General features: G+C 40.6%; 1 protein-coding gene across 6 annotated transcripts; it reads right to left on the bottom strand.

The window, feature by feature from the left end:
• Positions 1-26,487: 26,487 nt before the first annotated feature.
• Positions 26,488-136,423, bottom strand: BRD1 (bromodomain containing 1). 6 transcript variants are annotated; one of them, XM_074942393.1, is made up of 13 exons: positions 136,296-136,423; positions 129,733-131,113; positions 105,231-105,387; positions 89,701-89,832; positions 88,051-88,179; positions 86,821-87,133; positions 85,556-85,816; positions 73,876-74,364; positions 47,626-47,761; positions 45,428-45,555; positions 35,278-35,387; positions 33,576-33,730; positions 26,488-28,351 (listed from the first exon to the last, which is right to left on the bottom strand). In XM_074942393.1, exons 2-13 carry the CDS (start codon positions 131,097-131,099, stop codon positions 28,168-28,170), a joined length of 3,561 nt encoding a protein of 1,186 aa, XP_074798494.1. In that variant the 5' UTR covers positions 131,100-131,113; positions 136,296-136,423; the 3' UTR covers positions 26,488-28,167. The 6 variants fall into 6 exon arrangements, with proteins under 6 accessions (XP_074798494.1, XP_074798496.1, XP_074798495.1 ...); XM_074942395.1 differs by having other exon boundaries at positions 73,876-73,980; XM_074942394.1 differs by lacking the exon at positions 33,576-33,730.
• Between the last annotated feature and the right edge of the window lie 7,756 nt (positions 136,424-144,179).

Below are 144,179 nucleotides of genomic sequence, written 5' to 3'. Positions count from 1 at the left end.
AGGGGAGAAGAGGAGAGGCAAATCAAGGACACTGAGCTGTGCTCTGAGCTTGTTGCATTTTTGGGGACCTGAAAGGCACCTAGTACCCATGCCCCAGAGCAAAATAAGGGGGTGAGTGGTCTCAGTTGACAGTGTTAGGTAAAAGATTTCAGTATTCACTTCCACAAAAGCAGGATTTTATATGGGTAATTTGCAAAGCAGAAGCCTGTAACTCCTTCAAGGGTCTAGTGACAGGAATGGACCAGATCAGCTTTGGTCTTATGTCAGAGTTATCACTAAGTGTCTCAGGTATTTCTAAGGTTTCTGTCATCTTGGTATGTAAGCACTGAATCCTAATCATCAAAAATTTCTTCACTGAATTACAAAAACTTAATTATACTCAGCTAGGAGTAATTTAACAAAGCTATGTACTGAAGACAGCATAAAAAACGTATAAATTACACACACGCAAAGGGAGCCAGGAGTAGAATCCTGGTTCTCCAGATTCAAAAAACACTAGCCTCTGACACGGGAGCCAAAAGAGATCTCCTATAGCTGCTAGTAGTAGTAGAACCTTTATCTTGGCGATCCACCCACTAAAGGGCGACATTGCCCCCTAAAATACAAATCTAGTACATTATAGTGCATTATTCCATATTTTAATCATTTGAGGGACAAAATAGTAGATTCCAAAGTGTGACTACAGAGATTCTTGGGATCAGACTTTCAAAAATGCTTTTGCAAGAGCAAAATGAGCATTTGTGTTTGGTATGAAATTAGTATAACTGTGTTCAAATGGCTAATTATACATCTCACTGTCTGTTTGTATATGCATATACTATATCACAGTAACTGCATGCCAATTTTTCATAGCCCAGTGAACATATCCATGTGCTCTCCCCGATGCATTAGGAAAATATCCATGATGGACTGATTGTCTTTTCCTACACTTGATCAAAAAAAAAAGATCAAGATAAAGACTTCTGTTTGCAACCAGTTTCAACAAGGTCTGTGACAGGTTGACCCTAAACAATAGATTTTCTGCATCACTGGGACCTCAGATGTATTCATGGTGGTTAAAGAAGTGCCCCTACTTAACCGATCCAACAACACATCGCTGTCTCCTGCCAAATGTTATGCATACCAATCCCATAGACAAATTGCCTCCATGCACAACAGAGCTGAATGAGCACCTCCCTGTCGGTTGATATAATACATAGCTATTTTATTATCTGTCGCTACCTGAACTACTCTCCACTTTATGTGAGGAAGAAATTATCTGAGAGCCAGGCAAACTGCCCTCAACATTTACATGCAATTTATTTTCTTGGAAAACCCAGAGACCCCAAAACTGTCAGAGTCCAGATGAGCTTCCCATACGTTGTTTGATGCATCGAGGTTATTGTGACTGATGGTGTGGGATGATTGATCAAAATCAGTTTCAGAACATTGGACCACTGTCTCCACCATATCAAGGCATCACGTAGTATGGCATGAGGACTAACTTGTGTAGATGGTCCAAATTTGGCCAGTAATCTTGAGCCAAACAACATTGCATCTGCCTCATTCAGAGATGTACATAAGGAACAACGTAAGTTGTCACTGCGCTGATGCCCATAAACCCTAAAAAAAAAAAGGCCACCATCTGGATTATAGAATCATAGACTTTAAGGTCAGAAGGGACAATTATGATAGTCTGACCTCCTGCACCATGCAGGTCACAGAATCTCACCCACCCACTCCTGTAACAAACCCCTAACTTATGTTTGAGCTATTGAAGTCCTCAAATCATGGTTTAAAGACTTCAAGGTGCAGAGAATCCTCCAGCAAGTGACCTGTGCCCCACGCTGCAGAGAAAGGTGGAAAATCTCCAGGGCCTCTGCCAATCTGCCCTGGAGGAAAATTCCTTCCTGACCCCAAATATGGCAAATCAGCTAAACCCTGAGCATATGGGCAAGACTCACCAGCCAGACATCCAGGAAAGAATTCTCTGTAGTAATCCAGATCCCACCCCATCTAACATCCCATCATAGGCCACTGGGGATATTTACAGCAAATAGTCAAAGGTCAATTAATTGCCAAAATTAAGCTATCCCATCATACCATCCCCTCCATAAACTTATCAAGCTTAGTCTTGAAGCCAGGTATGTCTTTTGCCTCCACTGCTCCCCTTGAAAGACTGTTCCAGAACTTCACTCCTCTGATGGTTAGAAACCTTCATCTAATTTCAAGTCTAAACTTCCTGATGGCCGGTTTATATCCATTTGTTCTTGTGTCCACATTGGTACTGAGCTTAAATAATTCCTCTCCCTCCCTGGTATTTATCCCTCTGGTATATTTATAGAGAGCAATCATATCTCCCAGCAGCCTTCTTTTGGTTAGGCTAAACAAGCCAAGCTCTTTGAGTCTCCTCTCATAAGACAAAAAGAAAAGGAGGACTTGTGGCACCTTAGAGACTAACCAATTTATTTGAGCATAAGCTTTCGTGAACTACAGCTCACTTCATCGGATGCATAAGACAGGTTTTCCATTCCTTGGATCATCCTAGTAGCCTTCTCTGTACCTATTCCAGTTTGAATTCATCCTTCTTAAACATGGGAGACCAGAACTGCACACAATATTCCAGATGAGGTCTCACCAGTGCCTCGTATAATGGTACTAACGCCTCCTTATCTCTACTGGAAATACCTCGCCTGATGCATCTCAAGACCACATTAGCTTTTTTCACGGCCATATCGCATTGGCGGCTCTTAGTCATCCTGTGATCAACCAATACTCTGAGGTCCTTCTCCTCCTCTGTTACTTCCAAGTGATGCGTCCCCAGTTTATAACAAAAATTCTTGTTATTAATCCCTAAATGCATGACCTTGCACTTTCCACTATTAAATTTCATCCTATTACAATTACTCCAGTTTACAAGGTCATCCAGATCTTCCTGTATGATATCCCAGTCCTTCTCTGTATTGGCAATACCTCCCAGCTTTGTGTCATCCACAAACTATTAGCACATTCCCACTTTTTGTGCCAAGGTCAGTAATAAAAAGATTAAATAAGATTGGACCTAAAACCGATCCCTGAAGAACTCCACTAGTAACCTCCTTCCAGTTCACCTTTCAGCGTGACCAGCTGTAGTCTCTCCTTTAACCAGTTCCTTATCCCCCTTTCAATTTTCATGTTGATCCCCATCTTTTCCAATTGAGCTAATAATTCCCCATGTGGACCCGTATCAAATGCCTTACTGAAATCGAGGTAAATTAGATCCACTGCATTTCCTTTGTCTAAGAAATTGGTTACCTTCTTTGAGAAGGTGATCAGGTTGGTTTGGCACGATCTACCTTTTGTAAAATCATGTTGTATATGGCCCCAATTACCATTGACCTCAATGTCCTTAACTACTTTCTCCTTCAAAATTTTTTCCAAGACCTTGCATACTACAGATGGTAATTACCGGCCTGTAGTTACCCGGATCACTTTTTTCCCTTTCTTAAAAATAGGAACTAATGTTAGCAATTCTCCAGTCATACGGTACAACCCCTGAGTTTACAGATTCTTTAAAAATTCTTGCTAATGGGCTTGCGATTTCATGTGCCAGTTCCTTTAATATTCTTGGATGAAGATTATCTGGGCCCCCCGATTTAGTCCCATTAAGATGTTTGAGTTTGGCTTCTACCTAGGATGTGGTAATATCTACCTCCATATCCTCATTTCCATATGTCATCCTTCCATTATCCCTAAGATCCTCATTAAAGACTGAGGCAAAGCATGTTAGATATTGGGCTATGTCTAGATTATCCTTAACCTCCACTCCATCTCAGTGTTTAGTGGTCCCACTTCTTCTCTCTGTTTTCTTCTTATTTATATGGCTATAGAACCTTGACTATTGGTTTGAATTTCCTTTGCAAAGTCTAATTTTACATGGCTTTTGGCCTTTCTCACTTTATTCCTGCATATTCTGACCTCAATAAGGTAGCTTTCCTTGCTAGTCCCTCCCATCTTCCACTCCTTGTAGGCTTTCTGCTTTTTCTTAATTACCTCTGAGATGCTTGCTCATCCAGCTTGGTCTACAACTCCTGCATATGAATTTTTTCCCCTTTCTTAGGATGCAGGCTTCTGATAATTTCTGCAACCTTGATTTGAAGTAATTCCAGGCCTCCTCCGCCTTTAGATCCACAAATTCTTCAGTTCAATCCACTTCCCTAATTTATTAAAGTTAGCTCTCTTGAAATCTAAAACCCTAGTCACAGATCTATTTTTGTTTATCCTTCCATTAAGTTTGAACTGAATTAGCTCATGATCGCTCGAACCAAGGTTGTCCCTTACAATCATTTCTTCTATGAAGTCCTCACTACTCACCAAAACCAAATCTAAAATGGCATCCACTCTTGTTGGTTCAGCAACTACTTGGTGAAGGAATCCATCAGCTATCACATCCAGGAAAATCTGAGCCCTATTATTACTAGCACTTGTCCTCCAGCCTATCACACAATTCCCATTAGTATTTACTTCATTAAAAACATTTGGATCCATATCCAAATTGGATCCCAGCGGTCTATAGCACACCCCAAGCACTGTCCCAGGGGAGGCTCTAGTAGTTTTCTCCCCCAATGTGATTTTCGCCCAGACAGACTCTGTCTTATCCATTACATGATGCTGAAGCTCTGATATCGAGGCTCATCTTTAGAAATCTCTCCTCTGGGAGAAAAGCCACGCCTACTACCAAATCCAGCACAGATCCTATAAAAAGGATTCTCTGAGTCAGACAGAGGTATGATTTTTTTTGACATTGAGAAGCACTACCAGAGCTGTGAGAAGAGAAGTTGTAAATTGAATGTGATTCAGCAGCACCTCACAATGCTTACTTCAGCAGTCAGTCATCTAAATATGGGTAAACAAAAATATTTTGCTTTCTGAGATGTACTGCAAAAAGATACTTTGTAAAGACTTTTGGAGCAGTAGAATGGCCAAATGGGAGGACATTTTCAATACAAGTCGCCGTCCTACCACAAAACGGTTATTTCTGATGAGTCAGTCAGATGGAAATAGGCATCCTTGAAATCAAGAGTTGCAAGCCAATCCATGTTTGAGAGTGAGGGAATGATGGATGCTAGAGTTAGCATTCCAGAACAAATTCATTTAGAAGTTTAACTTTCTTAAATCCAAAATAGGAGAGAAACCAGACTCCTTTTTCTGCATTATGAAATATCTTGAATAAAACTCTTGACTCCATAGATCTTCTGAAACTTCCTTTATAGCTTCCATCAGAGTGCAGAAGTTGCTTTTCAACAGAAGAAAAGCTTTGAGAGAGGAGAGGGTAGGGAGAATTGAAAGGAGATGTTGTTTTGAACTGAATCGCACACCTATGTTTCTATTATCTCTAGAATCCATTGGTCTGGTATCATAAGCCTCCAATTGCTGACAAACGGGACTAGCAGGTCTCCAAACAAAACAAAAGGTAGGAATTATGCCAACTGGTCTCTAACTTACAGACCGTATGTCAAATCTGAGGTCTTGTACTCACGGATGACAAGGGCGCAGTAGATTATTTTGATTTTGGCCTGGATCTAAGAGTCTGCATCTTCTGTTGAGACTCACAAACAGTAGGCTGCTGCTGTTGTTGCTGCTGATGTCTTGAGGCTGAAAAATATGAGGAGGATGTGGATAAATGTGTGTGTCAGATGACAAACAGAAAGAGTAGATGGTCTCTTTTACATACGAAGGCATAACTGAAGTGAGTGGGCAGTAAGTCGTCTCAGACAAATTTTTGGAAGAGTCTCATTACTAAGACTACCATCACCCTTGAAAGGGAGATCCTCAGACTTAAGCCTAGTATCAATTGGCCAATGAAGAGTATCTCAATGGACACATCTTCTTAGAGCAGTGGTCCCCAAACTTGTGTCCGTGCCCCCCCCCCCACTTACATGGTCCACATCCCCGCCCTCCTCCCTGGAGCCATGGTCTGGAGCCAGGGCCAGGAGCTGGCTGCGGTTGGAACCAAGGTCCAGGCCACAAATTGGGAGGGGGCCAGCACTATAGCTAGGGCCTTGGTCAGGAGTGGACCCACAGTCGCAGCTGGAAGCCAGGGCTGGGATCAGGCCCACAGTTGGGGCTGTGGCCAGGAGCAGAGCTGCAGCTGGAGCTGCAGTCTGGGATGGATCTTCAGGTGGGGCCATGGTCAGGGCCAGGAGCTGGGGGCAGAGGCCAAGACCGGGGCTGGACCTGTTGCTGGGCCACAGTGGAGCTGGAGGCAGAGAGACACTGAGTGGTGCTCCCTCCCCAGCCCAGATCGGGGCGGGGCTGGCCTGGCCATGCCATGCCCCCCAAACATTCCTCCATGCCCCCCAGCAGGGTGCACCCTACAGTTTGGAGACCAGTCTTAGAGTGATGGCAGATAAGCCCTAGCTGCAGAATCAGAGCATCAAAGAATGCCCAGAGGGCTTATTTTGACACATTCTGACCTTCAGTCGGTATAGAAGTGGCAAATTTCCTCTTATCAGGTAAGTCTAGAACAACCATAGCTCTCTTCCCATAGATGAAAATGGTAATGGGACATCCAGTTTCTTCCCATCTTTGTCAGAAGGTATATAATGAATTTGACCACTCCTAAATCCACTACTTGCAGCTGCAACCACCAAAAAATTGGGAGTCAGGAGAGTATGAAAATACAAAATACAAAAAAAAAATCCTCACATGGGAGTTCATACAAGTTATCTGCCTTCTTAGCAATGTGTTGGCAGGAAGCAGGAGCAGCCCAAATAGCTTTAGTAAGTTGTAAACATCTAATATAGGTACAGAAATCCTATTCCTTGAGGGAGCACCTAAGATGTTGAATATCTGATGTGATGACTCTGAAGGAGAAGCTGCAGAAGCAATGCCCACATTCCCATCAGGAGACAATTCCATCTCAAATCTTTGTGTCCACCTGTTGTTCCATGAGAGGGACAAACTTCTCTTCCTCCAAACTTCTCTTCCTCCTCAGACGATGAGTCAGGTATGATTGTCTGATCTGCAGGCAGATCCAGGCCGAGAGTGGGAGAAGCAAGAGCCCATTGTAACTGGATCCAGTTACCAGCAGAAACTTCACTAATTCATTCGTTATGTGGATTTTCAAAGAATGTTGTACACAAAGCCCAATGAAACCCGGGAGTTCGTGATTGCCAGTCTTTCCAATAGCTAGTGTTGGGAAATATACCCATAGGGTGAGCAGGTACGAACTGACCACAAGACAGACATCTAGGGCAGGTTTTCCACAAACCTAGAAGGCTCAGATCATCTGATCTTATCCTGAGCCTCTTCCAATTCTGAATCTAACCTTGGATCCACAATGGATCTAACCAGAGAAACCATGGCACCAGAGGATGGAGAGAAAAAAAAAGAAAGAAGAATCTGCCTGAATCCCATGGGAGTCTTAGGTGGAAGAGGCAGAGACCGGTCTGGGGAAACACTGGGGTCATCTTCATTCCTGCCCTTCTTATCTGAAGTATCAGATTTATATCTTTCTTCTTTCCCCCCTACCCCCAAACAGATCTTTCATTCAGTTCTTAAGAACTATCTGAACTAGCGTGGTGAACTTCTGTAAAAGTTCTTTTCAGATCTGCTATTGGTGCTGGGGTTGGCAATGACAGCAGTGCCACTCTTCTACGTATACTCAGATCTGGGTAAAGTCTAAAATCCATAATGTCTGTCCTGGAATCATTCCTTGTATGCGGAAATGTAGTTTTTGCAACCGCAATGGAGGAAGATGGATCCAAATCAGTAGGAACCAAAAAATCTGACTCATGGGATCTGGCACTACTAACAGTGGCAGTTTTCTCCCTTATCTTCTTTTTTGGAATCAACACAGTCAGAGTCAGTGGCTTTAATATAGGATCCTTAGCTGCAGACTGAGCAGAAGGTGCCTTGGACACCTTGACAGCCTTCACAAATGGATCCAATGCTCCTGAATGTGGGGCCAAACCCAGACCCAAAGATGATGCAGATCCCACCATCTTCTTGGGCACCTTCGCTTTACTAGATGAAGTTGGTGCCACTATAGGCATCTTTGCCTTAAGTTCCAAAGATCTTCCAGAACCCGAAGGTGTAGCAGAAAAAGCTTCCTTAACCAAGCATGCCTGTAGCCTACTTTTGTCTCTCCTTATGAGCTCTAGGTGGGAAGTCTGACAGCTGGATCACCTAGACAAAGAACACATCTGTCCAAGGCACACCACATGGTCATCCAGAGCCGGAAAGATTGCTGGGAAGAAAGCACACCTCTTGAAGCCTATTTTCTTCTTTTCAGATCCTCCATAGGTCATGAAATGGAAACTTATTAAAACCTAAATGCTAATTTATAGTCTACTGTTAAATAGTTAACACTAACTACACTAAAACAACTTTAAAAACAAATGCTAGAAAACTAATCCTATAAGGCACTAACATACCTTTCAACCCTGGATCCTGAAATGAGAGATAGTAACCATCAAAATTAGGAACAAACCTTGAAATGAGTGACAATTTTTTTTTTGATCACACTGTTATATATTTAATATACACACACACAAAAAAATTAATTCGTGTAACTAAACAATGATTCCTGTTTACTACAAGAGGTAGGCTTTTTAGTAAGCTACTCCCCCTGCCCCCAGGGAGACCCCAGGTCTCCCCTCCCCTCTAGACTCTCCTCTACCATTTCAGAGGAGGACACCCCACGAGGCCTTCCCAAACTACCCACCCACATTGTCTGGCCTGGTCCCTGGTGGCTGCTGGAGCAGTAGGACAGAGGCATCACACACACAGCAGGGGAGGAGGAGGTATCCATCACTGCTGCCAGGTGTAGTTGTGTCTGGGTGCTGAAGCAGGACTTCCCAGTAGCAACACAGGACCACTTTACAAACTGGGGCCAGATGCAGGATGTCTTGCACGATGAGGGACACTTGAGAGGCATGAGCACTAAGATCCATCTTAGTCGTTCACTTCCCTCTCAGTGATTGGATAGAACTGAAGCAGTAGAGAGCACAGCTTCCCTTCTTCATAGCCTTCCCCCCAGGATGAACCCTGAGGGGTGGGCCAGAATGGGGTATGTGAGTGCTCCAACAGGCTTAAAGAAGATTCCACCATTAGGCTACATGCGTCAGCATTTGCCCCACAGGTGGACATCTGCAAAACCACTCAAAGAACAAACCATGGAAACAAACTTTTTGAGAAGGGGTGCTTCCCAATGTACATTAGCCACCCAGGTTAGATCTGAGAGTCTGTGCAATGGGGATGAGGTGGATGTCCTGGATGTATTGTTTTCTGATGCGTTCTCTGCGGTGTTAAAAATATATGGCTTCTTTTCCTCAGATACAACCACCACCATTTTATGTGAAATCTGCTTCCAGGAGGCCACGCCTGTGAATGAGATATTGTCCGCATTGTTCTAGTCTATGAAGAACAATAGAACTCAAATATTTCACTACCTATTGAGAGAAAGCAGAAAAAAATAAGTAAAAAAAGATTTTTATAGTAGCTGAATTGCACATCTCCTCAGAGGAAAACAAAAGAGACGGTTAAATGTTTCTTTTAAGAGACTTAGCCTTATAAATTAGGCCTACTTAATGGTTTTCCTGGTGGGGATGAAGGGAGAGAGTTCCACCTGATTTAAGAGTTTGGAGAGAACAAAAGGTTATGCATACAGTTCTTCTCCCATCCCAAGAGTGTGCCACGATCTTTCTTCTGTGTCATTGAAATCCCCTTTCAAAGAGTGACATTTTCTTCAAAAACATAGGTTGTTCTTTAATGCAACTGAGAACACATTCAAGTCCCATATTTGTCACCAAGGTACACCTGCTGACAAGTATGGTATCATGCACTTTAAGAAATGCCATCTGTAGAATGGCACACGCAAGAATTCAGCTAATTAGATTGTCTCAGTAAAAACTATTTGATGAAACCGATCTGAGAAATTGATCTTCATGCTTCATTCGTACCCTAACTGTGCCCTGGATGTTATCCCCATAAGCACTGTCTGAAGAAAGTGCGGCAAACTAACTGTTTAATTTCAGTTTCATACTAAAATATGTACATTAAGAACGGTGCTGTTTCACAATTATCAACACAGAAGTCATTGAAAAGACATGAAATTTAGATTGCTAATTAAACTCATGTACTACTTGTCTAGAGTTTCACTCTGTTTAAATCCTCTTATTAGATTCATTTCCCCCTGGGCACAAACAGTTATTTTCCTGTCTCATATTCAGGGAAAAAGCAAGTTTAATCAGAAACAAAGTAAAGAGAAGAGACATGCTTTTCTATTGAGAACAGTCTCAATTTTAAATGGTCACCCTTTATTTATTTATTTTTAAGAGGGACCCAGTTAAAATAATCTTTTAACACACTTTACTGTGTCATCACCTTTTTAGATGAATAATTATTTTTCACCAATGGAGAGAGGCAGCTCCAGTTTCAACTGGGTATCTATTAGACTTCTAGACCTTGCACTTACTTTTTGACTCTCATCCCCATGAAAGGGGAATCACTGAAGATGCTTGAATGACGACCCTACACCCGTGTGTCAGGCTACCACCTTTCTTCAGACAAGCTTCCTCCATGATGACCACATACTTCCAATGTAATATTGGAGTAGAGTAAGATCCAAAGAGGTGTTGGGGGACAGGGGAATCAAGTGAATATTGTGGAGAAATGGGAAACAGGGTTTTTTTGTTTGTTTTCAGAAAGAATGTGAGACTCAGTCCATTCCCCCCCCCACACACACACACACAGTACATCTACACTACTCACTCCTCAGTGGCATTAGAGTATATACCAGGGGTGGCCAGCCTGAGCTTGAAAAGGAGCCAGAATTTACCAATGTGCATTGCCAAAGAGCCACAGTAACACATCAGCAGCCCTCCATCAGCTCCCCAGCCCCCAGTGTCTCCCACCCACCAGCAGTACTGCCAGCACCTAACCTTCCATCCCTGCGACTCCCACCCACCACGATCAGCCGTTTTGTGGTGTGGAGGAGGCTGGCAGAGTGGGGTGAGGAGGCGCAAGGGCACAGCAGACTCAGGGGAAGGGCCGGGGGCTTCAGGGGAAGAAGTGGAGTGGGGCTGGGGCCGAGCCACGGGTTGAGCAGTGAGCGCCCTGTGGCACATTCGAAAGTTGGTGCCTGTAGCTCCAGCCCCAGAGTTGGCGCCTATGCAAGGAGCCGCATATTAACCTCTGAAGAGTCACATGTGGCTCCAGAGCCACAGGTTGGCCACCCCGGTACATCCCACTTCACTCCCAGCATGGGTATAAATAGTAGCAGAGACAGCGAGGCACTGCTTCGGAAAGGACATGCCTGAACACTGTGGGTACGTACTCTATTCACCCAAGCAGCACCTCCCCTCCCACCTCCCATCTACTCTGCTATTTTTAGGAGTGTAGTGTCCCACTGCCTCCCCTCTTCTGGGGTCTTTCCTGTCACATGGTAAGGCGCCAGCAGCAGGAAAAGGAGCCAGAAGCTCCCCCCACCAGAGCCTTTCATTCACACATGTAGCTACACAGTACCGAAAAGACACAGCCGGCATTTCGCTGTGGCATTAAACATACCCTACACACTGCCACCCATGGTGTAATGAAATATTAAACTTTACTATACTGTCCAGCCAGTTGGACCCGGGATATTAGAGAAAAACTGGTCCCCTTGTCTCTCCAATACCTTATCTGAGCATTCAGCAGATATATATATGGCAGTACATTAAAGCATCTCGTGGAAGGGTTCTCTCTGTCTGTCTCTGTCCTTCCTTTCTCCCCCCCCCCCCCACCCCGATATTTGGTACAAGAATCTGACCCACTAGTAAAAGCCCTACCACCACAAATAGTACATGACAGCATAAATGTAGCCAAGTTCATTGAGCATTCATAGACTTTCATATCAGTAAGAGTTGTATGGGTCTTTCTGGCCCATTCTTCAGTTTCCTGTAGAATCTGGAATCCCTGAGGCTGTAATTAACAAAATCCCAATGCTAATTATGCAGATTGTGGGGAGTTGCCAGCAGAGAGACACATGGAAAACCCCAAAACTGCAAGCTTTTAGGTATTCACTGACAGAGACAGCCAGGTGCTCAACAACCCCTTATATGGCAACGGTGGTCATGAGCGAGGGTAAACAAACATGGGTAGGGAATTTAGTAGGGAAATTAGAGGGCAATTATTGGGCCAAGACCAAGACGAGAACTGCCGACCTGGGGAGAGGGAAGGCTGATTATTACAATAAAAGGGGAAACGCAAAAGGATCTCAGTGCTCACTCCTCGGGATGTGGGGGAGGGAAACGAGTGGGGTACAGCTATGCTTTTGCAGGGTGTAGCTGAGCTTCTGCTACAATAAACATGACCCGTAACCAAAGCCACCAGTGTCCATGTGCTTCTGTGAATGTGTTGGTCATGCCTGAAATACACAAAGGATTTCCCAACGCAGATATCCAGCCTGTGAAGCTTTTCCCCTTGGGGAAGTGGGCACTGACTGACATTTTATCAGTTTCAGGAAGCATGGGAACAAAGAGTAATGAACTCTCCCTTGAGTAATGAACTGACATGAGGCTTCAATCAATGGGGCAAAACCCTGCTGGAAGGGTTTGAAAGACTGGAAACCAACCAGGGATACAGCTGGTAAGCTTAGCATGCACATGGACTATTGTTTTATCAAATGTTTTCTCTGGAATGCTTTCCTCCTAAGCATACTGTGTTTTGTGAAAACCAGTTGGTTGCTGGTAGAGACTATCATAGCCCTTGGAAAAGAGCAGAACTGCAGGCAGAGGACTAAAGCCAGACATGCTAGGACAGGCACAGTGAATTGCAAGGAAACTTCAACCCTAAAACTCCAGAGGGAGAGGAATGAGGGATCTCACCCATAGAGAGGTGACTGCTAGAGGCCTCAGACCTCAAGGGGTACCCAGAGACTGAGGGAGCAGAGGTGCAGTTAACCCCAGAACTGTGACAGATCACTTCCTGTCAGCCTCCCAGTGCTTCTTATGTTGTGTTTACATTACAGCATTGAACCATTTATCAAGAGAGAATGGATTGTTTAAACCGTTTTAAGCACAAATAGCTCAGTCACTATGGTCACACTGAACCGGTTTAGGAACCCTTGTTCTTTTGCCCCACGTTCACGTGAGTGCTGTCCAAGATCATTTAATCTGCAATGCCCTCTGGGTACTTCAAATCTCCCAGAAACAGTAAATTCTGACAGACTTGGAAAGGCCACTACCATGCTGTGAGACAATAACTATGGACTGAACTGTTTCAGTCTGAACAATTTAATGTTAAACAAACAGTTTAATTCACACTGGCACTAAACCAGTTCCAGACTAAACTGATTTTAGTCTTCCAGAAAGTGAGTCTAATCCAGGCATTGCTTAGAACTAGGGCTGGCCAGAAAACAAGATTTCTGTTTCATGAAACTGTTTGAACATTTGTTGCTGTTCCAGTCCAGAAGGAAAATGAGACCTTCTGGGGGGGGGGAAGAAAGAGAGAAAAGAGACACACACAGATGCCAGAACAACCAATAGCCTAGTGGTTAGGGTATTATAATGTGTTTCACTCACTACTAGGTCTGGGGATCAGCTCAGTCAGTCTAGCACCCCCTTTTGTTGCTCACTCACTGCATGGTCCCTCTTGCTCTCCAGGTCTTGGGGTGCTCTCTGTGACTAGCTCTCCAGCTAGGTCACTATATAGTCTTCCCATTTCAGGGCAGCCAAGTCCCACCAGATAATCTGCCTGTGCCATCACAGGCAGTTGTCTAATTCCCAAATCCTGCCCCTTTTCCAGTGGCTGGTAGAGGAACCTGGGCCCACCTGCTACTCCAGCTTCTAGTCCAAGACCCATATTATGAGCAGCCAAAGTTTACACAATATCAACCCCCACTCATCTTTCTCTTCACTTCTTCCTACTCTGTCTTCTACAGGCTTTCTTCCCCACAAATCCTCTGAGTAAACCCTTCTCAGAGAACTAGGACCCCAGGGCTTTTGCTCCCTGGTGGGTTTACTCCTACCCACCTTTGTGTGGCCAGAGTGACTGCAGAATCTGTCTGTAACCACCTTCTGCTCACAACTTCCTCGCTTTATACAAGCTCACCCTGTCCCTTCCCAGCTGGGCTTCATCTTCAGTTAGTGCTTATTAATTAGCCCCTTCTGAGCCACCTTAACCCTTTCAGGGCTGGTGTGGGGTGAACAGGAATGTGACATTGACCAGGGATGTGAGAGACTCTGATTCAAATTCTGCTCCACATGATTTGGAGCAGGGATTTGAATCTAGGTCTCCCGTGTCCCCACTGAGTGCCCTAGCCACCGAGCTACTGACTATTCCGGAGGAGTGGGTCTTTCTGTCTCTTAGGTCTAGGATAAAATTTCTGGTCAAGACCAAAGAAACTTTCCTGATTAAAACTTTTGTTGAGATCAGTACATTTCTATGAAAACTTTTAGTTTCAATACATCAGCATTTTCTGATGAAAAAATGTTAATTGAAAAAATCCCAATCATCTATACTTGGAACACATGTGAGCCCATTACGGCACTTTTATAGGTGGATAGGAGGTATTTCATAGTCATTCTCAGGGGCCAGAATAGCTATTAGACCAGTACATTTCTCTAGCATAGACAAAGTTTATTAGCCAGAGTCACAGCAATTAAAATGCTTCAGTATAAGTGAGCAGCTTCAGGAAAATATCTGTCATAGATTCTGTCAAGGCTAATCCTCCACTCTGGCCCTTAGAGTGCAGAAGGTGAGGGCTGCAAGGATTCTAAAGATTAATACTGGCCGCTCCAGGCTTGTATTAAACTCCCAAGGTTACAGCTTTTCTCTGATCTTGGATTGGCAGATGCTGCCACCACTCAAGTGCAGAACCCCTTTGAGAGCCTAGGAAGGTGCACTTGGGAATTCCTTCCTGTGGGGTACCCTCAAACCCTTTCACCTCCCCTCTGGGAAAGAGCTGAGAAAGAAAGAAAGGGAGAAAAAAGAAAACCAGCTGTTGCTACCAGCTAATTAAACATGTGCACAAACCTCTTAAGACATTTCCTGATCTACTTACATATCTGGGGTTTCAAATGCATAGTTTCTAGATATGATACCAAAGATTTTTCATCCCTGGCCCAAGCTTCTTACAGCACAGCTGCCGTTCTGTCCATCTCTCCCCAGAAGAACAACAGCCAGGCAAAAGGGGAGTCTTGTTTCAATTTTAAAAAGTTCTAGCCTTCCCATTGGCTCTTTTGCCCAGGTGCTCACTCACTTCCTTTTACCTATGCATAGCAGTAAGACTTTTTAATCCTTTATAGGTAGAACAATTAGAGAACAGCTACTAAGAGGGATTTTATAGCTGCTGGCTGGCTTTGTGTCCATAAAAGGGAGGTACCCCCAAACCCCTTCATTTATCACAGGTTCACACAAGGGACATTCAGAAGTCATGAAAAGTTCCATGGCCCCAGTTTAGATGGCTGTAAAAGGAGAGAATGTTACAGTCACTTTGCATGGGTATAAGATCCAATATCCACATATGGGATAAGATCATATGACAGCAGAAATTGACAAACGTGTACTTGCAGGTACATAACCCTAAGGCTCATCTTAAACCCCACCCAGTAAATACCTGAGTACAGGTTGTAGAGAGTAGCAGAAAAACATCAATGCCCTTCCCTTTCCCCCAGTAAGACAAGATAGCCCTGTACATGAGTTGTATAGTGGAAGAGAATTATTCCCAACTCTGTGGCAGTCACTCAGCTGGCTCCTGCTTAGATTCCAGGCTCCTATAGAGAGAATACATCGGCAAATTGAATGAGGCATTGGGTTAGGAGACCCTGACTGAAAGGCAGCTTCCACAGGTGGTGGATGATCAAAATGTAATGGTTGGATATCCCAGCCCTTGGCAAACATTCTGGAATACCTCAGGTATAGACAATTACTCAGGCAGGAGCGGGAGTCCAGCTGTGTTATTTTCTATGACATTGTCCCTGTGATAGACAATTAGGACTCTGCCCAAGCAGAGGGAAAGGACGTGTAACCTACATGGGGCAAGTGTTTTCTGTAATTAATAAGATAATAGTCATTGAAGGATGCTTTTAGTTTATTAGGAGTTACTCTAACAGATTATTTCTGTCACAACTTGGTTATAGATATCTTTTGTAATTGATAAAATAGTGGATGGTTGAACAAATATCTTTAGCTTATCAAATATATAAACCATATACCATGAAAGAAGTCCATGGTCAATAGCTCATTTTCTTTGTCTCTTTGCTGTGGACACACAAAGTATATAAAAATGTATGTTGTAATGGGAAAAATGGTTTAATTGAGAAGGGAGGTTCATAAATGCTCAGTAACTGATAAAATTAGTAATTGTTCCTCATCCATTTTGTCATGTGGTGTAGCAGGTGGGTTCTATGGCCAATGTATTGGCAAAACATTAATGTATGGATTAATATCTAAGCATTAAGAGCTAATTGTGGTCACAGGTGGTCCTAGTAGTGATAAATTAGTGTCATGGGATGTATGTACCCCATGCCAGCCCAGCAACTAAAGGGTTAACACAGGGTTATCTGGCCATGGCTGATTGGCAACCTCAATGCAGCTGGGAGGATAAAAGGACTGGAAAGTAGAAGGGGAAGGGTAGCTGCTAGAAGAGTAAGTAGGGCTGGAGGAGGGAACACCTACTAGTGAGTGATTCAGGGATACTATGCTGGAAAGAGACAGACAGACCGACCAGCAGGCTGAAGAGCCTCCAGAAATCTTGGGGGAGGTAGGAAAGAGTTCAGAGCACAGCTGGAGATGAAGAACCCTGATCTAGCTTACCTAGTTTGAGGTTCCCTGAGTTGGAACTAAGTGGAATAGGAGGACTGAGGTTCCCCTACCAGTTCCCTGATGGATTTATGAGTGGAGAGTGTCTTTAGACCCCTGGGCACCAACAACAGACTAACAGCCCACCAGGCTGAGTGAGTTCAACTGCCATGCTTGCTCTGGCCAGAGGAGGCACGGTTGCACCAACACATTGACAGAATTAGTTACAACTATCATTGCCTTATTGATTCAAAATTAGATCAAGCATCAGAAAAGATTTTTCTTCATTCTGAACAGCATATTAAAAGTGAGTGTTTTAGGGAGTTAGTCAGAAATGAACTCAAATAGGCTGCCTTACCTAAACATACCTCAGATATGGTATGTTTCCTATACTGCATTAAATATTGCTTGATTGTCTTAACTCAGTTGAAGTTTTATTTATTTGATATCATGACTTATTGAATCTGAGTATGCAATGCCTTTTTAATTTGCTGCATTGCACACAGCCTATGCTATGGATTGGGGGAGAAAAGGGACAGTGAACATTTTTCAGAGTGGAAACTGAGGCTGTCATAGTAGGAAAAGGGCACATATGTATATCCACACCTCAGGGAAGGAGTCGAATGCAAATCCACCTGGCCTCAGCTTGTTCGAAAGGCAGGATGATGAAGAGATAAAGTGACTTATTTTTCCTTTTCATTTAAGGACTTTCCCATCCTCTCTCTATTCCCTTCTCCAAACAGGAGGGGGAAGAGTCCCACTTAAAAACTAAAACCCCAGACTAGTATACCGAGGTCTCAGGTTTTCTAGCCCTAAGGCTATCAAGATCCTACAGAGAAGACTCCAGTTCTGTACGGGCAAAAGACAAGCCCTGTGTCTAGGCCAGTGGTTCTCAAACTTTTTTTTTCCCCACGGACCACTTGAAAATTGCTGCAGGTCTTGGTGGACCACTTAATGATCTTTCCAAATGTTGTTTGTACCATTAGGTAACTTTGTAAAGCACTTTGGATAAAAGCACTAGATATAAAAAAACTTAATAAACATTTTTTTTGTTCTACAAATAAAAGCACACAGCTCCTATTTTAATATCAGTAGTCTTACTTTTCTAATGTGATGGAAGTGCCCTCTCTCCCCCACTGCAGCAGCCCCTGAGTTGGGGCTGGGAGGGCAGAGGGTCTCTCCCCAGCAGCCACAGCCCTGGAGCTGGGGAAAGTCACCTCTTTCTCTGGCCGCCACAGCCCTGAACATCCTCCCACCCCCTCTTCTCACCCCACTGTCCCCTACCACCTACCCCCTACGCCCCCCAAGGCCACCACCTCACCTTACATATGCGTCTTCTTAGGGGCCAGGCACCTAATTAGTGGAGTCATGCGTGCGTGGCTCCACTAATTAGGTGGGTGGCCCTTCATTCCCTTGTGTACAGCTGCCCAGGTGCGCACCTTAGAGGGAACTATCTGCGGACCACCTGAATGGAGCTCGCAGACCACTGGTGGTCCATGGACCACAATTTGAGAACCTCTGCAGTAGAGCACACAACACCTGCACTGCACACTGGATTTTCAGTGCGAGAACGCCTGGGAAGCAGAGAGGAGCTACCACTTGAACCCAGAATGCTAGTACCAGGAAATGGGGCAGACACACAGATGAGAACTCTCTCTATTGCCCTTTTTGAGCTTTCCCTGTTCCTATAGGATCTGTATCCTTTCCTCTCACCCCCTTGTTCTGTCTTCTCCCTTCTTTTATTACTAGAAGGAGGGAGGAAAGAAGAATGGACAAGGGTAAATGGGGCAGAAGGACTGAGGAAACTGCAGTGCTATATTTCTAGCATTTAGGAAGCAAACGAGGAAAGGGGCTGGACTGAGGCTTAATGAATGCAGTTGATTGACAGATCTTGCATCTTGCTCCCTAACTGGTAGGATCCTAATGCGATAGTAAAGGCTTTTGCTAGATAGGGTAGGAGGAAGGACTTACAATAAAGGGGGCTGAATACAAATGGCTAAAGATAAAATAAATTAATCAAATGCGAAGTTTATACAAAGTTGTAAAAGCTTCTTGCTTTTAGCAATTTGATTTTATTCGGAAACAGCATTTTTCAACTTCAAAACATTCATTCATTTGAATGTATTATTTTTCTACCTTGTCAGAGAGGCCTTAGGGGAAATAAATCTTTCACAGAAGTACTGATAAATTATTGTAAGAAATTAATTTAGATACAGGATTATGGGGAATAGAAATGAAGACAAACTGGTTTTTCATAAACAGAGACTGAACCTGCCCCCTAAAACATTTCCCGTAATAGTCCTCTTCAAATAGTAAAGAATCATACAAATGTAGGGATGGAGGGGACCTCAAGAGTTCAGCTAATCCATCTCCACATGCTGAGGCAGGATTAAGCAAACCTAGACCAGGGGTCAGCAACCTTCGGCACACGGCCCATCTGGGTAATCCGCTGGCAGGCTGCGAGACATTTTGTTTACATTGACCATCTGCAGGCACAGACCTCCGCACCTCCCAGTGGCCGCAGTTTGCTGTTCCCGGCCAGTGGGAGTTCTGGGAAGTGGCAGGCCGCAGGGACATGCTGGCTGCCACTTCCTGCAGCTCCCACTGGCCGGGAATGGCGAACCACGGCCACTGGGAGCTGCAGGGGGCCATGCCTGCGGATGGTCAATGTAAACAAAATGTCTCACGGCCCGCCCACAGATTACCCTGATGGGCCGCATGCCAAAGGTTGCCGATCCCTGACCGAGACCATTGCAGACAGGTGTTTGTTTAATCTGTTCTTAGAAACCTCTAATGGTGGGGTTGGCTTTAAAGTGTTCTGCTGATTAGAACCATTTTACACCACTTTGCTTAGCCTCAAAATGCAGGAATAAAATATTATTTCATATAAAATTATGCAGAAATGCAGACACTCATTTGTCATTTTTACATTTTTACACTTACAGTAACAGAGGATCTCAACATTTTTCTGTAATGTGGGACACTTCCAGCCCCTGTATCTTGATTCGATTCTTTCTCTGTGGCAGCTGAATGTTAGGTTATATAAAACAGTAACATTAGGATAATATGCAGGAGATGAGTACAATGGGTACAGCTGCTCTTTCCTGTCCCCTTCTCACATTCCTCACACATTTGTGTTTGTGCTGTTTATATACTGGGCAATAAAACAAAATAATTTTTCACAAATTATCACTTAGCCCTTTAAATGATATCAGGCATGTGGCACTAATTGTAGCACTCAAACTAAAATTTGTCTCAAACTTCCTTACTTTCCTCTGTGATGATTTTTACCTGACAAGCTGCAGGAAGGAATGATTCTCTCATCCCCTCTCTGATCTCAAAAGTAGGTAGCACTACCCAACTTTGCAAACTTCTCTTGTATGCTACACCTTGGAACCTTCCTGCCACTAACTGCTATGTGTTTGACCCACACTATGTATCGGGCCACAAGTGAGCTTCAATGAATTGGTGTATTGCTGTTTGTAAGATTATAGCTGTTTGTAAGATTATAAAATGAATTCAGTAGTCTGTGTAAAAAGGAACTTGCAACTAGAGAATTATATTAGAGAGGTAATATCTTTGAGTAATATGGGTGAGGTAATATCTTTTAATGGGCTGACTTTTGTTGGAGAAAGAGACAAGCTTTTGTGCAACACAGAGCTCTTCTTCGGGTCTGGGAAGAAGTGTCACAACTAATCCAAAGCGGAAAAAATTGCTTAGCATAAGTAGTTAACATACATTGTAAAGAGACCATTCTAAGTGAAGTGGCTTGTGAAAACCTTTGCAGTCATAAGACAAAAAAGGGGGGTTAGTGGGTTACAGACTGTTGTAATAAGCCATAAATCCCTTATTACCTCACCCACCTTGTCTCTCTAATATCCTTGGACCAACATGGCTACAACGCTGCAAACAGAGAATGATATGTAATGTAATAGGAACATGCATGCTAACGGGAATGAAAACTTTAAAGTCATCTCTCCATGTGAGATGGAAGCAGACAAAAGAACCTGGAATAGAGATCCATGCATTAATACGTCAGCAGAAAATTTAACCATAACCATTTCTCCAAAACTGATCGCTGGCTGAAGAAATCACTTAAAGAGCTACTTTAAACAGATTACAAACATTTCAAGAGATTAAACACTGCAGGTAAACACAGAAACTGAATGTGTTCATAGCAGTGAAAGTTTAAAAAGAAAATATTCAAATATTTAATTTCTTAATCTGAAGATGACCTAAGTATATTGCTCCCTCTTGTGTAAAAACACAAAACTACAATCAACAAAAAGGAAAACTTCCACAAAACGGCAAAGTGTTATACAATACAAACAATAAAGTGGACAAAAGATTGATTTTGGTGATAAAAACAGAGACAGAGAATGGTGAATATATTGTGGGGCAAAAATAAAAACTGTACCTACCTGTAACTATTTTGCTAAAGTTGCAGTAAATTACAATCTGTAGTTGTTTTGCCTCAGACACAGGACAAATTTAATTTTGATTTAGCTCTCAGTCCCAAGCCATAACAATAAAGCAAAGAGTCCTGAGTCATTCTACCACTTCTTAATTCCTTTTTAAACAATCAGGAGAAACACCAGTATGACAAACCACGGTGGAACCCTCCCACCCCACAACACTTGCCCATAAAAACCTATCTCTGAGGAAACAATGAGAAGCAAATGATCTCTCTTCAGAAATCAAGGATTTTTTCTTCTTCTTCTGGGAAGTGATAGATTCCCATTCTATGGACGTTCCAGTGCAAAATACTAACAATGTCTCAAAAACAAGACTTCTGCTGCAATATGAGTTACAAATAATTAAATAATAGTAAAACACAGTGGAGCAGATTCCATTCTCAGACACATGCAATTAAAGCAAAGGGCTTTGCTCACTATCTACCTACTTGGGTGCAGAATTTGGTTACTTTTAATATATGGTCAGAGATCATTTTAGAGGGACTAAGATTTCTTTCTGAGATGATTAAGAATCCTTTAAATACATAAAACTCAAAATGGAGACTTAACCCCGAACAGGCCCTGCATCACCAATATGTCAAACCTGGCTTTGCATCACAATACCTAGTCCTGGTTATGCTCTAAAATGTACAATATCTGGCTACCATGCAAATGTTCTGGCTGTAAACCTAAAGTGGGCTAGAAACAGTCATAGGTTTACATCTCTGTGTCTTATCATGACTTCGAATTATGAAATCTCCATCTCTCCTAAACTTGATTCGGAATAATCAGGTGAAATGGAGAGCATACCATTTCATGCACATTTCTCAGTGTGTGGCCAAGTATCAGTTGCCACTGTGTTTTTTTGTCATAAGCAGAATGCTGTTAATTTTGGGGGGGATGTGTGCGGGGGAGATGAGATAGTGATATGGTGAAAAGAGATATCAGTTGTGAGTACTTGAGAAAAACTGGTCAATCAGCTAAGGACCAATCCTGAGGTCACATTGCTGTTTACTTCCCCAGGAAGTAAAACCAGACTGATCCAGCCACTTCTCTAGGCAATGTACAGGTCCACATAGTGAGAGGTCCTCTGAACAGAAAGCAAGAACTTGTCCTTTTTTGTTATTGACATAGAACATAGCTGTCTAGGGATTCTATTTCAAACATGGACAGTCTTTTGGAATTCCAGATCTCTCTGAATGACCAAAATACATATAGGACAGCCCTTTCCAGAATGGAACAATTAACCAAGGATTGTGTTGGATTCTCCATCACAGGCCATTTGAAACCAAGTTGGAATTTTTTAAGAGGTGTTCTAATTCAAATAGGAATAAATTCAGGGAAGTTCTATGGCCCTGTAGTATGCAGGTCAGACTAGATGAGCACAAAATCCCTTCTGCCCTTACAACCTATGAATGTTTATGTGCAGATGAATCTCCTGAAAGGACTAAAACATCCTGAATAGGAACTTCTCCTCCACCTGCCTTATATGGTCTCCCTGTTTCTGTGTTTACTATCGGAACTAAAATTTTGAGTCTTTTCGGAATTGAACATGGTCATTCGTGTGCCACCAAGCCAGTGAGTCTTGGAAGGAAGCCATCATTCATATGTCATACAGGGAGTCCTCAGGCTTACGTTGGACACCACTTACAACGCTTTTCAACTGACTGCCTGTTTCGCCCTTAGGATGCTCGATTTGCATAAAGTTTGCTTGAAATCACTTCCTGGTTGTGTTATACTGGGCTGGAGCTGTAAGGGGTCGCTTCTGATTGGCTTAGAGGCAGTAGGAAAGCTTGTTGCTGGGTAGGGTTGCCACTTGTTTTTGATTGGCTCCTGGCCCCGGGCTCAACCAATCAAAAAGCTTGAAGTGAGCTTTCTGAGCCTGAATTGACAGCATTCTGAGCTGCATATGTGAGTTTATATGTTTATTTGAATGCTGTTTACAAAATAGTGTACAGTAAATATATTGATGTTGCAACATTATTCATCTATAATTCATTTAGTACAAAAAACTGGGTTACTGTGGTGAAAATATTGTATTCAAGCCTTGGTTCAGGAACCAATCCCCACTTCATACCATTGATTCCTATGGGAAAGCGGTTTTGACTTACATTTCGACTTACAACACAATTCTGAGGAATGAATTGTGTTGCAAGTCCAAGGACTCCCTGTATAAGCCAGCATTTCCTAGGGGCACCATTTAGGGAGGTGTGAAAAGACCACCATGATGATGGAGGGCATCAGGCTCAATATCTACAACATGGTCCAAAGCGCTCCCTCCTGCTCAGGCCATTGTGTCATGGACCTGCCCTAAGTACCATTTTTCTATTTGAGTATATATATATATATATATCACGCTCATCACTGTGATTTCAGAACTATTGAAGGGGAAAGAAGAGACTTTCCTTAGCTGTCTCCAAGCTGGGCTCTAATATATATGAAGTAGTCTGTAGGAATAAGCTATGACTTGGTAGTTTATTCTGAATCCCAGGAAGTATAGCACTATGATAGTGACCAGACATGGTCCTTAATCAGCCAATTGTCTATTTTAAGATACACATGGATATGAATTTTGGCTCGCTCCCATTCTCCATTATGGCCAAACTACATTCAGAGGTAATGGAGAGTAGCAGCTGTAAGGAGTGAGCTGTGGCTCACTGATCCCCAGCTGCTCAGCTGTGGCAGTAGAGGAACAGAGATTTGCAGTGGACAATTAGGCACAGCGGAGCTCAGCTGAGAGAATAGGAGAGGAAGGTGCTAGCAGACAATGCTGCTAAACATATGTCACCAGCTTTATACCCCCTACACAAGGGGAATTCCTGAAGAGAGATCTCCAGGTGGTTTAAGTTCCCTTTGTTCCACATGAGAAAAACAAAAATCTAGTGTGACATTCTGCACCTTGGGGGAGTGCCCTGTAACCCCATATTCCTCACTTATATGTGATCGTGATCTTACATACAAAGCATGCCGTGTGAGGTAGCAGGAGAATGGATATGATCTCCTGAAAGTCATTTCTCTATCCATATATGTGTATCATTAATGCATATGAAGTTATGAGAATTGTGTTGTATGGTGGTCACTAAAACATGCTGTAAGTTGGGGAATCAGCCAGATATTAGCTCCCCAGAGGCAACAGCAAAAGGAAAGTAGCCAATATCCAGGTGGGGTGTCAATCAACCCATCAACAACCATTATCCAGCAAGGGAGCTACAATGCAATGACTCACCTGCATGAGGCCACACCAGGGGAATTGCTTAACCTTGCCTGGAGACTCAGCAATGCACCCAAACGTGCCTAGACTTGTGTTTTCCAAGCACACGGACTGAGAGTATAAAACAGACACAGTGGCCCCAGGCTGGACCTTTCCCTTCACCCACCTACGCTGCAAGCAACAAGGACACTCTGAAGACTCCAACTGAGGGGACTGGCGCAGATTTCAAGGGTAAAATCTGTATATTAAGGACTGCAATATCCAGTGGGGTGAGAAAAACTGCTTAGTCTAGTTGTTGCCCAGTCTAATAGAGTTGAGAGTTTAGACTGCATGCTTATATTTTATTTTGCTAACTAACTCTGACTTTTAGCCTATCACTTAAAATCTATCTTTTGTAGTCAATACATTTGTTCTATTGTTTTATCTTTACCAGTGAATTTGTGTGAAGTGTGTGGCAAATCTGCTCAGGTTTTGCGAATGCTGGTGTATGTCCACTTTCCATGGATGAAGTGGTGAATCAATTAATAAATCTGCATTGCTCGTCTTGAACAGTGCAAGACAGTATATTCCTGAGGTGCAAGGCTGGGAGGGATCTGGCTCTGGTGCCTTTCTCTGTGAGATTCATGAGTGGCTCTGGGAGCATTCATGCAATCTAGCTGGGTGTTGGGTCTTCACATGCGGTTGTGCTGACTGATAACAGCACCTGGAGGGGTTTGCAGCTGGTCACTAGCAAGGCATTTTGAGAGAGAGCCCAGGTTGGAGAGAGTTTGGGGGCACAGCGGTCCCACAGTCCCAGGCTGCACCCCGCAGATCCTGTCACATCTAGCCCTTTATGTAAATACACCACTCTGACAACAAAGGGTCTTGTAAATAAATGGGATGCCCAAAGTTTGAATAAGTAGTAATGTTCTTCTATGTCCTAAGACCAAGAATGCATAAATACACCTTCCTTTGGAAGACATGGAATTGTTTCCAGACGCAATCTTCAATTCTTGACCAGGTAGTTTATTTCTATGATGATGATGGGTGGAAGCTTTTGTTGTCTTTTTGAAATCAAGCAATAGATTGGTGTAAATGTTTTTTCAGTTAGAGTAGTACATGCTCAATGGAATTATTTGCAATGATGAGCTGGTTTTTCCCAACTTCATTTGTTTCTAGTACTAAGAACATACTTGATGCGGGAATCTGGAGGAGTTTTCAATAAGCCACATTTTGTAATCCTAACCACTTTTGTGGGGGCTTTGTGTTTTATAACTATTTAGGAACCAGGAGATTGTATGAAGACACTAGGGTTCTCTTACTTAGCCTAAAAAAAACCATTAGTTTTTGCTACTTACTGATATGAGGCTGAGAACTGTCTCTCAGTTTGATATGCCAACTTTGAGGGTATTGGGAACATTTCAACTGGAATTTTCAGAAAAACTGGTCCTTACTCTCACTTTAGCATGAGACCGATATTGAAGGTTAAGCAGCAGACTCAAGGAGTTAAGTGTGGCTTTATTTTTTCTGGTCTTTGTCAAACTGGGCTCCATTTTTTTGCTCCCTCCCCAAGAGGTGAATATGGTTACACAACAGGTCCTCCAGCCCACTGGAACCCTGAGGCAATCAACCAACTTTACCTTTTGGGTTTCTACTTCAGATGCACTGTCAGTATCATATCACAGACCTTTAAAGGTTATCCTAATTGGATGCATACCCATCAATATTTTCTGCCATGACTAGGGAAGGCAGTCAGCAAATGCATGACCAATTTTTCAAAGCCCAAACTGCTTTTTAACCAGGGAATCCTTGAAAGTACTTCAGTTCAGCATATAAGACTGGTCTTGGATAATGCAGCCTCAAACACCAGTCTCTTCAGAGGAGGCTAGTTGGAATAGACAGCAGTGGCCCCCGCACAAGATGACACTTTCCCTCTTTATGAAACAGCCAGAAAGGGATTAAGTTAATGACATGGTAGCAGTTCCTTAACAATCCAATTTACCTCTGGGAGAATGGACACTAAACCAAGATTCCACAGGGGCCAAATGCAGGACAAACTTATCAGTTGAGAAAGAAATTTTATTTCAAGTTTCTAAGGGGGTATTACAAACCATAGAGAATAAAAACATCAAAAAGTATTTAAAAAGTAATTGACTGTCCCTTTAAAATAAAGATTCAAGCAGATTTAACAATGTAGAATGCTATGCAATGAATTAAAAAAAAGATTTAAAAAGTATTGTTTTTGCTGTATTCGCTAATCCATTATAAAAAAAGCTGGGCATAAATACTTTGTGCATTCATGTGCATTATTTGGTGTTGCATATTATGTAACTTGGTACAGTATTTAAGATATCACTGCAAAAGAGTTCAACACAGTGCATTTATAAATAATGGAGTCATTATAAATCACATTGCAAACATACCTTGCCATTTTCATTGTTACAAATTCAGTATTTCAGTGAACGTAGGAATAAAGTAGCTACAACAATCAATATCTTGACTTTATTTTTTTAATATAAAAAAATGCAGTTCTGGAAACCCACCCTTCTTTCTTTTCCCTCACCCATACATAATGCTTTACTTCTTAAAAATAAAAATAAAGTACTAATTCTATATACATCACATGTACCATACAAAAATGTATCCAAAGTTTCTATTGCTACCAAAGTGTTCTAAATTAAAAGTTACATAAATCCCCTCATTGGAAACAAAGGCATACAGGTTACAAAAAATCAAATTACACACAAGCCATCAAGTCATTTTATACAATTTTCAATACATTTTTTCTCCCAAAGCAAGTTATCGCCTCACGTGCCTGTATAAAAATGCATATCAATATACTTTGTCAAATTTATTTTTCATTATAAAGGAAATTAATACATTTTCTACAATAAATAAAACAGGGAGGCACATATATGAAAAAAAAATCTATGGGAGATAGATGGGATGGTTTTGAAAAAAAATAATGTGCTCACTGGCTTTAAGCCAAGTTTGTTTATAACAAAGAAAAAACGGGAAAAAAATCTCTAAAAAGTTATTTGGGGCAATAATGGAGCGTTTTTGGTGATTTGCAAGTGATGTACATAGCATAATTTTACTCTTGATGCCTTTCTCACAAAGTACCCTCCAAAATAATGTAATTTTCTTTCTTAAAATACACATTTGTACTTGTAAATTTACATCAATCTTAAATATGTGGTACTTTGTGCAAAGAGCAATGATTTACACAAAATTAAACATTCACAAGTCTTTCAAAAGCTACAGATCAAGGGAAAATGATACAAGCAGCACCATATTGTATAATATATGATTTAGGCAAACATATCTTTGATGTTATTTTGATATTAGGCTTTAAATTCACTAAGCACCTTAAGCTGGAAGATGGTGCTTATGTATTTTTTTTTTAATATGTAAAAAACATGGAAATGAAAACCTACTCTCTCCCCATCAAAATTAAAAAAGGGAATTAAAGAGCTACCTCTAAAATCAGAATAAGTTAAGTGTTGAATATACATATATGTACAATTTATGAACACTATGAACAAGACATGTTAACAGGTTTAGTGGAAAATCCTCCAAACTACAACACGATGATAAAATCATTAATCTATATGGCAATGGTGATTTAGAGAAACTGCTCAAGTGTTTGAAGTTTGCAGAACTCAGCCACTGAATCAATGATTAAGGAGTTGTATTGTCAATACATTCTTTTAGACAATGAGGTTAATTAATAAAGTTCAAGTCTGTGTGTGGTGTGTTTCTTGCCTTGGTAGCACCTTGTTAGTCAATATCACTGAAGTCGCTGACTGGTTCTCCATGGACTCTACTTAGATGAGTCATAGCACGATCAAAAGCAATTCTCACAGCTTTACGAATGCTTGAGTTTCGACCTTCCATCATTTTTAACTTGTCTATGGTCTCATCAATCCCCAGGGGAACCATTTTGGATTTTGGAAGCCATTGCCTATAAATAGGATCAAATAAATCTTAGGTTAAATAAAGCATAGATCAACAGGATTGTCCTTACATAGGACTAAACTAGCTCTTACGTAATGCTTCTCATGCAGTGTGTCAAAACAATTTATCATCACTTTAAAAAAAAAATCCAATAGCAAAATTCTTACCAAAGATAGGACACCTGTTTTTAACGTGGTGTTTAAGACACAAGTAGCATCAGTCTCTTGAATAAACAAGACTTACAAATCCAACAGGCACCACAGGATTGTAATTGATGGCAAATACTGACTTTAATAGGAGTCAGTCTGATGCAACATCATATCTAGGTATTAAAACAACTCAGGCTTAGATTAGATAGTAATGGATTGTTTTCAGTCACTACTAGATTCAGCTGCTTTTACCTCTAGAATTTTTTTTTAAAAACTATTAATTCTTCAATTTCCATCATTGCACAAAGTTTATTGCAAAAGTTTAGTTACACCACACTCTAACGTGTGTTAGTTTTGGTCTCCAATAAGGAGTTCCATAGTCAATGAAATTCTGCTCAGTCCAGCATTCTGCATTTACCCTACAACATTTTAATACCACCAATTCGGTGCATAGGGTAGAGAATGTGCAGCTCACTCTTCTCCATTAGGTAGTAGTGACTAGACCCAGGTGTTTTTAAAAAAATCAATGCTATTCACAAGCTTTCCAAATAGTTCTGAGCACATTTTTTGTGTGGGGTCTGAGGCACCTTTCACAAACAGACCAAGGAGGAAGGGAATAGAGGTAATAGTGCCTCCCTTATAGGCACTGATCTGGGATGTGGGAGACCAAGGTTCTGCTCCCCTCTCTGCCTGCTAGGGAGAAGGGATTTGGACTTGGGAATCCCACCATACAGGCAAGCAACCTAGCCACTGGGCGATGGGGTATTCTGATATGGGTGTCTCAATCTCTCCTGTTCAAGCTGTTACACTGCTATTACTAAAAGCAATTACTCACTGGAGCAGGGATTTGAACTTTGGTCTCCCGCCTCCCTAGTGAGTAGCCCAGCCAACAGGCTACAGAGTCATTCTAACTCTCTCTCTCTCTCTGGCCCCAAAACCATTATTTATACAAAGTGGAACAGTGTCAACAGAATAGACTGACAGACCCACCATCAGAATATCACACAGCCTAGTGGCTAGGGCACTCTCTTGCAGTGTGGAGACCCAAGTTCAAATCCCTTCACCCTGTCAGGCAGAGGGGAGAACTGAACCCATATAGACTCAAACGTCCATCCCATGTCAGTGCCCTAACTGGTGGGCTAAATCTTAGGCAGGCACCATCATCTCATTTTGTCAATCTAGCCATTTAAACACACACAAGGAAACAAAAGGTTTCTGATCAAACAAAATGTTTCATTCACCCGAAACAGATTTTTCTGATTTGCCATTTTTTTCAAATTCTGTTAAACCACAACTGCATTTTTTATTTTAGTTTTCAAAACTGCCAATGAACCGAGAAAGTCAATTGTTCACCCAGCTCTACTAGTTATAGCATTAACAGCTGCAAAAATAAAGAACTCTGAACTACAGTCTTACAAGTACAAGGAGGAGATCTGTTTACATAAAATAAAAAAAATTCATTTAGTTCATCTTTAAAAAGAGATGCTCATTTTAGTCAATTCAGTTTTCTTAGGCTTTAGATACTAGGAAGATAGTCTCACTAGGTAAAAATGAAATTCTTTTGAAATAAAATATTTCAATATCTGCATTTCTTATATTAAGAGATGGCAGAAGCTATGCTTCTGATGAGTTAAACTGTTCAAACTTGTACAATGGGGGGCCCTTTTAAAACTGAATATGAATAAAATTTTTAATGACAGTCTTTAAGGAAGAAACTTTGTTACCAAATTATTATTCATTTCTTAGTATTGCTGTGGTGCCTAGCAGCCCTAGTCATAGACCAGGACACCACTGTGCTAAGTGCTGCAAAACAGAGCAAAGAGATGGTGCCTATCCCAAAGAATTTACAATCTAAATGTAAGACGAAAGACACAGATGGGGGAGTACACAAGGTAACATTAAGACAATATTGGTCAGCATGACAGACAGTGGTCTCAGTACACCAGCAGTCTAGCCACTGTCAAGATTATTGTGGACATCACAGAAAATGAGAGTTCTAAGAAAGGATCTGAAGGAGAATGATGAGTGAATTTTGCAGATGTTCAAGAGGAGCTCATCCCAAATGAGAGGTAAAGCATGGGAGAAAGCATGAAGGTGCTTGTTCGAAATTTTAACAAGTGGGCAATGGAGGCTGGCATCACGGACCAAACAACGGTAAGGGTCAACATCTTGATAGAGAAAGAGTGGGGACAGGCTATGAAGTACCTTGAAAGTGAAGACAAGTAGCGTACATCTGATGTGATAAAGAGTGGGGAGTCAGTGGAGGAATGCAAAGAGAGTGAGACATGGTCAAAGCAAAAAGGCTAGGAAAACGATGTTTGCAGAAACCTTCTGAATGGTTATCAGTGGGACAAAACTGCATTTGCCAAGGCCAGATAAAAGGATGTTACAGTAGTCGATATGAAAGATGATGACAGATTGGATAAGAGTTTTAGCTGATAGGGTGGACAGGAAAAGCCGTACCCTAGATATGTAATGCAGAAAGAAGCTGCAAGATTTAGACACAAACATGTGTAAGGCCCTAGAGAGAGGTTCGAATCAAAGATGATGTCCAGGTTAGGGGCGTGAGTGACAGTCAGGATGGTGGCATCGTCCACAGTGTTCTAGAAAGGAGGTAATAAGGGAGGGCTGAGGAGGAAAGATTAAGAACTCTGTTTTAGCCATGTTGAGCTTGAGTTTGTGGCTAAACATCCACAAGGAGATTTTAGTGAGAAAGGCCATGTCCATTTGGCCTGACAGGATTGCCTCGTGGAGTCCTTTCAGCTACTGGAAAGGACGTTTGGCACTGCTAATTCACATTATCATGCTAATGGAGGTACCCATCCAAAAACCATGCTGTCAGGTATAACGTCCATAGATCTGAATGCCCGAGTCTGCCATAGTGTTGTGTCAGCAGTTACCAGAAACATCTGGAGCAGAAGTGAAGATTGTTTCAACATGCAGAGAAGGGGGAACCAGAACCGGTGAGGACAGAACACAGTTCATGGAGGAAGTTGCGGGGGGAAGGGATGCGACCAGAGCATCGCTTAGTGGTGTTGCTGTTTTGTCCGCTCCAACGCAGCCTGTATTACCCAGGAGTTAGGTGGAGGGTGTGAAAATAAAATTTCTGACCCTTTGGGGGACGTAATATCTTTTGTTGGCCCACTTAAGAGTCAGTGCACATGTGGCCGGGGTATGCCACCCGCTGCATGCCAGTTGAAGAATGGCATCATTGTTCTGGTGCCGATGCATGCAGAATGTCTAGTAGCTGGTGCTGACTGTCCTGCACCTCTTCCAATGGGATCTCGAGAGCATTCTATTTTACAAAGGAGTTCTTGAAAATGATGATAGTCATCTGAGGGGCAGGAAGATGTCTATGATACGGAAGGGAATCTCTCTGGATCTGCTGGTACCATCAGAGCTGGGCTGACTGGAGCATCATCTAACCCCATTTCCAAATGTCTACCGAGTGAAGGATGGGTCGGTGACACGGGAGTTCTCCCAAGCTGAAAGAGACTGCTCTGAAGGCAAATACTGGGGCCGTGATCTCCAATATAACCAATCCAGTTGATACTGCTGTTTTTGTACTTGTACTCAAGGAGTCAGATAATCAGCTTCTTGGGTAAGGCAAAGGAGGAAACTGTCATGGAGCCGTTGGAACCCTCTGGTAGTCATGTTTCTCTGGAAGTGGTGGACTGTGCTGAACATCTGGGTTCTTGGATTCAGATGAGTTGGACTTTTGCATGAATGGCGGTGCTGATGGAGCCCCTGGAATGGAATGTGTTAGAAAGGCATGGCCAGCAAGAGGTAGATGTAATGCAGGAGATGGAGCCCACTGCACTGGTGAGTGCGCCTGGACATGCATAGACCTCGCTCCTTCCAGGGATAACAGTTTGTGAGGGCCACTTCTCCCTGGAGTCAATGGAAGGTGGTCTACTGATGGGATCGGAACCAGTAAAGACACCTGTCTCAGGACTGACGAATTACGGGGTCTGTAACACCGGTACCAGAGTATCTGGAAGGAGGCTCCACGGTCAGGGCAGGGCTCTGCCGATGTACAAGGGGGATTTCCCAGCCAGGATCCAACTTGGGGCCATGGCTACCTCCATGAGGTGCTTCTTGAGGAGAAAAGCTTGGCCTTCCCATGTATGGGCAGGGAAAGAGAGGAAGATACTTTATCTGGAGGCATTGTGGGTTTCCCCCAAACAGTACAAACAGCATTGGTGTTCATTGCCGATGGAAAAGGAGCATGGGCAGGAAGCACAGACTTGGAATCCTGGCATCTTTGGCATAATCCAGTACCCAGACATGGGGGCTGGGAATGTTTGGCAGGAAAAAGTGTCCCAATTCCTCAATTATAAAAACTGATAGAAATTACCAAAGTACAACAAAAAACAATAAAATCTTAACTATGAACAAAAATAAGAACATTTTTTGTAAATAAATAAATTAAATAAATAAATAAATAAATAAAATTTAAAAAAATTGAAAATATGTCACTAAGAACGACAGGTCAGCGGAAGCTCCAACTTGGACCATGCGGCAGTGAGAAGGAACTAGAGGCGTGGCCAGTCCACCCTGCCCTTTATCGCCTCAGGCAAAACTATGAGGAAATACAAGGGCACCTGACTGGACCACCAAGCAATACTACTTTGAAAAGCTCTGGGCGCATGCACGTAACCCTCAGTGCAATACAGTAGGGACCATCACTCAAAGAAGAAGTCAGATATTTCAGATGAAGAGATAGATATATACAGAAATGTAGACTATCATCCTTTAAAACAGGTTTTGCAATCAAAGGGAGAATTTTAATACGCCAATATCAAAACAATGATTGTTCTGATACCAAACCTGTACTAAGGAATGATAATATCTAGTTTATAATCATACTGTTCCTCCAAATTGGCAGTCTTTTAGCAAGATGTCTGGTTCCAACATCATATTCAGAAATGCTAAATGTTAAATACACATTACAGTTTATATATGTGGAGAGAATGGTGTTTCAAATTTCTTTTAAAACTAAAATATGGCTTATTGCTTTGGATTATAAATCAGTGCATTAAACTATATGTTTCTTACATTTGATTAAATAACTATACGTACCAACTTCTTTTATTGTCAAAAAACAAAACTAAGAAAAGCCTCTCATCAGATTTGGTCTGCATTTGTTCTCCAATTTTCAATACATCTAGAGGTGGAACTGGTATTGTAACACCATTGTGATGACCGGCAACACGAGGCATCTTAGGGTCAATAATCTACAAAATGGAAAAAAAAGAACAGTTCCTAATTTTTTTAAATCTGTGTTCACTAATAGTTAAAGGTTTTTTTTATTATGAATGTATTTAATGGGAAAATACTATACAAATCAAACAGCCAATGTGTATAAACTTAGGCCTTGTCAACAAAAACTTGTACTGATTTAATTCAACAATCTTATTTTGGTTTAGCTTAAATCTGTTCCTAAACAGTTTTAAATTAAACTGAAATAAACCTGGTTTAAAGCAAAATAAGAGTGTCCACAATGCATTTTAAACCTCTTTTAATTAAACCAGTTTAAAATCATGTCTTAACTGGTGCCATGCTCCATGTAGAAAAGCCCTTAGAGATCACAAATTCAGAACACTAAAATACAATTGACAAATTCACAAATAAGTTTAGAAACACAGGCCAATTTTTTAAACGCAATTAGTGATATTTGATACATCAAGCTTTGGTGTCCAACTGACACACCTAAAAGGAGGCCTGATTTTCAGAATGTGGATGATTTGACAATTTCTGAAAATTAGGCCACTTTAAAGATGTCTCAGGTTGGGCACCCTAAAACTGAGACAAAGTTGACTCAAAAATCAGTAGTTGCATTTGAAAACCTTGGCTATTGGTTTATGATGCCTGATCAGCCTGTCTGTCTGTCTTCAAGTCTAGTACTCTGCCTTTATGTAATGATCAATGGTTGATGCTTTGGGGGAAGGCAAAAAACCACACAATATGCATCTAGTTAATTCTGCAATGCTGAACATGGAGGTTGAGGGAGAAATTCCTTCCTGGTCCCTGGAGATGCTCAGCAAACACAAGGAATCAGGAGAGTTAGTTACCATTTTCTAGCATGTGCCTACTATTAACAGCCATAAGATTATCTACCCTACTTTAAAAGTCTAGCCACGGTATTTAAACAATTTCTCATAATACTGAACGCCAGAGGCTGGCTACTCACTGGAAGAAATAGTATTTTCTCTGTGTATTATCTGTCTAAAGTTGTTAATTTAATGGAATTAATTGTTATTCTCAAAGCAACGTGAATGTGACTGAAAAGTTTCCCCTATCTGCTCCATAATTTTGCATGTTTCAACTGAGCATATACCAGTTCTGGCAGATCTGGGGGGAGGAGGAGGAGGAGGTGTATAAGCCAAAGGAGCTACAGAAATAGACTTTTCTTACATTTGTTTTGCAGCAGACAATAGCATAAAGTTCCTGTACTGATAAAAAGTCAGCCTGATGTTTATTCTAATTTGCCTTCTTATAAACAATGCAATATTCTCTTGTACAAAACACGCTGGTTGGTCTATTTTGCTTACAAAACAGGTATTCTGAATCCTATCGGATGCATTTATGGTGGCTCACTATTAGCCCATGGTGTCATTGTCTACCATTGTACGGACTCTGTGTCCTGAAGTTTCATGGAAAGTATTATACGTAAGGTAAAGTGAACATTCACTTTTGCTCCACTCTGCATTAGATTTTATGGGTCCATTTGGAAATAGTGAAAAAGTTTCAGTGTAATACTGGTGGTATGCTGTACACTCACCAGTGCTGGATAGGAGGGATATCCACTGCATTTGGCCCACACTACTTTTAGAGGCTCAAGAACAGATGTTGCAGCATCAGTTGAAATCCACATACTGCTATGTCCAACTTCTAAGAAAAACCATAATTAAATATTAGTAATGTAAAGATTCAGAGCTTGGGTTACCCCTCTGCAACTCTTCACTATGGGCCATTTTATCAGCCCCTATCTCACCATAATTATTACTGCTAATACTCTGCACCCACACAGCATCTTTCATCTCAGGATATCAAAGTACACTAAAATCATAAGACCCACAACATTTCTGTGAGGTATGCTAGTATGTTACAGATGGATTAACTAAAACGCAGAAGGATAAAGGCCAAGATTTTCACAGGTGACTAGCTTATAGGTGCCTCACTGTCTTAAAGGGCCATGTTTTCAGAAGGTGGGAGCTCAGCACGTTCTGATAATCAGACATCTTTAGCTTGTCTTAAATTGGGCACCCAAAAATCACTAGTTACTTCTCAAAATCTTGGCCATAATTACTAGCCCAGTGTCACCCAACAAGTTAGTGGCTATTGTGATTTACAACATTGGATCTTCAAATCTCAGGTATAAATCAACCCCTGTTGGAACAATGAGAAGCATGGTTGGGATTTGATAATTTAGGACCACTGTTCTGCCATTTACATGGCATACCAGCCTTTTGATTTGCAAGAGATCAAACTCAAGAGTAGATCCTCTCCGCTGTTCTTCTCCTCAGCTTTTTTCATCCTCCATTGATCCCTTCTGTCTCGCCTTTCCCTGGGGCAGCTGTCAAAACTCCTTTCTCTACCACCAAAGCCCTGAACATGCTACAGGACAGAATAAAGTTGCTGCAGTGCTTATTTCTCCACAGCAGGCAGCACAGTAAGCATCTGAGGCTGAATAAAGCTACCTCCATCTGTTCTCTCAGTTCCCCTTCTCCTCCTTGGTAACCACCACTGGAAGGAAGGAAAACACAAACTGACTGCAGGACACAAGGCAGTCAGAGACCAGAGAGAAGATGTGGCCCATAAAGATCTACAGGGATGAGGGTGGGAACAGAGAATGGGGAGTGAGGGACGCACATATCTCTTTTGTGGGGAAGTAGGATGGGGCTCAGAGTACTAGAAGGAAATTAAGAGGCTCAGAGCTCCAGGGATGGTTGGGACCCTGATGGTTGTAGCAGATGAAACTCTGGCAAGAGCACCAAAAAAATTATGAGAAATTACAGTAATTTTCAATTTTCAGGTAATAGGGCCATACTGAATAGAAGAATTTTTTTTTACATGTGAAGGAAAAATACATTCTTCGGATTTGAAATGGGTAATGCTTCTAGTGAAAACAACAACAAGAACATGTTTCCCACCCAGTACAGATCAAAAAGGTTGTTGTAAAATTCCTAAGGATTGTGGTTTATTTTCTGAGTACTAGAAAGTACCCAGGAGATGCTGTAGAAAGTCAGAGAATAATATATACTTTTAGCACAGAAAAGTTGTAATCGTTTTCTTGAACAAAATTTTCAAACGTGGGCATCTAAATCCATTATATTTCATTTTCAAAGGTGTGGACACTCAGTACTTACTCAAATAAGTGGCCTGATTTTTTGGAACTAACTTTTGGCACTCAAATTTGTAAACACTGGCTCTACTGATAAATCTCCCTGTCATCTACTCATCACCACATCATGGCCAGGATGTCAGAAGTTTTAAAGAACAAAGAGCACAACTGTGAAATATGATTTATTACAGTATCAATGTAAGCAAAAAAAGCAGAACCCAAGACAGTTTTCCCAGCAGTTTTAAAGGCCTGATCCAAAGCCCACTGAAGTCAATGGGAGTCTCACCACTGACTTCAAAAGGGCTTTGGTTCAGGCCTTTGATCAACAGGATTGCATTATACTGATTTATTCTTGATGGCACAATTCTACTTTTTAATACTAAACCGTTCAGCCTTCGGGGAAAATAAAAAATCTTCTCATTTATTTTCTTCACATGTAACTTCTGTAGATTTTTTTGAGACATGAGAAAAAGAAGTATTAAGAAAATTTTATACAATCTAACACTTTCTTTATCAAAACCATACAATATTCTTCAATACATAAGTGACAAGGGAACAATAAGGATAGACATACATCTTAGGGTTCTGATGATATCAAACTACCCTTTTAAGAGCTTGGTTAAGGAAAGAAGATATTCAAGAATATTACGGAAAGAGCTGTGCTAATTCCAAGTGAAGAATTTTGGCAAGATCTCAAATCTAACAACACTGTCAACAATCATTTCCAGCATGATTGACAGATAAACTGATTTAGGTACATTCTCTATTGCTCTGGTCTCTTAATTCCATCTTGAGCTTCATTAGGATCCAAAATACTACAGATACAGGAGCTAGATGTATTTAAACTTATGCGAAGAACAGTACAGGATCTTTATTCAGAATAAGCTAACACAAGGAAAACAGTAAAGAAACTTACATTTCTCTCAGCTGCAAAGTCAACATAAAAGAAAAGGAAATGATTTAAAGCTAAGAAGGTGTATATGCTTTTGTTGCATGCATGTGGAATGTGGCAAGTCTCCCTCAGAGAGAATTCTCAAGACATGTGACCAACAGTGAAATCTCATGGATAATACTTCCTTTAATAAGCACTTACCTACTTTGGTGACTGGGATGCTATACAAAAATGCACAGTCAGTAATTTTCTCTTACCACAAGAAAAAATTCTGATTACCCCAGTCTAGAAGAGGAACTGCATTTACTCCTGTTGTGCTAATAGTCATGCCACCTTACACTGCTAGAAAATCTGAAATCTGTTGTCAAAAGATATAAATAAAAATACTCCTGTGAACTGAAAAAAAAAAACAGAGAGAGTCTGAAGGGTCCTACAGCTATGGTTGAGACAGATACCAGCTTTGATTTATAGCTTCAAGCTTGGTATCTGCACAGTCCTAAATGAGGAATTCAAGTTTTGTAAAGTTTAAACCAACTCATTAATAATGAATTTGGAGGTTAATTTTAAAATATAACATACTATATATTCACAAACCATTTGCATGTTCTAGGTGGAGCTGGTGGCACCACTGATTATTAAGGTTGCTCGACACGTCCCATTATTAGACCCTATTTTCAGTTCATTATAACTTTGCCAAACTTAAGAACATAAGGACAGCTATACTGGGTCAGACCAATTGTCCATCTAGCCCAGTATCCTGTCTTCCGACAGTGGCCAATGCCAGGTGATTCAGTGGGAATGAACAGAACAGGTAATCATCAAGTGATCCCATCCCGCCATCCACTCCCAGCTTCTGGCAAAGAGGCTAGGGACACTCACTTGGTGTTGGATCCCTAACCATCCTGGCTAATAGCCATTGATGGACCTATCCTCCATGAATTTATCTATTTCCTTTTTGAACCCTGTTATAGTTTTGGCCTTCACAACATTCCCTGGGAAAGAGTTCCACAGTTGACTGTGTTGTGTGAAGTAGTACCTCCTTTTGTTTTACATCTGCTGCATATTAATTTCATTGGGTGACCCCTAGTTCTTGTGTTATTTGAAGGAGTAAACAGCATTTCCTTAATCACTTCTCCATAACAGTCAAGATTTTAATAGACCACTATCATATGCCTTACTCGTCTCTTTTCCAACCTGAAAAGTCTCACTCTTTTTAATCTCTCCATACCCCTAATCATTTTTGTTGCCCTTCTCTGTACCTTTCCCAATTCCAAAACAACTTTTTTTGAGATGGGACGACCAGATCCGCATGCAGTATTCAACATGTGGGCATACCATGGATTTATATAGAGGTATTATTATATTTTCTGTCTCATGATCTATCCCTTTCCTAATGATTCTTAACATTGTTGGTTTTTGTTTTTTTGTTGGTTTTTTTTGGACTGCCGCTGTGCTTTAAGCGACTAGGCTGAAATTCTACATGCCGCATATCTTCCTCAGGCTGAATTTTTTTTTGAAAGTTTCAGTTAAAATGGTTTAGCCATTTCTGAGACAAAGGCTAGGGAAAAATACATAGTTTTGCTTATGTTAAAATATTCTTGGTGACCTTGTCTTTGAAAAGCTCTATTACTGTGGCGCAAGGACTCTAAATTTGACAGGAGGTGGCCTTGATGTCAGGGATGTGCCTTTTGCCGTCCCAGTGAAAATCCACCCACATTTAGCCAAGTTACAAGCCTCTGGGGAAAAAACCCACAGTTTGCCCATGCTCAGTAGGGACTTTAATTTAAGCAGCTAAAAATCTCCTTAGAGTCAGTACTCACTAAGCATGCTTGAACCTCTCTCAGTTCTTAGTGGAGACCTGACTCTCCCGTGCTCTCAGTGACTTCCCGTGGCACACAGGCAGCGCGGAGGAAGCTGAATGATTCGAATGCAGAGGAGCCAAAAAGCTGAACTGGGAGGAATGGATGGGGAGGGACTGGGACTAGGAATCTGAGGGTGGGTGTTGGCAGGCAAGGACAAGGAGCCAAGTGGGGAAGACTGAGACTGGATGAGAAACCTGGGGAGGAAGACTAGGGATATGTTTTCACTACCCATCGGATCGGCGGGCAGCAATTGATCCAGCAGGGATTGATTTATCGCGTCTAGTCTAGATGCGATAAATCAACCCCCAAGCGCTCTCCCGTCGACTCCTGTACTTCAGCGCTGCGAGAGGCGCAGGCAGGTCGCCGGGGGAGCGGTAGCAGTCGACTCACTGCGGTGAAGACACCATGGTAAGTTGATCTAAGTACGTTGACTTCAGCTACGTTATTCATGTAACTGAAGTTGCGTAACTTAGATCGACCCCCCCCCAACCCCCCAGTGTAGAACAGGGCTAGGACTGGAAGGCAGTGTGGTGGTGAGACAGAGAGAGCAGGGAGAGAGAAATCAGATGAAGAGCCAGGAAGTGGGGGGGATTAGACTGTCTGAGCAAGGAGACAGGGATAAGGAGTTGGGATAGGAGAGTGGGAACTGGGACTGGCTGAGCAAGGAGATTGGGACTGGGATGAGAAGATAAAGAAGTGTAGCCTGGGCCTGGGTAGGCAAAGAAAAAGGGACTGGGAAAAGGAACTGTGAGTGGGGAAGGGAGACAGGAGGAGGACTGGGAGAGGTTGGAGGAGATGGGGTAGAAGGGATCAAGTTTGTGAGACTGGGCTAAAGAGTCTGTGTTCACTAGAGCACACAGCCCTCCAGAGCCTGGAATGCAACCCAAGATTCCGAGAGTCTCACCATTCCTCTTCTGTCACCAAATAACTATGAAATCCACTGGCAAAGTGTGTCCCATCCCCCTCTAGTGTGGGTCCACATAAAGGAAGACAACCCATTACTGCAATCAGTTACTCTGTTAGCTCAAGTGGAAGCAGTCTGGGTGATGGAGTTTAAGATTCCAATCCTGCTGATGAACAATGCTATCAATGATATCAATATGTCACATGATGGAATTTCTCAGTTTGCTTTTTAAAAACCTAGGATATACACACACATAAAACAATGTTAACAGAACATTATTAAGACTGCAAAGTCAGGCAAAAGCTTGGAAATCCAAGAATTAAGATTGCCTGTGCAACTTGAGTTCAGTCCTTTTGTGTGCATGCATGGTATAGGCATTAACTAACATGATCACAAACAATTTTTTTCCACATTATTCTGCCTTATTCAGTGCACAGGATGGATCTGCTCCGAGTATGAATCAGGTTTGTGTAGCAAAGGAGGCTGCTGTATGTAGGACTGCTGTCTCATTTGTTGCAGAAGTTAGGTGGTGCATCTACTGTGGTTCCAGGAAAACAATAGGCCTAAGCCTGCCAACAGCTAAAGACCCTTTATCTTAGCCAGGAGGGGAGAGAGGGCAGTAAACCTGGGCTACAAGTGAATACTGGGGACAACAAATGAAAAAACAGGGATGGGAGTGAAAGTCACAGGGCAAAAATCAGGTAACTGGAAGGGAATACTGGGCAGAACACCCCTGACAGCACCCACTGCTCCTCAAAGGCATCTGAGGAGTCAGTGGACACCACCCAGAGGAACTCTGCTTTGAGGAGTGACAGAACAAGGTAAAGGAAATAGAATATTCCACTGTCAAACTTCCTCTTCCTGGTATGATGTACACATGTCTTGGCCAGCAACAGGAGAAGTCTGATAAGGAGGTCCTACAACTTTGTGGGGCCATGGACAGGTGTCCCAGGATCAGGAGGTGCAGGGAGAAGTGCAGCCAGAACCTCAGTAAGAAGTTCTACAGGAGCTGGAAGAGGGGCTACAACTTGACACACTCTATGCAGATGAGTGCCAGGTCTCCCTCTTTCTGCAAATGGAAAGGCACATAGTGAATGAGGCAGAGAACTGCAAAGAAGAGAAAGGATGGTTAAGGCAGTCGAATGCTTCCCTAGATAATGGGATTCCATCCTTGCCTCTGCTACAGAGTTCCTATGATATGCTGCGCAAGTCACTTCAACCCAACTTTTCATTTTCTGGGTGCCTAACTTGATACCCTGGGGCCTGATTTGCAGAAGTAATGAGCACTCTCAGCTGCAACTGAAGAGCAGTGCTTTTAGCATATAAAGTGCTAAATAATACTAAGTACTGTGAAAAATCTGTTTTCTAGTCATCTCAAATTGGATACCCAAAATTAGTGGATACTTGCCCTTAATCTTTCTGTGCCCTTAATCTATAAAATGTGGATGACACCATCCTCTCACCTCAGAGACGTCTGAAAATACATTTATTCAATGTTTGTGAAGAACTCATAGTACTGTGATGAGTGACATAGAAAAGCCCTTGAGGAAATGAGAAATTCTGTCTTCAGAGCAGGGTTTGAATATGCTGCAGTGAATAAGGCATGAGGCCCCACACTGAATAATGAGGAAAATATAAAATATTGAATAGCTGCTCATTTATTGAGTGCTATCTGTCCTGTCCATTGAATGAGGCAGGAGTTCTGTCAAACAAAATAGTAAGTGAACGTGTTATTAAAGACGCAGACACAATGGGTCAAATTAAGGTTGCACAAGCAGTCTTAATTCTGGCACTTCCTAACTTTACTTGGCAACCTTAATAATGTTCTCCTAGAATAGTTTGTGTGTAATATATAAATAAATTTGCAAAACTCAACACAACCTTAACTACATAGCCATGATAAGTGCCCTCCATAATATATATACACACACATATACACACACACAGTGCACTCCTTTTATAAGAATCACATCCATTTCAGATGATTTGATTCTTCTAAGCCATTGATTCTTACAAGTGGAGTACAGGAATGATTTTGTCCCAGTGGTTTTGATCACTATATGCAGTTGATTCTTTTATAAATGGAATGCACTGGTATTCTACATTCAAGCAGACGGTACACTTAAAGTTTATTTTGATTTTAGAAAGAGTAATCGTTTCAAAGGTATTCCCTTTACTCAAGGTGAGGGATACTACTAGACTTGGTAAAATCTCTAGAATCAGAATATACTTTAATTGGGTCCATAATCTACTTCCATCATCTGTGTGCGTGTTGTATGCGTACACTGAAATACGCCACTTTTTATTACAGTTACACATATAGATCAATGTAAAAAGACTAGAATTTCAGCATTTCAAAATACTGTACTGGGGGTTTTGAGGTAGCACTTGAGGTTCATTTTACTCCATGTACTACATACTCTAGGCAGTTCTGAAGCTGTTAAAACAACATAAGCTATTTTTAAAAAAATACAATGAATGCACTTTGCCTCCATTAAGGTTTCTGTGGGAGCCATTATTTCTATTTTGTGCATTTAGGTCAGCATTTGCACAAGTGACACTGGATGTCCAACTTGAGATGCCTTAAACGTGTCCCATTTTCAGAAAAAGATGAGCACAAACCCTCTGAAAAATCAGGACCGGGAAGGCACCACAGTTCTGGCCAAAAATGAGACATGCCAAAATCGCTGGTCACTTTTGAAAACCTCGGTCCTACATAATGAAAGTTAAAATATAACTTTTTTGTACTGAACTGTAGCATACAGTGGGTAGTTAAACCATGGCCTCAGAGTTAACTTTTGTTGTAATTCACTGGATGGAAACTGGACATTTCACTACATCTCCCTCTCTATCTAGCTTCCATAAGGTACCAAAGACATTGATTGGTAAAGGATGTTGAAATCACCTCATGTCAGAGAAAATGCAGCAATAAATACCAATTCAGTATTTATTCTGGCTCTATTAAACGGCATTTGCCTCCGAGTTATTTCAGCACAGCTAACCAGCACATTAGAACAGAGACAGTGGGAGGAGCAAGCAACACCCAACTAAGAGCTGGGTGTGAAGGGAAGAGAGCTAGTGAAAAACAACTCAAAAATGAAAAAACTAAATGTAGAACTGCACACCAGTAGCTGTTGAAGTAGAGAAGCTCTGGGGTTGAGGGAGGAAGAGATAGAAAGGAAAGGATAAGCCATGTAATAACATGAAAAATAAGGAAACTGATGAAGAAAAAATTATCCATCCATTTTTCACAACCTATTATACCTGTTAGATGTTTATGCCATCACCAGACCTAGTATTTCCTCAGACTACTGAGTTATTTTGTTCTGCATGAATCTGTTGAACATATAAATCTGTAGAACTCTAATACGTGTGAAATACCATTCTGCCATCAAGTATAGCAAATGCCATTAAGCCCCCCAATCAAATAATTAAAGTAATGGAACATTACTTACAGCTTGTGCTACAATTCTGTCTTTTCACTTCACTTATTTATGTGGTTTTCACCATGACACAAGTTTATATAAAAATAAGCACATCAAAGAGAGACAGATGCAAATATTAATTAATTATGCACTGAATATTTTATATGCCTGATGATGGAATACAATTGTAGATAAGATTTTGAACCAAACTGTGCTTGCATTATTTGAGTAGCCTTATTTACTTCAAAGAGACTAATTTCTTTTAAAAACATATTTAAAAGTTAAATAGTCCAAAACAAAATTAGTAAGTTTTTATTGGTCAGATTCCTACACCCTAACTTTAGGAACAGTGCCAGTGAAATCAACAGGTTACTTGTTGAGTGAGATACTATATAATGCAAATAAAGATGTCAAAATCTGGCCCTAAGCAGCTTGGCAAAATACACACTTATAATAGTGTGTGTTAGGATACAGATATTCAGGCCTGTCTATAAAGGCCTACACTCTAAAAATTTAGCTGTATTCTTATCACTTAGCTAGTTATAGAGGTATAAAAGAAAGAATCAAAATCACTGTCCGCCAGTGTAAGGTCCTTCTCTTACTATGACAGTCTGAGGCCCTGTGGTTAGGCTAAGATATTTGACTAAGCAGCAGAGGCAGCCATAAGCTGGGAAGCGAATGGTCACATCCTCACATTCCAAACTAGTCACATTGAGATAAGGTGCTATTGGGCTGTTAGGAATACAATCCTGTCCTGATAATGCCTATTGCCTCCAGAGAAAGGGAAGTGCCTAGAAGATGTAAAAGGAAACTTAGTTTGATAGCATCCTGTCTGGCAAGAACTCACTTATCAATAGCTGGGATGTGAAATCCTCATTTCTTTGTTGTTCTATCACTGTAGTCCCCATTTCCCTGTTGTTTGTCTGTATAATCTCTGTCTGCTTCTGTGATTGTTTTTGTCTGCTGTATAATTAATTTTGCTGGGTGTAAACTAATTAAGGTGGTGGGATATAATTGGTTAAATAATCATGTTACAATATGTTAGGATTGGCTAGTTAAATTTCAGTAAAATGATTGGTTAAGGTATAGCTAAGCAGAACTCAAGTTTTACTATATAGTCTGCAGTCAATCAGGAAGTGAGTGGGTGGGTGGGGGAAATGGGAACAGGGAATGGGGGTGGGGAAACTGGAATCATGTTTTGCTAAAGGGGGAAATGGAAACAGGGAATGGGGGTGGGGAACTGGAATCATGTTTTGCAAAGGGCAGAAATGGGAACAGGGACACAGGTAAGGCTCTGTGGTGCCAGAGCTGTGAAGGAGGACACTAAGGAAAGAAACTGGAATCATTCTTGCTGGAAGTTCACCCCAATAAACATCGAATTGTCTGCACCTTTGGACTTCGGGTATTGTTGCTCTCTGTTCATACGAGAAGGACCAGGGAAATAAGTGGGTAAAGGAATAAGCCCCCTAACAGTGTACTTTAAGAATACAATTATTATAGTTACCAGCTGCAATTCTTGCTGCTTTTGCGTAGTTTCCATTTTCAATACATGATATCAACTCACTTCGGTCTTCCAAGGTGTGTCTTCGTATAAGCGCTGGTTTGCCTTTACCACACTTTGGCAAGCTAAAACTGCAGAGGTATAATTATTAGATGTTACTGGAAAACTAGTATGCTCACTTCCCTCCACTCCCTTCTGTCAAAATGTTTGGAATTTAAGATATAGTACTCATATGTCACTACAGTTACCTGAAGGTGAGTAGTAAATTCTACTGCATTTCACAGAATGACCGAACCCACCTTAAGCGGGGAGGGCTGTTGTCCAGCTTGCTGGCAGATAGGAAATCACGCTTTATGGGCAGAGGGTGGGAGAGTGGCTCACAGGCTGCTGCAAAAGAGCACTCATCCTCCAGGGATTGGAAAGGCTGGGGAGTTGAAAAGGGGCAAGCCTAGTGGGAGAAGACCCTTTTCCACAGACCAGGTGGAGCAGCACCCACCTTCCCGTCTCTTGGAGGTGGCAAATACCAGGTTTGGTCAGGACCTGCTTTGGGCATTGCACTAGCTGCTCCTTTCTAGAGGGGCTGGGAAGAAATTTTTCCCTACCACCAGATTGGCCTAGGTGGAGTAGGGGGTTTTTCACCTTCCTCACAGCGGTTCAGGAAGAACTTTATTATGGTGAGTAGGGACAGGAGTTAGGTTCTGATGCCGCAACTCATTATGTAAGTGTGGGGCGGGTGTCCAGTGCAGGAATCCCTTCCTTATTGAGTACAATGACCAGATAAATGGGTTGGTAAAGGACTTAAAAAGGAGGTGTTTGTTAAAGGGGAGGAGGGGATTTGGGGCTCCTATGACTGGCATAGCAGGAGCCAACCCCTCTTCCTTATAGCTCACCTTAACCCTCATTCCGGGGGGTGGAGGTAGTAAGGTCTCAGCAATGGATTGGCTGGAGGACCTGGATGGAAGGGGGCTGGCAGAAGCCTCCCAGGTACATATTGAGTGATCATGGAGTTACCTGCACTGTACACTCTTATCTGCCAGGTAGTCCTCAACATTTAATAATAAGGTTGCAGCCTGATTAAAACCACATCAAGTCTTTTCTTTCAGTATAGCTGGACAACATGTACAAATTGATTGATTCAACTTGTACTAATAAGCAAAAGATCTAACTAGAGAATAAGAATTCCTTCTCCTCCACCCGCCCCAAAAAGTGATGTTCAGAAACATCACTGAACTATAGATATTTTCCCATGGATAAATTTTGCACACTCCTGTATTTTCACTTTAAAAGATTTAAGCAATTTGACCAGAAATTATTTTGCACTGCATTCACAATACATCACTCATCCTCAAGGAATGCAATATGAAATTTTCCTTATGCTATGCAAATCAAATTTTGGGGCATGAATATGTTAATGCTATCCTCTTAAGCAGTCCAACATTGATGGTGAATTTAAGAGTACACAGCAGAAAAATGGTTACTTATTAAAGCAACTCTGGTTCTTCCCGATGACTGCCATATCAAGTCACATTCACGGGAGATACGCACCATTGGTGAACAAGCCTGGAACTTTCAAGCAAGCTTTCAAGACTCAAGTGAAGCCCCATGTTCACCCACCCTACCCTCTTGCTCTAGGACATAAGTGCACAAATGCGGGTGCAGCCCAATTGCCCTTTCATTTCTTTTTTCTTATTCAGGAACCCTTAACAAGAGATTCGTTTCTCACCTTCCCTCCTTTTTTGGAGAGTGGATTCATATGGACAACCATTCAAGAAATGCAATTAAGAACTGTATCACTGCATGAATTACTCCCTGGTTCTATGGCCACGGAATTTGCTATGTAATTCACCCCCTGCTGCAAAACTGGACTCCAGAATATATGCCTTCATTAATAGGGGGAAAAAAAAAAGTTTCTAGCCCTAATGGTTGTGATAACCTACAAAACATGAATTTCGTGTAAACTGAGGCAGTGCTGGGTTCTGATTTTGCAGGAAGCCTGAAATGATTTCAAAAGATATGAACCTCAATGTTGTGTTAATTTTGAAACCTAAAAATGAGAATTTAAACATTTTTTTTAAAACCAGACATGTATGTGTTGTTGCTCTAGTTTAGGGCATACTTTTTAGTCTGCTGGTGCATGATTATAGTTCTTTATTTAAAACTTAAAAATTTTAAAAGGGCAAAAAAAAGTGTCAGATTTTTACCTTGAATTACATAAAAAGCTGTTACTGGAGGATATGCTAGATTCAGATGCACAGCGGCGACGAGGTTCAACTTTTCTTCCTGGAGCATCATCTAACTCTCTCTCTTTACTTCCATCTCCAAAACCATTTGATAGGCCTGTAATGTAAACGAGTGGTATACATTACACCGAATTTTAAACTGCATTTTGTTTTTATACAAGTCTATATACATATGTTTACATAATTTTTGTTCCGCATCTGGTAAGTGACTGTGATGTGAGTAAAAGAAAAAATAAAATGTTTCATTTTCAAAAATGAAAGATCAGGCAAAGTTTGTGTAGTCCAGATGTTAAGAAACAGGAAGTTAATTACAGGTAACAGGAAAAAGATAAAGATTATATTACAAGATATGCACAATGGCACATCAAAAAAATATTCCCAGTGTGTCATACTTCAATAAGTACTGCATTGGATAGTTAATCTTGAGTGCATGGTTGGAACCAAGGAATAAAAAAAGTGTTACAAAATTTGCAGAATCTTAAAAATGAAAATATCAACAGAAAACTCATCTTTATAAAAGTTTAATGTACTTAAAATCTGTAAATTGCAAGACAAGAAGTACTGAAAATAGCCATTCAATGCTCAAAGTAACCAGCAGTGGTGATTAATTAAGGGCCCTATCCAATGTCCACTGAGTCAATGGGAATCTTTCCACTATAATCAGGTCCTGAAAACCTATTTCAGAATAATGTATTTCAACAAGAATCCAGACTTAAGACTATTAAGAGAATATTTTGTCTACTTCTGTATCAAAATGAATAATGTAAATTCAATTGATGTCTGCTGTCTTTTCACCATAGTTTGTGTTTTGTTTCAGGCTTCTGATGAGGAAAACATAGTAGAACACACATAGAATGCTCAATCTACCAATCTGAGACTTTTATAACTGGGCCACCATAGATCTTGCATCTATTTGCTTATTCATACAGTCTGTATTTCTTAAGACTCTTCATTTGTCTGTGTTTAAACAGCATTCTTTACTTAAATAAAGTGTGTATCTGTATAGGATCCGATGAGAAATACATCTTTAAAAACTCTATATTTTAAACAGATGTGAGTCAAAGCAGACATAGGAAGAACATCAACAGAAATGGAGCAAATTAAGCTAAAGCAGAGGTCCCAAAACTCTGGGACGCACCCACCTAGGGAAGTTCAGGGAGGATCACCTTGCTCCATTCCTGACCCCGGCTGAGGCTCCCCTCCTGCCCCCAGCTGTAGTCCCAGCTGAAGCGCCACTCCCACCCCCAGACCCAGGCTGAGGCTCTGCTCCCACCCCCAACCTCAGCCCCCTTACCCCTGTCTGTGGGCTCTCTTCCCAGAGCTGTGTCCCTGCTCCTGTGCTCAGCTCCGGGGGGAGAAGAGGTCGTGGACAGGGGTAAAGGGGGGGGGGGGGGCGGCGAAACGTGATGTAAAAAGTTTAGGGACCAGTGAGCTAAAGGAATCCATGTTCAGCTAGCTGCTATGGGCCTTGAGATCCTCTAGAATTATCTAATTTTATTCTTAAGTAGGACTTCTGAGAACACACTTATTTTCTTGACATACAATATGATGTACATTCAAATTTTTTATTTAAATCACATGTGCAAAGTTGTGACATTTTGTACTTTTAAATCGAAACTGTAAAAAACAGCCATTCTACATGCTATAAAGGATATCGGAACCCTCATTTCCATAGGCAGAAGTTGCTAGAGACGTTTCTCAAGTCCTCTGTCTTATTTAATTTTCTAATTTGCATTAGGAGATTCTTGTGTATTTTGGAAGTGCAACAAAATTGACAGGAAAATTATAAAAAGTAGTAAGTACAAAAAAAACGTATTACATACCGCACAGTAGTAAAGACAAAGGCTGATCACATGTAGAGTTACTTGTAACTTTACCACATTCTAATTCATTTAACTACTAACTAGAAATGCCACTTCCCAAGCCCTCACACAGTCACTGACTAATCAAATCTTTTTATATTAACGCACTATTTTATTTGATACTATCCAACCCTATCCTATGGTGTTTGCACACCGAAGCTCTTTTCAGCATAATTCTTGAAACCTCTATGTATCAAAGTATTTAGATTTGTATAGACAATGTAAAAACAAGCACCTATCCAATGCTTTAAAAAACAGACTGTTATAGTCTGCTACCTTTATATTTAAAAGATGAACAAATTAAAAATGACAAGAAGAGATTACTTTTTCCTTTTTCACTTTTCTATCATTCTTCCCATTCAGAAACTTCTAGCGTCTTTTGCAATTCTCCACTGGATCTGTCCTAGTAATAAAATATACTATTTTTTAATGTTCCTCAGTACAAAACTATGTACATGCTATGAGGAGGAGGAAGAGGAGAATAAAGTAAAGTAATTATTTTATCAGTGTCATGAAGCCCTAAATTGTAAATCATTAATCAGCCCTTTATCATGCTCATTTTTATCATGTTTATTCTCACCCAGTCAGTGCAGGTAGTTCCAGGAGATTAACCTTAATGTTGCTGAAAATTCCTTCAAAGCAAGAGTGATTTAAGAGGATGCCTATATGAAATGTTTTACACAAAGGACATGAAGCCTTACTGAGAAAGACTAATAACAGGTTTCCGCAGGTTATCCTTTCATTGTAGGATAGCTGTCAGCAGGTAGACAGACCTACTCTTAAATAAAGTCTTGCCAATTTGTTTGTTTTGCATCGTGGCCACAAACCAGAAATATAAATTACACAATGATTAAGCTACTAAAGAAGCTAACAGATGTTGGCTCACATATCAATCCCAGTGCTGTGGGGTCAGGAGGTAAATCAGAGCTGTTTCCACAACTTAATTTATCAGAGTTCCTAGCCCTTTAATGAACAGGAAAGCAAGAGGAAATCTGTTTAAGCACCCTTGCAAGGTTAGGGTAGCATAACATGCTACTGTATAATGTGGCTTAAATAAGTCTGGCCTATGTGGGATCTGTGCCACCTGTAGTTGGAACGGTACATTTTCATCTGCAGGGCCTTCCTAGGATAAAGAATTTGAGTGGGTTTCATTGTTTTTGACTTCACCAACGCAATATTTTTAACATTACATCTAGCAAACTTCCAACTGGGTCCAGGGCGGGTCTTTAACAAAAAGAGAACAAACCCAACACACATCACAATCGTTACTGTGTTACGATCACTTTATGATTTTATATCCCAAGTCTTCAATTGCTGGCTGAAAGTTCCATAAAAGAAGACTGGTAGCTAAAGTCTAATTAGAGCTGCATTATGAGACAGACAGTTAGAATCCGCCCCCAGGAAAAGATTAAAAGTCTACTTGGGGCTTAGTAATACAATATGATCTAAAAGAGTCAAATAAAGGGAAACTTTAGAAAGTGCAATAGCACTAATCACGAAACATTTAGCTATTTCTCTTTATCTTTTTGTGGAAAGTTCAAATTTAACGTATTTCATCTTCAGAAGCTGTTCACAGTAATCCCACTAAATGAATACCAAATCCTAAATGACAAAACTCCACAACTTCTACTTTTTAAAAGTAAAAAAAAAAAAAAAAAAAAAAAAGGCATTTTAAATAGAGACTGTCTCATTAAATCTTTGAAACTAAAATGGCAAGATTGTTCTGTTATCTAGTTGCAAATCTGTATTGTGACTACATAACTGGATGATAAAATTTCATCACCATAATTTTCTAAGTACTCCAAAGTATCGTTGACTTATAAAAAAGAAGTAAACATAGCAGTAACACCACATTTAAATTATATTAACTGGAACTGCTTGGCTAGACACCCATGAAGCTCCCTGTCCCAAGAACAGGAGGACATGCAGGGTATGTCTATACTGCAATAAAAAAAATGCGTGGCACTGAATCTCGGAACTCAGGTTATTTGAAGGGCTCAGGTTGAGGAGCTAAAAACTGCAGTGTAGACATTCTGGCTCAGGCTGGAGCCTGGGCTTTGATATCCTGCAAGGGAATTGGGTCCCAGAGCCTGGCCTCCACCCTAAGCCCGAGCATCTACATTGCAATTTTAACCTAACAGCCCAAGCCAGGGTTAGCTGGCCCGGGCCAGCTGCAGGAGTGTTGTGGATCTTTTATTGCAGCGTAGACAGACTCCCAATCTCCTGCAAATATCAGGCAGTTACAAAATACATCAGGACAAGGCTCCCTCCTGTAAAGTATGCAGGAATCTTCTCTCAATCCATTTGAATCTTACAAGTTCAGCAAAATATCTTCATAGCAAGATCCACTGAAGACAAGACTTTGGGGAATCTTACTTTTGCCCTCCTTTGCACTTTACAAGTAAGTAGAAAGTCTATTAAATCAGCTGTGTATGCTATGTACTCAATTTTCAAAAGCCCACAACTTGTTCACATTAAAACTAGTTTTCTATGCAACAGGGAAAAGTCACACCGCGGTGGCAGCTATTTTCATTGACTACTTCAACTTTCAACCCCCAGTTACGTCAGCTATAGAACTATTCAAAACAGTCTATACAATTTCTTTGTATTCTGACTTTCACAAAACAGAAAACAACAAAAACAAAAACTCCCCTCCACAAACGTTTTTAGGCAAAGACCAAGTACAAACCTTTTCGGCCTGATCAGTGAAATTTGCAGAAAGTTTTAAACAAGTGCAAACTGTTAGCAATTTTAAGTGTAAGGGGTCACTACTGCTCCCACTCTTAATACATAAGAGACCTTTCTAGAGACTGCACAATTTATAAGCAACATTAGCTTCCATGTGAATCACAAAGTAATCATCAATGACATGGGTACTTCAAAATACATTTTAAAAATTTACAAAACTACAGAACAGTTTTAAGCTAGAAATTAATTATGCAAATTGAATCCACTAGTTACTTCTTGGTTTCTCCAACGCTGATCATTTGGGGAAGCAAATTTTCAGCTATTATTATAATTACGAATACTGCAATTAAAAATATAACACTTCAAACAACGTAGACTCCTGTGTACATCTAAACATATTCAGTGAAGCAGGAGGAGGTAAAATGCAGAGATGACAGAGCAGAGGCAGGGACAAGGAAAGGAAAAATACAAAAGTTTGAAGGGCAGTATATGTTAAGAATATACAAAATACTATCAAAAACATACAAGGTTGTGCATTTAAGGCTGCAATCTCATTCTAAGATTCAGTTGACACTGAAAGAACAAGCAACCAGCAGAATTCAAGTAACCAATTTAATTCCAATGCAAGTCAAACCTTATTATGCACAGCTTGATGGATATGTAAGCATTAGTACAGGATAAGGTGTGTTGTTATACCTGGGTACATCTGTATGCCTCTTACAGTGCATCACTGTTTATATAAAAATAGTTTCATACACTTTAGAAATGACTGGTTACCAAGTCCTGATCTGTGCATTTATACTGGATACCCAGACAGTCAGAACCTCTCTTAGCCAGACACTTCTTCTAATAATGCATATTTTATAGAATTATATAAACGCACCAAAAGTAGGCATGGGATTTTTTTGTATGCATTATTTCCAATCTCAAAGGAAGATTCAATTGGTGGGAAGGGAAGGTAGGAGGGCAAAGATGGAACATTCTTAACCAATCATCCCTCAGAGAGCATGTTCTCTGAGTAAGGACGCTGGGGATTGGTAAAAAAAATACTGCGACCAATTTGTGTCACATATATTGTAACATGTACAACTTTATAACTTACGGAGATAGGGAAATATATTGAATGAAGAGCATAGGTTCATATATGTCAAAGACTTCCTCCAACAGTGTTCATGTTTTTTGTTTTTGTTTTAAGGATGGCTGGTGTCTCCAACATGATCCAAAATAATTACTTGAAATGTAATTGTCTTTCTGCGTTCCAAAATGATCATTTAATTGAATTCCATTCCGTGTTGAGGATAATATAAAATAATTAGGCTCCAAAGAGATAAATACCCAGCATGATATTAGTTAATATGAGAACCTGGAAGACAGTGAAAAAGCCATTAAGTCTCACTGAAAGGAAACAAAGCTTTTAAATAAATAAGCCATCCTTGCAGCACAGTGTCCAGAGACAGTGAAAACTATACAAATGTTCCATGTACTAATACTTAACATAAGCTTCACAAGAGGCAAGACTAAAACAGAGGCTTCACTCAGATTCAGTTGCTCATTGTTGAAAAAGAAAATTACTTACATAAGAAACTGATAGCACAGAAAACAATCTTTGCGAGTGTGATACTCATCAAGAACATGGTTTTGATATTTTCTAAATTCCTTCCAGTGAGAATAAGAAGACAGATGACCCTATTTTAAGAGGTTTTACACTGCCTATGCATATACCTATATACATAAAGGAATAGTCTAACCAAGTCTACAAATATCTGAATATCTCCAGTTACTGAAAACAACCAGTTACTTTCAAACTGCATCAACAGCCTGGGAAGACATCCATAAAGTTCTCATCAAATTAGTCTCAGGGTGAGTTTGAGAAAATGTATTTGCATCAGTAAATCTTGGAGTGCACTGCAGACAGCTAAAATACACCCCTCAAGTTCAGAGCACACTGGTGAATCTCAGAGCATGTCAGAGTCCAGAGAAACTCAAACAGAGGTGGCGGACAAATCAGAGCAAGTTACTGTAATCTTGAAGAGGGTACCCAAGAGCTGGGATGAAGAGACAATGCTTAAGAAATGAATTTTCAGTTTTTGCCCATAATTTTGACTACGGTTCAAAGAAAGCAGAGAACGCTCAGAATGAGCTCATGATGTAAGGATATTGGTAGCCTACATACTGTACAACAGAATCCTTTCAGTTTCTAAATGGAAAATTTTCACGTAGTGGAAATTTAGTCAACACACTCAGCAAACATTAACTTGAATGATCATAAAAGTGCTTATTTTAGGTATATTTCTTAGAAAGAATGCTTAAAAATTTCATCCTATATCCAATTGTATCTACAGTAACGCTGGAATTGTCAGAAAAGTCCCTAGCTCACCATGATTGTTCTGTAAAAACAGTATGTTTTGAGCTGCACACTTCTAGATGAAAACTAATCAACTGTTCAGATTGAATCTTCCACAGGACAGGATTATGTTCAAACAAAAAACAAAAAATTAAAATATATATATATACACACAGGTAGGAGACAACACCTACGGAAAACTTTCAAAAACATTCCAGAAAAAAAGTGGTGGAAGAGAAACAGAAAATGTAGAATATGCAAGCAGAATGGTCTTAAATACAGAATGTTTTAAAAGGGTTTTCCATGAGGCTGCTCCAACAGTAAAGAAAGTACTTGTGATGTCAGGGACAAAACAGCATAAACCATGAAAAGCACACATAGCTCAGAGGAGTTTAAAAACTTTATATGAGTTCACTTAAGTCAGCTCAAGTTTGCATGGCCTATGACGAGCAACAATAAATACAAATGTAACGTATCTATCTACATAGATTTCAGGCTTTTACTTTGTATTTTACAGTGAGATGTGGCTCAGATACAAGAAAAGACTCACCTAGGGGGCTGTTAATATTTAGGATAATCTATGCCAAGATGCAGTGAAAGTAAACAGTAAGAAGATTTAACCCCAGAATGGGGATACGTATTTCTGAATTATAAGAAGATACAAATATTAAGTAAGGGTTTCTGCAAAAAGAACTGGAGAAAAACTAAATTGTACCCTTGGTAATTTCCATTCTAAATTTTCCACATTTTTATAAAAAACAACATGTAAACTGTATATTTATACATACCTGTATGTTTTTGCAGACTAGAACCAACATAATATATTTCCATTTTGAGGCACTGATGCAGAATACTCACATTTTAATGGGAACTGTTAGCTGGAAAAATAGTACTTACCTGTTAATATCTTCTTATATCAAGTGCCCAGAATTCTTCATTAGGTTAGATGAGCCTAGCAGTCTCAGAGCTGTCCAACAGGACCTGCTTTGCCCACATCCTCACTTTCCCCTAATGAATGGTTCTTCTGGAACTGTAGTTTTAATTAATTTAAAACCATAACATTTCCAACTAGAACGCAAATATCTATTTTCCTTTGTGGAAAACAGAAGTTCATCATAAAAGGGAAAGTCTGATTGCTGGACATTGTACCTAGAGGAAAACTAATTAACAGGCAAGTAAAATTTTACTCCCTTATGAAGACATGCCCAGCAATTCTGTATTACTGGTAAATCACTAAGAAAAGCCCAGTTCCTGGGAGGAAAAAAAATACACAATATATAAAACTATATACATTTGTAAAGCTTTTAATTTTTGCAATGTGGAAAACCTCACACTTGAAGACAATCACAAGATGACAGCAAATCCAACGTCCAGCGTATGGCAAAGGTGGGAATGGTAGTCCAGATAGCTGCAGTTTAGATTTCTTCAGATTAAAAGGCTGGAGTGGTTTAGTAAACTCCAGTTCCTTGAAATAGCTAGTTGTGTCTTGTATGGCTTGCAGATGAACCTAAGGTGTGCAACCAGCATAGTTTCTTTTTCAGGTAGCAATCTGAGCAAAAATTGAAGAGGACAGTTCTTTGCAACTTTTGAAAGTGTATTTGAAACCGTTCACACAGCAATCTTGTCTTAGTGAAAAGCACAGTACTGATTTTCTGTGAATAGTAACCCCAGATCCAATATTTTGCTGAAGAGGATTGCAAGGGGGGGGGGGGGGGAAGAGTCCCATAGAAAATACTCCAAGATGTTTTAAAGTTCACACAGTTTGTCAGTGCATGGAGGGCTTTCAAACGAAACATTCCTTGATTGCCCAGGAATTAATCAGCACCTAGTGCATGGACGAATGTTAAAAAAATCAGACTGAACAACAATGCTCAATGTTATCACTTGTACTTCTAATGAATTGACACTCAGACCTAATTAGAAGCTTCCCTGTAAGAATTGAAGAATCTGCAGGATGTTAATCTCCCTGGGCCAAAAATCCTTTTCTTTGCATAAATACATGTATTTTATCCAATTTGGGGCATAGACCCTTTCTTCTTAACAGCAGGATGTTAACTCCTGCCTCTGTATTCTCTTAGAGGTTTATCCTTCCTAAAGCTAGTATGATGGGAAGCTGTGCCTGACTGGCAGCTATACTGAAAATTGTCCCAATTTGGGACAGCACAGCCTGCAAGACCAGTTTGGGACTACCAGATGGATCCTTGACCATTCTATTTTGTTCTCTGATAAAAGATCTTTTTAAAATTAATGCTTCTGTCTGCAAATATTTTTCCTACTATTGTTACATGTAATATCTGACGTTCCTATCACTGATAAATACATTTTTCCAGCACATTTACTTTGTGCATTAAGAGCATCTTGTGTAGTTTCCTCTGTGTAGTTAATTTTGTCTTTTGTTCATGCAGATGTTTCTCACAGTTACATGGGAGAGAAGAATAATTTTTTAATAAAACAAACATGATTGTGTCTGGAGAATTCATGGGCAGGTGTACTACCTGAAACTACTTTCAACTTATATTTTGAAAATAGATTTTAAGTTGATGGTGTCCTTTTAACACACTGTTTAAGAGCAGAATCAATGGCAAGACAAAGAAGAGCAGATCTGTGACATAACTATTTTTATTTCAACCTTGGTCTCAGTTCCCTTATCTATTCTCTTAGCTGTGGTCATGGCAGGTCTAAATTTTGGGGTAACCCATCTGTTCCAAGTAAAAGATTTCTTGATGTAAATTCCATTCGTCCAACATGCAGAAAGTAAGCCAGTCTGCCTGTGCTTCTGTTTAATATGCATTGCTTAAACTGAGACTACATATACCTCTGCCCACTGGAATGAAGTAGATGCAGATGCTTCCTGTTAGTTTTAGATAGAAGATGGTGACTGCTTAATGACAGCTTTGTAGTTGGCTCTGGAAAGAATGTATGCTCCGCCTTATGTTCAAGAAAGTTTATACTCTATTACTTTCTGCAGATTCCATGACTCCTGTCTGGATGTTCAGTGTCTTCGCTCTGTCCCACATTTAAGGCTAGAGTCAGCTGTGATAATTTCCTTTGGATAATACAAAAGCAAACACCACATTGTACTTCTTCATTTGCCAAAGCATAGAATCTTTTATCATCCTTTGCATACGGTCCTTCTAAAACAGAGAGTTTTACCATAAAATGGTCTTTGATACGGCCACACATATAACTTTGTGCAAGGAACCACTTAAGCCTGCAGAGATCACTGAATGCAGAAACTGCAAGAAGGATTTTCTACATTTTCTTACTTTAACTCACACTATGAACCATTTACATGAACGTGGTATTGGACAGAACTGCTCAGCCTAAAAGCGCATCCAGAATCACCGTGAAGTGAGCAATTCTCTCAGATGCGATAAGGATGACTTTCTGCTGATTTATCACTGGCCTGTGGATTTCTCTCTGAGAAGTATGACTCCTTGCAACAGCCTTCCTTTGTGATCCAGCTGTGATGAGAATGTGATACACAATACAGGTATAAATGGAATTACTTTGACAACAGGGAGACGACAACAATGTACAATATTTTGTAAAGAGCCTATGGGCTAATAAGTTGAAGGAAAGAGGGCTGTATATTGATACCCTTTGTATTGCAAGTCTAGGTAATTCCAGTATTTACCATTACAGCCACATTCAACAGATGTCTCGCATACAAATCTACTGGCAATGTTGGTGGGGAAATGGACAACCCCATGAAGTGCACTTTCATAAATTAATATTTTCATCTATATCTAAATATGATTTTGAGTGCTGAACTTTCAAGCACCGGATTTGAGCTCCAGTAATTTTTCCAGAGACACAGAGAATCAATACTGGCACCAAAAACCAGAAGCCAGGTCTCCAAATCTTATTTAGGTATTTTTAAAATGTCAACAAGAGCCGACGATCCTCTGATCCATCTGGGAAACAAAACAAAAAGGCCCTGAAAAGTGCGGTTTTCTGTATTGGTGTTTGTGGAAGAATTATTTAAGTCCTGCTTGGCAACAGTTTCCCTTGTTCCTATTCCACAATTTTCAACAGCCATCTGAGAAATCTTGTCTGGTGTTTGACTGTAAGACTGAAATTAATCCTTGTCCAAGGAGAAGCTTCTGTATTAATTTGGAAGTTTCGAGGATATGCTTTGCCTTTTCATCACCATGTTCCACAACAGACTTTAACGCTTCCTTCCCAGTAAGAGGATGAAAATATTTTTGGACACATAACAAGTCTCTATGGGGGAATGCAAGGCTAAGAGCTTGACAAAATCAGGGAGACGGACAGGTCAAAGAGGGCCCATGAAAATGACAGCTCTCAATACCTCTCTCCAGAACCTCTCAAAAGAACAATAAAGTTCCTTTCTTCCCCTTCTCCTTTTCTAGAGCCCTAAAATAAAAGTCAAGCTAGTCCAAAAGATATCAGGATGAGCTCATCTAGCCACTCTCTTATAGCTACTTCTACACACTTATCTGAAGAATATCACCTAATAAGGACATAAAAAGATATATCATAATCTTAGAACTACAATTTGTGAGGATGGATGTGCTGTGGCAGGAGAATGGCTGCCACTCTTCTTGCTAGAAGCAGCTCGTTGTGGCAAAAAGAAAGAAAGCCAAAAATGTTCAAAATTTATTCCAAATAAGGATTAATAATCACCACTTATGAAAAAGCAGTAAACAAATAAAATGTTGAAAAGATGACAAAGCAAAAAAAAAGAGAGCCTTGCAGACTGCCTGATCCACAACTTCTGATGCAGTCTGAAAGCAGAAGACTGCTAGACCCCGTATATAATAGGAACATTTTCTAAAAGTGGATCATGTTTGCTAACAATGATTCAGACTGACCAATTATTGCCACACACAGGTCGCCACCAGAGTTTAACCATGTTGATATCTGCTTTAAGCATGGTTAAAAACTACTAAAAACCCCAGCAGCAGCTGGCAACATGTCTATTCTGGGGCTCCCAGTGTTGCTAACGCTGGTAGTAAGAAAATGTCTCTAGAGTTCACAGAGCTTTAGTTATGGCTTTGCAAGAGAACACACACTTCAATTAATTCTAATTATTTAAATAGGGCAAAAACGATTTAAAAAATTATACAGCTCTTCTGTATAAAATTTGCAAGAAAAAAAAATACACCAAGAACAGAAAAATAGAAACTTTTAATGTGTATATCTGTCCATTTTACATTTACTTCAGTTTGTACAGATACCCAACTATTATACACCACACATCAAAAATGCATATATTTGTATTTGTATATATAAGTATTTGATCTTTGAGGTATAGGGTAATGCACAAAACACATTCTGTGCTCCCAAAATTTAAACGGACATCTGAAGCAAGCCATGTACAGTATAAAAGCTGCATTTTATCAAATATTATGGAAATTTATCCTCTCAGCATATACAGTTAAAGCACATGGGTTGACTTACCGAGTTTCAGTTAAATATTTCTAACACTTTGATTAAAAAAACCCAAAACACATTTTTGTTGGTGTATGCAATTGATAGTCCTTTTTGGTTATTCTAACTTCCCTTCTCAAAGCCAATTTCAAATATTCTTCACTTCTTCAAAAATACTTCTCTTACAAATAATTAGAGTTTTAAAGTTTTTTTTCTGTTTTGGAATAATACTATATTCTTTTCTTTATTTCAATGTATTACTAATAAAAAGCAGCAGCACTTATCAGGGGCTCGATACCACTGATGTAACTAAAAGCACATTGACATAAAAGATACACAGAAGTTTCCCTATTAATAAAAATAAAAGAGCCTATTAGAGAAAATAAAATCTAAACTATACTCTGCCTACTCCCATAAACACCATATTGACCTCACTGATCCATCTCCCCGAAAGCCTACGTAAAGAGAAAGGCCTTACAGTGTACCCTGAAGATCAACTGATACGAGTTATTTTGGATCATACCGGGAAGTCAGTTCCAAAGTTGTGGCCCCCGCACAGACAGCATACTATGAGCACAGCCACATTCATACCACCAAGCATTAAAGATGACTGCAGCTGTGGTAGCACGGAAACCAAGTTATTTTACTGCTCATTTATCAGAAAACTAGCTCATCTGCAGTGTGTAATAGTGAGGTAGACAGATGAAAGGTGACTGGAGAGGATTTATTAAAAAGAAAACCCTCAGCCATATTCTTTTTGTTTATATTATTGTAAATGAAGGGTGACGCTTTAAAAATAAAAATTAAAAAGTTTTTCTGCTTGTTTTTATATATTAGAAATAAGACTGGAAACTTTGGTCTTCCCTAATTATGCTGGAGAACTCCTTAGGGGTCTCAAGAGATGTTCATTGTAAGCTATCGCACCTGAAAGAATAGGGGTTTTGCATCCTTAATATTCATTCTCTGAAATGTTCATCGGGTATTAAAAACATAAGTGGGTTTTTTGTTTGTTTGTTTGTTTGAACAAACAGACTAAAAAGTCCTTCCTTTTTGCTCTGCTTTCAGTTCCGCGTGATTTCATTTATCTTTCATCATCATCAAGTCCTTCAGGTTAGATGCATGAATTTGTAACAACCACCCCCTGCCCCGCCAAATCCTTCTCCCACTTTCAAGTAAAAAAAAAAATCAAGGCCTTTTGACATTAAGGCAATAAATATTTCTTTTAAAAAAGAGAAGCTCATTTATTTACTTATTACAGTTCATCGCTCAGTAATATGCTCAATGCCATGAAGGAAAAAGAAAGTTTGTTTCAGGCCTGGGATTGGCCCTCAGCTGTGTGCTTGCATTTGATTGTAATAATTTTAGAAAGTTCACATTATTCCTTAGTGACACCATAAAAGACACCTACAGTAAGTGTTGCATAAAGTCTTTGTATCATATCCCCATGTATTCTGCGGTCCACATATATTACAGGGGAATCATTTTACAAATATTTTAGATATTTTGTGAAATGTATTTGGATTATATCTTGTATCCCTCTTCCTTCAAGCCAATGCCTAGTTACTACACAAATGATGGGAGGGAAAAATATAAATAATGAATTTAAAAACATCTCCAAAAATGACCTAACTTTTCTACACATAAAAATGTCATTGCTTAAAAGGTATCTTGAGTCGTTAGAAGCAAAATGATGCACCTCCCAATCAAACACAGAGAATTCTCCCTTCACACAGCTATAAAACTAAATTTCTAGCCCTGCAGGGTAAAAAAAAAATAGGGAAATATAACCTGTTACTGCTTTAGGATTGAATAACCCCCCTCCTCCATCTCAGATTGTGATTTTACTTTGTGATGGGTAAAGGGAGAAAATACAAGGACATTGGTTGAATCTGGTTTGTTTGTTTTTTTTAAATAAAGCAGTAGCTGATCCAAAGTTTGGAATATTAGAATTAAGTTTGGGGGGAGAAGGATTCACATGCAGAGCAAATACCAGGTAATTAGAGGTGTGTGATACATGGCCCCACAATTTACCTCATAGATATCTCCACCTGTGATTGTATAATTAAGCTGTAAACCTTTCACTGGTCCAGAGACAATATAATCTTTCAATGACAGAAATTCATATTTCAAGATGGGGAATGGAGGTGAAAAACATTTGAGCAGTCTGTTCATAAAAAATGGCAGTTCAGAAGCTATTCAGAAGTTTGGTATGTTAGTAGCAGTCCTGGTGGAGATGAATTAAGGGGCAGAATACAAGTGAGAGGACCACTGATACCAGATAAATACAAATATATCATTCCCACGTGTGTGTGTGAGGTGTACACAAAGATTTCCTGAATATAATTTATATATTTGACACACCCCACATGTGGAAGAATTTATTTCCACCACTCCATATTACTCACTCACAAACACACACATATACAGGCCCTGATCCTGCAAATATGTGAATGAGTAACTTTATGCATATGGGTAGCGCCACTCAATTTGTAGGATTGGATCCTATGTTAAAAACACACACATGCCCCCTCTTAAAAAAAAATCAAACCTTTATGCAAATAAATATATTCTATAATTATTCTTTAGTTTACACAAGCCAAACAACTGTGATTTTGGTTATCACTGGTACTTTATACATTTGACTTAGGCACTGAAGAGTATGAAATTGCAGATAAGTATACCAATTTGTGAATTTAAAGTGAAATATTTATATAATAGGTCTTGAAAATGCAGTTATTTGGGATCAAGATGCGACAGCATACCCCCATTTCATGAGTGTTATATTCACCTCCACAATTCATTGGCTTCTATACCTTTACATGAACAGGGCAATTCTCAATTCACTCTTTATATTCCATGTGCACCACAAAATAATAAATAGCAATTCAGTAGCACTGCTGAATTCATCTAGATGCCCATAGTATTTTACTACTCACCATAAAACTAAACCTAGAGGATCACCACAACCTGTAGCATCAAGAAACATGAAACATTTCTTACCATTACAAAATTATTTAAGTTACAATGATTTAAGAAAATATAACTCAACTCTAGTAAATTTTCAGAGGGTCAATAATTAACAAGTCTTGAAAAATAATCTACCTTAGAAAATATTTTCAAAAAAGGTAAAGAAGTTTAAGAACTATAACGAGAACAATTTTTGAAATGTTAAGCTGTATACTTATTTATGTTTAAGTATTTCATGCACATATTTCACAAGCTTTCAAACAAAACAGAAAACTATCTACACGTTTGCGTACTGGTACATAGAATTCTCCTCATTTATGCTGCTTTAATCTTTTTACTTTACTAATTTAAATTAAAAAAATGTAATTTTTAATTACAAGATAAAAATACTACCTATTACTAAGAATCTTGAAAAAGGAAATAAATATCACAGGAGCATAACTTCTCATAAATGCCACTGAACACACTGTATGACATAAAAGGTTTATTTTAACTTTTTTTCTCCCACATACACTAAGTACTATAAATTTTCACTGTTTTAACTAAATCCATTTTGATAAACAAATTTTGATAAATTATTGGGCATACTAGAATTCTTCATCTAAACTTCAAAAAGGCATTAGAGGACAATGCAAACATGAAATTATTGAACATATGTCTGTGTTATGTTGTTTTTATTTTCTTGCAAATTGGTCTCTTTTGCACAGGGGAACCAAGCAACTTTTAAATTCAAAATGCACGCACATGCACACCACCCCACTGCCAAAAAAGAAAAAAAAAACTAATAGAAATGTTTTGGTTTTAGCCATAACTAACCACCAGAGCTGGCTGGAAAATTTCAGAAGGAATGCTTTTCTGTTGGAAAATACAAATTCATCAAAATAAACATTTCTATTAGAAACCCGCCTGACTTCCTGCCAGTTTGCTTGCCTTGTTCCTTGGCAGACCAGTCTCCCAAGCTCTTTGGAGTACCAGGATCTCTAGCTCCCTGTCATCTCAGGAGGTGGACTGGCCCAGAGCAGGGGCTCTCAGGATTTCCAAGTTGCTTGGCTCCTAGGCTCCCCACCTCAGGGTCTGCTCAGGGAGCCTTGGAAACTTTTAGAAAAAGTCAAAACTAAATGTCATTTTGACTATTTTTAAAATGAAAATTTGAAATTCCCATTCTGCTGGAAATTTAGTTTTTTGTTCAATTTTGAAATAATTTTTTTTTAATTTCAGAATTTCCTGTGGAACAGGAATTTTTGTTTTCAACCAACTTCCCTAAGGATTTAAATGGCTGAATTTCATAGCAGACTTTCTAAAAGAAGCTCTTTTATTTCACAACAATGGCCATCTTTAGAGAAAAGAAAAGAAATTAAATTTCAGAGTATTTATTTTTAATACAAGGTAAAAGGATCCAAGAAGTGCGTCAGCAGTTTTAACAGTCAGTATTTTTACTGTTATCTGGTAAACTTTTCTTTTCCAAATTTGGACACAGGGACACATTATTACACATTAAGCTATCTTGGAATGTTAAATCAATTGATTCCTCCAATTAGCTGTGCATAACTTAGGGCTTCAAAATTTACCAAAAGGGAAACAACATATGACCTTAGATATGCATGTGCAACTTCATTTCTTACCTGAGGCACAGGGAGCTTTATGTTGCATATATAAGATCAGCATTTGAACCAAAGTGTTTTGTGCTTGGAAATGAACAAATTTTTTTGCATTTTAAACCAGCCCCAAGTCAAACACACACACCAACAAGACAAGACAACCTCCCTCTGCTTTAGGGGGAAAAAAAACCACCACACTTAAAAAAAAAAATTTAAAAATCCACAGATGAAGCTGAATAAAAATGAAGATGTCGCTACACTGGACAGGCTGCGGGTCAAATTTCATCAATATCAACACAGAGCATTAGCTTTAAAATTTGTTTTTTATATGCATGTCTTTTTACCATGTTATGTGTTATAAATTTCATGGCCCAAGACTGAAGTGTTTGTTTACACCAATAAGTAGGGCCCTACCAAATTGATGATCCATTTCGGTCAATTTCAAGGTCACAGAACCTTAAAAATCGTTAAATTCATGATTTCAGCTATTTAAATCTGAAATTTCACAGTGTTGTAATTGCAGGGGTTCTGACCCAAAAAGGAGTTGTGGGGGGGGTCAGAAGATTGTGGGGTGAGGGATTGCAGTACTGCAACCTGTCACTTCTGTGCTGCTGCTGGTGGTGGTTCTGCCTTCTGAGCTGGGCAGCTGTAGACCGGTGAATGGCAAAGGAAAAATAAGATGGGGTTTATTCCCCCCCCCCCTTTTTTTTTTTTAAAAAACATGTAAAAGAGCTGGAAAACTTCTGACAAAAATAGTTTTTTTTTGTTTCATTTTTACATTAGTAACTGAGGCCCTATCTACAAAGAAAAACTCTGGGCTTATCTACACTTAAAAGGCCAGAGCGGCGCAGCTGCACCGATGCACCACTATAGCGCTTCAGTGAAGATGCTACCTATGGCAACAGGAGGGCTTCTCCCATTAGCGTACGTAATCCACCTCCCTGAGAATCAGTAGCTATGTCAACAAGAGTCTGCACCAGGAGTTAGGTTAGCATAACTGCACTGCTCAGCAACGCAGTTATAGCAAACACAAATTGCTAATGTAGACCAAGCCTAAAATGACTGGAAAACTAAGGGAATTATGACATCACAAGAGACTGAAAACAGCCACTAAGAGGGTTAAAGGATTTTTAGACAGTGATAAAAACCCTGTTTTTACCAATACTTCTTCCTAATGAACACCTGGGACAAATGACATCTTGGTTAAATATTCCACATCCTTGTCCCTCCAATTAAGTAAGGTGTGACAGTTCACACCACACACCTCATATACACCTACTTCCCAAGCAGTTCTCCAGCAAAACCAGGGGAAGACAAAATTTGACTTAGAAATATCGGCTAAGGTAAAAAAACAAACACACCACCTCTCTTGTAACTGTTGTTCTTCAAGATGTGTTGCTCGAGTCCATTCCATTCTAGGTGTGTGCGCGCCCACATATGCGGTCATTGGAGATTTTTACCTGAGCGGTATCCATAGGGCCGCCCGTTGTGCCCCCCTGAGTGTCACGCCCATGCGCTGGCATGTCAGGCGCCACAGGCCCTACGCTCTCTCAATTCCTTCTTGCCGACAACTCCGACAGAAAGGCAGGAGGGCGGGCAATGGAATGGACATGAGCAACACATCTCAAAGAACAACAGTTACAAAAGGTAGGTAACCGTTTTTTCTTCGAGTACTTGCTCATGTCAATTCCATTCTAGGTGACTCACAAGCAGTATCAATGGAGGTGGGCTCAGAGTTCAAAGCCTTGCATCTTTCAGCACAGCTCGGCCAAAGCCAGCATTGTCTTGAGTTTGCTGGGTCAGCGTGTAATGTGATGCCAAAATGTGGACGGACAACCAGAGAGTGGCTCAACAGATCTCTTGGATCACCATCAGGGACACCTTTCCAGCTCTTAGCAGTAGCGGATGCGGGCTGTAATCCAGGGTGAGATTCTCTGAGCAGACACCGGACGACCTTTCATCCTGTCTGTCACAGCAATGAACAACTGCGTTGACTTACGGAACTGCTTCATTCTATCTATGTAAAATGCCAACGCCCTCCTGACGTCCAGGGTGTGAAGCCTGCGTTCCTCATGAGATGCATAGGGCTTCAGACAGAAGACCAGTAACTATATGTCCTGACCAGTATGAAACTGAGAAATGACCTTGGGCAGAAACACCGAACGCGGGCACAGCTGGACCGTGTTCTTCTAGAAGATCATATAAGACAGCTCCGAGATGAGCGCCCTGATCTCAGACATCCGTTATGGCAACCAGGAACAAAACCTTCAAGGAGAGAAGCAGGAGGAAGCAGGAAGCCACACGCTCAAAGGGAGGTCCGACAAGCCTTCACAGCACAAAATTCAGGTCCCGAGGCGGGGGGAGAGGGGAGGATCCCGGATGTGTGGATAGAGGCATTCCAGACCCTTCAAAAAACATGCTGTCATAGGCTGGGCGAAGAGAGACTTGCCCTGGAATGGAGGACACAACGCCAAAATGGTGGACAGGTGGACCTTGATCAAAGAGATAGACAACCCCTAGCGTTTGAGATGCAGCAGATAATCCAATATGTCCTGCAGCGAAGCCTACTCGGCCCTAAGATGCGTCGCTCCGAGGCCCAGCACTCGAACCTTTTCCATTTAGCCAGGTAGGTTGCCCTGGTGGAGGATTTCTGCTACCCAGCAAGACCTGTTGGACACAGGTCGAGCATGCCACTCGTCCGTGCTTAGCCATGCAGTAGCCAAGCTGTCAAGTGCAGCACTGCCAGGTTTGGATGCAGAGGAGTGCCATGGTTCTGGGACAGCAGATACAGCCAAAGAGACAGCGGAAGAGGCATGGCTGCCAAAAGGCTCAGCAACATGCCGAACCAGTGCTGACGGGCAATGCGGGAGCTACCAGGATAACCGTCACTCTGTCCTGCTTCACCTTCACAAGGAATACATCAGTGCTCCCAACCATGGAATAAAAAAGGCGTCCAAAAGGGAACCTCCGTCCAGACCCCAAATCGAACTTAACACGTGACACTTTCTGTTCTGCCTGGATACAAACAGGTCCTGGGGGAGTCCACCACCTCTAGAAGATTATGTTGACCATCTCTGGATGGAGTGACCATTTGTGGCAAGATAAGAAGGTCCTGCTGAGGTGATCCGCCAAGACGTTCCTGGTGCCTGGCAGGTGGCTGGCGACCAGATGAATGGCATGCTGCACACAAAAGTCCCAAAAGCTGAGCACCTCTTGACAAAGGGCCGAGGACCTGGCAATGCCCTGTCTGTTGATGTAATACATCGTGGCACCATTGTCCGTCAGCACCTGTACCACCTTGCCTTTCAGGTGGGGCAAGAAAGCCTGACAGGCGACGTGAACCACCCTGAGCTCCCTGATGTTCATATGGAGGGCGAGATTGTCCCACAGCCAGTGGCTGTGGGTGCTTAGCTCATCCAGGTGGGCCTCCCAGCCCAGATCCAAATCGTCGGGAGACCAGGTTCAAGCAATGGAGACAGAGCTGTGAAGGGAACTCCCTGCAGTACCGACTTGGGATCCAATCACCATTGCAAGGACAACAGGACATGGTTCAGCACCCTGACCTCCCGGTCCAACCTGGGTCTGCTGGGGATATAGACCGAGGCCAGCCATGCTTGCAGAGGTCATAAATGGAACCAGCATGGGCGACCACTTGGCCCATCAGACATAGGCTGGTGTGGGCCGCAATGAACAGGTGGTTCTTTAAATGGGAGATCAAATACGACATGGTCTGAAAACACACTTCCGGAAGGAAGGCCCTGGCTCGCATGGAGTCGAGGATCTTCCTTATGAATTCTATGTGCTGGACTGGCATTAATGCGGACTTTTTAATGTTTATTAGCAAGCCCAAATCGTGACAAGTCGAACTCACCAGATTGAGGCTCCTCTGCACCTGCTCCTGAGACCTGCCCTTGATAAGCCAGTCATCAAGATACAGGAAAATCTGGACCCCTCAATGTCTCATTTAAGCCGCCACTGGAGCCAGGCCTTTTGAGAACACCATTGGGGACGAAGATAAGTCAAAGGGCAGCATCATGAACTGAAAATCGTGCCTGCTCACTATGAAGCCGAAAAAAACGTCTGTGACCCAGGAATACGGAAATAAGCATCCGGTAAATTGAGAGCGGTGTACTAATCTCCTGGAGGAGATGATGGAATCCAGGGAAATGTCAACTTCTTGAGAGACTTGTGAGGCAACACAGGTCCAGGATGGGTCTGAGGACTCCTTTTGCTTTCAGGATTAAGAAGTACTAGGAGAAGAACACTTTCTCTTTCGTGTCCTCCTCTACTGCCCCCAGCCACATAAGGAGTTGCTCGTGAGAAGGATCCCTGAAGAGGGACAGGGAAAAGGGGCTGCGGGAGGGAGTGGAGGCCGAAAATTGCAGAGTTTAGCCCTGAGATACTATGTGCAGTATCCAGAGGTCCGAGGTGACCCGCGACCAGGCCGAACGGTAGGGGTGAAGGTGGTTGAGGAAAAGGAACAGTAGATCTGGGGAATTGGCTGGGGCGTCGCTCTTGAGCGCCATCAAAATGAGCACTTCTGCCCTCCGGACAATTCGCTAGGCCAGGCTGCGCAAGTGAGCGGGAGGCAGAATGGAGGCGATGACTAAACCCAGTGTCTCTGTCCCTTCTTCTAGCAGACCCTGGATGAGACTGCCACAACCATGGCAGTGGAGGAAGCCAGAACCGTGCCGAATGGAGCTCGGTGCCGGGGGTGCACGTCGCACCGATGCCAAGACAGCTCAGAGGCCGGATGGAGGGCGGACTCCATCAGAAAAGCCTGAAGTCGAATGTCCCGCTCTTTCTGCATGCTGGGCCAAAAGTTTCTGCAGATATGGCACTTCTCTTATGTGCGCCTCCCCCAAGCACTTGAGACAGTGCCGTGGGAGTCACTAATAGGCATAGGCCTGTTCAAGCTCTGTGTAGGGCTTGAACCCCAGAGACCAGAGCATGCCCACCAGGGGCAAAGTCCCCTCTGGGACTCTAACTACTAACAACTAGACACTTAACAGGTACTTAACACTAACTACTGAAGAATTAATTATATACAAGGCCTTAAGGAATGAAGTCCAAAGGAGAAAAAAAACTGATAGCCCTTGCTAAGCAAGGAAAAGCGCACCAACTAACCACCATGGGCAGTAAGAAGTAACTGAGAGGGGATAGGGCCAATGGTGCCTGGGCGCAACACTCAAGGGGACGCCACAGCTGGCCCTATGGTTACTGCTAAGGCGAAAATCTCCGACGACCGCGCACGTGGGTGCGCACACACCTAGAATGGAAACGACATGAGCAAGCCCTCCAAGAACAAGCAAGTGTTTTTTTTATATACCTTTCAACTTCTCTCAATATGTCACAACGCATCAAAAAGGGAACAAGCCAATTTTAAAAAATTCCTGTACAAGTTAAAACTAACTTATGATTTTCTAGCTTTTTAAAAAGCTTTCCCTCTCACTCTCCTCCATAAAGGAGTCCTACACAATTCTTGTAATTTTTTTCTACCATCTTCTAATGTTCGTTTGATAATACCAGCCTTCTTGGCAAGGCTTCAACAACCAAGTCAATGCTACCTACTTTCAACCTTAATGCCATCTTAGAAGTTTTATGTATGGAGAGTTAAGCTATTTTTTGAAGGACAGGAGGGATTAAGATCTCTCTGGGAGGTAAGAGATCAGAAGCAGAAGTAAAGAATGGTATCACTAAAACTGACTGGTTTTAGACCTCTCAAAAAATATTTTGATGTTTCGTATATTACCATCTATTCCCCAAAACATTACTTATTTTACATTAATTTATTTCTATTTTATTAGAAAATCATAAAACACAGAAACTGTCATACCAAACAGACCAGCAGTCCTGTCTCTTAACACTGACTAGTAAAGACAATGACCTCGCTTTAGAGAGCTTATTCTAATGACCATAAATACATGAATTAAAAATACAGGAAGAACCCATCATCTGGCAAGAGGAAAAGAGGAAGGGAAGAGTACCTAAATATGGCTATGATTTTTCTATTGCTCAAGAAACTACATGAAAAAGTAAGATTTCAAGAAGGAGTCTGCACAGTGTAAGGGGCATAGGGCAAAATACAAGGCATAGTGGAATAGTGTGGGAAAAAGTGCCAACATCTTATGTGGACAGATAAGAAGTGACTTTGAAGAACAAGAGCTGGCAGCGCACAGACTTAAGTAAGAGTAATGGGGAGACGAGATGTTGACAGCAAAAAACCTGGGACCACCATTCGATCACTTCACTTTCCTTCCAGAGACTACCGCAGCCTTGAACATTTGATATATGTACAGAAAATATACAGCTTTTGTTAAATTGCTCATTATATTCCTATAATACAAAAAGATTACATTTAATACTCCTACTAATGAAACTGAAAAATTATTATACTGGTTTATCTTCCAATTACTACGAATGTTGATCTGTACTAGGACAAACACGAGGAATGTAATCATAGAAGAACGCCTTTAAGCAGAACTTGTCTATGACTTCATGATTTTCAAAAGGTACATCTGAATAAAAAACCAAAGTCTTTTGAACATGAACATTTTGACTATCAACATGAAATAATAATTTAGTAAAATATCAATCTGAAAACAGAAATGTCATACTCCTGCATTTTCTGTATTTTTAATTTCATTTCATTTTGATTGAACACTAACATGCTACTCTGTAGCAGTTTAAGACACTGAACCTGCAAAGGAAATCAATTTCAACTAGATTTGGATTTCACAAAGATACAAGGAAGGGTCTGTGCACTGGACCTCTCTAAAGGATCATGGTCCACGGCAGCAGCCAATTCCAACAAACTGATCACTTATCCAAGTTAATGTGAAAGAGATAAACAGGTATGAAAACTTTAATGAAGAACTTTGTCAAAAAGATGGCAATTCAGGAAAGAAAAACTTTGTTTAGAGAACAGCAGTGGAAATTGTAAAATAGGCACAAAATGGAAAACAAGGAGCTATTTCAGTAGGAGTTCTGAATCAATAAGGGCTGCAGGATCAGGACTTTAGGAGAGAGCTAAATCCACAGCAGTTGTGTGTGTTTAACAGCTGCATGACTGAGCCCCTGAACAACGTTCAAGATTAAGTGAAAAACTTGCTAATTAACTCAAGTCTAGATTTATATGGACCTAAACCTATATATTCATCTAAATGAACTAAATAAAAAATAAAAATGCATCTTAAATATTTGTACTTTGAGATTAAGCAACAAAAATATTTATAGATTTAAAATGCACAGTTCTATTAAATGGAATTTTATTTTAAAGAAGGCATTTCTCTTCATCTTCAGGGTTTTATTTTAACTACTCAATCAGTTGTTAATGTGGTTAGAGTAATATAGCTAACATTTCTGAACTGTGAGACTGACTGCAAGTAAAAGATGTTATCCCCAGTCAATTTACTTAATTCCATAAAGATACTCAAAATAAAGTGAGAGACTGTCTCACTCAAATAGATTTTTAAAAAAAACCCTGTAAAACAGTTCTGAAACTCAAAATATCTGGGGTGAAATTCTGGCCTCACTGAAGTCACAAAGAGTTCTGCCATTGCCTCGAATGGAGCAAAGATGTTAATCCTTGCATCTAAGCAGGAAGTCACAACTGAATTTTACAATAATTAGGATTTCAGACAAGCTTTGTTTTTCAACTGCTACATAAAATATAACTGGTAAAATTATCACGTAAATGTAAGAACTAAACACTGCAGTTTGTATTTCTTGATTTTTTAAATAATCTATACAATAAACTTTTGTAAATGTAATTTAAATGTTTGGATTAATTTTGTAAGTGGGTCTATAGATAATCTGTACATTCTGTTTCTAGGATATAGAATATATAGCAATGCTATATTGTGTACATATTATACATTATGCACTTCTATTAACAATTGGTGAGAGTAAACATGTAGCGAAAGAAGCCCCATAGACTTTCAGTGCAGATTAATCCATTGTCCGAATTCAAAACATCAATCTAGTATCACAGTATTTATGTAAAATACATTAATCTTTCTTATTACAAAACAACAAATCAGATGTCAGTGTTGTTTCCAAGTATGTCTGAAAACGCATTTTTACAGGAAAAAAATCATTTAAAAATTGAACCAAGTGTTACTTGTAATTTCCTCCCCATATATTTTCTGGCTACGGTGGTGTGACAGTTCCGTTTGTTTCTCCTTGATGAAAACCTGCCCCATTGGTTCACTCCACTTCCCTGCAAGCCAATCGCCCTCCCCCCTTCGACTCAACAGTAAATAGAAACTTTTTAAAATTATACTTTCACAGCATGAGTTTTTTATGCAGATCCAATTTTGTTTCAGTGGAGTCAGAACTAACATCATGCATACGTTTCAAACATAAAAATCTATATATCAACACGACAAATGGCAGAGGATATAAAAAACAAGAATTTTAAAGACTAACATAAGGAAAGTACATATTACTAGTTTCTTACTTTATCCTTCCCCCACCTCCCCATACATTTGTTCTATTCAAAGTATCTACTACAAATATAACTGAGAAAAACACTTTCTAGAAGAATAATTAACTTACACAACTTCATTTCACAGGACAGAATAAGTTCCTCATAAAATTTCTGAAAAAACTAGTCCAGGTGACATCTAGCCATGGTAATCTTACAGTTGGATCCTTTAGCTCAAATATTTGACACCTACAATTTTCTTATGCATGGCTTTAATTTTTAAAAATCTTCGCTTAAAAATAGGAATTTTCTAAAGAAAAGCCAACAATGCCTTATGATTTTAACACTCCAGATACAACATTCTGTATAGCTATCACTCACACATTCTAAACTTATAGTCATATCACTTTTGCTTCATAGAAAGGAAAGGCGTTAGATGGAAAATTAATACAAAGTAAAAAGGCATGGGATAAATACAAAATAAAAAGTCAGAGAGAGTATAATGATGGCTGCTGATGGGGCGGGATTCATGTTTATGTCCTATAAAGAAATGTAATGTAGATTCACCAGTGGTCTTTTCAGAGGAAGTGAGTTGTTTGTCTCCCCTAGTGGATGCAAGGGAAAGATAACAGGAAGCAAGCATAACAAAAAAAAAATTTTTTTTTGAGAGAAAGAGAGAGGTCTGTACTACAGCAATAAAAATTTGAGAAGCAATCTCAATAATAAAGGACTGTCAGCAACAAACCAATAACTTTCCTAAATCATAACTGCACTTGGTTCAACTGTGAGGAAAAAATGCTGAAGTGTTGAAATAATTTAAACAATGAAGGATTATTTAAAGTAAATGTATATTAAAATGTCTGTTGTATCATCTGTATTATCTTCCAATATTTCTGCCCACCAATATGTAAGTTTTGTAATATTTACCTGTATCCAAGCGCTTTACAGGGGACTCATCATCAACCTCAGAATCTCCACATGCACTTCTTGATCTTTTCCTTGGCTGCAGAAGAGTCTCCAACCTTGGAAGGACTACAGACAAAAAGGTTTTGGTCCCTAGCTGTGGAGAAGTTGGCTGGGTTTCAGTGTTCTTTGCAGACTTTGGGGGGCTTATACTTTTTGATTTGCAGAAGAGAATGGATGTACGTCTGTTTACATCAGTTGATGACTCAGCTACAGCAGAAACAGTCGACTCATTGAGATTACTGTCAAGTAAGTGTTCTGGAGTGTGTCCATTTATTTCTTTCTGAATGGAAGTGCTATATAATTCATTATCAAATTTTACTCTTTTGTAAAGCTTACTCTGCTCTGGATTGAGTTCTACTGGTTTGAGGGTTGGTGGTTCTGAATTAGTCTCCAAGTTTGAAGGAAGAGGTAATGCATCTGATGGTTCAAGTTTAGGGGGAGATTTATCTCCTGAAAAAATTATAAATAGAGTGTGATTTTTGAAAACTGGTAGTTATAAAATCTATTATAACACTCACTATAAATGTTCAGCTCATCAAATAATTGTTGTTTGGAAACAAACCATAACATTTTAAATACATAAACGTTTGGCTAGCAACCACCTATCCTAGTTAGTAGTGCCTAGTTTTATACTGGGATTCTAACAAAATAAGTGTTTACATTTAGTGTTAAAACTTTAAACCTGGGCCGGTATTTTTACCTTACATGCAATGGTATTTAAAATCTTAGGTACAAGAACTTTTTACAGAAAAGCAGAGTAGCAGATGATTTGTATCTGGTAATGCAAGTACTTCACCATTAACATTAAAGTCTGAAAATACATTTTCCTAATTTAAATATTCATCTTACCTGTTTAAGTTAATTTAAATAAGAAAAGCATTTTTAAAGCAGATAAAGCCATTTTTAAAAACTGCATTTATAGCTTAACCTATCAAAATTAACCGTAATAGCGGGCTATAAACTATTACCGAATTCACAAATTGGAAAGTTCTGCAAAGCTGCTTTACAGTTATGGGTACCAGTTTTAAATTTTAAAAATGTACAGTTACTGACAAATGCTTGGCAAAGACATCTTTGCAGCCATTACAGGAGAAATCAGAAAAACCACCCCTCTACCAATTTTTCTTTCCCCCTATCCAACCCAAATGTCAATTCTGACTTCTGTTTTGTTTTTCTTTTCTTTCAATTTCATGGTGTAGAATGGCAAGACACACATTGTGGATGTTTAGATAAAACTAGCACTAGAAAATGCTCTTTAACACAAATGACAGAAGAAAAAATTCTGCTCCACAGAATTCAATAAAACAAGCAAAAATTACCCAACCCACAGTTTGCAACAGATAAGTGTACAAATTATTCATCTTTCCTATACCCCTTTAAAAAAAAAAAAGCCCATGTTGAGACGTCTACCTGCTTTCTCTACAGATATATTGCTACACTAACAAAATGAAAAGGCTATATCTTTACAAGTGAGCATTTATGCAATCAAATGTAACTTGTTGCACCACAAAAATAATCGTTGGTGTGGAACACAAAAAGGATCAAACATATTTAACTAATCTCATGCAGATTTAAGTTTACATACGTATACTGCACATAAACCAGCCAGAAAGTCTGGAATTCTATTGACTTAAATGATAATTCATTAGTTTGTCATTGTTTATCTACATAGAATCATAGAATATCAGGGTTGGAAGGGACCTCAGGAGGTCATCTAGTCCAACCCCCTGCTCAAAGCAGGACCAATCCCCAATCAAATCATCCCAGCCAGGGCTTTGTCAAGCCTGACCTTAAAAACTTCCAAGGAAGGAGATTCTACCACCTCCCTAGGTAACGCATTCCAGTGTTTCACCACCCTCCTAGTGAAAAAGTTTTTCCTAATATCCAACCTAAACCTCCCCCACTGCAACTTGAGACCATTACTCCTTGTCCTGTCCTCTTCTACCACTGAGAATAGTCTAGAACCATCCTCTCTGGAACCACCTCTCAGGTAGTTGAAAGCAGCTATCAAATCCCCCCTCATTCTTCTCTTCTGCAGACTAAACAATCCCAGTTCCCTCAGCCTCTCCTCATAAGTCATGTGTTCCAGACCCCTAATCATTTTTGTTACCCTTCGCTGGACTCTCTCCAATTTATCCACATCCTTCTTGTAGTGTGGGGCCCAAACCTGGACACGGTACTCCAGATGAGGCCTCACCAATGTCGAACGGTCACGTCCTTCGATCTGCTCACTATGCCCCTACTTATACATCCCAAAATGCCATTGGCCTTCTTGGCAACAAGGGCACACTGCTGACTCATATCCAGCTTCTCGACCACTGTAACCCCTAGGTCCTTTTCCGCAGAACTGCTGCCTAGCCATTCGGTCCCTAGTCTGTAGCGGTGCATTGGGTTCTTCCGTCCTAAGTGCAGGACCCTGCACTTATCCTTATTGAACCTCATCAGATTTCTTTTGGCCCAATCCTCCAATTTGTCTAGGTCCCTCTGTATCCTATCCCTGCCCTCCAGTGTATCTACCACTCCTCCTAGTTTAGTATCATCCGCAAATTTGCTGAGAGTGCAATCCACACCATCCTCCAGGTCATTTATGAAGATGTTGAACAAAACCGGCCCCAGGACCGACCCTTGGGGCACTCCACTTGACACCAGCTGCCAACTAGACATGGAGCCATTGATCACTACCCGTTGAGCCCGACAATCTAGCCAACTTTCTACCCACCTTAGAGTGCATTCATCCAGCCCATACTACTTTAACTTGCTGACAAGAATACTGTGGGAGACCGTGTCAAAAGCTTTGCTAAAGTCAAGGAACAATACATCCACTGCTTTCCTTTCATCCACAGAATCAGTAATCTCATCATAGAAGGCGATTAGATTAGTCAGGCATGACCTTCCCTTGGTGAATCCATGCTGACTGTTCCTGATCACTTTCCTCTCATGTCAGTGCTTCAGGATTGATTCTTTGAGGACCTGCTCCATGATTTTTCCGGGGACTGAGGTGAGGCTGACTAGCTTGTAGTTCCCAGGATCCTCCTTCTTCCCTTTTTTAAAGATTGGCACTACATTAGCCTTTTTCCAGTCATCTGGGACTTCCCCCGTTCGCCACGAGTTTTCAAAGATAATGGCCAATGGCTCTGCAATCACAGCCACCAATTCCTTTAGCACTCTTGGATGCAACTCGTCCGGCCCCATGGACTTGTGCACGTCCAGCTTTTCTAAATAGTCCCTAACCACCTCTTTCTTCACTGAGGGCTGGCCATCTACTCCCCATGCTGTGATACCCAGCGCAGCAGTCTTGGAGCTGACCTTGTTAGTGAAGACAGAGGCAAAAAAAGCATTGAGTACATTAGCTTTTTCCACATCCTCTGTCACTAGGTTGCCTCCCTCATTCAGTAAGGGGTCCACACTTTCCTTGGCTTTCTTCTTGTTGCCAACATACCTGAAGAAACCCTTCTTGTTACTCTTGACATCTCTTGCTAGCTGCAGCTCCAGGTGCGATTTGGCCCTCCTGATTTTATTCCTACATGCCCGAGCAATATTTTTATACTCTTCCCTGGTCATATGTCCAACCTTCCACTTCTTGTAAGCTTCTTTTTTATGTTTAAGATCCGCTAGGATTTCACTGCGAAGCCAAGCTGGTTGCCTGCCATATTTACTATTCTTTCAACTCATTGGGATGGTTTGTCCCTGTAACCTCAACAGGGATTCCTTGAAATACAGCCAGCTCTCCTGGACTCCTTTCCCCTTCATGTTAGTCCCCCAGGGGATCCTACCCATCCGTTCCCTGAGGGAGTCGAAGTCTGCTTTCCTGAAGTCCAGGGTCCATATCCTGCTGCTTACCTTTCTTCCTTGTGTCAGGATCCTGAACTCAACCAACTCATGGTCACTGCCTCCCAGATTCCCATCCACTTTTGCTTCCCCCACTAATTCTTCCCGGTTTGTGAGCAGCAGGTCAAGGAAAGCTCCCCCCATAGTTGGCTCCTCTAGCACTTGCACCAGAAAATTGTCCCCTACGCTTTCCAAAAACTTCCTGGATTGTCTATGCACCGCTGTATTGCTCTCCCAGCAGATCTCAGGAAAATTAAAGTCACCCATGAGAACCAGGGCGTGCGATCTAGTAGCTTCTGCGAGTTGCCGGAAGAAAGCCTCATCCACCTCATCCCCCTGGTCCGGTGGTCTATAGCAGACTCCCACCACTACATCACTCTTGTTGCTCACACTTCTAAACTTAATCCAGAGACATTCAGGTTTTTCTGCAGTTTCGTACCGGAGCTCTGAGCAGTCATACTGCTCCCTTACATACAGTGCTACTCCCCCACCTTTTCTACCCTGCCTGTCCTTCCTGAACAGTTTATAACCATCCATGACAGTACTCCAGTCATGTGAGTTATCCGACCAAGTCTCTGTTATTCCAATCACATCATAATTCCTTGACATCACCAGGACCTCCAGTTCTCCCTGCTTGTTTACAGCAGTGTGGTAAGTGCTTTCTATACACTCAAAAAGGACCACCTTTCCTCTGACTAGTTCACAATCTATGCATTAGTAATGAAACATCTAAAATGTTAAAATCTCAGCCCTGGTCTACACTACGAGTTTAGGTCGAATTTAGCAGCATTAGATCGATTTAACCCTGCACCTATCCACACGACGAAGCCATTTTTGTTGACTTAAAAGAGCTCTTAAAATCAATTTCTGTACTCCCCAACGAGGGGATTAGCACTGAAATCGACATTGCTGGGTTGAATCTGTGGTAGTGTGGACGCAATTCGACGGTATTGGCCTCCGGGAGCTATCCCAGAGTGCTCCATTGTGACCGCTCTGGACAGCACTCTCAACTCAGATGCACTAGCCGGGTACACAGGAAAAGCCCCAGGAACTTTTGAATTTCATTTCCTGTTTGGCCACTGTGGCGAGCTCATCAGCACAGGTGACCACGCAGTCCCAGAATCGCAAAAGAGCTCCAGCATGGACCAAACGGGAGGTACTGGATCTGATCGCTGTATGGGGAGACGAATCCATGCTCTCAGAACTCCGTTCCAAAAGACAAAATGCCAAAATATTTGCAAAAACCTCCAAGGGCATGATCGACAGAGGCTACAACAGGGACCCGCAGCAGAAAATTAAGGAGCTCAGGCAAGCCTACCAAAAAAACAGAGGCAAATGGTCGCTCTGGGTCGGAGCCCCAGACATACCGCCGCTTCTATGATGAGCTGCATGCAATTCTGGGGGTGGGGGGCGGCCTACCACTACCCACCCCTGTCCGTGGACACCTGAAGGGGGGAGTCTCATCCAACAGGGATGAGGATTTGGGGGACAAGGAAGATGAGGAGGAGGAGGATAGCGCACAGCAGGCAAGCAGAGAAACCGTTCTCCCCGACAGCCAGGAACTGTTTATCACCCTGGAACCAATACCCTCCCAACCCTCCCAAGGGGGGGCTCCTGGACCATGAAGCCGGAGAAGGCACCTCTGGTAAGTGTACCTTTGTAAATATAATACACGGTTTAAAAGCAAGCGTGTTTAATGATTAATTTGCCCTGAAGACTTCGGATGCACTCGCGGCCAGTACAGCTACTGGAAAAGTCTGTTAATGTGTCTGGGGATGGGGCGGAAATCCTCCAGGGACATCTCCATGAAGCTCTCCTTAAGGTACTCCCAAAGCCTTTGCAAAAGGTTTCTGGGGAGGGCAGCCTTATTCCATCCTCCATGGTAGGACACTTTACCATGGAGGCCAGTAGCACGTAGTCTGGAATCATTGCATAAGAAAGCATGGCAGCGTATGGTCCCGGTGTTCGCTGGCATTCAAGCAACATCCGTTCTTTATCTCTCTGTGTTATCCTCAGGAGAGTGATCATCCCACAGAATTGGGGGGGAGTGAGGGGGGTTAGTTGGATTTGTGCTGCACTTTAACCCAAAAACCGCAGCCCCTCCTTTTAAATGGCCAACTCAACAGGTGCTTGGTATGGGAAAGGAGGGCACTGAGATTTGAAACCATTCCCAAGTTATGAAGGTTGAAGAAGCCGAAAGACTGTGGCTTACCATGGCTGCCTGCAAGCCGAATTCTGTTGCCTGGCCCTACGTGTGTGATCTCTCACATCAAACCGGCAGGCCCTCAATATAAGAGGCAAAATGCGACCTTGCACATGTGCTATGTAATGTTAACAGCTTGGTTCATTGTGAAAGAGTCTACCCATTCTTCTCTAAAATGTGTCTTTTTAAATACTCCTCTCCCTTTTTTTCCTCCTGCATCTGCAAATGTTTCAACACGCCCCCCATCATCTCCGTCCCAGAGGCTACTGCAGATAAGAAGGTGGAAAAAAAGCACTCATGGTGAAATGTTCTCAGCTCATGCAATCCTCCCACACTGAAATAACTCAGCAGAATGCGTGGAGGCAGACAATGTCAGAGTTCAGGAAAGCAGACAGAAGAGACGAGCGCGATGAGAGATGGAGGCAGCGCGATGAGAGGAGGCAGGATGCAATGCTGAGGCTACTGGGGGATCAAACTGACATGCTCTGGTGTCTGGTGGAGCTGCACGAAAAGTAGCAGGAGCACAGACCCCTGCTGCAGCCCATGTAACCGCTCGCCCTCCTCCTGAAGTTCCATAGCCTCCTCACTCAGACACCCAAGAACATGGGGGGGGGGGGGGGAGAGGAGTGTGCTCCAGGCACCCAACCACACCATCCCAGAGGACTGCCCAAGCAACAGAAGGCTGGCATTAAAGTTTTGAAGTGCAGTGTGGGCTTGTCCTTCCCTCCTCCCGTCATCCACCACCCCACCTGGTGCTTTCCTCTTCCCCCACCCCTCCCAGGCTACCTTGGCAGTTATCCCCCTATATGTGTGATGAATTAATAAATAATGCATGATTTTGAAACAATGACTTTATTGCCTCTGCAAGCAGTGATCGAAGGGGGGAGGGCGGTTGGCTTACAGGGAAGTAGAGTGAACCAAGGGGGCGGGTTTTCATCAAGGAGAAACAAACAGAACTCTCATACCATAGCCTGGCCAGTCATGAAACTGGTTTTCAAAGCTTCTCTGATGCGCACCGCACCCTGCTGTACTATTCTAATCGCCCTGGTGTCTGGCTGCGCATAATCAGCAGCCAGACGATTTGCCTCAACCTTCCACCCCACCATAAATGTCTCCCCCTTACTCTCACAGAGATTGTGGAGCACACAGCAAGCAGCAATAACAATGAGAATATTGGTTTCACTAAGGTCTAACCGAGTCAGTAAACTGCATCAGCGCGCTTTTAATCGTCCAAATGCACATTCTACCACCATTCTGCACTTGTTCAGCCTATAGTTGAACAGCTCCCTGACTACTGTCCAGGGTGCCTGCGTATGGTTTCATGAGCCATGGCATTTAAGGGGTAGGCTGGGTCCCCAAGGAGAACTGTAGGCATTTCAACATCCCCAACAGTTATTTTCTGGTCTGGAAAGTGAATCCCTTGCTGCAGCTGTTCATACATACCAGAGTTCCTAAAGATGCAAGCGTCATGTACCTTTCCCGGCCATCCCACGTTGATGTTGGTGAAACGTCCCTTGTGATCCACCAGTGCTTGCAGCACCATTGAAAAGTACCCCTTGTGGTTTATGTACTAGCTGCCAAGGTGGTCCGGTCCCAAGATAGGGATATGCGTTCTGTCTATTGCCCCACCACAGTTAGGGAATCCCATTGCAGCAAAGCCATCCACTATGACCTGCACATTTCAGAGTCACTACCCTTGATAGCAGCAGCTCAGTGATTGCATTGGCTACTTGCATCACAGCAGCCCCCACAGTAGATTTGCCCACTCCAAACTGATTCCCGACTGACCGGTAGCTGTATGGCGTTGCAAGCTTCCAGAGGGCTATCGCCACTCACTTGTGAACTGTGAGGGCTGTTCTCATCTTGGTATTCTTGCGCTTCACGACAGGGGAAAGCAAGTCACAAAGTTCCATGAAAGTGCCCTTACGCATGCGAAAGTTTTACAGCCACTGGGAATCACCCCAGACTTGAAACACTATGCGGTTCCACCAGTCTGTGCTTTTTTCCCGGGCCCAGAATCGGCGTTCCATGGCATGAGCCTGCCCCGTTGCCACCAGGATGTCCAAATTGCCGGGGCCTGTGCTTTGAGAGACGTCTGTGTCCATTTCCTCATCACTCTCATCACCACGCTGCCGTCGCCTCTTCACCCGCTTTTGCAGGTTCTGGTTCTGCACATACTGCAGGATAATGTGCGAGGTGTTTACAATGCTCATAATTGCTGCGGTGAGCTGAGCGGGCTCCATGCTTGCCGTGGTATGACGTCTGCAGGAGAGCAGAGTTGCAGCGGAAGCGGTGGCTGATGATGGATGCCACGAGAATAGATATTTATAGAGAACGACGAGAGGACCTGCAAGGTGGATTCATGGGAGCAGGAGAGTGGAGTTGCAGCAGAAGCAGTGGAGGATGACTGTTAGCACCACACACATTTCCCAAGGAAGAACATGTACCGCGGAGCCCACGACAGACAACATGGAGAAATTCGCTATTGAGACAATAGCAGCAGAGCAGAGTTGCAGCAGAAGCGGTGGAGGACGACTGTTAGCAGTCCTAGTGCTCCGTCTGCTGCCAGCAGCACCCAGGACACAACAGCGGCAGTGTGAGTGAGTTGAGCTGAGCGGGCTGCACACTTGCTGTGGTATGGCGTCTGCGCGGAAAAACGGCGCAGAAAGATTGTCTGCCGTTGTTTTCGGGGGGGGGGGGGGGGGAACTGACGACGTACCCAAAACCACCCGTGACAATGTTTTTGCCCCATCAGGCACTGGGAGCTTAACCCAGAATTCCAATGGGCAGAAGAGAATGCGGGAACTGTGGGATAGCTATCCACAGTGCATCGCTCCATAAGTCGATGCTAGCCATGGTAGTGAGGATGCACTCCGCTGACTTAATCCGCTTAGAGTGGACCTGCACAATCTACTGTATAAAATAGATTTCTAAAAATCGACTTCTTGAATATCGATCTAATTTCGTAGTGTAGACATACCCTCAGTTGCATTTAAATCATAACAAGGTGGAGTCTGGTGCTTCTCTTGTGAACTTACTCAGGGACAAAAAGGAAAGGAGTACTTGTGGCACCTTAGAGATCCGATGAAGTGAGCTGTAGCTCACGAAAGCTTATGCTCAAATAAATTGGTTAGTCTTTAAAGGTGCCACAAGTACTCCTTTTCTTTTTGTGAATACAGACTAACACGGCTGTTACTCAAACCTGTCATTACTCAGGACAGGATCCCAAAATAAGAATCCTGTTCAAATGGTATCTTTAAAAATAAATGTAAACTTTCTTATTAAGCACCGATTTGATAAGAATGTTTTATATTGTTCCTCTTTATAAAATCCGAATTATTTGCAAGAAAAATGTGATATATGAGAGACAGACACAATATCTAACTACCAATGGAAGCAACTAGCAAAAGGGAAGATTTAACCACATATTACAAAGCTGTAATGTTACTGAGGTACTCTGCAAATATTATAACTCTCAAGAATAGAGATCTTTTTTGTGTGGTCAGAATTCCAAAATGGAATTATAAACATACTGGATAATCCATAGCACTTTGAGAGACTAACAATGTAAAAATTCCTCTTCCCTGGTCAATACCTGCTGTGTTTTTTATTTATTTATTTATTTATTTTTAAAAACAACTATCAGGATCTATTTGCCTGCATCTCTCATATCTGTTTTGCAATATGTTTCTAATTCTTTTCTAACTCATTTCTATTCCAGAGTTTAAATTTAAGCTATTTACAATCCTTAAAGGTATATGAATTTTTAACTGTACTTTTGACCTACTACATCACTTCTGAATAATTATGTTAACACGTTTTTTAAAAATACATTTCAAGTATATATAATAAGTATACGTCTAACCACTATGCATTTTATTTATAAATGCATCTTTTGACTATTTTAAGATTCAAATGTATCTAAATCAATCTGATTTTTTTTTTTTTTTTTTTACTGTTTTAATTATCTGTCACTAAGAAAGTTCAGAAATAAATGTTTTCAGTTTTAACAAGATTAGGGAGATAATTTAAGGAATCAGATTTGCTTAAAATTATTAAAATAGCTATTCTAAGAGTACTCAGAAATCACAGAATTAGATGAGAAGGCCAACTGCAGTTGTAGTTACATTTTTCTAACACTGTGCCTCCATATTGCAACAGTTTATATATTTTGAAAAACATTTTTATCAAGCTAAGAGACTCAAACATGCAATTCCAAAGATGGCTAAGTGATGGAGCAGTTAAGGATATTTTATTTTTTTTTTTTAAATACCAGCTTTCAAACGACTTGCAAGCCTCAAGTTGTACAACAGCTAGTCTATGTAAACACATGATCTCTAAGGTGCCACAAGTACTCCTTTTCCTTTTGCGAATACAGACTAACACGGCTGCTACTCTGAAACATGATCTTATTCTGACTACCATAATCTCCCCCGTCCCCTCCCCCACTTTCTAATCCCACAAAACCAAACACCCTTGCCCTGTCCCCTGCACCACCCCTTCCTCTGAGGACCCCCCCCAGCTCACTCCATCCCCCCACCCTCACTCACTTTCACCGGGCTGTGGCAGGGGGTTGGGGTGCGGGAAGGGGTGAGGGCTTCAGCTTGGGGTGCAGGATGGGGTTTAGGGCTGTGGCAGGCTGTTCGGGTGCAGGACGGGGGTGAGGGCTCTGGGAGGAAGTTAAGGTGTGGGAGAGGTTCCAACCTGGGGCAGGGGATTGGGGTGCGAGCTCTGGATGGGCAGCACTTACCTGAGGTGGCTCCCGGATGCGGCTGGCATGTCCAATTCCTAGGTGGAAAGACCAGTGGGTTCTGCATTCTGCCTGTGCCAATGGTAGCTGTGGAGGCGGTGCTCGGGGTGGGGGCAGCACGCAGAACCCCTGTAGCCACCCCTGCGCCTAGGAGCCAGACATGCCGGCCGCTTCCAGGAGCTGCGCAGAGCCAGGGCAGGAAGCCTGCCTGAGCCCTGCTGACCAGACTTTCAGCGGCCCAGTCAACAGTGCTGACCAGAACCACCAGGGTCCCTTTTCAACTGGGCGTTCCGGTCAACCCTACTTTACCCCCAACCCTTCTTTCCTACTGTTTATTATATTCATATTCTGCAACCTTCTACTTCATTTCTGGCAAATTCCATCATCAATAAATTAAACAAAAACCAGCCTACAGTGCAGGGGTCAGAAGGAAAAACTACAAAAGGATCTGTTTAGTGGCCAAAATTTTCAGTATTGAGTGCCTGAAGTTAGGGTCTTTAATCCATGTGCAGCCACTTAAGTATGAATAACACGACTTTCAAAAATACAGAGCCCCATAACTTTCAGTATAAAGTAGTACTTTTTAAAAAGTTTAATTTTGCTACCTCTTGTTGTATTTTCTTTAAAAAAAAAAAAAAAAAAATCTATTTCTCGCAGGAGCAAGGGGAAAGTAACCAGATAATAGATTTTATGCATACTAAAGGTAACAGTATAGCTCATTTGCAGTGTATTAAACCTGTCCTGAAATCAGATCATAATAGAATATTACTTTCTACTGTGGTAATTTACATGACAAATGTAGGATATCTAATTGAAAGTGTTCAAAATAGTACTGATGTAAACACCAATTAAAATCTTACCTTCTTCTTCACCTTCTTGTTCTAATGCTGCACTTTCCTCTTCAAAACTTCCAATACCTGATTCTATTTGGGGAGGCTGGCTGTGTTGTTGACTTAGTTTGTTGCGAATAATGCTGATTTCTTTCTTTAACAGCTTTGCTCGTTTGCTCCTTGACCCACTGGATTTCATTGCACAGGTGAGATCAAGTTTTTCTAACAACTCTCTCAGCTGTTCTTCCAAGGACATATGCACTCTGTTAGCTGGATTCAGTAACCTATCCACTGAAGTCAAAACATGTGTAATTTAAGTTATCTGTTAATAAGAATTTTTTTTACAAAAACTACTAGGAGAAAAAATATTTGCTAAGTTTCATGGTTTGGAATTAAAAATATAAAAATAAAATCGGACTTTGGCCACAAGTTGAAGCAAGTTTTATAGTCTCACTATCACTAGTGAAAAGGTGCCAGTGTAAATTCCTGCTATGCCATTTGCTACAACTCTTGTTAGTTAGCATTTTTTGCTTCAGACATCCAGAACTGGAATAGCAGGGACTCTATAGGTCAGGACTGAGGTATACTAACAGAAAGGATGTATAGTGACGCCTGACCCATAGTTCTACCAAATACTATTAATTCCTCCCCACTATAGTTATTTCTTCTCTTTTCATAGACTTACGTTTACTATTTTCTCAGTGTACAAGACAAAATAAGACTTTTTGGGATCGCTCGTATTACAAGCGCAACCTGATTATTGAGTTTGTTTGCATCCTGCTTCATGTAACACCACTAAACTGAAATACTTCTGATTCAGCACGCTACTTAAGCGTTTACATACATTTAAGCATGTAAACAGTCCCACTGAACTACTCAAGTATGCCCATACATAAGTAACTTGTATATTTCAATGGGAGGACTCATGCACTGAAGTTAAGCACATGCTTAAGAACCTTGTTAAATCTGGGCCTAAATGTTCTGGAATCAGAATTCAATTGAAAAGTTTTTTCTTGATTATGGATGGGACAGAACTAAGAATACAGTTTAATCTTTCAAAGTTTAATCTTTCAAAGGTATGATGTATTTACAGTGCTACAAAATAGTAAAAAAAATTTTTGTCGGTAAACTAAACAGGTATGACTTGAACATGTGTAAGAACTACATAGTCTGACTGCAGTAAAAAAGTGCCAGTTTTAAAAATTATTTTAAATATTAAACTTTAAAAATGCAGCTAATGCTTTGATTATATTTCTTGAAAATTGATCGTTACAGTAATTTAGAAAGTTTCTTACCATCTTCCCAGGAGAAAGGCTGGGGTGATTCTAGTTTAGGCTGCTCAGGTAAATGCATTCCAGTTTCATTATTATAACCGATCCCCTCAGCATCTCGCCTAGCTTGTCTCAGAACAACACCTCCTTGATCTCTTAATCGCACTGCAGCTCTATAGAATATTGTATCCTTCGCATTGTATTTCATACAGTTATCTATAATAAGATTAAAATCTTCTTCAAACTCATTAAGGTTTTTATAGCCTTGGGAATCTAACCGTTTTCTCATAGTAGATAAATCCATGGGATGTTTTATATGATCCAAATAATCTGGAACCTATGAATAAATATTAAAACAGAAGATGTGTAAACTTGCAGCTGATATAACAATAAAATAATTGTACTGTGATGAACTAATCTAGATTTTTTAAATTTTAAGTATATTGTGTGAAATAAAGAAAGCAGAGAATCCAGTTTCTAATCTGAAGCCCTGACCCAGTAAAGTTTTATACACATGCTTAACTTTTCCCATTATGAGATTACACAAAGTAAAGATTAGCATGGGCATAAATCTCTGTAGGATCATGGCCTTAGTACTCTTACTGCCACATGTTTATTTATATATTGGTAGCCTGTTCAGATCAGTTAGTGGACTTCTAAAAGTGGAGCATGAACCTTGTGACTGACAATGAAACTTAAGAAACACTATTAATGTATATCAAACAGTTATTTTTGTGATTGTGGAGGGATTAAATAGTAGTATTTTTATTGTATGCAAATTTGGTATATGAACTTGGTTTTCCTTTGGGAAATTTTGACCTTCCATCTCCAGAATAATTTAAGATGTAGTTTCTAGGATTATTTGAAAAACAGAAATAAAAATGAAGACACCTTTCCAACGTCCTTCACCAAGTAACATGACCACGACATGTTTACATCTATGTTTAAACAAATTAAATTTTAGACTGCAAAATGAGTTTCAAATGTCTTCCTATAATATAGGTCTATGCCTAAATACTACAGAATTATTTAATATTTTAAGAACAGGAAAACCAAGCCATAAATTCTCACTGAACTATTTTCATGTTCCCAGTCTACTTCTACTGGGGTTTAATTTGAACTTATTTTCAAATCTGCATATTGTAAAATAAATTTACTTCAAATATTTCCAATCCTGCAGTATAACTGAATAAAAAAAATTAAATTCAGCTATCATGCTATGAACTATGATGAAAAGATTAATTGGAAAGGCACCTCCTTAAGGTTTACTGGCTGAGTAAATATTCGAGCAGAATCCTTTTCCTGCAGCTGGTCCAGAACTGATCGCAACAGTACAGTGAATGGAGTCAACTGGAGCTCCATGGCGACCTGCTCAACCTTGATCTGAATAATGAAATACAAAGAACACCAAATAGTAAGTTATTTTCAGCTAGAAGAAGTGACTACAAATTACTTTTCTTCTCTCTCTCTCAAAAGCGTCTAATTCAAGTGAATTTGCAGCTTCACTTCCAAGGAGGAATTTTATCAGTTATCTGAATGCGCTTTCAATCTGAGGATGATTATAATGCTAGTGCAGATTAAATTTAGTAATTTTTTCAAAAATTATTTAACAGTTCTAAAGAAAAACAGGCTACAAAAAAAGCGGCTTTACAGAACAAGACCAAATATACAAAAAAAAAAAGAAAAGGAGGACATCGTAGAGATTAACAAATTTATTTGAGCATAAGCTTTTGTGAGCTGCAGCTCACTTCATCGGAGCAACCAATAAAAAGAAAAATACATTTTTTTAAACCAGTGCAAAACTCAAACATGGTGCCACATGCAAGCTATGCCAAATGAGTTTATAGCACTGATATCCAAAAGTAAAAATATTACAATTCTACACCTAAGGTCTGTTCTACTTAAACTTCCAGAAAAAATAAAAGCTGTTTATAAAGATCAAAATCACTAATTACTTCAAAGGTTTGATCCTCCTATAGGGATAATCATATATTGTTTTAATAACTGTAAAGAAAGTTTTAAATAATCCTCTATAAAAAGTGGTTTCAGAATATTTTAAGAACATACTTCTAGTATTCAACATTAAAAGCAACAATTTGCTGAATAATCTTGATTTCAATATCAGTGATACTTTCGATATGAAAGATATCCTTTTAGACATCAATTGACTGATAAGGGGATTTATAGGACTTTGTTATCTTTTAATATATTAAGGCATTAAACTTCAGTATGTAGTCAAGATTACCACCAATGGACTATATTAACTCATAATGAAAGTGCAATTACATTCTGAAAAGTAATTTTGGAAAAATGTCATCCTGGGGTTTCATATTTAATATGTGAGTGATTCCAGAGCTCATGTGCCCCATTTACAACTAAATTGTGGTTTTTGTAAGTGCCAGCACTGCCAACTCAATTTTGGCTCTAAGAGTCATGCTGGGTTCTTTCCTTCTCACCTACCACCACCAGTATGAAGATTCTGCAGGCCAAATTATGCATTCCTTTACACTAGGGCAAAGCCACTGCCTTCATTATGTTTATACAAGTGTAAACGACTGGCCCTTACTCCCACTGTGCTTCTTTGCCCTCTGTGTTGTCTCTACAGGATTAATAGGAATTAAAAATACCAATTATTTTTCACACAAAAGTGAATAAATGCAACACACACACTCTACTTCAGATCTGATGCGTAGAAAGGAGCTATTTTAATTTACTTAGTAATGGACTGCCCAACATAATGGCCTAAATTCAGTCTAAATTCTTTATACTATGCGTGATTTTGTTGTTTATTGTTTAAAATCAATGAGACAGACAGTAGAGTCTTTTTTCTTTAAAAAAAAAAATCCATCAGCAATCTTCCTTTTCCTTCAACAAAGTTTCACCAAATTGAAGTTATCCATTTACCTGTTCTCTTTTTAATTTTTCACGTTTACGTATAAGTTCAATCAACAAACGTGCTCTCTCCAGATCATGGCGCAGCCTTTGCCAGTACTTTAACTTCTCCTTTAGGGCTTGCATTTCTTCATCATCTTCTCTCTGTAAGAAAATAACCATAGTTTCTAAAGTTGGAACATAATAGGAAATGCCAATTATTTTTTACTTATTTCTAAAAACAGCAAACCATTCTCTATTTTTGGCAATTCAAATATTGCATTCAAAATAATTATGGTACAACCCCCCCAGCTCCCTTACAAGCCAGTGTATTTCCTTACTACTTCTAAATTCCTTACCTGGGAGTAAGGTTTGACTGCTTTCGGTTTCACACTATTTATTATTATTTATTATTATTCTAAATAAATGTTTTTATGATAGTGCTCAAGAACCAACTAAATACAGGGCCACACTGTGCAAATGAAGAGTAGTAGACAGTCCCTGCCCTGAAGATCTTATAATCTAAACAGAGAAGGTAGAAAGGAGGGCAAAGGGGGTAGAATACACAAGCAGAATGAACAATGTGCCAACAACAAACGTTTTAGTTCCATAATTGGGGGGGTGGGGACGGTTGTTGGTTAGGAGGGGATAAACTCAACAGAAAGAAAAGGGAAGGAAAGGCGGGGTGAGAAAGACTGGGCATAGGAGAAGAAGGGGGTAGGTATGGTGTGAAGCTGAGGTGAAGAGATTGAGGGGGAGGGTTGAAGCAAAACAGCCAATCAGCATATGACAGAGAAAATCCAGTCAAAACTTTTGAAAGTTATCCCAATGTCCAAAGGAACAAAGGTCCCTACTTCCGCTGCTTCTGCCCCTACCAGCAGGAGTCTCTGGCTGGTTCCTCTCTGTAGTCCCCATCCCCCACCCCAAGGCCACATGGGAGGCAAAGGCGGCCCCACCTGAGTCCTAGTGTACTCAGAGTCTCCCCTGCATGTTTGTGGGTCCAAGGAAGTGCTGGAGGGGAGGGTGGCCCCATCTGGTCCCATCTGGTTACTTTTAAGACAAAAATGAATTTACTTTAGAAAACAAATGGTGGCTGAGATACCAAAAAGTATATGAATCTGGGTCCAAAACTCCCGGACCAGCAGGATTTAGAATCATTGCAAGAAGCAGTCCTGGTAAAAGAAGCAGTTCTTGTCATCTCAACTGACCCCTTTTTGTAAGCTAAGGAGTAGTGGTGACTGGGCACCAGGAATGCTGTGACTTTGAAGAATTGGAAACAAAAAGCAACCCTCCCACACACTCTCCAGTAGTGGGTAGCAAGGGAGGGAAAACATTAGATTTGGAAGAGGGATAAAGTTAGAAAGCTATTCTGACTATAGATTCAATGGATTAGAACCCTGAAAGTTTCAGCTGCAGGAGGCAAAAGAACAATTTCAACAGAAGATCAATTAACAAAATACATGATAAGGATATGTAGAAAATAATCAGTTCAAATAGATAATAAGATTAAACCAGATTAAAACAAATTGATAGGCTTTACGAACCCGTGAACATAGGTCTCCTAAGTATCTCTAGAAAGACTAATTGTGTAATATATGAAGTACTTAGCTATATTTGAACAAATATGAAGGGAAAATATTGATAACGCTGTATGGAAGAAACAGTTACAAAAGAAGAGGAAGAGATTATTCAAGGTATTCAAAAAGGAAAAGCAAGTCACCTGGAAAGTCCTGAAATTAGACCTTAATCAGGAAACAGAATGATCTACTTACAGAATATCAGATTTTACAAAGATATTTTGGAGCTAACTGAAAATTTTGTCAACTTGCCTGGAACTGTCTTCTATTAGATGATTAGCAGTGCCTAACAAAATGGGCTACAAACACAGTTGGACACTTTAGGTGCTTCCAGAATAGAAATAATAAAAAAAAAATAAAATCAGGGATTCATTAAATTTGAAATATATATCTATAAAAACAAGGGAAATGCTTGGGACAACCGTGAAAATACAACACAGCTCAACACAAAAGCTGTCAAATGCACAAACTGAAATAATCTCTCATCTTTCAATTTTAGTAATATTAATATAGGTTCTTTGTAGCAAGGGTAGATGATTTTTTTCAGACTTTAGTGTCATTTTTAAGTTATGTCACTTGAAGATAAAAAGGAGGTGGCAAGAGCCAAAGGGTCTGCGATTTTGTGATTTTTTTTTAAAAAAAACAAACATCTCAGCACAATAATGTATTGTTTTACAGAAGTTATGGTAAAACAGGACAGCCATATAGTTTATTTATCAAAATGCTTACAATTACAATTTCAAGACATGTAAATCTCTCTGACTCCTCTGCTAAAGTTAAGAATTCTCATCTATCAGCTGTTTTTTCTCTAATCAGGCCAATCTGGAAACAATGGTTCGTTCCTCTTTCCAAATTGCAAAGAGGGACAGAACAGAATGAGACTCAAATATAAGCAGAAAGGAAAAATGGCACTAACTTCATAAAGTTTGAACGTGAGAATTTTGAGCCAACCTCTTTATTCCAACAGGAACTCTGATGGTCAGGTAGGAGACCCACTAACGAGAATTTTTATTTCTAAATTTTTAAAAAGAGCATCTCTCTACTAGCAGGGTCTGTACTAGCACTAGTTCTTAGTGTTCCCAAAAGGTCCATCATCTGAATCTCAAATAAATCTTGAGTGCTTGCAAAAGTCTCAGAAATGGGTAACTGCCCTGTGTGTTGTAGAGGCTCCCTTCTCTTGATGAACAGAGAAACCTTATCTTTAATACAAAGTGGCCTCATGGCAGCTAGACAGGAAGAAGCCTCAAAGATGCATAGGCTTCTTCGGGCTTGTCTACACGGGCACGCTAAATCCCTAAATCGGCGCTGAGATAGATGCAATGGCATTGATTTAGCGGGTCTGATGAAGACATGGTAAGTTGATGGCAGAGCACTCTTCCGTCGACTTTAGTAGTCCAGCTCTCCGAGAGGTGGAAGCTAAAGCAGCGGGAGATAGTGCAGTGTTGACACCGCGTTCAGTTGATGTAAGCTGTGTCGCTGAGGAGGGTGATTTTTTTACACCCCTGAGCGAAGTAACTTACATCAACTTAATGTAATCAATGTAGACTAGGTCTTAGATATGTATTTACTTACACCTCGGAGAAGAGTAAGGCGATTTGAGATACCTTTCAGGTCTCATTTTAGTGTCTAACAAAAAAGTTTTCTGATATGCGTAATTTTTTTGTTCTGTCAACATCCTTAAATATGGATCTCCAGAGTTCCTTTTTTCCAAAAATCTCTTTTCTGTGGCAAAAACAGAAAGATGTCCTGCCTGACATGAAAGGAAAGAGAAATTTAGGAAGAAAGGATGTGATTCTCCTTTGAATCATCTTATTCTGACTGAAAACCAATTATTCCATTCTCTGCAAAAATCTCTACTTCCCCAACCTGCTGGGTCAAAATAATTACCAATACTAAAAATCATTTTTAGAACAGGAAAAATTGATTAATATCCTCATGGTCTTGAAAAGTGTTAAAGGCCAAGGAGTATTTCTACTGTCCAGGAAGGGACAGTGGGCCTAACAGTAGATGACAGAGTTTGTTCTCAGGAAGTTCATCACTGGGATTTAAACCTTAATGAATCCCATGGACCTTTTACCTAGCTGTTTGGGATCATTATGAGCAATGTCACCATAACTGAAAGCCTCCTTCAGGGCTGAACTAACTTACAGCAGGGACCACACCAGCCCCCAATGCAGCCCAGGTTGTTGAAGAAACACAGGTAGTTTAAGGCAACATTTGCCCTCACGGAGTTAAACCTTCTCTATTGTGCTTCCTGTGACATCTAACAGAATATGACCCCTGAGTTCTACTCCCAGCTCAGTCAGGCATGACCTTGTGTAACTTCTCAGTTACACCCCACATCCGTAAAATGGAGGAAGTGATACTTACTGGTGTTAAAACAAGGTTATAAGGTTAGGTTCTATAATAAAGTTTCATAGATTGCAAGGCCAGAAGCGACTACTGTGATCATCTAGTCTGACCTCCTGTATAACACAAGCCATAGAACTACCCCAAAATAATTACTAGAGCATATCTTTTAGAAAAAGATCCAATCTGAATTAAATTTCCTGTGATGGAGAATCTACCACGACACATGGGAAATTGTTCCAATGGCTAATTATGCACACAGTTAAAAATTCGTATCTTATTTCCAGTCTGAATTTGTCTAGCATCAACTTCTAGCCCTTAGATAATGTTATACCTTTCTCTGCTAGATTAAATGTGTGTTCCTCACGTAGCTACTTTCACACTATAGTCAAGTCACACCTTAACCTTCTCTTTATCCAACTAATCAGATTAAGGTCCTTTAGTCTATCATCATAAATCATGTTTTCTAATTCTTTAATCATTCTTGTGGCTCTACTGTGTACACTCCACAATGTTTAAACATTGTGGAGTGTACACAGTTAACACCAGTCAGTAGAAGAGTTCAGGGTTTTCTCCTTGTATCCAGCACACCTTCTTCCAATGGTTAAAATAGATACATCTCCTTCAATCCAACAAGCTCTGATGAACACGTGCAAATGGTGATTTTCAGAGGCTTACAACATGGCCAAATGTGGTCAGATTTTTCACTGGGACAGCAAAAGAGAGAGCTCTCTCATGCTGGAACCATCCCTTTGTGAAGTTCCAACTGCAAACTTTGGAGGCACACAAATTCTTCAAAAAATAGTAGGAAAAAAAATTTTAAACTAGAAAAGCTACCCATTTTTTTCTTAACTTCATTCTCAGAAACGACAGCCATTTTTTCTGAGTTCTGGTCCACACACAGAACTTAAATCAGCATAACTCTATTTCTCTGGGAACCAGCACGTATTCACACACACATACACACTTATCTCCCATCAACAGATCATTGGACTTAAATAGATTTAATCAACCCAGTTCTAAAAAAACCTGGAAGGAAGCAGAGAATGTGCATGGAAGATTTAAGCTCTCACAACTGAAGTGTAGCAGGGCGAATATGAAATTGAAAACAGGAACTCATAATCAACGTCAGTGAAATACAAATATAAGTGTCATTAACAGCACTGCCTATAATATAAACATTAAAATAAATTTACCAGTGCAATTACTGGTAAACAATTGCCAGACTGCACACTTGAATGTGCCTCAACTGAGCAACAGTCTTTGGCATCAGCAACCTCTCCTGTGCTTTTCTTTTCCAAACCGATGTAATTGCATTTGTTTCAACACCAAAAGAGTCTGCACAATCCAGTTCTCCTAGGAAGCAAAAATTTTAAATTTCTTAACTTTTCCAACTAAGTTCACAGCCATATCATGTTATGCATATTTTTTGCATTGAACTGAATTAAATTATATCACTACTTCTACTTTTGATTAGAAGTTTATAAATATTTTAAATTTTTGCTGATTTCCTGCTATTAATCTGGACTTTACATACTGTGTGCCACACTGTATTAAATTCTTCAGCAGGGTCCCCTGATTTCTACAGCATGTTGACATTTCTGTGGTATCTTCTAGTGAATTCAAAAAAATAGAGTTTAAATGTATGGAGTGTAAAACTTTAAATTTAAAAAAGTAATTTATCACTGTAATTAACTGCCTCAAAAAGTCAATGCCACATCAAAACGTGATGATGCTTCATGGATCACAAAAGAGATGTAAGGAATCATGAAATCTTCTGCTGATTGTTGGACATCGAACTGTTCAATTAAAAATAAATGATAGGAGGGAGAGAAGGGTGGGTAGTAGAGCACTTCAGGTGACTCCCAAGCAGTACCCGCATAAGGAGGTGGAAGGTTTGGACCAGAGTCCAATTCAGAAGAGAAAACTGCACCACCTACAGCAGCATCTGATTTTGCCACAGGTACCAAAGCATAATGATTAAAATAAGTCTGAACAGACGACCATGTTGCCGCTCTACCGCTGTCTGCAACTGGTACATCCTTAAGTTAGGCTATAGATGTTGGTAGTGCTCTTGCAGAATGTGCTGTCACTCTTGAAGGGGGCTGAACATGAGTTCTGTCACAACAAATTTTAATATAATCAGAGATCCATTTTGATAACCTATGTTTTAAAATTACTGAATCTGTGTTTCTGTATAACAATGGACACAAATATTCTCGGAGATCTTTTTAATAGTTTGGTCGTATCTAGGTAGAAGGCTAATGCCCCTCCTGACATCTACTGGAATATGGTTTCTTGAACAGTCCTGGCACAGTTTTGGAAAAAAAAAACTGGGAGGTGAATGGTTTGATTAATATAAAATTCTGAGGACACCTTAGGTAAAAAACTTGGATATGCCTGTAGTGACACTTTCTCTCTGGTGAATACCCTAAACGAGGTCTGCCATTAAGGTCCCCCAGTTCTCCCACCCTTGGGACAGAAGTGATTGCTACCAGGAAGACTGTCTTCATTAATAAATCTAATAAGGAACACATAGCTAGTGGCTTAAAAGGGTGTTTCATGATATAATTAAGAACTAGGTTCAAGTCCTTGCTTGGAATAGGATCTGTGATTTATGGGGAGATATTCAATAAATCTTAGGAATTTTGCAATAGTTAGGTGAGCTAAGAGTGAAAAAAAACCCTATAGGTGTGTGAAAAGTTGTTACTGCTAAGTGAACCCTAATGGAATTCAAAGAAAGTCCTGATGCTTTCAGTTCCAGTAGGTAATCCAATACCCTGTGAAGAGGAGAGCAAGTCAGCTAACTGTGAATACTGTTACACCAAAGATAATATTTCCTTTCCTGGAGATAAGTATTTCTTATAGATTCTTTTCTACTATTTAATAAAACATGTTGTACCTCTGACAAACAGGATCTCTCTATTGCACAGAACCTTTGAGGACCCATGCTTGGAGCCTCAGAATCTGCAGGCTGGGGTGAAATGCTCAGCCAGCATCCTGAGTCAGTAGGTGAGGACTGATCAGAAGCCTCCTTGAAGGGTGAGAGATTAGTCTGATCATATATGGATACCAGACCGGTCTTGGCCGTACTGGTGCAATCAGTGTCACTCTGGATTGATCTTGGTTTCATACGGAGAACCTTTAACAGTAACAGTGTAGGTAGATGCACACAGAGAAGTCCTTTCGTCCATGAGATGAGGAACAAGTCCACTGTAAATTGGGGCCTCCTCCCCCCAGAGCAATACCTGATGCATTTTGTGCCGGCTGCCTTGGCAAACAGATCAACCCCCAGGCTAAGAACACCTTGTGGAAGAATCTGGAGTTCAGTTCCCATTCATAATTTAGAGGAAAATGTCTGCTGAAGTCATCTGCTATGGTGTTCTGAATACCTAAGAGGTAAGAAGCTGAGATGACTATGTGGCTGGCTATACACCAATTTCACGGTTTTATCGCTTTGGCACAGAGATGGTGATGGCTGATATGCATGCCACATTGTCGATCATTTATCTTTACTGACTTTGACTTGATTAGTGCTAAAGAAGTGTAGGCAAGCATTTTTGAGGTCTCTCAATTCCAGAGACTGATGTGGAGAAACTGCTCTTGTAATGACCACTGTCCCTGTACATTGTGAGGTCTCAGATGTGCCCCCACCCCAAAAGTGAAGCATCTAATGTAGGGGGAATCCACAAGAATGGAACACCTGTGCAGTTCTGTTCCAGGCCTTCCACCAGTTGAGTGCTTGTAGAACCCATTGCGGAACAGAGAGTAATCTGCCAAGACTGTGTACTTGGTTTGCGAACCATTCAGTCATCCCTGTAGACCTTGGAGGCGTAATCTGGCATGCTGCACTAAAAGGACGCAAATTGGACATGTCCTAGCAGTTGAATACAATCTCTTAGTGTTGCTTGAGGACTTCCCTGAATCTTTCAGATGAAATTCGCTAAGGCAAGAAATGTGCTGGACAGTAGCTATGCTTTGCCTGTCACTGCATCCAGGGACGTGCCTATGAAATCTGGATGCTGTACTGGAGTCAAAATGGACTTTTCGAGGTTGATTTGAAGGCCCAGGCTGTGAAACGGGGAACACGTGATCTTTACTGATATCAACGTTTCCTGATACAACCTGCCCCTGGTGAACCAATCCTTTAGGGACAGGAAAACCATTATACCCAAATGACGTAGGTTAGCAACTACAACTGCCAGACTCTTTGAAAATACACTCAATGCTGAAGATAGATCAAAGGGGAACACCATGCACTGGTAATGTTCTCTGTTTATTAGAAAATGAAGAAGCTTCTTGTATGAAAGGTGAATAGCGACATGAAAATGTGTGTCTTGTAGGTCGAGAATCACAAATCAGTCTCCTACTTCTAATAAAGGAATCATTGCTGCAAGGATCACCACCCTGAATTTTTGTTGCTTTACATATTTAAGATCTAATGTCTAAAATTGGCCTCCACCCTCCATTCTTTTTGGGAACCAAGAAGTACTTTGAATAGAATCCCCTTACCCTGCACAGGAACTGGTTCCATTGTTCCCATATGTACAAGAGATGTCATTTCTTGTTCTAGCAAATGATCATGAGGGGGTCCCTGAAGAGGAACAGGGAGGAAGAATGGGTAGGAGATTTGAAATGGATAGTGTAACCAGATGTTATCGTTTCCAAAACCCATTTGTACGATGATATATGCTCCCATGCGTCCTGAAAATGGGAGAGGCAACATCCAAAGGGAGGATAAGATGTTGCAGCTGTAAGACCTTGTTGGTTGGATGGCTGAGATTCTCGACCAAGTCATCAAAACTGTCATGTGCGGGACACGGATGGCTGAGAAGATGTATCTGTAGCTTTGAAGGAGGGTTTTTTTGTTTGTTTGTTTGTTTTTGAGTATCTTTGTTTCTTCACCAGGGGATTCAGAAGGATATCTGGCACAAAGAGCATGCCCTGCATCTGAGACCTACCAAATCTCCTTTTATTGACAAGGAGTGTAAATCCCTAGGGATTGCAATATGGCTCTCAAGTCCTTTAAAGTGTGGAGAGATGTATCTGTCAAGTTCACAAGGTTGTGACTGCCAAAGGGGATATCATTGACAGTACTCTAAACCTATCTTGGAAAGCCCAACAGATGTAGCCAAGATGCTCTTCTCATGACTACTGCAGTGGAAATAGACCATGCTGCAGTATCTGCTGCATCCAAGGAGGCCTGGAGCGATCTCTTAGTCAGGAGCTGACCTTCCTATAGAATGGACTTAAACTGGTCCTGATGTTCTTCCAGCAGCTGCTCAATAAAAGAACTGAATTTATCACCATTTAAATATAGTCGTATTTGGCCATTTGGTATATGTTTTGCTATCCTGCACTGAAGTGTGGCTGAAGCATAGGATTTGACCAAAAAGATTGAGTCCTTTGAGTTATATTGTCTGCCTCATTCATTAATGGTGTGCATGACAATGGAATTCTGAGTTGGGCGAGAAAATAGAAACTCCGATTTCCTAGCTGGAACATAATACTTTGTAACTACTCTCTGGCAGGAAGGCAGTGCGATAGCAGAGATTTACCGAACCATCTTAATGGGCTCCACAAGAGCTTCATTGACTGTAAAGACAATCTTGAAAGACTTTCAAGTGTGTAAAATATCTAGGAGTTTATGGTGGGACTCCTAAACCTCCTCTAAGGGAATCTGCAGCATGTCAGCAATCTACTTCATCTGTCAGAATATGGTGGAGTTATAGAGTTTCATCAGGAGATGAGGAAGAAATATTAGTAAGAGGTGCAACCTCCTTATTGGCCCTTGCTTCTTGCTCCTCACAGGTCTGTTCCTCTGGGATAGGTGGTGCAAAGGGGATTAAGGAGAATGGGCTCTTCTCTGTTCCCTCTGGTGTTGCGAGGACCTCGATGTAAACTGTTGGTGACACAATGCCCACGGACCCCAACAACGGCACTCCGGGGCCCAAAAGGTATAGGTGGAGGCAGCCATCTGTGTTCCTGCCATGTGGGTGTCATGTGAGGTCTGTCCTCGTACATCAGTATAGAAAGGAAAGTGATCTGTTCTAGAATAGGCAGGGGAACCTGTACCAAAATTTGAGAGTGTGATGAGTCCTTTCCCACATATTCTAAAGGGGGGGGGGGGGCAGTTGTTTGGCTTGAAGAAGAGATGAGGGGGAGCGTGGTGCCCTAGGTGATAAAGGAGTCAGTGACCAAGAGAGTCATGATATTGACAAACCCCAAGCACTCGATAACAGAGGGGGGGACTGGCTCAGAAGACATTATTAGAACCTTAGGGTACCTAAATCCTTGCATTACTGATGGTATCAAAGACTGGACCAAGTGGGAACCTGTGGAGAACAGCTTCGATACTAATGCTGCTTGTATGGAATGCTTAGTACCATAGGTAGGTGAGCAGTCTTTGATACCACTGATTTTCTTGTTCTTAGTTCCAAGTATTGTTCAGGGATGGGCTTGATCTTTTCAGTCTTGTCTTTGCCGCTCTGGGTACTGGTATCCAAACTCAGTACTGAGTCTGTCTTAGAGTACTGACTCTTCTATGCCTTTGCTGTGCTGGCCTCACGCGGAGCCTGCATGGAACTCCCCTTGGGACCTGAAGTTTCCGTGTTTTCAAGTTTTCTCTTGAATCTCAGGGAGCCCAACATTCCAGAGCAAAACGAATGACAAGGTAACCCTTAGAAGGGGAAATCTATATAACTATCTCTATGAATATAAAGTTGTGTGTGGTGGGTTGCTGGGTTTTTTGTTTTTTTTGGGAGGGGTTAGAAAAAACAAGGGTAACAATTGTTCCAACAACCATAACACAAAGGTAAGTAACAATAAGAGATTGAGAAAAAGCTAAATATTAGCGAACAAGCCCATAGACTCTGTCTTGGGCCAAAAGGTAGATGAGAAGGGACAGAGTGGTTTGCCTTCTGCAGACCCATATAGCCTCAGCACAGTGCCCAGAAAGGTGTGGGATATATGACTAGGCCATACAGGTACTGCTACCAAAAATCTCTGATCAAAGGCACAGGCACAGCTGAAGCTGAGCATCCACAGGAACACTATTTGAAAAAGAACATTATATTCAGGTTTCTATTATTAGTCCTCTTCTATACTAGGTACTTTCAATCTAGGAAAATCATTTTAAACAACTTTAAAATGTTTGTAATTTCTCCTCCAACCTTACAGGTGCATAAATAAAACTGACACTTGAAAATATTATAACCCTCTTTTGAAGGAGTTACTTTTGAGTCTGAAGAAATAAGGAACAAATAAAACTTCAATCTTTCTATTTCATTTCAAAACAATTGGAGGCTCATCATCTACCAAATATATTTCACAATCTGTTTGTATGGGGCAGCTACTCCCCAAGGTGAAATGAAAAGAAAGTGTAAAAAGTTCTCATTCTCATTTGTTGGGCATTAACTAAAATGGACCAATGGCCTCTTCAGTTGAAACAGCTTACGCACAACCAGTCTCAGTTTCTAATTAGGGTTCTTGTTTGTGGAATTTATTTTCAGATTAAATCTTAAAAAATCCTATTCTGAAATTTTATTACACTGAGATTTTATCTTTATTGGTTAATCCTAAACTACAGAAACAATTCATAACAATGCAGGAAACATCAAACCTATTTACAATTTTTTTTAATACCAAATTATTATAAAGAGCAGTATGTATTGACATTTAGATGCTTAAAAGGATATATACATTGTGGTATCTGAAGTTGCTTGTTAAATACTTAAAGTACAACCTGTACAACTTAAAAGTAAAAAAGCAGCTGTAGCAAAAAGTGTTTAATACTGCCAGACAGGCAAGCTAAAGGGTCGCTGTTCAAGGGTTACAAATCAAGTTTTAAAAACGTATGTTTAGTATACATCTTTATTTCAGTTAAATCTCTTTAGGCTGTAGCAATCTGTTGATTGTCCTAATATTTGAGCACATTTTAAAAGAGAAGTGACTCATTAAGATTAATCCATTATATTAAATCACGCCAATATTTTCTAATATTTGACTTTAAAATTTTGAACATAAGCATCCGGAGTTCACTGTTACATTTTCATCAAGCTGTTCCAATACACCCATTTTTTGTAAAGTGGATATGTTCTCCCCTCCCCCTTCCCCCCCCCACACAGAGTTCTTAGTCAAGAATGGCTGAACCATGTTTTCATTAAGCTCAAAAAAAAACAAAACATAAACCAACCAACTACACACTCACCTTTGGAGAAAGGCACAGAATTTCTCAGTTCTGTGGAATTTCAGTTTAGCAAGCAAAAGTTTTTGAAAGTGAGTCAGAAGAGGGGTTTAAAATGAAAACACTTCAACAATCTAAACTATAGTTGTTGATACAACTGGAGTGCCAATATAGGGTGCTTTCATTCTGCCATTAAAATTCCATTATGTTACTCCTGGAGGAATTCTGTGACAAAAGATTAAAAAGTCTGCGCATAATATTTTAAAATTCTGCAAAGTTCTGCATATTTTGTCTGTCAAAACAACACAATATAATCACACCAGTTTCAATTATTTTGGTAAATTATTTCAAAATGCCTGTCAGTAAGTATGTCTGTAACTATACAGACAACAAAAAAGATTCCTCCAGGAGTAGAGTTAAAGAAACCCTTATGACAACCCAGTTCCTCTTTCTCTGTTATGTTTTCATTGGGTGTCTCAGAATGGGTGTGTCACACTTGCCAGCTGGGCACATCTTGGGGCAAAACTCTGCCACTCCAGCCTCAGACACACACACACACACACACACACCCTCTCCCCCAGAGCCTGCTGCAGGGCACCCCGCAGCCCAGACACCCACATCCCTCCCTCCCCAGAACCCAGCTGTGGGGTGCCCCTCCCAGCCCAGACACCCTCTACCCCCAAAGCCCAGCTACCCACAGCCTCTACTGCCCAGAGCCCAGGGATCCAGAGAGAGAAACAGCCTGATGTTAGGTGCCAGGGTTGTACAGAGTTTCCTGCACACCACATTCTTCCTTCAGGACATGCTGGGAACTGCAGCTGCCTGGAAACCTCCAGCTCCCCCTCTCCTTCTCCCCAGCAGTGTCCTGTATTTGCGAGCTGGAGAGTCAGACTCTGATGGGTCCAGTGGCCCCTAGTGATGGCCAGCAGCTCTGCAGTACCAATTCTGCCAGGAAAAATGAAATTCTGTGCAGAACATTAATTCTACACAAATTCTGCATTGCTCAATGGTGCAGAATCCCCCCAGGAGTACTATGTAGTACTTGCCAATTAATTTAAATTATTCACTGTTAAATATTACGAAGTTTTAAAATGTATGATTCGAGACATCATCCCAAAAGCAGAATTATTTTGTGTTTTCTTTCCCATCCACCAATTAATGGGGCCAACTTTTTCAGAAACAGAAGCCTAAAAAGCCTTACGTCCATACTTAGGCAATTGTCCTGATTTTTAGACATGCTGGGCACACACATGACTCCCACTGAAGTCATTTTAAAATGGGGGATTTTTTTAGTTGCAAATACTTCATTAATGTGTAACATTATGTCTTCTAAGCTGGAATTTCTAGTATTTAAAACTAGAAGATTACACAAGACTTTTATAGTTGTACAGTTTATCTGTTTTATAGTGCAATGAGCTATTAAATTTCTGACCCAATTTAGATTAGTGAGACATTATTCAAATAGTCTTCTATAGGAGCTTGATCCTTCACCCATTGACTTCAGTGGTGCAGGATCAGTACCTAGTTGTGTAGAACATCAAAAATTCAAAATCTAAGATATTTAAAAAATCAAAATTACACATTAAAAAAATTCTACACCACCAGAATGGGGAAGTAAGAAGAGAGGAGAAAGATAAATGACTGGCTGATTTATATCCAATGTCAATTCTAGCAGAGAATTTGTCAGTCTTATCAATCAGCTATGTTACCTCTGTAAATAACTACTTTGGATGTCACAATCTGCATCAATGGGGTTTTCATAAAACAAAAAGAGAGAAGAAATGTGAGAAGGGGAGAAAGGGACAAAGAGAAGAACAAAGGAAGTGACAAAGCAACAATGATCATGATCCCCCCAAGGACAGGCTACCAGCGAGTGGTATATTAGCAAATAATAGTACAGTATAAACAGTGTTCTTGATGCACTGAGGGAAATTTTCACTTTAATAGTTTTTTTATATAATCATAATTTAAATGACAATATAAAATTACACGGAACTCTTCTGATAAAGAGTTCTTCATGAAAAGAGCACAGCTTTAAAAGTAAAGACTACTTTATAACTAATTATGGGGCTCACTTTTAAGTAAGAGCACAAACTGAAAGAAAGTCACATATATTCTCAGCTCTTTTAAAAAAAGACCAAAACACTCCTGCATTTTTATCCATGCAGGCTGAAATATGCACTGCGTGAACCATCCTGAATCAGAGTGGGGGAAGGCTCTGCCCTCATGATTCAGATTGCAGGATTGGGGCGTTAACTCATTTATACAATCTACTAATGACTTAAAATTAGACACATTTTTAAGCACGTCAAGACCCAAGGTCAGGGTTATGTGTTATTTGCACAGGAGATGACGACCTCACAAACCCCTGAAACAAAGTACAAGTCGCTTCCTACTCCTGATTAAGACCCTGAAATTGGATGACAAAGAGTAATAATTTTTTCTTTTGTTTTTCATGTACTTCATTTTCTAAATATATTTATAATTTTAAGTCAACCTAAATGTGATTTTGCTAGGGTGCAATGTGCAAAAAGCCAGTACAAAGCCTTTGTATAATTTTAGTCCCACTTAAGGCATCATAAAATGGTTTTAGGAGGATTGAAATGGTACATAGATCTCTGCTGGGTTCTCTGCATCGGGGGGAATTTCACCCTGGACAGTTTATGGCTTAATTCTCCTGCCACCAAACACCAGGAGCAGGAGAAAGCCTTTGGGATTTAAAAAAAGTTTCAGGTCATGTTTATAATATCTTGATTTTACATAGCATTTTTCATCCCCATACATCTCAAATCACTTTACAGAGAACATCAGTATCATTATCCCCAATTACGAATCAGGAACTGAGGTACAATGAGGGGAAGTGACTTGGCCAAGGCCACCCAGCAGTGCAGTAGCAGAGCTGGAGAATGAATCTGAATTGTCTCCTGAATGCCAGTCCACTGCTCTAATCACTAGATAACCCTGCCTTCCCCCGTTTGTAAAATATACCTCCAAAAGCTTTCCTTATTTTCTTTTCCATTTGGCAACCACTGAATTTGCTTCATGTGTTTCCAATGGATCTTAAAATAAAAAATGCATTTTTGGGTCTTTATTAGTGTACCATAGGTGTAAAACACTCAGACCCCAATAATGAGTGGGATACAATAACCTGAATATTATTATAGATGATGTACGAAGAATTTGGCAAACAGTATTTCCCTGCTACAACATACCCAAGATAAATACAAAAAAATATTTTTGTACATCTAATGAGGCCTAAAAAAATATTTGTCAAGACTAAATGATCTTAAATTAGAATTCAGAGGACATTATCCATCAGATGATAATTTAAAGGAAAATCAAATTTTATTCAAAGCTAGTTTCCTAGAAATTTTTCTTGTGTTTTCTTTACAAAATGAAATTAAATTAAAAAACTTGAAATCTGTGTTTTGAGTAAAAAGTGTGCTACGTACCTGTTGTATGTTTCTTTGTGACTGTAAACTGGACTGCAGCCTTCTCAACAGAGGAACACCATTCCTAGACAGTCTTTTAAGTAACCAGTAACTGTGTACTCTTTCAACAAACTGCTTCTTCCGTTGAATGGCCACCTGATTCATAATTTTATTTAATCTAAAACGTGGAAAAACTGAAAGTTTAATTTTTGCAGCAAAGCATCAAACATGTTTTTGGTTATGGAAATTAAATATCAAAATTTTCATTGCTATCAAGATATTTTGTGTACTACAACAATATTGCACTAACATTTATTATAAAATCTCTTTGGACTATATTGCTCTTGGTGCAATTTTATCTGATTGCTAAAATAAATAAAACCTTTAACAGCAACTACTCAACATTTTAGTTTCTATCAAATTACAAATTATGATACTAATATATGAAGATGTGTAAATTTTCATGAGTTACTAACCCAGGCATAAAAAATGCTCTCAGATTAGATTTGACAGTAAAATCTCAGCAGTAGAATTTTTTTTTTTTTTTTTTTTTTTTAAATGTTGACACTTAATCCTAAACCCCTGTAATTAATTTTCAGGGCCATAAAGCCCTATACAAATTTTCGGATGAATGTTTTGTGCGTTCAATACTTACTATTTTATGTTTAGTTTATTTTTTAAAAAAGAAGATGGATTTCTAGCTTTTTCTAAAAATTTAAAATGCACCTTAGATATTAAAATATGTCAAAAAAACCCTCCTCTAGATTTGTTTTTTCTTAAGTGCCTAGAAGAGAGACTTTTCCGAAGGAAAAAGCAATATGAAAATTAAAACATCAGAACACTGATGCCACAGTTGTGCGCACACAGCCTCAATGGAACATATGTAAACAGGAGCTGCAAGACTGGGTCATCAAATAGCAATTATGGGACACTTTCTAAAGGTAAAAAAAACAAATATTTTAAAAGATTCTTAAAAGAGAACATGATCTATTTCGTTCAGTTCAGTAGTCTTAAACTAAAAAAGTTATTCATTTCTTAGTGGATAATCCGTGTCATGTACTTACAAAAAAGTTTATAAATGTAAAAGAACAGAACAGGTTACTCACCTTCTGCTCCACTTCAGGTACGCATGTGCCTCTCAAGCCCTTGATCAGAGATTTTCCATTAGCAGTGTCTGTTTGGCCCGCACATGCGCTCTAGACAACCCTGTGTCACAAGGGTATCCTGGGCTGTGTGGGCGTACCGCCCTCAGTTCCTTCTCTAGCCAAACATCCAGCAAGAACAGTCCAAAGCAGAGGGGAAGGAGGGTGAGTAGTGGAGCACCAACAGGGGCACACACCTCAAAGAACCACAGTTACTGCACAAGGTGAGAAACCTTTTCTTCTTCTATGAGTAGCATCCCTGTGGGTGCTCCACTTCAGGTGACTCCCCAACAGCATCCTCACATGAAGGAAGAAAATTCAGAATCAAGTCCAGGACTGAAGATCATACAACAGAACCAAGTTCCGCACCAGATCTGATGGACCAACGCACAGAGTTTAGAAAACATATGCACTGAAGCCCATGTAGCAGCGCTGCATATCTCAGACACTGGAATGTTTCTGAGTAACACTGTGAAAGTTGCTTGTGATCTGGTAGCGTCCTATAATCGCTTGCAGAGGCAAAACACCAGCTGCATTGTAGAAAGCAGTAATACACCCAGAGATCCATCTCAACAGTCCTCTGAAGAGATTGTGGACCTCTCTCAACTTTCTATATTGGAGACAGAGTCTAGGTGATTTCCAAAATTGTTTGGTCCTATCCAGATAAAAGGCAAATGCCCATTGTTCATCTAACATATGAAGAAAAGTCCCCTGCTGAGATTTATGTGCTTTAGGGAAAAAATACAGGTAGATGAATCGAACAGGATGCTCCCAACCTAACAGTGATGTGACCATTGTCACAATTATTGTTGAAACTGGGCAGATGAAAAGGACACCTGCACAGACTTTGTGCTGAACTTTCCACCAATCCAGGGAGTTCCTCACCTGGCAGGGAACTGTGACCTGTTTGTCCAACTTAACTCTGGTTGAGGAATAGGACTTCATGAACCAGCCTTGAAAGTAGCCAAGATGTAATCCTGCATGCTTGGTCATGAAGGTGCAAGCTGCCACATGACCCAGAAGCTGCAAGCCATTCCTTACTATAGTACTAGGGCTTCCCTGAATTGTCCAAACCAGATTGAAAGTTGTTAATCTGTCTGTGAGAAGGAAGTCCCTGGCTGCCAACAAATCCAAGTATGTCCCAAGGAATTGTATTCTCTGTACCGGGACTAACTTAGACTTCTTTACGTTTAGTGGGAGACCCAACTCCTGGAAGAGGGAGAGACCTGTCTGGGTGTAAGTTAGTATGGCTTCATAAAATTGGCCCTTATGTAACCAGTTGTTGAGATATGGGAAAACTAAAATTACTTCTTACAAAGGTAAGCAGCCAATCCTGCTAAACCCTTTGTGAACACCCTTGGGACTGGAGAGAGATCTGGACAGGACCAAACAATTCTGAACCCACCTAGTCTCTTTGTCGCCAACGTAGGAAGATCAAAGGGGTCCACAATCTCTTCAAGGGACTGCTGAGATGGACCTCTGGTGTGTTACTGCTTGCTACAATGAAGCTGGTGTTTTGCCTCCCCAAAGGATAATAGCACACTATACCAGATCACGAGTACTCAGTAATGAAAATGATCCCAGCCCATGGTGAAGCACAGGTATCTGATGTGTGCCAGAAACACCATCTGGAACTTTTCAGACTTTACAAATTTGTTCAGTCATCTTAGATTTAAGATCGGTCTCCACTCTCCAGCCTTCTTTGGCATGATAAAAGGGAGTAAAACCCTTTCCCCGAGGGGATGGGACTGGTTCTATTGTTCCTAAACAAAGGAGGGAGTGTACTTCTTGACTTAATATAGTGTGGTTAGAAGGGTCCCTGAAGAAGGATGGAGAAGGGGGATGGATGTGGAGGGATGTGAAATGGATGGTGTAGCCCAAGGTTATAACATCCATGACCTATTATGCTGCCAGGCCTATTGGAAATGGGAAGGGTAGTCTCCTGAAGTGGGGAAGGAGGCAAATGGTTGCAGCTTGCAAACTAGAGGTGAGGAAGAAGTCGAGCCCTCAACCAATCTGTCAAAATTATTGTTTTGATAATGACTGGGTACTAGTGAAGGAGGGTAGGAAGTTCTTTTCCTCTGGAATCTGTCTTTTTCTAGCAGGTTCAGTGGCTCTGTGAAAACAAAAGTACTGACTTGAGTGCAATCCCTGGGCAGTCTGAGACCTGCTAAATCTCCTCGTTTGTAGGGGTGTATATATCCAGAGACCTCAACGTGGCCCTGGAGTCCTTCAGTTTGTGCATGGACCCATCCATAGCTCCCAAGCAAAGCTTCTGATAGTCAAATGGGAGGTCCTCAAACACATTCTGAGACTCTCAGGAATCTCGACAACTGGAGCCACGACACCCTGCACATGAGTGCAAGACAAGTAGTAATTCTTCCACTCTACTCAGCACTGATAAGGCCTCAACTTGAGTACTGTCTCCAGTTATGGATATCACACTTCAGGAAAGATATAGACAAACTGGAGAAAGTCCAAAGGAGAACAAAAATTAATGGAAAACATGACTTATGAGGAAAGATTCAAAAAACTGGTTTGTTTAGTCTGGAGAAGACTACGTGGGGACTTCAATATGTAAATGGTTGTTATAAAGATGAGGATGATAAATTGTTCTCCTTAACTACCAAGGACAAGAGAAGTAGTAATGGCCTTACATTTCAGCAAGGGAGATTTAGGTTAGACATTAGGAAAGCTTCCTAACTGTAAGAGTAGCTAAGCATTGCAACAAATTATCTAGGGAGGTTGTGGCATCTCTGTCATTAGAGGTTTTTAAAAACAGGTTAGCCAAAACACCTGTCAGGGACGGTATAGAATAGATAATACTCAGTCCTGCCTCAATGCAGGAGATGGGACTAGATGACCTATCAAGGTCCCTTCCAGTTCTACATTTCTATGATTCTATGACAACTGCTATAGAGATGGATCTAGCAGCAGTGACCACGGCACCCAAGGATACTTGGACAGAGATTTTGGCTAAAAATTCTACTTAATGACCTGGAATTGTTTTCTATGCTCCTGTCAAAGATGTACAATAAAGGATGCAAATTTGCTGTAATTCATGTAGTCATACTTGGCCATTGTTGCCTAATAGTTTGCGATCTGAAATTTGAAGGTCCTGGATGAGGAGGCCTCCCATCATGAAGGTTTTACCTTTTCTGGTCCTTGGCATAAGGAGCAGACCTGGAGTAATAATGTCTACCGTGCCTCTCTGCAGCATCCACCACCAGGGAATTAGTTTGGGTGTGGGAAAACAAAAATTCGGAGTCCCCATGGGACGACATAATATTTCTTATATGCCCGTTTACAAGTTGGTAGTATGGTGGCAGGAGTTTGCCAAACAGTCTTTGCTGGATCCAGGAGCACTTCATTAATAGGCAACACAATCTGGGTAGGTGTCACTGACTGCAAAATGTCCAGGAGCTTGTGATGTGAGTCTTTAACCTCCTCCAGGGGTATCTGAATGGTGTCTGTAACCCTCTTTGCAAGGTCCTGTAATTGACGGAAATCATCGGCCATCAAAGGTGGCAGAAGTGTGACTTCGTCCGGCAATGAAGATAAAATCGGAAGGAGTAGACTCTTTGTCCGCCCTAGCTTCCTGTTCCTCAAAGGTCTCCTTGTGTTGGGGGTCTGCTGGAGAAGACTGTGTGACCCTAGTTTCCTGGTGTAGTGAAGCCGGAGGTCTGGCAAACTGCTGCTAATATACTGCGCAAGGAACTCAATATGGAAACTGGGAAGACCCACATAGGAGAGGAGATGGTACCCAGGACTCATTCCACCATCCCTGATGGGGGCAAAGATCTTTCCCTTCTCAGTTGAAGCTGGAGGGTCACTGAACCCGTTCGGAGACAGACATACATGGGGGTATCCTGACCTGACCTGGAATGGTCAAAGGGAATGCTCCATCAGCAGCAGCTTCGGTTTGGTCTCCCAGTTCCTCCAAGCTCTAGATTTTAGAGCCAGGACAAAGTTACACTTTTGGGAGATATGAAATTCCTCCAAACAACGGATGCACTCAGAGTGGCTGTTGTTGATCGGGAGAGCCTCCCAACAAGAGAGGCAGCATTTGAAACCTGGCAAGCCAGGCCTACTAACCCAAGCCAAATAATCTTTAATGAAAAAAAAAAAAGGGGGGGGGGAGAGAGAAGGGGGGAAAAAGAGTTGGATCCCTTTGAGCTCTGTCTCAGGCCCAGGTGGTAGAGAAGGAACAAATGCAGCCCTATACACCTATGCAGCCCTATACACCCTTGGACTGCAGCAGAAGGTTGGGTAGAGCACATGTGTGGGTCAAACAGACACTGCTAATAGAAAAATCTCCAATCAGGGGCTTGAGAGGGTCATATGTACCCAAAGTGGAGCACACATAGTGACCCTACTCAAAGAAGTAGTTTCACCCACTGCCAGTGGTAACCAGTTTAGCAAGTGAGTTAATTTCTCAGTGTCAGACCTCTCTCCAAGTCTAGACCACTTTTGACGCGCTGAAGATTATTAATTTATCTGTAACCACTGTTTTCTGAAGATAATCAAAATAGATCCCCAACTTTTTAGGCCTACTATTGCATGCAAATGAGATGGGAACGCACAAAATTCTAAAGCTATTCATGCAAACAAGTGCTGTTTTATTTCAGTCCTTGCAACGGAACGCAAAAGCTTTATAAGGCTCTAACCACAGTTCCCTTCTGAGTGGGAGGTAAAATAATAAAGGGTTACAGAAACCTCATCTCTGTGGGAAGGAGTGTAAGAGTGAATGGAAACATGTTAACTTTCTCTTCGGTAAGATATTATAACAAATGTACATCCATCGAGAGTAAAACACTCTAAGGATGTTTTAATAAAACAAAATATTGCAACAAGCAGTAGCAACTGCAGAAAAGGTGTTTGTTTGATTTTGTACATGACTATCAAAAATTACTTTTTTTAGTAGAGGTATAAGATACCGGCATATATTTTGTTTTTTTGTTAATATAAAGAATGAGACAGTTCTTTTAAAAAAAAAATAAAAAAAAAATAAGAAAGGAAATTCCAAAACTAAAAGCTAAAGTTACAAAAGCTTGGGCCTAGAAAGAGGTCCTGTATCTCTGACAGACAAGCCAGATTATCTGGAAGCTAAGGGTAAAATTTTCAAAAGTGCTAAAGCAATTTAGGGTCCTAAGTCCCAGTGACATTTAATGACTAATTATACGTAACTTAGATGCGCTTGAAAATGTTACTTTAAATAAAAGCAATACTGTTAAGCATGCATGTAGAAATCCGGCTGCTTTGCAAATCTCCTGGATAGAGGGGGAAGTGTGGCCTAGGGGGACAGGAAAGGACGGACGACCCTGAGGGAAAATCAGAGGCTGGCTGCCTTATCAGACTTTTCTGATATGGAATAGGCTTTAAGACCATACTAAGCTGATAAGCAACACAGTAAAAGATACAGTCAAATAACTGCTTTGACATGGTTCTCATGGAGACAGAAAAACCTATTCAACCGAGTCAAAAATCTGGGTCAAAACTACACCAACTTGAAGACACCCAAGTAACCACAGCTTGAGATTCTTGTGTGATCAGATGTGGTGAGACTAAACCACAAAATCCTTATCAGGTTTAAGAATTGTATTTGTTAATCCAACAGGGGACTACTGGATTCTTGGAGCATTTGTGTCCCCCAATCTTAGACAGGACATTTGCTATCAAAGGTAACAGAAAGCACTATACACTAGCTTCCCTTCACAGTGAGTAAAAAGGAGTAATTTGCCAGCGCAGGATCTTCTCAATGGCTTATGCAAACAAATCATAGGCCATTCAGATGTTTCAATCATTTATTTCCATCATGTTCCTGCTCAGAACAGATATGGAACATGAACCCTCAGTTCTTGTTTCCATTACCAGCAAAGCACAGCCTGTCTTTGACAGCAAGGACAGGGGAAAAAAAAAAAAAAAAAAAAGAGAGAAAGAGAGAGAACCTGATTAGCTATGTGGCCATTTGGAATGCCTTGTGGAACTCTTCTCAATCCTAAACTCTCAGGACTTCCACCATGGGAATTGTGATCCAAATCTTCTATACTTGTTCACAGAAAACACAGTGGACCAACTGTCCATTGTGAATCAGGCCCTCCTTTTAGGATAGCAGGTTTATGAAAGTCTTGTGTGCATTCAGGAATAGCTGCATCCACAAAATATTTATGTACAACAGTTCGTGAGGAGACTAAGGACAGAATTTCCAGAAGTGCCGGATACTTGCAACAGTTATAATACACCTCTACCCCAATATAATGTGGTCCTCGGGAGCCAAAAGATCTTACCGCGTTATAGGTGAAACCGCATTATTAGTTACTAATAGTCACTTCCTGCCGCCTGACTGACCCCTCAGAACCCCGACCCCACCTGCTTTGTCCCCTGACTACCCCCTCCAGACACCTCCCCACCCCTAACCACCCCCCCAAGACCCAACCCCTATCTAAGCCTCCTTGCTCCTTGTCCCCTGACTGCCCCCTCCAGAGACCCCCCCCATCCCTAATCACCCCCAGGACCCCACCCTACCCCACCCCATTCCCCCTGTCCCGACTGCCCTGCCCCCTATCCACTCCCCTGCCCCGTGACAGGCCCCCCAGGACTCCCACGCCTTATCTAATGCCCCCTGCTCCCTGACCGCCTCGCCCCCAGAACCTCCAAACCATCCAACCCCCCCAGCTCCCTTTCCCCGGACTGTCCCCCGAGACCCTCTACCCCTTATCCAACCCCTCGGCCCCAGCCCAGCACCCTTAACACGCTGCTCAGAGCAGCGTGTCAGAGCCAGACACGCTGATGCGCTGATCCGCGAGAACGCGTAGCCCCACCCTCCAGAGCGCTGCTTTACCACGTTATATGCAAATTCGTGTTCTAGTAGGTTGTGTTATATCGGGGTAGAGGTGTAGCTAGTGGGAGCTGCAGATACACATTATCCTAGGCAGAATAATCTTGATCATGTTCAAGGTAATAAGTTGAGATGTGTGTGTACTACAGTTGTCTTTGTGGGAACAAACCAAGACTTATCTTCAACTGTAGTGGCTCCAAAACCCCAATGGTAGTATAATGTCTGGAACCCTTCCAAGATATTGTCCTTGACCTGCATATCAGAATATAGTTGCAAGACAAATTTAGTTTTATCCTGTGGATGCCACTAGTGCATAAGTGTGACAAATTACAGCCACATGATAAACTGCATACAGACCACGATTCAAGAAAGCACTTAACCATGTGCAGCCCTATTCAGCAAAGCAGTTATATACATGTGTATGCCCCACTGATTTCAGTGGACATAAACACAAACACATACTTAAGTGCTATTCCTAGACAGGGAAATTTCTGCCACTGATCCATCTCGGTTAGGACTACTGCTAACATTTCAAACCTCTTGCAGCTTCTAAACTGCCATTTTTAATAAATAATCTTCTTAAATAAGTTTCAGGGATTCACTCCCCCCACAAATATTTTTATACACAGATATTATAATTCTAGTAATAATCTAAAGCTCTTTCAGAAGCAAACAGTGTATACACCATCGGAAAGCTGGGAGTTTGCTATACCAGTAAACCCTCCTGGTGTAAATGCAGCTTATACCAGCAAAAGAGTGCTTTAATTGGTATAGCCTTGCATCAGTTCCCAGCTATATCAGCAAAAGCACTTTTTCGCCAGTATAACTGTGTACACACTAGGACTTTTACTGATATAAAAATTAGGGCTGTCAAGTGATTAAAAAAATTAATCACACTGTTAAACATCCAAAAATATTTCTATTCTATTGTTTAACAGTGTGATTAATCATGATTATTTTTTTAATCACAGTTACTTTTTTTGAGTTAATCGTGAGTTAACTACGATTAATCGACAATCCTAATAAAAATGTTGTTGGGGGGGGGGGGGGAGAGACACCATAGCTGTAACCAACATTACTATACTAGGACAGTTTCAAGTGTAGACCAGGCCTCACAGAAATGTTGGGGTAGGAGATTAATGGGAAGAGTGCTCATGCAGGCATTAAAAGTGCAGGATAAATGTAAATTTTTGCTCTGATCTGGAAGAATCGCTGCAGGAAAGGCAGGTCAGTCTCCACGTTTGTGCAATTGCTGACCTCTCTTCTGAGACTGCTGACAAGGGTGCCAAATTTGTTAACGTTACTATGGGGCATCCCATCCCTGAGGAACTGAATGTGTATATTATAGATTAAAAACAAACTTCAAAATGCAGTATTCCTAAAGCCTTTCTGTATTGTTTACTTCTTAGAGAGTTGTAAAAGGAAAGTAGCTCTGTTCCATTAGCCCTCCATGGATAATTGGTCCTGTCTAATAGGACCAGACTTTGAGCTTTCAAGTTTTTGTTCTAGACAGAAACCAATAGCACAAATGCACGTGCTACCATCCTCACGCTGGCTATTTTCTAAAGCTATTTTGTCTGACTGCTACCTTTTAATTTCTTGAGTTTCCCCTGGCAGGCCCCCTGCTTGTTTCCCCTTTCCTGGGCTCCACTCCAAAACCACAAAGATGTTTAAACACTTTCACAACTGTTATACTTGTTTCACAGCCTTCCAGTTCTGCTTGCAGCCGAAGTATTGTGATGTTACTATAACTGTGGAACTGGGATATACTGAAGTCCTTACTCATAATTTTTCAGTTGGGGATTTACCTAATGGTTGTCAAATGGGAGCTGCAGATATATTGCATCTGCATGACAGAGCCCAAACCGGGAAGTTAAGCTATAAGTGAATTTTGGCTTGAAAACAATTGCATCCAGAAAAGGATTCTGACTGATTATTTTAAAGTCTTTGAAAGACTGTGGCCTAGGTAGATGTAGCAAAAGGACAGGTTTTTTTCCTAACATGGATAATTTCTTTATTCAAATATGTTTTCATGGAATGCTTGGCCTCCCAACAGCAATCTCACAGAACACCTCCCCCATTATTACGTCGGCCAGTTCCTCTCTCAGTTTCAATTATATACCACCACTATGGCAGCTACAGTAATTAGTTACATGAAAACATAACATATTTTTAGTTGCCCTTTAGATGTGATGTAGCAGCTTGAAATAAGAAAAGCCAGCACTATAAGACCAGCCAGTTCTCTTCTACTGCAGCAACTGCTCCACAGTTTGAGAACCAGTAACCTAAAAGAACCAGATAAATATTAAAATATGTAGGGCCCAAACCTGTGACATACTGTGCACCCAAAACTTCTATTTGGCTTCAATGGCACTTGCCCATTTTGGCAATTTGCATAATTAAATCCACAGTGAATAAACACTAGCTTATGAAGTTCTCAAGCAGAAACAAAACAAACAGAAAATATTTGCATAACAGTGCATATGACACAAATAAGCAAGAAAGAGAAAGATCTGTTACAGCCTCCACTTCCTCAGAAAGACTGGTCCATCTTCATAACTTTTTATATACCAAAAGAAAAAAAAAATCCACACAAGCATTTTATAAAAGGAGGCTGATGCATCAGATCCATTATTCAAGCGATTACAGTAGTTTCTCTGTTGCTCAGCAAAATTGTTTTATTTATTTTAACAGAATCAAATATAACCTGTTACGAGTCTTCTGCAGTCTCCCGGGGTGGGAGGGAAATCTTTAAAACTTCTGATAAGTGTTACTGAATATAACCAGAGACTGTTTCTTGTAGGGACACCAGAAGTAAAGAGGGTGTCTAAATAATGGGAGTTTTGGGTATAAAAACAAACTCTCTCTCTTAAGTGATGACTGGAAGAAATATATGGAAATCAAAATTCACATTAGGCAGTGGTAAAGGAAATATGCTACCTGTGCAAATTAATGTGGATCTTTTTAACATAATGCCACACAATTCACTTTAATTGGTAGCTTACTGACGGTATCTAATTAAGAGACTAATACCAAATAGCAAGAGTATGGCAGTTCAGGATTAAGGACTCAGTTATTAGAACTATGCAAGAAAGTTTCTGTAGCACTTGCCTACATTACACATTTACTAGGCTTTCAAAATGCAGACCACCTAAAACGAGATTCTTCCCACAAAAATGCAAACGTGTATTTTTCCAGTATAATTATATTAACTGAACTCATGTGGTGGTCACTTCCTATTCTTGTATATAGATATCATAAAGGATCAAATGCCCAGACAACCAGTTATATGACTGAAAAGGACACTTAACAACCGGAAATCTAATCAGTTTTGAAATATGAACTATAACTAAAATTTCAGGTACTATTCCTATCCCTGAGTTTCCTTCATTCCTGCCAATTTTTATGACCTTACAGTCTTGTTTGTTATTCCCTCCCTTGCTGTTATGTTAAGAGATCCACAAAAAACAAGCAAAACTAAATGCTTCCTAATTGAAATATAGTCACTAACTAAAACAATACATTGCTGACTTTCTACTGACTCATCACTAATGCTAGTGTACACACACACACAAGGAGTCAAATTTGCGTCCATTCTATTCCAACTTCCTTATTTCCCAAACAATAAAAATTTCTATATAGAGAGGAAGAAATTTTATTTTAATATGCTTCTTACATAATGGAAAGAAAGGATATGAAAGTATGACATTTTCAATAATTTTCACTATTAAAGGTTAAGAATATAACTATAGGAAGTTAAATTAAATCAGGGGGAAGTTTAATTACATTTGAATTTCTGATTATCTAGTGTTTGAGATCAATTACTTTAGTATTTTAAAAGGAAATAAGGTGATCTTCACAAAGAATCCCAGGAGATTCTTGGTGCTTTTAAAACTACACTTAACAGAATACACAGCAACTCACAGAAAGAACTAAGGCTCTGATCCGACAATGAAACATGCACATAACTTTATACACTTCCATTAGCCCCAATGAAGTTAATTGAAGTAAAGCTTGCTGGAAAATGGAATTTCTGCCCCACAGAAAATTGTGTCCCAATTCAAGATGAATTGTAAGCACCTCAACAGTTTTTTTGCAGGACAAATTCTGAAAAATTCTGTTTTGTGAGAACCAAAACAATTTTTCTGGTGGCCAGCTACTCACCTGGAAGGCTCTGGTCAATTTCACTTTCTCCTTACAGGCAGAAAGTTAAATTGACAAGAACCCTCAAAGTAGACTCAGCCGGACGCTGAGTTCTTCCCACTCCCCAGCTGCCTAAGATTTGGGAAGCACAGCCTCCCCATCTCCCATCAGCCTAGCTGAAGCTGCTCCTCAGCTGCCTGCCTGGATGGCTCTTGTCAATTTCACTTTTGCTCTGACCACAGCCTTCTAATCAGGCAAGGGTGCCATCATTTATATTTTCCAGCAAAACTGAAATTTTTCCACAGATTTCCCACAGATTGAAGAAAATTCCTGACCAGGAGATATTCAAAATATAAAAAGAAAAGGAGTACTTGTGGCACCTTAGAGACTAACAAATTTATTAGAGCATAAGCTTTCATGAGCTACAGCTCACTTCATCGAATACAGACTAACATGGCTGCTACTCTGAAACCTGTCAAAATATAAAGTTAAATATATGCATCACTTTTTGCAGGATTTGGGTCTAAAGATCACAGTTTTCCTTGAAAAAAAATGGGGGCCTCATCCAGCACCAACTGAAGTCCCATTGACTTCAATGGGCATTGGTTCAGGCCCTTGAGGATTCATAGTTTTTTTAAGACCAGAAGGGACCATTAGATAATCCTGTTGGATCTCATATATAACAAGCCATAACATATCATGATTAAATCATATTTTACAGAAAGGCACCAGTCTTCATATGAAGACTTTATGAGATGGAGAATCCACCCATTCTGATGGTAGTTTGTTCCAATGGTTAATCATCCTCACTGTTAAAAATTATGCTCTATTTCTACTTTGAGTTTGTCTTGCTTTAATTTGTAGCCATTGGTTCTTGTTACAACTTTCTCCACAAGATTAGAGAGCCCTTTAGTACCTGTTTTTTTCTTCCCATTAAGGTTCTTCATGAAGCTCACACATCCTTCCCTAGGCTCTCATTATGATAAAAAGCAATAAAACAAAGTTTTTATTTTACATTTTATATTAGTACTTAAATGACAATTACTTCACTTTGCTTTTAGTAAAGTCAATATAAAGTCCTTTACCTTCACTTCTCACTCACACTATGGAATGTAAAACCAGGTCTCCATTTTCTAGAGTTCTTGCAAGAACTCTACCTGTCCAGTCACCCATTTGAGTAATTATTTTTTTTTTGGATGGGGCAAGTAAAATATAAACATTTATTAATGTAACAGGTGAGCAGGGGGTTTTGTTTTTGTTTTGGGGGGGGGGGGTTCGGTGCCTTGGCTGGTTAGTTTCATGAGTTTTACAAGGTTAATATAACTACTCCTGTATAGTGATATAGGATGTGATCTTCAAAGGAGTCAGGCATACAAATCCTTTTGAAATCCAATGGTATTTGGGAACCAAATTCCTTTAGGTTCCTTTGACAAACCCAAGCAGGAATTGTTTTGTTTCTAGTATCTTTAAATACTGCCTTGCAGGGTAGCTGTTTAAAAAAAATTGCACTGAAAATATTTAACAGGTATTTACTCTTTAAAGATCTAATAAATTTTAAGAGTTTTTCTTCCGTGTCCATCACCACAGCACTTACCTCAAAGGACTACACATGGCAATGAGGAATGAAATACTGATCAAAAATTATACGCTTAAAAATAAAAAGCAGAAATATAACATCATATATGTTAATTCTTCCTACCTTCCCATTTTCTATTTCCTAAGCCTTCATGTGGCTTATCTTAATTATAATTCATGGAGTCATACAATATTTAGAACTTGCAAACTTAGTGTATGAATTTATTTCCTACTGATTTAGATTATGCAACTTTCCTTTTAACCGATTCTATAGAAAATTTGAAGTCCTACTTCTATACCTCAAGGGTATTTTTTTTGTTTGTTTTCCCTTGAAGAATTGCGTGCCTCTTTTCCCTCTAGAAGAGTACTGAACCGTGGTCTTTCCCTGCTTTTTGCAGTTCTGTAACCTTCTTGTGAAATAAATAAAATGAGCAGTAAACAGTATTTTTGGCAATGTATGTTGAAATCAAATTTCTTCTATAATTAAAGAGGAAGAACCAACCACTTCTCATTGCCTTTTTATCTGTCAGCAGGAAAAATTTTAGTTAATATATGCAACTGGTAGATAAGTGAATCTCAAAATATTTCAGATTTTTTGCCTTTAAAAAACTAAAGTTTGTTTTAGTTACCATGTTGGTTCAGGGCAAGAACTTTGGACTTATCTATGTTAACTGAAAACAAGGAACATCAGTCACACCCATGTATGCAATTATCAGGGACTGAATCTCTTTGGAAGATGCACTAGAGATTGCCTGCAAAAATACAAACATTTGTCTCCACTTAGGTTATAGAAATACCAACTATTCTCCAGTTAGCCTCCATTTCAAATTGGCTTGCACTGTACATATGAAACAAACAGAAAGTAACTCAGGAAAAGAAAAAGGTAGGACATACCTATGGCATGTCTCTATGCACAATTTATAATTAACCGATGAAGTCAGACTTTTTACCCAATTGATTAGATTTTTATACAGAAGGTTAAGATAAACCAATTAATAATTTGGGACACGTGAGTTACGTGTAAGGAGGTTTTCAGTAACAACATAGCACGTAAGTACCCCGCAACAACTTTATCAGAAACCTTTTTTACAAATAGCAGAAAAGCTGTTATGGGAAAAACAGGGAGTGGGAGGGTTGCTTGTTAAAATACAATAGTGTTTATTAAACCTAATTTAAAATCCATCTACACACCCAGGTTGGTCAGTTTGGAAAGAGACGTGTGATAGTTTGGACAAACTTTGGCAAAGAAGCTTCAATGAGAAGTGTGACTGTCACAATTCAGTAGCTCTTTTCCTGGTTCAAGTAAAATGATTTCTTCAATTTTTATTCAGTGAAGGGGACAGTGACTTCAACAAATAGTCTTACATATCCACCAGAGAGGTTATCAACTTAATGAAACTTACAGGACAATCAGTCTTCCCTAGTGACCAATTTCCTACTTCCTTCAGGGCCTCTAAATTTCTTTCAGTAATTTGATCATCCAATTAATTATTTTTCATCCAGACATGACAAGTGTTTTACAGCTATTTGGTAGTTATGGCATTTTGTGAGGCTGCTGTTTTTTCCTCCCCATGTTAATTATGTGGATGTATTTTGTCATTGTCAGGAGGTGCAGATAGTGTGAAATACACACCTCTTACTCTTTTATAAATTCAAACAAAACAATATTGTACATTAGCCACTTATCCTCTGATTCAGATTTATACAGTTATCAACTAAAACACTCAAATATTTATCTTCAGATTTTTTGTGGTACCATCACCAGGAGTGATAATAAAAATAAAAATAAACATTTTGATGTTGCCACTTTCCTGATATCTCCACTGCATAATATTATCACTATTATGCCAAAAGAAAACCTCAAGGTTTGAATAAACTATTCTACATGTTGAGTATGCCTGTAAGAGGCATCGTTTTGAGGGGACCCTTTTAAAATGTAGCCTCTTTAACCAATTATATACTTCAGCAAGTTCATATTCCAAGCATCTTTCGTTAAAATATTTTCTAATCCATGCTCTATGACATCCCAAGTCACAAGCGTGGTCAAAGTTTTTTTTTAACCAAATCCATATACTCAGTCAAGCATTTCATTATTTGGATATAAATACTTGTTCAGGAATGGTGGTCCCCATTATTTATTCAAGAGAAATGGAGTGGCAGGCATATTGTGCACTGAAGCATATGGTGGCAGAATTTGAATTTCTACTATGTGTTGAAATAAGCCATCATCACCAAAACAAAGATAAATGTGGAAGAAAAAAAAATCTATGTTATATAGAGAAAGTTTATCCTCCAAGATATCAGGTATAATTATTTAAGAGTCTTAGGAGCTTTACTGTTCCTTCTCCATTGGTTACATCCTGCAGACCAATTTTTCATAAAAATAATTACATTAAATATCTTTTAAAGGTAATAGCATAAGATAGAAGTGGGCTACCTCTTGAACACAATTTGACACACACAAAAAGCTAGATCATTCCTGTCTATTACACTGTTATTTGAAAGTATTGTTCATATTCTCTTCAGCTTCCAGTCACCAAAACAACCTTACATTTCAGATTATTTTCTCAGCTTCCAAGGCTACACACGTACTCTCCAGTATCTGGAGTGGAGCTGGACAAAATGGTTTTTTTTTTTGTTCGTGGGCAATTAAAAAAAATGGTTTTGGGTCAAACAAAATGTTTCATTTCGGCAACATCAAAGATTATGTTTAGATTGACCATTTTTAAACACTTGTGGGTTTATAATAAAATTAAAGACAATTTTCAAACAAAAAGTCATTGCAAACCAAAAAAAAAAGTTTTCTTTCAAAAATGTCTAAATGAAAAATTTGATTTTGTTTGGTTTTTTTATTTTTTATTTCTTTAACTGAAACAATCATGTCTGGTGAAACTGACAAAAACTTTTACCCAGTTCTAATCTGGAACTGAAGATGAAAGAAAAAGTTAAGTCTTTTAATTTATCTGCCTCACTCAAGGGTGAAGGACAATTCTTGAATGAATGTTATGGTAACCTAGTGGGTTACATGTCACAGTGCATCTCCAAAGTACTGAAGAATTTTAAATCTTTCTACAGTATTTTTGATCTCATCATTATGTAAAAATATTCCTGAGCCACACTCCTTACAGTTGGTATCAAACTTCAGTTAGTTCTCACACAAGATTTTCCCTCCCCCAAACAATATAAATTGTGCTATCTGCCTCATTTTACATAGTGATCAAACTTGACATGCTTCTTTTGGCTCAAACATACAAATCAAGTCTGTATCATGTCTATATGTATAAAAACAAAAAACCAACACTAAACGAATGTTATTTAGGTTGCAAAGTCAAGAACTAGAAAATTAGGAAATGCTAAATTTAGTTTGCACAGGCAGCCATAATTCAGCCCCTTGTCCATCTATCATGTGCGCTGAATGAGGCAGGGGTCATGCCAGGAAAATAAAAGTATGAGAAAATGAAATTAAACACTGTATCAATGCATACACAAGGGGAAGAATGAAGGTTGCACCAACAACTGTAAATCTGCCATTTCCTAACTTTTGAGTGCTTTACATTGCAATCTTTGTGTGTAATTTCCTAGAATTATTGTTTTAAAGGAAAAGGGTAAAAACAAATTCCATTATGTACAACTGTAACAGCTTAGATATCATGTAGAGTTTGAACCATGAACCTTGACACTACAACACAGACTGCTATCACGTGAGCTACAGAGCCAACATTAGCTGCCAGCGGAAGGCTGTTATTCCACAGGGAGGATGGACCACTCCGGCAATGTGCTATATCTGGGGGGTTGATGAGAGGAGCCCAGCCCCCCACCTCCTTCCCCGCCACAACACCCTCTTGTCCCAGATGGTGTCAACTGGGGCCACATGCTGAGTCCCAGCGGGGCAACATCCCCATTACCCCCCTATTTCAAGTGTTCCCACTATAGCGTGTGCAGCAACATTGTCAGCGCTGCCTCAGATCATATTTAGTTATTTTAGTACACTGCCAAAGTTTTGCTGAGGAACACAAGCAACAGAAGGTAAGTGATAATTTTCAGTTTCTATCTCAGCCAAAGCTTTCATGGAAGAAAGACAAGGCACTTCTGTAGCCTAAGGGATATCCCCCTGTTCAATGTCAAAAGCAACAATGCAGGTGTGAGAACTTCTCAAAGAAGATGTCAATCTTTTATAATCAAAAGTTTTAGGTAATCTAGATCTAGGGGATGCTCCCTTATAATAAACAGAGGCAAAACTTAATGCAACATTAAAGTTACAACATTTAAAAAAAACAAAACAAAAGGAAATAACAGAGTCCTGTTGTAAGTAATTAACTAATATATATTTTCAGTGTGGGAGAAGTAGCCGACTTAATGAATAATTGAACACATACAGCATGAGCAGTCTGGGTGACAATGTTAGAGAAGACTGAAGGGGGGAAAGTTCCTATCCATTACCACTTACATCAACAGGAGTAGAAGTGGGCTCATTTTGCCGGAGAGTTTTCTCAAGGAGTAGTTTAATAGGGCAGTAATGTTAATTTGCACTGGGAGAGATTATTTTTCCTAAGCAGGAAAGAGAACGGGTAACATTTTTGAAAAATGCCAAAAGGACATGGGAGCCTATGGGCTTATCTACATGGGACAGCTGCACTGGTATAACTTGAATCTGCTTTTAAACCAACCTAGTTAAACTGCTGCAAAAACCTGTATGAAAATCTGACCTTAACTCCCTTAAACGATTCTGAACGCTTTACCTGGGATTTTTTTCTTAGACAAGCTTAATGTACAGAAAACTGGAATACAAAATAATTGCACAGATATCCTGAAATGACAGGGACTGCAAATTTACACCTACCATTTTCATTAGTGTTATGGCAGGGGCTTTTGGGGATAATTTTACTGTGGGTGTATGTCAATATCACACATACATATTGTTTAGATATAGCTTCTCTCACTGAGGCACTCCAGATTAAGGAGATGGTGCAGTTCTCATTCATACCTAAATGAATGTCATATGGAAGCAGGGGCTCATTAAGTTTTGCTAAAGTTTCAGAGATGCTCGCTGAACATGTTCAGAAGATGTTTTTCCACTCACTTTACTTTTAATGTTTTTTTCATCTAAGGTTGATTAAGAAACACTCAAACGAAGGTCTAGCTACATGCCAAATAGACAGTTTCTTTATTCAGCCAATTCTGAGGTTTTACTCAGCAGGAGATTTAAAAAATATATACATTAAATGGCCTGATTTTCAGAGGTGCTGGGCACATATAGCTCCCCCATCAACTTTTACGTCACTGTTCAACAGCTCTAAATATCAAGCCAATTAATTATTTTTTAAAATTTGAGTTTATGCTTTCCTTCTTTTATAACTTAAATGGCTTAAATTTTCCTCACTCTGTAGAAAGGGCATGGCAAGTTTCATCCCCAAGAGAGATATAGCTTAAAAATAGTATTAGAAAAGGGGTTAGCTTCCATGAAGACTGCAAGTAGCATTAACCATAGCATTTACTATCATTTTGTGGAATTGTACTTAAAAACTGCCCACATATTAATTCTCATAGTATTTATCCTTCAGGAAAAGGAGATTAGACCATGAAGTTTTTGGGCTACAGTAAAATCAATTTTCTCTTCAGTAAACGCAAAATCAAACAAATCAAAAACAAACTTTTTTGTTTGATTCACAGATTAGTTTAGGAAAATATACACCTTTCAACTTTGGACTCTGAGGCAATTTTCAAAGCCAAAACAATTTATTTTAAAGAACTTGCCTTTAAACCATTTTTTAAAACTGTTATTTTTTAACTACACTTTTAAACCCTGGCCCACTGCCAAAAATATAATTTCTGGTCTGAGAAACCAGTGAACATTACATGTCCAACTGCTTCAGAGCAAGGCTGGAAACAAATGCTGGAATATCTGTGGAATCTGGGAATGGAAGCAGTTTTCCCAACAATGTAGAGAACTTATTTCTATCCCCGATTTTTCATAAGATATCAAATATTAAAATTGGGTCATTCTGACCATAATGCCCCCGCTCCTTACCCTCCCTCTCCTCTACACATACGTGATGGCCTCATTTTAGTGAGAATTAATTAAAAAAAAAAAAAAAAGAAGAAGAAGAAGAACTGAAAAAAAGGTAGAACTGGTTCAACACTGTTTGAACATTTAAATTCTGAACTGCTATTTAATTCAACCTGTTTAATTCCTGTTCCCCTTGTTATTTGTGAACATTCAAGCAAACAGAATTGCTTGCAAACATTTTTGGAGCTAGACTTAATGTATGAATACCTATTTTTCATCTGAACAAGAGTATTTGTTACTTGCTATTACCCTGTTTTAAAATATTAATTATCTCATCAAGAAGCAGAAATAATTTCATTTAATCAATCACAAACCATGAATAATGAACGGAGTACAATCTAACTGAAGTCTGCTACCAACCCAGAGAGACTGAAAGCTGTTCGTCGAAGCTATTCAGCGTACATATTAACAGAAGTCAGAACAGAAGGGGGCTACATTCTCAACAACCATTATTTGTAAAGAATAATTTGACCAGTTCTAACCATACATTATATGTATATTATACATCAAATGGTATAATTTATTTGTAGTATTAGGTAGAGCTCAAAGGCCCAATCCGGATCAGGGCCCTGTTGTAGTAAACATTATGAACACAAACATATGGTCCCTGCCACAAGTATCTTACAAAGCATTCGTCTCGCTTAATCCTAAAAAGAGAATACTGGTGCTATAACAATGCTGGAAATGAAATCAGTATGAAGAGAAAGGCACATCAGAAAAAAATCTCTTTCCCTAAATTATGTGCCATATTTTTTTCCTGTCCCCTACTATATGTTGTGTTTTTGAGTATCAACTAGGTAAAGTCCCAATTGTTCAGCAAAACTGAAGTCAGTATGCCTCTCTGACAAACCTTCTGTCCCAAGTCTCTGACATCATAATCAGTATGTCTCCACATTTAAGAGGTATTAAAACTCAATTAACGTAAGTGAGTGGAATCCGAAAAAAATAAGTTTCAGTGCTCTCTTCATTTAAATTAAGCTGTTCTAAGTCCTCCTAAATTTGAAAATAGATAAATGAAGCCAAGTTACAGTCTTGCAACTTTGCTCTCCTCCCCCCACGCAAAGGAAATCTCTCACAGTGTTAGCTTTTTGGAAATTATCAGTCTCTCATTAACTCACACAAGTTCTAAATTAGACTGCCAGTACACCAGCAGTCCTTGTTTAAAGTATTGGTAACACACACACATAATTTTAACAGGTGAAAATAGCTTTGATACTAGTTTTGGTCCATTTTAGTTTGTATTTACACTTCTGCATATAACAAACTCCTGCAGGCACTAAAACCAGTACACTATATAATTTTCAGTGTGTTTACATATATTTTATACATATATACAAAAAACTGTACAAGATAAAGGTTTAAGTTCCTGCAGGAACTTACAATATAACAAAGTTTAAAATGAAAAAGAGCAAGATTAGGATCACAGAAATTTTATCCCACCCATGTTTTTGTTTTTTTTAAATAATGGAAACATTTTTAAAAGAACTATTCAGTTTTAGTTTTAACTATACAATTGTACTTCAAGATATAGCAAAAAATTTAAAGTACATCAAAAGAAGGAAGCCTGCCAAATAATCAGTGGGGCCTTGGGAAGATCCAGATGTTAAAGGAGCACTCCAGGAAGACAAGGCTACTGCAGAAAAGCTAAATGAATTCTTTGCATCTATCTTCCCTGTAAAGGACGTGAGGTAGATACCTTAGCCATTATTTTTAGGTGACAAATCTGAGAAACTGTCCCAGATTGAGATGTCAATAGAGGAAAAATTCATAAATTAAATAATAAGTTGTCACCAGAACCAGAGGATATTCACCCAAGAGTTCTGAAGGAACTTGAATATGAAATTGCAGAACTGCTTCCTGTGGTATGTAACATAGCACTTAAATCAACATTGGTACTAGATAACTGGTAGATAACTAATGTGACACCGATTTTTAAAACAGGCTCCAGAGACACTCCTGGCTATTACAGGCCAACAGGCCTAACTTCAATACCAGGCAACTGACTGAAACTGTAACAAAGAACAGAATTGTCAGACACAGATGAACACGATACATTGTGGAGAATCAACAGATTTCGTAAAGGGAAATCATGCTTCACAAATTATAATTCTTTCAGGGTGTCAACAAACATGGATAAGGATTATCCAGTCGATATAGTGTACTTGGACTTTCAGAAAGCTTTTGACTAGGTCCCTCCCCAAAGGCTCTTAAGAAAACTAAGCAGGCATGGTATAAGACAGAAGGGCCTCTCATGGATCAGAACTGGTTTCAAGATAGAAAACAAAGGGTAAGAATAAATGGCCAGCTTTCAGACTAGCAAGAGGAAAAGAGTGGAGTTACCCCAAGAATCTGTACTGGGACCAGTGCCATTCAACATATTCATAAATGATTTGGAAAGCAGACTGTGAAGAGATACAAAGGAATCTCACAAAACTGAGTGACTGGGAAAGAAAGTTGAAGGTGAAGATAAATGTAGATAAATGCAAAGTACTGCATGTTGGAAAACAATCCCAACTATACATACAAAATGATGGGGTCTACGTTAGCTGTTGCCACTCAAGAGAGATCTTGGGAGTCACTCTGTAAAGTTCTCTGAAAACATTCCCGCAATGTGCAGTGGCAGTCAAAAAAGCTAACTATGTTAGGAACGATTTGGAAAGGGATAGATAGTAAACCAGAAAATATAATGCCACTATATAAATCCATGGTACACCCATACCAGGAATATTGTATACAGCTCTGGTCACCCTAAATCAAAAAAAAAATATATATATATAAGAACTGAAAAAAATACAGAGAAGGGCAACAAAGACTGTTAGGGGTGTGGAACAGCTTCCATACGAGGAGAGATTAAAAAGACTGGGACGGTTCAATTTAGAAAAAGAGAAGACTGAGGAGAGGTATGCTAGAGGTCTATAAAATCATGAAAGGCATTGAAAAAGTGAATAAGGCAGTGTTATTTATTCCTTCACATAACACAAGAATCAGGGGTCACCCAATGAAAGTTAACTGAAGACCAAAACTATTATTGGGTTCAAAAAATAATTCGATAAATTCATGGAGGATAGGTCCATCCGTGCTCTGGGTGTCCTAAAATCTCACTGTTAGAAGCCAGATCACTTGATAAATTTCCCTGTTCTGTTCCCTCCCTCTGAAGCATCTGGCACCAGCCACTGTTGAAAGACTGGTTACTGAGCTAGATGGACCAATGGTTTGATCCAGTATGGCTATTTTTATGTTCTCGTGTACATGTATTAGTGTCAATGTGTTGACGGCACAGAGCTTTTGGTCCCATGCCTAATAATTCATTTCAGATGCATTATTAAACTGTAGCGCAGTGCTTTAATGACTTCCTGGTTAATTTCAAGAAGAAATCTGCACAGCATCAAACTGTAATTCTTGCCAGCCTTGAAGAATATAGCTGCACTGTGCAACATCAAACAGAAGGTGTAGAAACAGCCACGCGAGAATCTAACCCAGTGGTGGGCAACCTGCGGGCCGCATCAGGGTAATCTGATTGCAGGCCGTGAGACATTTTGCTGACGTTGACAGTCTGCAGGCATGGCCCCCCACAGCTCAGTGGCCGCAGTTCGCCATTCCTGGCCAATGGGAGCTGGGGGAAGCAGCAGGCCTGCAGACAGTCAATGTCCGCAAAATGTCATGCCACTCGCAATCAGGTTACCCTTGCGAGCCGCAGGCTGCCCACCACTGATCTACCCCTTTAGCCAAAGAATTGCCTCAGAGTGCTTCTTATACTACTTGGGAAACATTCTACAGTATACTAAAATTGAGTGAGCACAGGATGTCCAACTCAACAGAAGCCACTAGTATTGGTGGTCTAAGATGAAATTTTGAGGGAAACTCTCAACTTGAAAGTTTATTCAACTTACTAATTTCAAAAAATTACAATTTCTGATAAAGTATTCTTTAATCAGCATGTAAAGAGTATTTTGATTAATTCCTGTATTAAAATGTTTTATGTTGCTTTTTTTCCCCCCATTCCCTGCTAATATTAAGGGTCTTTGCAGCATGGAACAGCAGTTGGACCACAAAACATGCTTATAGTCACCCTCCTCCTCTGCACTGTCCTCTTTTCACTACGGGCTTAGGGAAGAACATAACTGCAAGCTCTGTTCAAAGTACAGCAGAGAATGATATGGTGATAAATGCACAGGACAGTAAGAACAACTGACTATCAAAAAACCAATGAAGTTGACTGGATACAAATGCTGTCATGTGCAAAAGTGATTTTCATGTTGATCTCCCTTTAAAAAGCCCCGCTGAGAATGGAAAGTCAGGTACATTCCGGAAAGCAAGTAAATCTCGGCTTAACCTTAAAGATGTGTTTAAGAGCTTTCCTGAAATGAGGTGCAGTTAAGCATGTGATATTTTTACTATTCTGAATTGGGGCCTAAGTGAGTAAACTATAAGGACATACACAGAATTTACAGAGTGGAAGAAAAATGATTGCTGGCTCTAACAATGAAAGTAGGATGGGGGGAGGACTATCCTCCAATATCTATGTGAAAATATTTGTGTGCGCTTTTTAACTACAAGTGGCAAAAGTAATACAACATGCACAATTTACATGTTAGGGACACCTATTTATTTTCCATTTTTTTCCTTTGTTGTATAAGTACCTTATGCAGTTTTTCAAACTTTCATTAATTCTTTATCTATAGAACCTATGACAAATGTATATGCAAAAGTACATACAGAAATTTGTGTCTACATTTTGCTGTATGATTGTTTGCTTACCTCTGAGGGGGAATATAAGGAGCAGATACTGTTGGCATAGCTGTACAGAGTTCAACCACTGATTTCTTGGCCTTTTTTGCCTTTTTTCTGACTTTTGATGTAGACCTTGCAGTTCTGACTGATCCCTCTTTTCTACACACACCATTTTTCACATCAGCTTCTCCATAAATATTTAGAGGTCGCCGTATACAACCTGGTGGAGTATGTACATCACAGTAGGCAGTCTTTTTTACAGAGAATGTTGTTCCACTGCCAGTTAATTCTTTCACAGGTTCCATTTTCATATACAAACCAGCCTTTTGAGCACATGTCACATGGAATGCTGTGTAACAGTTTGCTTTGTGGCACTGGATGCAGGCACCAACGCCTTTCTGTTTACAGAGGTAGCATGTTAACTTCCATCTGGCTGGGGGAATGTTTCTGACACCATCAATTGGCTCAATAAAAACCGTATTGGCAAATCCAACTTCTGGAATCCACAAAGCACACACAACATGTCCCCAGCGGTCATCATCAGTCTTTTTAAAGGCACCTCCCTTATTTGGGCACAGCACACAGTCTACAGGCCGGGAATGGGACTGCAGACAGCGTCTGCAGAGCCACTGACCCTCAGGTATATATGGCACCCCATAGCACTCCTGATGCACTGCTAAATTACACATATCACAAAATAGGATTACATTGCTGTTCTGACATTCACCATCCATGCATATACAACATACTGCATCTTCGTCAATTAAAGACTGATGGTCACCCTGTTTTTGGTTCTCACAATAAGACTCTTTTTCAAACCTGTCCATAAGGAATTCAAACATATTCTGTGACACAACTGATACTCCATCACTTTTTCGCTTTTCATTTATTATTTCTAACCATGCATAATCTTCTTCATCCATGTCATACTCCACTTCGTTGTCAAGTTCTTCTGCTGACTTTTCAATGAATTTATAATAAATTGGAGGTCTCCGAGGGGCAGAAGGTGGACTGTACTCAACAACACGTACTTTTGGTTCTGGAAGAGGACTTGTTGTAGCAGGTGTACCATGTGCACTTGGAAGAGCTTCATTTTTCTTTTTCACTTTGTTATTTTTATGCCGCTTAGCTCTCAGACAAACTGGTGGTCTCTCACTATTTTCTTTATTGCTGTTGCATTCACTCATTTCTTGTGCTGTGAGATCATCTTCTAATATAATCTCTAATGGATCAAAAATACTAATCCTGTGCAGGCGACCTTCAATTTCTATTTCAACCATCCTTTGAGCTTGAGCATATGTCAAAGTTTCTCGTGTAGGTGAGCGTTTAATACTGCACGGGGAAGAAGAATGCCTTGCTGCAGATACTCGATGGCATCTTCCTTTTCTCCTCATTTGGTAATGTTTACCTAAAATTATAATCAGAGTTATTATGTTGCATTTTAAATATTTATCTCTCTTGCTAAAGTATAAAAATTAATACAGTAAAATAAAAACAAAAAACAGAAGCTAGTTTAAGCTTTGTACTACCCATGGACATGCAAGTCTTAAATTTATGCAATGTTTGTACTTGAAACAAACTTAAATCTGGCTACCCCTAACTTCCGAAGACACACCAGTGAGTAGCACATTTAGCATTACTCCAAATCCAAATGTGTTGATAGATTACTGGAATTAATTACACTCATTTCCTACATTAAAAAAGTCCCGTAGAGACAAATTAATAAGAGTATAATGAATTTACAGAACCTATAGTTCTGTAAAGCTACAGGAAGCCAATCCAACTATAGCAATTCAACATTGGCACAGAGAAATTGTTGCCAAGGCCCACCCACCAAAGGATTAAACTTGTGCCATAAGGTAACAGAAGTACAGCGGACCCTCGCTAGAGCGCGGATTCGCATATAGCGCAGTCGCAGGAATGAATCCCAAATTTAAATATTTAAATTGGGATCCATGATAACGCGGCCCCCGCATTAACACGGTACCGCGCATGGATCCCGCATTCTAGCGAGGGTCTGTTGTAGTCATTGTAATGGAAAATTACCATTGTTTTCCAGAAATAAAGGCCTGTATGCAAAGTCCTGGTTTCACTGTTGAAAGCTTATTCAGCAGCAGCCTGAAGAAGAAATATTCCAGATATAGTTTTGCACAAAAGGCATTTATGATCTGAAAAATAACTAACTATGTAAAAATTGCACTTGCTTTAACAAATCTGACCTCTTTATGTATTCAGAATTATATCTGCTTAATCAGTACGTTTACACTTACCTAAAGTAAACCTCAAAGATGTATGGTTTATGTTATTTCCTCATGTGTCTCACTATTTATATTGTAAACTTTTAGAGATAGGGAATGGTCTTCTACATATTTTCACAGGTGTGTTATCAGATAATCAACATAATCTTTGTCACTAAAATTATTACCACCATCATACATTTTATTCAGTTTTGTATAGCCCATATTGCTGTGGAAGAGCATATTCCATTACGGCCCACGTATCACCGAGACAACTATGAATTAAGGTTTAATACCAATCTTTTACCACTAGGGGAGATGCAAATTGAGAACTACTTTAATTTTAGCTCCCAGACTGGGTTTTTGGGGCTGCCAATTAGAGAAGAAAACAAAATCACTTTTAAAATGAACATTTGATCTAAAAGAAACCTCCAATGCTATTTTCAGCAACTGATTCTCAAGAGTAAATCAACATTTTCTGACTTGTAGTAGGGTTCCTAAAATTCCATTAACTTCAAAATTATACACAGCCAGCTTGGGCTAGATTTGAACCAGTGACCTAGGAAAAGAAACATTCATCTTTAGCTTCAAGTTCTACTGGAATAAAGTATTGCATCTGTATCATAAAGGAAGCTGTGATAAGATTGTAAAAATGGAAAACTAAGCATCCTGACCAGACTGGTCCATACACGGTTGGTAATCTGAAAGATTACTAAAAATAAAACTGTTGGCTTCCATGTTTGTATCTTTTTCAGCACAGGTCTGATCAGCTGACCAAATGAAAGATAATTTTCTCCATCAGCCCTGCAAACTCAACCTGGCATCTGAAAGTTATGGTAATTACTTTATATTAATTTATCTTTAGAGCACTCTGAAAACCAGCTGTTAGACAGTAAGCAAGTCTCAATCTTACCAACAGCGAACTCTTGCTCCCCCTGGAATTGATTTCTTAAGATCCCATGGCCATGTATCTGACCTGCTAGCTAGACCATACAAGCCCCATCAAGTCAGGAATTACACACGATGGCGTGAGTAAAGTTTGCAGAATAAATATTACGGTCAGTGATAGTATGCCTACCAAAACATTGGGGCAAATATACATCAATTCTCTGCCCACCAGCTCCATGATACTCCTATTTTCTTCATAAAAAGTTGAAACAAAATTTACTACAACCAATAAATTCAAAGGCAAACCTGAAATGCACTGCTTTCCTCACCTTCAGAAGTTATATGCACAAAAATCACATATCTGATGATTTGCAGTACAAAGGCAAGATGGAATGTATCAAGCAAGCAATATCAGATCACATCCGTTCCAATATCTTCACCCTCCCCCCCCACAAAAGGCCTCATTTAACAAACAACAACAACAAAAGGATCAGCCTGAACTAGTTTTCGTGGTTTTGTAGATGTAATAATGTGTTATTTAACAAATTTTGTGTTAAAGTCAAACACAGTTGTATTAAAAATATGATTCTAACAAATCCAAAAAAGCAACATCCAGTGCACAGTCATTACAGGGCAACATCTGGATTTCCACTGTTCTTGGTAATGATCAAAAAATATCTACATCGATTTTTCTCCTTTTGTGAATTTCCATGAAACTTTTAATAGAGGTGCTTGTGAGGATAAATATATTAAAAGATTGTGAAGTGCTCTGATATATACTGATGAAAAGCACTATATTAAAGTTAGGTACTGTTATTATTAGTTTGTAAAGCAACATTTCATTGAACGTGTCAGTTTCCAACCACAGAACAGATGAATCTATTAATATTCGCTATAGTAGGCCTAATAACTAGATATAAAGAGGGACAATTTAATTTAACTCTAAATTTAGTTCCCATAATCTCACAAATTCTGGGGCAGGGAATATAAAATGGCCCCTCCAAATTCCAATAAAAATGTATATTTCTTTGTACCCTTATAATGCTGTAAAGTCATTTATCAGTTTGTTAGTGCAAGAGAACCTGACATTGAAATTGACCAATTTAGTTTCATTTTCTAAGATATGCTATTTATCATTAATAGGTAAAGAGTAAATAGATTTTTAATTCAATTTTAATAATCCAACATATGAATATTTGGAGTATTTTTATATAAACCCACCTATTTTTATATACACCATAACCAGAGCTACAAACACCAATGACACTGATCATGGAGGTAACTGCCTATTACCTCAAACTGGAAAAGAGGGACGGACAGTGGCTATTATGACTGACTATACAACATGGGTTCTCAAACTTTTTCTTTCTGAGCCCTCCCTCTCCCCCCCCCCCCCATGTGCTATAAAAATTCCCCAGCCCACCTGTGCCACAACAACTGTTTTTCTCCATATTCAGTAGGTTAAAAGCCAGAGCTGGCATTTAGGGGGTAGGAAAACAGGGCAATGGCTCAGGGCCCAACTCCACAGGCAGCTCTGTGAAGCTAAGTTGCTCAGGCTTTAGCTTCAACCCTGGGCGGCGGGGCTTGGACTTCAGCTTTCTTCCCTGGTCCCCAGTGAGTCAGCCTTGCTCTCTGGTTTATTCTGGCAGACCCCCTAAAACCTGCTTATGGCTCCCCGGATCCCTGGTTGAGAACCACGGCAATAGAAGACACTGCCATTTGTCCATATCCTAGTCATTGTTCTTTCATATATTCTAATATTGGAAAAAACACAATAATGTGTATTAGTTTCCAGGCGAAAAAGCAATTTCTCAAACACAGTGGCAACCAGTTGATGAACAAGAGTATCTCAGAATGCAAGCAGCTTGCCTCCCAGGTGTACCGCAAATGTCATAAATCCTAAATAAAGGAAGATGTCTACCACAAAGTGATGAAAAAAGGCACCTCCCAATAATGAGATCAGGACAATTATCATTTACATACTTAAGCACTTTCTCTTAATTTAGATTAGTTTCCAATCTGGAAATGGATGGCAATTTAACATTTTACATTTAAAGGGAAAACAGTAAAAATGTGTGGAAGGGAGCACACTACATGTGGAAGTAGTACTGAAATTATCTGTCCTCATTTTGCAGATACCTAGTTTGGGTGAGTAAAAAATAACCTGGACCCTAAAGCATAATAATAAGGGTTGCTAACCTTACCATAAAACAGGAAGAATTCCTAATGCATTACACAACTCAGTTTGGGTCACTTCTTTCCTCCTTTTAAAGCATGACAAAGCCTGCAGAAGATGGAAGAAATGCTCTCCACAGAGCTATTGTTTTTCTTAGAATGACCATTTGCTGAGACAGTTTCCACTATCATGACCAAAAAAAAAAAAAATGCAGCTGTTTTTGTGCAATGAAAGTTATGGGGCTGAAGCACTGCTTGCTAAGGGGACAGGTGAGGGGAGAGCAAATTAAACCTATGGTGCAGGACCTTTGTAAAGGCTACCAATTCGTTTTGCAAGCCTGCAGTGAACCCTGCACTCACTACTCTCCTTCTCCCTCATTTCTTTGTGTTTGGTCCTTGACTCCTTTACGGAAGAGAAATCCCCCATTCCATTCATGGTTCTCAACAAGCATCCTTCTGTGGAGCACCGCAAAGAGATGGACACAATGAAACTACCAAGGATGTTACAAACACTACATTAGTAGCAGACCATAAGGGACAGCAAGCAGAAACATTTCCAGCATACACGTGGAGATAGGATACCAGCAGCCTCAGCCTTCAAAGTAGGATCACCCTCTCAAGTCTAGCCATATTGATACACAGAAAAGACAGTGGCTGAACCCTGGAGAATTCATTTGATCCCATCAATGAAAATACCCATTTTAGGCCTAGGCCCTAGCCCACCTGATATTACCAAGCCTAACATTTCCTCGGTCTCCCGGAACCCAGCAAGGAGGTAACCGGCATCATTCACCCCACTTGCTCCTTCTCTACCCTACCGCCCTCCCAAAGGGCACTCTCGCTTAGTCTCTTCCAGAAGAGTTTCCTCCCCAAGCTCCCTCTGCCTTCTCTCTCTCTCTCCCCCCCCCCCCCGCAATGGATGGTTCCTGCCCACGCCCCTTATCCCTCCCACACCCTGTTCCAGCAACGAACACTTCCTACCCACGCCCTTCACCGCTCTAGCCACACACACCCCCACGCGCGCGAATGGTTCCTACCCGCGCCCGTCACCCCCGCGCGAATGGTTCCTGCCCAGGCCCGTCAGCTCCAGCCCTTCCCAAGCCTCGCCCCACCCCCCACCCTGACAATACTCGGCCCACAAACATGGCGTCCAACAAAACAGCTTGCGCTGCGCCCTCCCCCGCCCGCTGTGCCGGGCAGCCTCCGCCCGCTCCCGCCGCCAAGCCCCTCTCGCTGGGCCCGGCTCCGGCCGCAAGCCGCCGGCCCCGCTCTCCCCCCGGCCGCACTCACGCTGTGAGAGCCGCCGGAGCGCGGCTGACAGACCCTCCTGCTCCTCGTCTCCGGGTCGACGCTGCGGCCGGTCTAATGGCGGGGGCGGCCCCACCGATGCCGCTCCCAGCAGCCCCGAGCGGCCAAGCGGGCGCTGGCGGTGCCGGGCTGCCTTCGGGCTGCCGGCGGCGGGTGCGGGGCTCCTGCTCGGGCCGCGCGCGGCGCATTCGGGAGGCGCGGCGCTGGTCGCAGTCCGGCTGCGGGCTCGGCGCTCCGTCCTCGGGCTGAGAACCTCCCCTCCCCCCTCAGCACAAACAATGCGGCTTCACCACAGCGCTGCGCCGGCGGGGGGAGCGGAGGACGGGACGTGAGAGCGCCAGTCCCAGGCACCGCCCCGCCGCCGTGGGGGAGGGGCCCTCCCAGCCCTGTGTTGCAAGGGGGAGGGGGCCTGCCCCATGGTGCAGAGCCGCGGCGCGCCGCTGGGGAGGCGGCTCTCGCTGGCACGGACAGGCACGCGGCGCTGCCAACCTCGGAGCCAAAGTCATGCGTCGGCGCCCCAAAAGCACGATTGGCCTAAAATAGAATGGGGGGGTCACCCTTTTCCACTCCCTTCTGTCCCTGTAGGTGTGAGAAAATTTCAGGTACAAAAGCCAACCTTTAATCCACACAAAATGCACACCTCTTCCTGGCTGCTCAGGGGGAGCCTCAACTTCCCCTCTGTTCCCCTAGATAAAGGGCCTTACTATCCATTTCCTATTACTGCCTTGACCTCGCAGCTATGCTTCTCTGCCTCCCGCTGGGCTGGACTCCTGTACCTGGGTTCCAGCAGCAGCAGTTTGTGACTCTCCTCTGCACTGCTGCCTCCTATCCCAGTATCCTCTCTGGGCTCCAGGGCCATACACATGTTAAGGCAGGTCTGTGGCTGTGGTCCCAAGGCTTTCGCACATAGCTCTGCCCACATGTCCAGCCCTGAAAGTTGTGGGATGGAAGATTTACTGAGAAGCGTCATCAGAACAGCTCCTCATGCCGGTACCAAAATCCTGTGACTCATGGATCAGAATCAGTTCATGGGAGTTGGCAACACTTCTTCCCCTGGCTGCTTGGAGGTGACTCCCCCAACACTGACCCCCAGGCTGGGGAACCTGCTATTCTATCCCCTCCATCTCCCACCCCCATCACTGTCTTCTGCTCCCCCCTTAGCCTCCCACAACATCCTGCAGCCCTGAAAATCCTAATGTGCCTCTTGCTCCCCCTTATTCTCCCCATCTACTTTTCAGTGTCTCTGCTGCTCCTTAGAGTCCCTGTGTCCTGTCTAGCCATTGGGACCATAGAGTGGCAGCTTTTTTCCCTGTGGGCCTGGCTTCAGTCTTATTGAAAACGGTGTGAGTTGGCAACCAACTTTATTAAGGGTGGCCTCACTTCCACATGCAGATGGCCTGGAGGGAAATTGCATTGACAGTAATAGGGGATGGTGGCAATTCTGAATAAGGGAAAAATTGTGAGTTGGCACCTTTCATCATGTTTTCATGAGACAGATAAAATAACATCCCAGAATTACTAAAGTTGTGATTAAAAATCTCGAAAGTTGGCAACACTGGCACAGCCACCATGCAAGAGAGAGACACAGCTTTGCCTGAGTGAGGTCTGACTGCAGAGAACTGTGGCCCTGGCCCTCTTTAGCTCCAGGGCGAGAAGGAGGCCCACAGGCTTTTCTCAACCACAAAGTTATTCCTTGGGAAACAGGCATTAAGTACCTGAGTATCACATTAAAAAGTATGTGTGTAGAAACGAGAAATTATACAGAAGAGCTGGTAAAATATACACTTAGGCCTTGTCTACATGAGAGCAATGAGGCATGTTAACTGCTGGTTGGTCTCATAACACCACTGCAACACACCTCACATCCACACATAAAAGTGCTTCAATGGTTCACAAATGTTACACCAAATGTGAGGTTATCTTTGTTCAAAGAAAGTCTGTTTAGGTAGATGGCACCTATCACCATAATATCTGAATGCCTCACAAACAATGGATTTGTCCAAACATAAGAATGGCCCTAATGGGTCAGACCAAAGGTCCATCTAGCCCAGTATCCTGTCTTCTGACAGTGGCCAGTGCCAGGTGCCCCAGAGGAAATGAACAGAGCAGGTAATCATCAAGTGATCCACCCTGTTGCTCATTCCCAGCTTCTGGCAAACAGAGGCCAGGGACACCATTCCTGCCCATGCTGGCTAATAGCCATTGATGGACCTAACCTCCATGAATTTATCCAGTTCTTTTTTGAACCTGTTATGGTCTTGGCCTTCACAACATCCTCTGGCAAGGAGTTCCACAAGTTGACTGTGCATTGTGTGAAGAAATACTTTCTTTTATTTGTTTTAAACCTGCTGCCTATTAATTTCATTTGGTGGCCCCTAGTTCTTGTGTTATGAGAAGTAGTAAACAACACTTCCTTATCTACTTCTCTACATCAGTCATGATTTTATAGACCTCAATCATATCTCCCCTTAGCTGTCTCTTTTCCAAGCTGAAAAGTCCCTATCTTATTAATCTCTCCTCATACGGAAGCCGTTCCACAGTAAATCTATCCCTGTGAAGTAGGGAACTATGTGTTACCATACTTAATTTACAGACAGGGAACTGAGGCACAGACAGTTTGTAACTTGGAAATCTGTGGCAGTGCAAGAAACTGAATCTGGATCCCAAGTCCCAGGCAGGTGCTTTAGCCACAAGACCATCTGCCATGTTGTCTTCTACCATGCCAGTATCCGCTGGTAATTTGTCAGAATGGACAGATACCACTGGCGTAATAATTCCAACATTATAAACTTCCATTACTGTCCCACAGTGCACCAATCACTGCTGAGGTGGCCTTTCAGTTCTGATTTCTGCACTCCATTCTGTCAAGGTCAAGTTGCCTCAAAGCCCTTTACTTCAATAAAAACTACTGCACGTGCTGTAGAGTTCTTGTATGCACTATTTTCACAAAGAAAATCCATTTCCCATTTCTGTTACCCAAATGTGATCATATTGTCAACTAGTCCCAGAGGAATCATCTTACAAGCCTGCTGCCGGCTGGTTTGAGGTTGCCGTGGAGATGCTGGTAACCATCTGGAGAGAAGAGATCCAGGAGCAGCTGAACTCAAATCATACACATTACCTGACTAGGTATCCAAAAAACTGGCTGAAATGGGCATTGTTAGAAGTGCCAAGTAGTGTCAAGAGACAGTAAAGGAACTGAAGTTCCTATATCATGAGGCCTGGCATAATAAAAGCCCAATTTGGAGCAGACAACAAGCCATTTTACAAAATGCTAGGGTACACACTGGATGGGTTAAAACTGGCTCAATGGCAAATCTCAAAATGTAGTTGTTAATGGGGAAATACCAACAAGCAGTTCTTGGTCCAACACTGTTTGATGTTTTTTCAACAACCTATATGATAATATAAAATTTTTGCTGGTAAAGTTTGCAGATGACACGAAGATTGGTGGAGTAGTAAATAATGAGAACAGGTTACTGTTACAGAGTGATCTGAATCTCCTGATTAAATGGTCACAATCCAACAAAATACATTTTAAAGTACATTTTATAGTGCAAGATAATACATCCGGGAACTAAGAATGCATGTTATACTTACAGGATGGGAGATTCTGTCTTGCAAAGCAGTGACCCAGAGAAGGATTTAGGGGTCATCATAAATAATCACTTCCACATGAACTCTCAGTGCAACGTTGTGGCAAAAAAGGACTAATGCAATCCTTCGATGTATAAAAAGGGGGATATCAAGTAGAAGTAGGGAAGCAATCTCACCTCTGTACCAACACTAGTAAGACTGTGATTACTGTGTCCAGTTCTGGTGTCCACACTTCAAGAAGAATGTGGAAATACTGAAGAGATTTCAAAGGGAAAAATCACAAAAATGATCCAGGGCCAGGAAAACAAGTCTTACAAGGTGAGGCTTAAGGAGCTCAATTTATTCAGTTTATCAAAGAGAAGGTTGAAAGGTGATTTTATCACTGTGTGTAGGTACTTACACATAGAAAAGAGATCTGATAGTGGGGAACTTCTCAAGCTTGCTGGCAAAGGCATAACAAGATCCAACAGCTGGAAGTTAAAGTCAGCCACATTCAACCTTGAGATAGGACACAATTTCCTAACTGTGAGGGTAATTAAACATTGCAACAGTTTACAAGGAGAGGTGACAGATTCACAATTCTTTGGAGTCTTTGAAGTGAGATTAGATTTTTTTTTTTAAGATATGCTTTAATCCAGCTTCTGGGAGAAATTCTACAGCCCGTATATGCAGGGGGTCGGGCTACGTAGTGGTTGTGTTCCTTTCTGCCCTTGGACTCTGTGCCTGAGTATCCCTGTTCATCCCTTTCCTTCATGGGTCGTGAAGAAACAGGATTGCTGCATTGCCCTTAACATACTCATAACACTTGCAACTCTGCACTAGGTTAATGACTATAATCACATGCAATGCTTCAAACCTTCAGTTGGTCATCACCTGCAGGAATCAGGAATAAATGTTTTCCCCAATGCACAATTGCCTAGATGTATTCTATTTTCTTTACCTTTCTCTGAAGCATCAGAATTAGGCCACAAATGAAGAAAAGACACCAGACAGGGTGGGCCAGTGTCCTGTAGTGGTGTGTCTGTGGCTGGTGTGTCTTACTCATATACTCAGAGTCAAAATGACTGCCAGATTTGGGGTCAGGAAGGAATATTCCCCCATGTCAGATTAGAAGTAGGGTGACCATATGTCTCATTTTAGCTGGGACAGCCCCTTTTTTAAGATCTGTCCCGGCCATCACGACTTTTTTGGAAAAAGTGGGCATTTTCCTGTTTGCTCTTGCTGACTTTATCAGTTGGCAAGAACAAACAGGACAAATGCCCACTTTTGTCAAAAAAAAGTGGGGTGTGGTGCGGAGAAACGTGTTGGGGATCAGTGGAGATGCCAGCCCCACATAGAGGAGGAGACAGGGCTGGGGAGGGGAAGGCAGTGTTCCAGCATGTGGGGGCCAGCAGGGTCCCAGCAACTGGGCAACAGCCTCGTGCCGGGGGGAGAGGAGGAGGCTTGGGTGAGTGGCTGGGGGTGTCCCATTTTTCCTTTGGGAAATATGGTCACACTAATTAGGCGGGACCTAGTTTTTTTGTTTGTTTGTCTTTCTCAGCAGCATTGGATGTGGTTGGCCTGCTGGGCATATCTCACCTAATCAGTTCCCTGCCCTTGCAGAGGCCCCAGGCATTGGTGGCACTGCGATCTGTCCTGTTATCTGCCTATGGCACACAGTTTAGTCTCATGAGGACTGAAATGCATTGGTGTCAGGGTTCCCTCCCAACTCTGCACTCTAAGGTACAGATGTGGGGACCCGCAGGAAAGACCCCCTAAGCTTATTTCTACCAGCTTCGTTTAAAACTTCCCCAAGGCAGAAATTCTTTGCCCTTGGATGGTATGCTGCCACCACCAAGTAATTTAACAAAGAATCAGGGAAAGGACCACTTGGAGTTCCTATTCCCCCAAAATATCCCCCCAAGCCCTTATACCCCCTTTCCTGTGGAGGCTTGAGAATAATATCCTAACCAGTTGGTACAAGTGAACACAGACCCACCCTTGGATCTTAAGAACAATGAAAAATCAATCAGGTTCTTAAAAGAAGAATTTGTTTTAAAAAATGATAAAAGAATCACCTCTGTAAAATCAGGATGGAAGATAACTTTACAGGGTAACAAAAAGATTCAAAACACAGAGGATTTCCCCTCCAGGCAAAACTTTAAAGTTACAAAAACAGGGATAAACCTCCCTCTTAGCACAGGGACAATTCACAAGTTAAAACACAAAGATACTGTAACACATTTCCTTGCTATTACTTACTATTTCTGTAATATTAGATGTATCGTTTCAGTGGGAGCTGGATTACATGCTTGGCCTCTCCCTTTGTCTCCAGGGAGAACACACAGAGAGAGCCCCAAACAAAGCCTTCCCCCACCCCAAGATTTGAAAGTTATCTTCTTTCCCCATTGGTCCTTCTGGTCAGGTGCCAACCAGGTTATCTGAGCTTCTTAACACTTTACAGGTAAGGAGGAATTTTAGGCTACCCTTATGGTTATGACAATTGATCTATCAAACGTCTTTAGACTCAGTATAGGGGTGTCTGGGTAAAATTCAATGGCCTGTTATACATACATCAGACTAGATGATCTAATGGTCCCTTCTAGCCTTAAATTCTATGAAACTATGTAATCCTTAGAGCTTGCCTCTCTACCCAACTCAAGGTCCTTCTGGAAAATAAAAAGGAACCATACTTAGTGAGGAGTGTATGTAGGAGAATGCTGGCTTTGTGAAACTTGACCAGCTGGATAAGGATCCAGGTCAGGAGATGGCAAACGCATTTCTGGAATCCCAGCATCTATTACGGGGCAAGAAGCCATAGGATCTGGACACGGTAGCTAAGCAGTTCAGGAAAAAAAATATGTGACGCAAGGGACCCCCTACAGCAGATATGCATTTTTATTGTTGTAAAATATACCAGTGTGGGATAATTTAGCAGGCTTTGTCACAGAATTGGAGTTTAGGGCCAGAAGGAATCACCACAATTAGTCTGACCTTGAGTATATCACAGATTACTGCCCCCACACAGACCCCAACAACGAAAATTAGACCAGAACACTACAGTTCTCATGAGATTGAACGATTGTATGCCACAGGCAGGGACTAGGAGGAACTGAGGTGCACTGATTCCTGAGGCCTATGCAATAACAGGGACTTGATTAAATATACCTAGATGATCCTGGCAAGGAACCACTTCCCCATGCGCAGAGGAAATCCTGCAGGTCACTGCCACTCTGACCTGAGGAAAAATTCTTTCCCAGCCCCAAATATCACAATTAGTTAGCCCCTGAACATGAAAGCAAAAACCAGCCAGCCAAGCACCTGAGAAATCTCACAGCACAGATACAGAGGACTAGCCCAGCCCATCCATCAGCCCATCTACTGCTGTGCCATCCCTGATGTTTCAGAGGAAGTAGACAAAAATCAAAGAAACCACCCAGAATATCGGGGTGGGGGGAAGATTCCCTTCCTGGCCCCTATAGATGACAGGCTAAGGCCCTGAAGCATGATATTTTAGGAATATAAGACTTAATAAATCAGAAGGGACTCCCAAGATGGCCACGCCCTGCTCCATACCTTTACAACTCCATTATACAATCCAACTCAAAAATTTGTCAAGCTTTCTCTTAAAACTAATTAAGGTGTCAGTCTCCCAACAGGAGTTGCGGGAGTAGTTCCAGAACCTCATTCCTCTTCTGGTTAGATACCTTCTAATTTCCAGCCTAAATTTGTTCATGGCCAGTTTATACTTATTTGTTCTTGTCCCAACATTGTCCTTATCTTAAATAGCTCTTCACCCTCCCTGGTGTTTACCTTCCAGATGTATTTATATTCTCTCTCTTACAAGGCACACTCTCTATTCCTTTGATCAGTCTCATAGACTTTCTCTGTGCTGTTCTAGTTTGAATTAAACATTCTCGAATATGGGTCAAAAAATTCCCAACTAGCACAACACACCGCTTGTCCCTGTCCACCTCTGCTCCTATTTCTCCAGTTTGTCATTGTCCTGTCCCTGTTACCCTATGCTTCTCTCTCCCACAGCCTGTCTGTATCTTCCTCCCTGACTGCTCTTCACCTCCATGTACTCAATTGAACATGCTTCCTTCTCCTCTAGGATGCCTGTGTACCACAAGGGGCAGCATTGACAGCAGAAGAGTCTCCTAGTCAGGAACTGGCACTCAGAACAACACAGCAGGCTCAGCACTCAGGGGGAGCAATTGCAGGAACAGTCCTACCAGCCGTTGCACACTGGGAGCATGCTCAGTGGAGATGGACTATTTGGAGAATGTA

This window comes from Natator depressus, chromosome 1 (assembly GCF_965152275.1).
Source record: "Natator depressus isolate rNatDep1 chromosome 1, rNatDep2.hap1, whole genome shotgun sequence".
In the NCBI taxonomy this organism is placed as follows: domain Eukaryota; kingdom Metazoa; phylum Chordata; order Testudines; family Cheloniidae; genus Natator; species Natator depressus.
This window is presented reverse-complemented; position numbering and strand designations above follow the sequence as displayed.

Coding starts and splice junctions, on each gene's coding strand:
- BRD1 (XM_074942393.1), bottom strand. CDS start 131,099: ATGAGGAGAAAAGGAAGATGCCATCGAGTATCTGCAGCAAGGCATTCT. Junction 88,180..89,700: donor AAAAATTAAAAAGAGAACAG/GTAAATGGATAA, acceptor TTCATTATTCAG/ATCAAGGTTGAGCAGGTCGC. Junction 47,762..73,875: donor TGTAAAGCGCTTGGATACAG/GTAAATATTACA, acceptor TTTACATTACAG/GCCTATCAAATGGTTTTGGA.